Source organism: Oryx dammah, unplaced genomic scaffold (assembly GCF_014754425.2).
Source record: "Oryx dammah isolate SB20612 unplaced genomic scaffold, SCBI_Odam_1.1 HiC_scaffold_5, whole genome shotgun sequence".
NCBI classification, from domain to species: domain Eukaryota; kingdom Metazoa; phylum Chordata; class Mammalia; order Artiodactyla; family Bovidae; genus Oryx; species Oryx dammah.
Window position 1 is genome coordinate 63,617,443 of NW_024070189.1, and position 107,124 is coordinate 63,724,566.

The 107,124-nt window shown below is 38.4% G+C and overlaps 4 protein-coding genes, 1 long non-coding RNA gene and 1 other non-coding gene across 7 annotated transcripts in view; 1 reads left to right on the forward strand and 5 right to left on the reverse strand.

Annotated features, from left to right (window-relative positions):
* TXNDC15 (thioredoxin domain containing 15) overlaps positions 1–1,926 on the reverse strand; it is a 13,803-nt gene extending 11,877 nt beyond the window's left edge. Inside the window, exon 1 of the mRNA XM_040240073.1 lies at positions 1,644–1,926. Within this exon, the coding sequence (XP_040096007.1) occupies positions 1,644–1,875 (232 nt within the window). The 5' untranslated portion in view covers positions 1,876–1,926. The remainder of the gene's footprint in view (positions 1–1,643) is intronic.
* A 5,388-nt stretch (positions 1,927–7,314) lies between these two features.
* On the forward strand, positions 7,315–8,057 carry LOC120863646. The gene is made up of 2 exons (XR_005721050.1): positions 7,315–7,531; positions 7,740–8,057. It is a non-coding gene; the product is annotated as an uncharacterized LOC120863646 (long non-coding RNA).
* Positions 8,058–12,610: 4,553 nt separating this feature from the next.
* On the reverse strand, positions 12,611–12,729 carry LOC120864904. Its single transcript, XR_005721255.1, has one exon. It is a non-coding gene; the product is annotated as a 5S ribosomal RNA (ribosomal RNA).
* Positions 12,730–21,918: 9,189 nt separating this feature from the next.
* On the reverse strand, positions 21,919–32,045 carry CUNH5orf24 (chromosome unknown C5orf24 homolog). Of its 2 annotated transcripts, none has more exons than XM_040240074.1 (2): positions 31,773–32,045; positions 21,919–26,440 (listed from the first exon to the last, which is right to left on the reverse strand). In XM_040240074.1, exon 2 carries the CDS (start codon positions 26,435–26,437, stop codon positions 25,871–25,873), a length of 567 nt encoding a protein of 188 aa, XP_040096008.1. In that variant the 5' UTR covers positions 26,438–26,440; positions 31,773–32,045; the 3' UTR covers positions 21,919–25,870. The 2 variants fall into 2 exon arrangements, with proteins under 2 accessions (XP_040096008.1, XP_040096010.1); XM_040240076.1 differs by lacking the exon at positions 31,773–32,045 and adding an exon at positions 26,824–27,392.
* A 5,315-nt stretch (positions 32,046–37,360) lies between these two features.
* Positions 37,361–85,915, reverse strand: DDX46 (DEAD-box helicase 46). The gene is made up of 23 exons (XM_040240077.1): positions 85,699–85,915; positions 83,191–83,379; positions 81,561–81,704; positions 77,714–77,810; positions 74,834–74,999; positions 72,246–72,397; positions 71,368–71,481; positions 69,935–70,100; positions 69,105–69,225; positions 68,358–68,533; positions 67,307–67,428; positions 65,901–65,979; positions 64,039–64,121; positions 59,967–60,131; positions 59,318–59,480; positions 53,696–53,889; positions 51,805–51,942; positions 51,334–51,483; positions 47,666–47,842; positions 45,250–45,468; positions 44,617–44,761; positions 40,366–40,439; positions 37,361–39,165 (listed from the first exon to the last, which is right to left on the reverse strand). Exons 1-23 carry the CDS (start codon positions 85,713–85,715, stop codon positions 39,118–39,120), a joined length of 3,099 nt encoding a protein of 1,032 aa, XP_040096011.1. The 5' UTR covers positions 85,716–85,915; the 3' UTR covers positions 37,361–39,117.
* An 8,147-nt stretch (positions 85,916–94,062) lies between these two features.
* On the reverse strand, positions 94,063–102,069 carry CAMLG (calcium modulating ligand). The gene is made up of 4 exons (XM_040240078.1): positions 101,778–102,069; positions 99,832–100,289; positions 97,900–97,965; positions 94,063–94,678 (listed from the first exon to the last, which is right to left on the reverse strand). Exons 1-4 carry the CDS (start codon positions 101,947–101,949, stop codon positions 94,487–94,489), a joined length of 888 nt encoding a protein of 295 aa, XP_040096012.1. The 5' UTR covers positions 101,950–102,069; the 3' UTR covers positions 94,063–94,486.
* Positions 102,070–107,124: the final 5,055 nt, after the last annotated feature.

The following is a 107,124-nucleotide window of genomic DNA, read 5'->3' on the forward strand; positions in this document are numbered from 1 at the left end:
CTCTGTAGAGATCTGCTCTCTGAGCCTAACCAATGTTCCAGGTCCCCTACAGCAAACGGAGAATGCCAACATCCTGAAAGAATCTCCAGAGAGAAAAATCAGGGCACAAAATAGAACCTGGTGCTCCTGATCGCCTTCATGGACAACCAGATAGATTTCCCTTACAGAAAATCAAAAGGAAGTCCGAGTGATGCAAAGAGTTAGAATTTTGAGTCAGAATAAGAGAAGACAGAAACTGTCATGCGATGTCTCTCCCCAAAGTCATCATGGGCTTTGGATTTGTTTTGAATACTTTTTCTTTTCCTTTTTTTCTCCTGTATGACCTTCAGGACACTGGAAGTACCCAGTGAACTCTCCACCATCGATGTAACTGTACAGACTCTGCTGTGGCTGCTGGTATGGTTATACAATTTTTGTGATAGGGAAACAAGTTCTTTTGAATAAAAATAACCAATGATGCTCAAAAAGCGCTAAGGATACTGCCTGGCATTTAATGAGTGTTTTCATTACTTTTCATAACTCAGCAAGCCGGCTGCCTTGCCTCTTCCCAGGACGTTGTTGCAAAAGGAAAGACCTGCATACTTCTGATGCATGAGCGCTAAGTGGCTTCAGTTGGGTTCTACTCTTTGCGACCCCATGGACTGTAGCCCGCCAGGCTCCTCTGTCCATGGGATTCTCCAGGCAAGAATACTGAGGTAGATTGCCATGCCCTCCTCCAGGGGATCTTCCCCACCCAGGGATCGAACCTGCATCCCTTCTGTCTCCTGCACTGGCAGGCGGGTTCTTTAGCACTAGCATTACCTGGGAAGCCCACGTATTCCTGGTAAGTTCTGAATAACAAGCAAGGTCAAAGGGTCTGGACTTTAACAGAGCTGTTGAGGAGTGGGGAGAAAGAACAATGAGAGTAAGTCCCAGCCATGCCTCCAGGTGGCTGCCTTCCTCCACAGAGGAGGGCCTAAGAGCAAGATCTGGCAAGCAGCGGGTTACCCGGGGTGTCTGCTGTGTTGTTCTCATCTATCCTTCACACAGGCACCTGAGCAAGAATGACCTTCTTAAGAAAGTGGTCCAGCAGGGTGCAAAGTGAATCGTGGGCTTTGCAGTGAGAGATACAGGCTCTGTCAGTTACCAGAAGCACAAATGTAGGCAGATTACTTAGCCTCTCTGAGCTCAGCATCTTCACCAGTAAAACAGGGATACTCAGAACCTATCTCGGTGGGAAGACCAAAGGAGAAAATGATAGAAGGTACTATGCACAGTTCCTGGCTCCTACTAAGGGCACGGTTGTTGATCAGTCTCTCTAAGTCGTGTCCGACTCTTTGTGACACGGTACAGGTCGGCTACTCGTTATGATTATCATTAATAATAAAGTGCTCAGCACATGCGGGTACGCCTCAGTAAGCGCTAACACACGGTCGGGGCATCCCGCCCCAGCGCCTCCCACCCCGGACCGCGAGCCAGGACCACCTGAGGAAAGACGTCGGGACAACGCGGAAAGGGGGGCTCTAGAGGGCGCCAGGGAGAGACGAGGCGCGCAGATCGGGGCCTTCGCGTAGATAAAAGAGCGTCGCCCAGGTAGACCGCCTTGCCGGTCATTTCACGCACAGCCTCCCGCGCCGCCGCTCACGGCCCCAGCCTGTACTCACTCTCCTCGGCGCGGGCAGGAGACCCCAGCACCCACAGCAGAACCTGCCACCAGCCTAGGAGCCGCATGGTGCGGGGCGGGCCCCGGCCCGTACACCCAGGCCGAAGGGCAACAGGCGCACAGCGACGCGAGTCGCGCTCCCCGGCGGAGGAAGGCTGGGGGAGGAGAGGCCGGGAGCGCGGGCGCGGTCCCGCGCCGCCATCTTGGCAGCTGGCAGCCACCGAGGGCGCCATCTTGGAGTCGGGTGGCCGGCTCTGGCTCCTGGGCTCTTGCTTGCACCGTGGGGCTCCAGGCTGTTTTCCAAATTGCCTGACCCTGGTGCGGACTGGCGGCTGGCGGCACACCCTGCGCCGCTGCCCAGCACTTACTTCTCGGGCCAGAAAGGCCCAGAAGCCTCCTGTTGGAGTGCTCATGGAGGTTCAGATCTCCAGCTATCCTTCCCAGGTTGCCAGATAAAACACAGGATGTCTATTTAAAAATTTCACATAAACAACGAATGATTTTTCTCACTGTAAGAGACCGACCAATGCTAGGCTGCCCTAGTTTTGCTATAGTACATTTTCTAGTGGGACCAGAAGGATCTGGCACAATGGACAACATGGGTGGAAGAGCCCACATTTGTAAACTAGATCACTACAGTCATCATTTGGAATAACAACCTTACACCCAACAGTGTAGTAGCAAAGATTTTCTTTAATTTCTTGTCTCCAGTAACCTTGGGCTTCCCTGGTGGCTCAGGGGTAAAGAATCCACCTGCCAATGCAGGAGACTCCCAGTTCCATCCCTACTTCAGGGAGATCCCCTGGAGAAGGGAATGGCAACCCACTCCAGTATTCTTGTCTGGGAATGCCTATGAAACAGAGGAGCCAGGAGGGCTATAGTCATGGGGTGGCAAAGAATAGGATAGACTCAGCAACTAACAACATACCGTCCTTACTGGATTTGAAGGTGCGTGAAAAGCCACTGGGACAGAGAATTAAAAGAATTTAGGATTAATGAAAAGGAGGCTGATTTGGCTCATCCACACACTCTTTCCTCTTTATTATGCCCTATTCCCCTCTCTGTGTTTGTGTTTTGGCTGTTTGTTGGGACACATGCACTTCCAGAGGTTAGACTTGTTTTACAATAAATGCTATCTCTCATGACAACTCAATACATACAGCCAACAGGACAGAATGTATATTTGACTGTCTCTCCACCAGGTGGCACATGCACTTAGTGAGAGTTTAAAACATTCAAGTTTAAAACAGGTTTTACTTTCATTTCCTACTAGGTAAAAAAGTTGACATCATCTTCTTTGGCTGAACTCTATGCACCAACACCATACATCCTGGGGATTGTTTACACAAGAGGCTGATAATATTTGGAATTGTTGGGACTTCTTTTGTGGTCCAGTGGCTAAAACTCCAGACTCCTGATGCAGGGAGCCCAGGTTCAATCCCTTATCAGGGAACTACATCCTACATGCCACAACTAAGACCCGATGCAGCCAAATAAATATTTTTAAAAGAAAGGAGAAATTGTTACTCACAGCTACACACCTGCACTCACAGTGTTTTGTGTAGGGTAAGGGAGTTAGAGAAGGCGAGGTTCGGAAAAAACGAAACTGGCACTTTACAGGAACAGATCAGATCACCTTTAATAAGGGGAGAAGGGGCAGTAGTCAGATTAGTGAGCTGCTGCACTAACCCAAGAAAAGAGTAAGTATATATAGGCATATATGTGGAAATCTACTGTCTTAAGGGGGCCTGTTTGTCTCCAAGGTTGTTCAGCTGTTCTTAAACAGCTAGGGCAAGGAATTCTGGAGATGGCCAGAGGCTGGACGGGCTGGGAGCTGGGTATAATCTACCTTAATGTCCATTTTTTTTCTTTGGGTGAGAGAGTTCTTTGTTTTGCATAGAATGGTGGGGAGGACCCAGAGGGGAGTTTTAACTCCAGCCTATTTTGAACCATGTAACTTTCCTTCACTTTGTACCCCTTAATATGTGCTTAGTCACTCAGTCATTTCCAACTCATTGCGACCCCATGGATGATAGCCCGCCAGGCTCCTCTGTCCATGGGGATACTCCAGGCAAGAATACAGGAGTGGGTTGCCATGCCCACCTCCAGGGGATCTTCACAACTCAGGGATTGAAGCCAGGTCTCCCACATTGCAGGCTGATTCTTTACCATCTGAGTCACCAGGGAAGCCCATCCTCCTTGATGAGTTTCTCTAAATTATTTTAGTCTGGTGAGTCATGAGGACCTCTTTCTCTCTCCGCCCCCACCCCCTCTTTCATCAGCAGACAAGTATTTGCTTTCATTTAGATTACCAGGAAGAAGACTGAGCCCCAAAGCATTGATGCTTTCGAACTGTGGTGCTGGAAAAGACTCTTGAGAATCCCTTGTACTGCAAGATCAAACCAGTCAATCCTAAAGGAAAGGACTGATGCTTAAGTTGAAGCTCCAGTATTTTGGCCATCTGATGTGAAGAGCCAACTTACTGGAAAAGACCCTGATGCTGGGAATGATTGAGGGCAGAAGGAGAAGGGGCGACAGACAGACAGTTGGAAGGCATCATCAATTCAATGGACGTGAGTTTGAGCAAACTCCAGCAGTTAGTGAAGGACAGGAAGCCTGGTGTGCTGCAGTCCATGGGGTCACAAAGAGTTGGACCCGAGTTAGCAACTGCACAAGATCACTGTGGCAAAATGAATTTTCTAAAGATTGCCACAAAAATATTCCCCATCCCACATGCTGTTGTGCAAAGCAGTTTTGTCACTGCCCATCAATTTTTGCTGTTGTTTAGTTGCTAAGTCATGTCTGACTCTTTTGCAACCTCACAGACTGAAGCCCACCAGGATCCTCTGTCCATGGGATTTCCCAGACAAGACTACTGGAGTGGGTTGCCATTTCCTTCTGCAAGGGGATCTTCCTGATCCAGGGACTGGACCCACATCTCCTACATTGGAAGGTGGGTTCTTTACCACTAAGCCACCAGGGAAACCCATCTCATCAACAGGTAGAACCTAATTCCCCTCCCCTTGAATCTGTGTGGGCTTGTGATTCACATATAACCAAGAGAATGTGGCAGTTTATGAAATGATCCTGTATGACTTCTGAGGCTACACAACTTTATCCTTTTTGCTGGAAGCTTTCACAGGCGAACCTGAGCCACTGAGTAAGTAGACAGTCTGTCCTGAGGCTGCTGTGCTCTGAGGAAGTTCAAGGTAGCTTGCATACAGAAGCCATGACACTTCATGAAGAGAGATGCCCACCACCACCAGCTGATCCCAGCCCTACTCTGTTCCAGCTTTGGCCAAAGTCACTAAGTTTTGGTGATTTTTTTTTTTTTGGCCGCACTGTGCAGCATACAGGATCTTAGTTCCCTAACCGGGCATGGAACCTGCACCCCCTGCAATGGAAGCAGGTAACCCTAATCATGGAACCACTAGGGAATTTCCTGGGTGATTTTTTAAAATAGGATAGATAATTGGATGTTATTTTATAATGTAATACCTTTCATCTGATGAGAATATTTAATTAATAAATCAGTACTTTGGGCATGTATTCACATAGTTATTCTTCCAAGCTCCTTTCCTGCTTTATCATTTTGATGTTGTATTTTGATGGACTTAAGATGACCCAATGTACTCATTATTATTTCATCAATACTGGGTATTCTTTGCAGTTATAACAAAAGGAGATTAAACTGAGCTCCTTCAATAATTAAGTAGCCTCCCAAGATATACAAGAGAGTTATGTCCTGAAGCACAGGTTAGATTAGGCAATGTATATTAGTTAAGGAAACTCTTTTTAAAAAAAGGAGGAAAAAAAGGACTTGCCTGGTGCTCCAGTGGCTAACACTCCCCAGTCCCAAGGCAGAAGACCCAGGTTCCATCCCTGGTCAGGAAAATAGATCCTACATGCTGCAACTAAGGTTCAAAACTAAAGATCCCTCATACAGTGACTGAAAGATCCCTCTTGCAGCAACAAAGACCCAACACAGCCAAATATATATTTATTTATTTAATATATATTTATATATATACATATATATGTATGTGTGTATGTATATATATATATATATATTTGTTTTAATCACAGTTTCTTTTTCCCCATTTATCTACTCAGGGCACATACCCTAAGTTTCATTCCTAATCAAAATCATGCTTTACTTTGTTGTGCATGAAATGCTGCCTGGCAGGATCACAAGTATAAACTCAACTATAAAACCAGAAGACCTCGCATTTCTGACCTGGCTACTAAGCCCTTGGCATTTATGATTTTACTCAGAAGGCTTTCTCCCAGAGATCATCCTTATTTGACTCATTAGGAAACTAAAGCACAGAGAAAGCTGCTCAGTGTCATATAGGGAGTTTCTCACAGAGCTGAGGCCAGAATATTAATCTGAATTCAAAACTTTGTACATTGCTATATAATCAGGAACCCATTTCAAATGTTATTACACTGTTAACCAATACTTCATAAGAGCTCATATACATAAATATTAGATTTAACTAAATTGACTGTTTCAAAGCTAACAAGAAGGATCCTGAGAGAGGTTTAAGGTATAGGAGGGTCATTTTTGAGAAGAAAGTAAGGTGGGATCCAAAGGATAAACTAGAGACAGTAAGAGGAATACCTCCTTTATTGTAATTGGAGGAGAGGATGAATGCAGATAAGCTATTTTCTCAGTAAGAAGAGAGGTGATCTGCTGAGAGAGAGAGAGAGCCTGTGGTAATACCTAAGTATCCAAGGAGAATGGAGAGTGGAAATCTGAAATAACCCAAATAAAATGCCATGAGAGCTGACTAGGGATACTACTAGGACAGTGTTGGGGCTCCAGCTGCGGTTGCAAAGCAGGAATTTATGATGGCAACTGGCACAGCTGAGCATTTTTTTTCCAACAACATTTAGCAGCCCTGAAGTAAAAGGGAGCCAAAGTTAGGTCGGAGTTAGTGTTTTGCCAGGCTTGTGTGATGGAAAGACGGGGGTGGGGGAGAGTTAGTTGAAGATGATGATAGCTGCTAATGTTCTTATCAGTATGCTGCTGCTGCTAAGTCACTTCAGTCGTGCCCGACTCTGTGCGACCCCATAGACGGCAGCCCACCAGGCTCCTCTGTCCCTGGGATTCTCCAGGCAAGAACACTGGAGTGGGTTGCCATTTTCTTCTCCAGTGCGTGAAGGTGAAAAGTGAAAGTGAAGTCACTCAGTCATGTCTGACCCTCAGCGACCCCATGGACTGCAGCCTTCCAGGCTCCTCCATCCATGAGATTTTCCAGGCAAGAGTACTGGAGTGGGGTGCCATTGCCTTCTCCGCCTTATCAGTATAGTTGAGTCCTAATATTAATTTGAAAGGGAAATCTTATGAGTTGGCTCTTCCTTATGTACATGATCACTTAGTATAATCTAACAATCACTTATAATCAGTGTACTGATTATCTAATGTTGCATAACAAATTCCCTAAAACTTTGTCTTAAAATAGTAATAACCATTTATCATATCATACCATTTACGTGGGTCAGGAATTGAGAAGGGGCTTAGCTGGGCCGTTCTGGTTCAGGATCTGTCATACAGTTGCAGTCAGGATGATGACTTGGGCTACGGTTATTTGTGGGCTTGACTGGGGCTGGAAGATCTGCTTCCAAGAAGGCAACTTGGCGATGACTGTTGGCAGGAAGGCTCAGTTCTTAATCATGTGGATCTCTCCATAGGACAGCTTCTATGTTCTACTGACATGACAGATGGCTTCCCCCAGACCGAGTGATCCAAAAGAACAATGATAAAGCTGCAGTCCTTTATGTCCTAGACTCTGAAATCACACATCATTTCTGTAATTCCTGTTGGCTATACATCTTACCATGTACGTGTAGGATGGGACTAGACAAGGACATAAATGCCAGAAGGTAAGGATCACAAGGAGCCATTTTGGAAGCTTGCTTATCACAACTAATAAGGTGTGAATTCCTATAATATTAACACTTGATGATGTTATAAATAATAAGAAAATAACATACAAAATACCTATCTAAGCCATTACCTAATGGTCAATTACCTACTTACCTAATATGTTCTTCATTCCCCTTTCAACTCATTGAATCTGATTTTTTTCAGATGTACTTGAGCTTACAATACATTTGAGAAGTTCTGTTTAGGAAATGCCAAATCTTCATGCAAAAAAGAAATCCATAAATTATGATTCAACTTACTGCGTTTGATAGTATACCCGATGTACCATTTGGAGATACTGATTCACTAATACTATCTTAAAAATATTAAAACTGACATCAAAATGGTGACTATAAAAAAGGACAGGGAGTTTCCTGGCAGTCCAAGGGTTAAGACTCAGGGTTTTTAGTACTGTGGCCTTGGGTTCAATCCCTGGTCAAGGAACAAAGATCCTACAAGCAACATGGCACAACTAAAAAAAAAGAAAAAAGGCAACAGGCTATATATCTTTTGTTTTAAAAATCAAGTGAAGTGAAGTTGCTCAGTCATGTCCAACTCTTTGCGACCCCATGGACTGTAGCCTACCACGCTCCTCCATCCATGGGATTTTCCAGGCAAGAGTACTGGAGTGGATTGCCATTTCCTTCTCCAGAGGACCTTCCTGACCCAGGGATCGAACCCAGGTCTTCTGCATTGTAGGCAGACGCTTTACCATCTGAGCCACAGGCAAGTCCTAAGTTTTAAAAATAGCACATGCTAAAAAACTCTGTGACATAAATCATACCAATTTTTTTTGGATCTGTCTCTTAAAGGAAAAAAAATAAACAAATGGGACCTAATTAGACTTAAAAGCTTTTGCACAGTAAAGGAAACCATCAGAATCTACTGAATGGGAGAAAATATTTGCTTATAATATGCCTGGTAAGAGATTAATATCCCAAATATAAAAACAGTTCATAGAACTCAACATCAAGAAACAAACAACCCAATTAAAAAATGGACAGAAGACATGAACAGACATTTCTCCAAAGACATACTGATGACCAAAAGGCACATGAAAAGATACTGAACATCTTTAATCATCAGAGAAATGCAAACTGAAATCACAATGAGACCTCACCTCACACCTGACAGGATGACTATCCTCAAAGACCACAAATGTTGGCAAGGATGTGGAGAAGAGAATGCTCGTACACTATCGGTGGGAGTGTAAAGCGGAGCAGCCACTGTGAAAACCAGTGTGGGAGTTTCTCAAAAAACAGAGACAGAACTACCATAGGACCCTGCAGTTCCACTCCTGGATATATATGTGAAAAAAACAAAAACACTAATTTGAAAAGATACATGCCCCTCAAAGTTCCTAGCAGTATTATTTATAGTTGCCAAGATAAAGAAGCAACCTGTGTCCATCAGTAGACAAATGGATAAGGAAGATGCAGTGTATATGTATACAATGGAATACTAAAAAAAAAAGCCACAAAAAGAATGAAATTCTGCCATTTGCAACAAGATAGATGGATTTGAAGGGTATTGTGCTAAGTGAAATATGTCAGACAATGAAAAACAAATATATGCTGTCACTTATATGTCGAATCTAAAAAATAAACCCAGTGAATATAACAAAATGGAAAGAGAGTCACAAATAGTACAAACTACTGGTTATCAGTGGGGAGGGGAGAAGAGAAGGGCACAACAGGGGTAGGGGATTAAGAGGTACAAACTAGTATAAAACAAGCTACGGGACCTACTGTACAAAACAGGGAAGATAGCCAATATTTTATAATAACTATAAATGGAGTATAACCTTTAAAAATTGTGAATTACTATGTTGTACACTTGAACCTTATGTAGTATTGTACATCAATTACTATATTTCAATCTTTTTAAAAGAAAACAAACAAAAAAAAACAGTACATGCAATTCTTAAGAAGGAAGGTAAAATCATTCACGTTTTGAAAGTATGCTTACAGCCAAGTCTTCCAAGCAAGAATAACTGTGCAGGGAATTCCCTGGTGGTCCAGTGGTTAGGACTCCGTGCTTTCACGGCTGAGGTTGCAGGTTTGATTCCTGGTAGGGAAAATAAGATCCCTAAAGCTGTGTGGCAAAACAAACAAACAACAACAAAAAAAACCCAACTGTGCATCAGTTGATGTTCTTTTTCTTTCTCTGATCCATTCACCACTCCAAATAACCTTCAGATAATGTGGAAGTTAAAGGACTATCTTAGGATATTGCCTGATGTTCTGCTAATTCAAATAATAAAATACCCAAATCAATGGGCATGTTTTACAAATTAAAATATCCAGCATCTTCTCTCATTTTATTAAGATACTTTCATGTTAAAAGGCCTTTCAGAATGTGTAACAAAAGTTAAAATTCTCATACTAAAATGTGTCAGGTGGTGGGTTAAATATTTCAGTTTGGTTATATATCCCATATTATTCTTGCAATATCCCTGACATAGACATGATATACATTTTTTAAATGAAAATAAAAGAGTAAGTAAGTAGCCTAAGTTCCCAGAGTAAATGACGGAGCTTGAATTTGAACCCCAAATTAAACTGTCAGTATGCCAATTACACAAATGCATTATTCTCATTTAATTCTCACTATAAACCCATTTCTGAGGCTTAGAAAGAATAAGCATTAGTTTATGACCTTGGGAAAGGTCATAAACTAATGAGTGGCTGTTCAGGGACTCAAACCCAGGTCTATCTCTAACTACAAACATAGAAAGGAAGAGAAAAGTAACATATTACAAATCCTAAACTAGGAAGAGGAAATAAATAAGTTGCTGAAATAGGCAGTGAGGGCCTTGGAACAACACTTTAAGTAGTCAATATATCTATTCCAAATCAAGGTTCAAACTTTTCACAAAGGCTAGATCAACAATATCTAGCTTCATATAAGCAAATTGCAACAAAAAATATTACTTTGTCAAATGCCATGAAGAGAACAAATCTGTATCCAAATACTTCTCACTAAGAAGCTGATGTGGGGTGCTGTGGCAGAGGTGAAGCAGAGAGAGAAAAACATTTAGAGGATGCTTTGGGAGAACAGGAAACTGGCAATTGTACAGTAAGACATCTGTGTGCAGAGGACTATAATCTGAAAACAAGAGTAATATGCTTAGCCATATTTCATTCACACTTCTGAAGTCTGCTCAAAGGGATACCCTAGAATCTAAAATTTGCTGGGAACAGATCTCAAGCCAGATGTTGTACTTCAAGCTAATGTCCTGTTTTGTTTTCCTTGCTCATCCCACCTAGCTTTCTTTAAATATCCTTTGTTTATAAAAAAAATTTTTTTAAGTAATAGTATCATTGTAAGGACTCGTCCAGTTTAAATATTTTGTAAAATAGCAATTCTGGAAAAATAAGAGAAAAATTTCAAAACCCATACATCCTAAAATTCAAGGTACAACACACTGCTTCCCTAAATTGCCTTGCTAAGTCAAAAGATCTCTTTTTATGAGTCTGGGACATCTTGTCACATCAAAATGCAAGAAAATGGATGAAGAATACTAGGGTTATGCCAAAATGATCAAGGAGTCAAACTAGCTCCTACCAATCAGTTCAGTTCAGTTCAGTCGCTCAGTCATGTCCGACTCTTTGAGACCCCATGAATCGCAGCACACCAGGCCTCCCTGTCCATCACCAACTCCCAGAGTTCACTCACGTCCATTGAGTCAGTGACGCCATCCAGCTATCTCATCCTCTGTCGTCCCCTTCTCCTCCTGCCCCCAACCCCTCCCAGCATCAGAGTCTTTTCCAATGAGTCAACTCTTCGCATGAGGTGGCCAAAGTATTGGAGTTTCAGCTTTAGCATTATTCCTTCCAAAGAAATCCCAGGGTTGATCTCCTTCAGAATGGACTGGTTGGATCTCCTTGCAGTCCAAGGGACTCTCAAGAGTCTTCTCCAACAGCACAGTTCAAAAGCATCGATTCTTCGGTGCTCAGCCTTCTTCACAGTCCAACTGTCACATCCATACGTGACTACTGGAAAAACCATAGCCTTGACTAGACGGACCTTAGTCGGCAAAGTAATGTCTCTGCTTTTGAATATACTATCTAGGTTGGTCATAACTTTTCTTCCAAGGAGTAAGCCATCTTTTAATTTCATGGCTGCAATCACCATCTGCAGTGATTTTGGAGCCCAAAAAAATAAAGTCTGACACTGTTTCCACTGTTTCCCCATCTATTTCCCATGAAGTGATGGGACCGGATGCCATGATTTTCGTTTTCTGAATGTTGAGCTTTAAGCCAACTTTTTCGCTCTCTTCTTTTACTTTCATCAAGAGGCTTTTTAGTTCCTTTCACTTTCTGCCATAAGGGTGGTGTCATCTGCATATCTGAGGTTATTGATATTTCTCCCGGCAATCTTGATTCCAGCTTGTGTTTCTTCCAGTCCAGCGTTTCTCCTGATGTACTCTGCATGTAAGTTAAATAAGCAGGGTGACAATATACAGCCTTGACATTCTCCTTTTCCTATTTGGAACCAGTCTGTTGTTGCATGTCCAGTTCTAACTGTTGCTTCCTGGCCTGCATACAGATTTCTCAAGAGGCAAAGATGGAACAATTTGAGCATAAAAATGAGTAATTTCAATAGAAGGAGATGCATGATACACGTTAGAATCCATGAATTCATACTGATTTTTTTTAAAAAAAGCTTTTTAAACTTTTAATGGATCAAAATTATGGCAATGATTCTGTTTCTATTTGGAAGTAGAGAAATCATGACTGACTAGTTTCCCTATCATTTCATGAACGAGGTGTTCTTACTATGCTATCAACCAGGTAAGGTCCTGCTGGCTCATTTAGGTCAAAGCAGCCAACCAATACTGAGAATGCAGGGCTCGGAAGTCTCCAGAATCCTCAGCAAGTGACCACGAAAAGCGCATGCTCATCCTCTGTTGCTAAAATGTAATAAAGGGACTTTTAGGAACTTTTAATAGACTCCTTTAAAGAGTTCACAATTCAATACTGATCTGCAAATAAGTATGGTTTCTTTGTTTGCTTTTTTTTTTTCTTTTTATTAGTCTACAGTACCTGGTATTCCCATGCGGTCTCCCATCCAAGTACTAACCAGGCCCGACCCTACTTAGCTTCCAAGATCAGATGAGATCTGGCATGTACAGGGTGGTATGACCACAGACTGCCTTTGTTTTTAATTGAAGTACAGTTGATTTACAACATTATCTTAGTTTCAGGTGCACAACATAGTGATTCAATATTTCACAGATTTTACTCCATTTAAAGTTATTCCAGGATTTGCCTGGAGGTACAGTGGTTAGGACTCTGGGCTTCCACTGCAGGGGGCACATGTTTCATTCCTGGTGAGGGAACTAAGATCCCACATGCTGCATGGCACAGCCAAAAAATTTAAATTACATTAAGTTAAAAACAAAGTTATTACAAACAAAAGAACACTCTTTGATATAAACCACAGCAGTATCTTGCTCCACCTCCTAGAGTAATGAAAATAAAACCAAAAATAAACAAATGAGACCTAATTAAACTGAAAAGGTTTTGCACAGCAAAGGAAATCATAAACAAAACAGAAAGACAACCCACAGAATGGGAGAAAATATCTGCAAAGTGACCAAAAACGGATTAATCTCCAAAATATACAAACAGCTCATGCAGTTCAATATCAAGAAACAAACAACCCAATTAAAAACTGGGCAGAAGATCTAAAGAGAATTTCTCCAAAGAAGATAGATAGCCAAGAAGCACATGAAAAGATGCTCAACATTACTAATTATATTAGAGAAATGCAAATCAAAACTATGAGGTACTGCACCACACAGGTTAGAATAGCCCTCATCAAAAAAATCTACAAATAATAAATGCTGGAGAGGGTGTGGAGAAAAGGGAACCCTCCTACACTATTGATGGGAATGTACATTGGTATAGCCACCATGGAGAACAGTATAGAAGTTCCTATAAAAACTAAAAATAGAGCTACTATATAACCCTGCAAGCCCACTCCTGGGCATATATCCAGAGAAAAACATGGTCTGAAAGGATACATGCATCCCAATGTACACTGAGGCACTGTTTACAACACCCAAGACATGGAAGCAACCTCAATGTCCATGGACAGAGGAATGGATGAAGGTGTGGCACTTATATACAATAGAATATTACTCAGCCATTAAAAAGAACAAAATAATGCCACTTGCAGCAACATGGAGGGACTGAGATTGTCATACTGAGTAAAGTCAGTCAGAGAGAGAAGGAAAAATATCATATGACATCCCTTATATGCAGAATCTAAAAAAAATTGTACAAATCAATTTCTTTACAGAAGAGAAACAGATTCACAGACTTAGATAATGAACTTATGGTTGCCAGTGGGGGTAGGATCAAGGGAAGAGATAGTTAGGGAGTTTGGGATTGACATGTACACATTGCTATATTTAAAATGGATAACCAACAAGGTCTTCTGTATAGCGCAAAGAACTCTGCTCAATGTCATGTGGCAGCCTGGATGGGAGAATGGATACATGTATATGTACAGCTGAGTCTCTTTGCTGTCCACCTGAAAGTATAACAGTATTGTTAATTGGCTATACTCCAATATAACATAAAAAGTTAAAAAAAATCCAGTGCAAGACTTCAAAGATAGCATCAAAATCATTCTTTATTTCTCTGTAAGTGTACTTAAAATGGGTGAACTGTATACTTAAAATGGGTGAAATGTTTTGATATGTAAATTATACTTCAATAAAGAGAGCAATTAAATAATTTTTAAGATAATTATTGGGAAAGTAGGACAAATTTTTTTTTTGGCTGTGCTATGCAGCTTGCTGGATCTTAGTTCCCCAACCAGGAACTGAACCTGGGCCCTAGGGAGTGGAAGCAGAGTCCCACCCACTGAACCAACAGAAAATTCCCAAATTAGTACAATTTTAACAGTCTCGATACTTAGTGATATCTAGGAATTATTAACGGAGAAGGCAATGGCACCCCACTCCAGTACTCTTGCCTGGAAAATCCCATGGACGGAGGAGCCTGGTAGGCTACAGTCCATGTGGTTGCTGAGGGTCGGACACGACTAAGCGACTTCACTTTCACTTTTCACTTTCATGCACTGGAGAAGGAAATGGCAACCCACTCCAGTGTTCTTGCCTGGAGAATCCCAGGGACAGGGGAGCCTGGTGGGCTGCCATCTCTGGGATCGCACAGGGTCAGACACGACTGAAGCGACTTAGCAGTAGCAGGAGTTATTAAAGTATAATAATGCTATCATGTGTATGTGTTTTATATCAGTTTTAGATAAATGTATTGAAATATTTCAGGAAGATATGATTTGGAGAACTTGCTTCAATATAATTGAGGGGGAAAGAGAGTGGTAGGGATACAGATTTTTTAAAAAATAGGTCTCGAATTTTTAATTATTAAAGCTTGTTGACAGCCACATGTACAGTGATTATACTCTTATTTTTACTAAATTTTGTCTAAGTTTGTAATCAAAAAAATTTTAAAATTATGTATTTATGGCTGCGTCAGGTCTTAGGTGTGGCACACAGGATACTTCATTGCAGTGAGGACTCCTCTCTAACTGTGGTGCGTAGGCTTGCCAGGTGTGGTTCTCAGGCTCAGTAGTTACAGCGGGTGCACTTAGCTGCCCTATGGCATATGGGATCTTACTTCTCCAACCAAGAATCAAGCCCGCACCCTCTTCATAGGAAGCTGGATTCTTAACCACTGAACCACCAGGCAAGTCCCAACAAATTTTAAAAAATAAGTAAATAAACAGAATTTTTACAAAGTCTTCTTGTGTGTGTACTGTTTTTGTTATAGGTCTACAGCTACTCCAAAAAAAAGAAAAAACACCCCATCAGTTTCAGCTATCAGCCATTCTGCACCTGGCATACTGAAGATGCGTAACACTTTGTAGTTATCATTTGTTTCTTATTGTGACACAGGGAGGACAACAGCCACGTAAGCAGCCCTGAACATGACTTAAAAGCCAGTTATCACTACTTATGAGTGACCTCTTATCTGATACTTCTTTTTATTAATTTACTTTCTGTTGAAGTATAGTTGATTAACAATGTTGTGCTGATTGCCGGTGTACAACAAAGTGATTTAGTTATACATACATACTTCATATTTTTTCCCCTATGGCTTATTACAGGATTATCTGATACTTCTGAGCTTATAGAGAATAAGCACAATAACCAGTTTTTCTGTCGAAATTCCTCTAAAAACAAGCCTAAAGAGCTCAGGACTAAGCAGATGGGTTGGAGTTTGACTGGCTCTGTGCTAAAATTAAGTAGCTAATTTGAGAGATAAAGCATGTTAAAATATCAATTCAGAACAAAAAAAAATTGCATTACATGGTTTATGTTCTACATATTAAAGCATCTGTTTTCTAGTATGGGTTCCTAGAGGAAAGGGACTTGTGTCTTGTTCAGTATATGAGCTGCTCTTAATACATTGTAGGGAAGATGCTCAAGTTACTAAGGTTGTTGAATTTATTAGGCCAGTTGAAAGCTGGGGAAAGGACTGATTAAAATGGCTTATTTTAACCTAAAATATAATAAATTCTTTATGTTCAAAAGTGGTCCTCACACCTGTTAGAATGGCTATTATGAAAAGGACAAGAAATAACAAGCAATGGAGAGGATGTGGAGAAAAGGGAACCCTTGGGTACTGTCAGCGGGAATGTAAATTGGTGCGGCCACTATGGAAAATAGCGCAGAGGTTCCTCAAAAAAATTAAAAATAGAAGCTACCATGTGATCTCACAAATCCATGCTGGGTATTTATCCAAGAAAATGAAAACACTAGCACTCCCATGTTCTTTGCAGTATTTTTTACAATGGCCAAGATACGGAAACAAGCTAAGAGTTCATCAGCAGAACAGATAAAGAAAACACGATATACTGAAATAGATATGTTTATCTATATACAGAAATATTATTCAATCATAAAAAAGAATATCTTTCCATCTGCAACAACATGGATGGATCCTTGGGGTATTATGCTAAGTGAAATACATCAGACAAATACTGTATGATCTCAGCTTTAAGTGGAATCTATAAAACCAAAACCAAGCTTACAGAGAATAGATTGGTATGCAACAGATTGGTGGGGGGTAGGGTGTCTGCTAAATTGATAAGTGCAGTCAAAAGGTACAAACTTCAGGTTATAAAATAAGTAATTCATGGAGATGCAATGTGCAACACGGCAACTATAGCTATTATTACTGTACTGGCGGCTCAATGGTAAAGAATATGCCTGCCAATGAAGAAGACACAGGTTCAATCCCTGGGTCAGGAAGATCCCCTGCAGAAGGAAATGGCAACCCACTCCAGTATTCTTGTCTGGAAAATCCCACAGACAGAGAAGCCATGTGGGCAGAGTGGGACACAACATAGTGACCAAACAACAATGGCATATTTGAAAGCTGCTAGATCTTAAAAGATCTCATCACAAGAGAATTCTGCATCAAAAAAAGAATTCTGCAGCTATGTATGGTGATAGATGTTAGCTAGACTTAGTATAATGACCATTTCACAATATACACAAATATCAAATCATTATGTTGTATACCTGAAACTAATATATCAACTATCCTTTAATTTAAAAAAAGAGCAGTTCCTTTGGGCCCGACACCTTCCACCAACAATAAAAACAGTATTTTCTATCATCTACAGAGGGATAGATCTTGAGCTATATAACAGCTCGATACAGGCAGAGGCCCTCTTAATTTGTCATATGTACTTGGCTTGGATATAGTCTAACTACTGTACTGGTGGCTCAGTGGTAAAGAACCCACCTGCCAATAAATGAGATGTGGGTTCGATCCCTGGGTCAGGAAGATCTCCCAGAGAAGGAAATGGCAACCCACTCCAGTATTCTTGCCTGGGAAATCCCATGGACAGAGAAGCCTGGCAGGCTATAGTCCATGAGGTCACAAAAGACTAGGATACAACTTAGTGACTAAACAACCATACTCTACCTAACGTCTCCTACGTGTGCATGTGTATGCACACACTCTCAGGCTCCATAGCCTACTTAATCCTATGTCAACACTTAACTTCAACTCCTCTCTTTCCCTCATTACTGATACCAAGTTTTATTAACTGCCTGCTCCAGTTCATCACCTGTCCATTTCTCTTTCCCACTGCCTGATCTTAATCAGAGTATCTCACCCAAATGAAATTTTACCACTGTGGCTGCCTCTGGTTTCTCCTCCATCAAGCCAACCTAAACTACAAGTGTCATTTCCTTATTTAAAACTTTCTAATGGCTCACCATTGTCTTAAAAAAAAAGAAAAGAAGAAACTCTTTAATTGATTGTCTGATCTCCTCTCAGCCCTTGTTCACCACTCCCACTTACCATACACAATAAATTGTTTAAAGAATATCATGCTTTCCAGGCTTACACATGTGTGCATGTTGTTTTTCCTATCTCTAATACTCTCCTCCTCTCACACCAATCTGTACTCATCTTTCAGCTCTCAGCTTAAACATCATTTTGAGTATTCTCATAGCCCCCTTCGTCTTAGAAATACTATTCATCATATTTTATAATTTTCTACTTATCCAAATCTTTCATTAGACATAAAGCATATAGTCTAGTGTACTCAGAAGAGTGTTTGGCTCAATGACGGCATGCTGATCTTCAGTAAATTAAGTTTTTAAAAAATGACAGCTAATGATTTAAACTAGCTTCACAACCCTCAATTCGGTTTCCTGTCATCTGTAGGATTTTTGCTTCTTAATTCTACACCAACCTCAGCCCACAACATTTACTCACCTATAGGGATGTTGTTGAAGGAAGTGGCAACCCACTCCAGTGTTCTTGCCTGGAGAATCCCAGGGACAGGGGAGCCTGGTGGGCTGCCGTCTATGGGGTCGCAGAGTCAGACACGACTGAAGCGACTTAGCAGCAGCAGCAGGGATGTTGCACTAAAATCCGTTCTCTTCTTGAATTACTAGACCTGGCTTCTCAAGTAGAGAGTACATTTCCCCAATGCCTAAGGCTATATGTATTCCTGTGATCAACCTACAGTCAAAAGAACATGAGAAGTTATACAACTTATGGCTTAGATTTCCAAAGGCCATTCCTTCAGGGGCTAAAATGAAAGCAACTGAGTTATCTCAGAAGCCATGTTCTGAAAATGGCAAAATGAGAACCCAGGTCTTTGAAAGACTAGATGGAGCACAGCACAGGACACTTAAGTGGTGAGAAATATGCTTTATCAGAGCCATTGCATTTTGGGGTCTCTTTGTTACTACTTTCACTACCCTAAGGCCTAATACACAGAATACAGAGAGGCAGATGAAATGGGAGACCAGATTTTCAGAAAAATGACATAGACCTAATAAAGATTAAAAATTCCAACATAAAAAATTTACAATGAACCCAGGGTCATATAAATACAGAAAATAGAAATTTCTGAAACTAGTTAAAAATATCTTAATGAGAAAGAACGGACATTTGAGACAAATTAATAAAATCAACAAGTAAAAACAAAACAAAAGGCAAGGAAAAGGAACTTCTGTGTCTGTGGTGCCCGTAGGTAATGTGCAGCTAGGGTAGCAACTAGGGTGACTGCCATTGTACATGCAACTTATCCCAAAAAAATTAGGCCAAGGATAATGGGGCAAATGATAGACAACAGACCACAATCCAGTTTCAGAGGTCACAAACCAACACCAGGCAGGTCAAAGACAAAATGGGCAGATTCTTATAAAAACACACCACGCTCATATGAAAATAAATGCCCAAAAGAATGAAGATCTTAAAAAAGATTTTTGAAGATTTAAAAACTTTATAAAGATTTTAGAAGAGTCATGAGAAAAATGACAGAGAAAACTTAAAAAACAACAAAAAGGCCCTGTCACTCTCTGTGTAAAGAAGCTGCTTTAAGAGCCCTTAGGTTCTCAGAAAAGAATTTTAGCTATTGGCAAGGCAATAAAACGAATGTATTAGAATTCCATAGTCACATTTATCTATTTCAGGGCCAGCACAAAAACACCTACTACTAAAACCAGAACACCAGCTTTAAACTTATCCAGTGGTGAGTAGAATTTTAAGGGCTCCAGTTCTACACAGGTTCAGATGCTGACTCTTACCACTTACTGGGTGTCGTGACTCTGGGTAAATTACTTAACCTCTCTAGGATTCAAGTTTTCTTACCATAAAGGGATATTCCAACTCATTTAGCACCTTCGGTAGAACTGCAATGATTTAATGAAATAAATCATGTAAAGTATTTTTTATGGCAAGCATGTACTAAGAAGCCATTATTACTGTACCCACTATACTTTCACTCTAGTAGGCTTTTGTATTTTGTTTTTCAGCAAAGATTTTTACTTGGCACTGACTTCGAAACAGCTTCAAGTTTAAGTGTGTAACCTCTTCCCGTGGTATCATCAAAAAGGCCACACTACAGTGTACCTACATTTGCTAACAGCTTACCAAAGAATTTAAGTCACTTCACCTCTGCCACTCTGATAATCTTAGAGAAATCAGGTATTGAAAGTACCTTTTACTTCACAACGTATCTGTGATGCATATCTTAAAACACAAATGATATTCTGATGAAATCCTTATTAACCCAGAACAATGAAACCTGGGTGGTTAAAAAAGGAAATTGTATGGTGCCAACAGCTCTCTTTTCATTCTCATATGCCTAGCGACAACTGTAACACTGCAAATATCTGTACCAGTATCTAAGATTCTTTTGTTATAAAGCTATCAAATGTCAATCGCTTTGTATTTTCTAAGGGTTGTTCATGATTCTCACTCTGGCAACTGTTGGAATAAAAACCACAAGTATATTACTAATATTCGTGGCATAAACTCTAGGTCTAGGTATGAAAGCAGACTGTCTTCTCTTCAATTTTTCAATTAGATGACTTTTTCAACTGAATAGGATACTGATTTGCTGACAAACTGCCAGGGAATGAGAATTTTGGCATATACAAACACAATGGACAAATGCATTTTTTATTATAAAACTATACAAAGAGCTATACAAAGAGTGGTAAAACTATAATTGTTGGTGAACAGTAAATAAGTGATCCTTTGGGCCACAGTAAATGGTCCATGCTATGATGGTGTAGGAATCTTTTCCTAGATGACGCACAGTATACCTAGTAAACACCACCTTACAAGTAAAAGGACTTCAATGACTTGAGCGAAGTATACATAAAATCACTTCTAAATGTAATTTGAAGAATTTTTTTTAAAAGGCATCACTGGATTTCCCTGGTGGCCAGGCGTTGATTCTGTGCTTTTACTGCAGGGGGTGCAGGTTTGACTGGTCAGCTAAGTTCCACAGGCCACTCAAGTGTGGCCAGAAAAAAAAAAAAAAAGCCATCACTTGCTTGGGTTTTGAAATTCAGTTTCAAATTGTATCTGTTGTTTCCTACTCCAATTTATCCTTCTTAGATAAGGGGGTGAGCAAACTTTTTCATAACAGAGGGAAATAATCAGTAAATAATTTAGACTTTGCAAGACTTATGCCACAACAATTCAACTCTGCTACTGTAGTCAAAAGTACCCGGAGACAACTTGTAAACAAATGGGCATGGCTAGTCCAAAAACAGGCAGGGGGTCTTAGTTTGCCAATCTCTGTTCGAGATGATCTGTACAATTTGGAGAAAGTGGAAAAGGTAATTATATATTCCAATAATTAGGATTATTTTTCTATCTCCAATATTTGACAGTTATAAAATATGTACATGCTGCTATCCCTAAGGTTAACACTAAAAAATTAGCCATGTTTAATATCTCAACTTTTTAAATTAAAAGTATCAAGCACATTTAAATTTAAGCCTTTAGGGACTTCTTGGCAGCCCAGTGGTTAAGACTCTGAGTTCCCAGAGTAGGGGGCATAGGTTCAATCCCTGGTCAGGGAACTAAGATCCTACATACTATATGGTGCAGACAAAAAAGAAAAAATTAAGCCTTTATTAGACCCATTAGTCTGAAGTATCTTGATAATTAGAAGGAGATTCATTTATAGGTTAGAAGTTTAAATTACAATTATATAAATAATTACTATTTTGAAAAAAACAAAAAATACAGAAAGGCAGATTTTAGGAATCACAACCCAACGAAAATACAAAATTACCAATTATAAAAGAGGTTTTAGCATTTACTTATTTTTTTATTTTTACTTTTTCAGCTGCGCTGCACAGCATGTGAGATCTTAGTTCCCTAACCAGGGATCGAACCCACACCCACTTGAACTAACCCACTCCCGCTCACAGTGGAAGCACAGAGTCTTAACCACTGGACTGCCTGGATTTTACCATTTATAATTACCCTGCTTGGAAGAAATACTCTGCTAAGAAACAGAGTAATAAACACAGTTGGTTTTGAAGTAATGACTTTATTAATAAATATACATCCATATGATGATGTAGATACAAATCATGAACACTACTCCATTCCCATACACATAATTGCACACGAGTAGCTCAAGTTCATGGACATAAAAACATACACAGTATCTATTCAGACTTTTTACAGCAGAGGACAGCGTGCTTATATGTTAATTGGTAATTATTTTCTCCATAATTATCTGTGGAAAAATGAAACTGAAACTAAAAGAATCAAAGTGGTCTGATTACTACAAATCACATACTTGATTTACTGTAGCATTAAATTTTCCAAAATTAAATACATTATATGGGAGAGAACAGATTTATCTACTTGGGGAGAATAAGGGGAGAAAGTAAAGGAAAGATTTAGATACATCCTAGAGTTTAACAGCATATAGTTAAGATATAATAAAGAGAAAAACTTAATAGCATCAAAACATATTATGTCAAAGGGAAAAAACATTTCAAACAACTGTTGTGAATTCTTATGTTTTACTATATATGGATCATAAAATTTTACTGCATATATAGACCCTGACTGACAGAGTAGCAGTTATTGTCAACATCCCCTGAATTGTTCTTTTAAAGCTTCTTAGAATATAAAAGTTTGTTGTTGTTGCTTTTTTTCATTTAGCTCATACATTGGCTTTTCCTACATTGTATGAGTCACCTTTAACCTAGTAAATGGATCCAGATCATTCCTTTTGCTCCTTAATTTAAAAAAAAGTTACTTATTTCATGAAAAAATACATGTAAATTCACACAAACATCAGTTTGGAATTAATATTACCTTTACTACCTTAACAGATGTTTCTTTTAAAAAGTAAATAAAAAATATAAAGAAGTTTTTAGTATAACTGAAAACACTGATTTTTAAAACATCTCCAAATATTTAAAATTAATCAGATACCTATTTTTTTCCAATACAATGTGCTAATTTTTTTTAATATCCAGTGCAAAACTCCAAAGATAGTATCAAAATCATCCCACACTAAAGATTAGTTATGCAAAGTTATATCTGTCAAAAAATGAAAATTTCATCTGTATAAGCTCCTAATATATTGATATAAGAATAAATAAGGCATGTTAAAGTATTTTTTAAAGAAAAAAGTAAAGCAAACTTACTTGAATAGCAGATCATTTTCTGACCAACAGTTTAAATATAGAATAGTGAAACCTATTTTGTGAATAACAGAATTACACAATATAAAATTAGCAATTTACCTTTCAAGGAACAAGTATACAGCGGGGGGGAAAAGCCAGTTTTCCCCAGCTGATCATATTAAAGTATAAGGAATTGTTTAACATGCTATTTCAGTGTTTATCATGACAAGAGACAGTGTTACAAAAGATGCACGACACAGTCTTTGTAGAGAAGTAAAAATATTTTCTATGTTAAGGTTTCATTCATGTTATCACTTAGATGTCTTTCTCTTCAACATGGCACCAATAAACTGTTCACAAGGATAAAAGGAAATAGAAGAAGAAGATGCTCCTCAGCATACAGATCTAATACTCCAGGTAACTTCTCATAAAACAGAAAATTCAGCTTTCTAAATGGGGTTATTCAATCAGTTTTTTTCCTGGAACATAGCTCCTGGTATTAATAAAACACTGTTATGGACATAACTTCCTTTAGTTCATCTCACCATTCATTAACTTGTATATGAGATTCTTCATACAATTCATCTGCTTTATCTTCTGACACACAGCACAGCACCACTGAGTAGATGTGCTGGGGGATGGAGACCCGGGAGGGGAACAAATGGAGGAAAATGCAGGGAGAGAGGGCATGTTCAACAAAATCAGGAAAGAAAATAAAACCGAAAGGGAAACATCAAACATCAAGTGGGCACACTCTGAAACACAACACACAACCACACCCTTGCCTATGATACATGTAATTCTATGGGAGAACATTAAAGTTAACAACTGCTTTCAGGAATTCAAAGGAGGACTTCTAAGCAGCCAACTGCTAAACATCATCTTTGGAAACAACTGAACGACAAATACATGACAAAAGTGGATGGATGAACATATGAATAGAGATGTAAGCATCTGTGTGTGTCAGAAGTTATACTGTTTTAAGTAGATTTATATTAAAAGTTTTGTATTTTAAGCTTCTGCAAGAAGAAACTGTTATAGCAATTTAGCTGCCAAAATGTTACAACTAATTATGTAGTCATCCAACATTGCTCTCTACGGTTTGTGCAAAGCTAAAATTGTTGAGGTCACTGTCTTAGAAGCCAGTGCGCACACGGTCCCCACATAAAATGCAACACCTCTTACTGTAAAGAGCAGCATAAAGTCCAGCTCTTTGTGTCAGGCATCGCTGGAACACCTGAAGGCTTGCTGCTTTTTTCCTGATAAAAGTTATGAAACATGACATCCATTTGCAACCAGAGTTTGCATTAACTGACAGCAAACCCAAGCAACACAACATGCGCCCTTTGAAAATTAAAATTTTCAAAGATTAAAAATCTGGGGATCCTGCAAACCTACATTATAATTTCAAAGGCATTTAAGCTCACAAATACATACACAGTAACTTTAAAATTCAGTGGAATTTTTTTCCCCAAATCCAAAGTTTATAATAATCTATTTTATTTAGATCAAACTCAGAATAAATAAAAATGTGTATTAATGAAGACTGCTTTCAAAAAGAGGAATGAGAGATATCCCTCTGTCCCTTCTATACATGTCTGCCCAATGTTTTTTTTTCTTTCCTATCTTGCTTCTAAAGCAAAATCTGTTGGAAAAAAATTTATTTTGGATGAATTGGTCTCATTAGAGCCACAATGAGATTTTTAATTAAACTAATCAACATATTTCTTACATGTTTCATGCATAGATTGATTCCTATTTCTTAATATTTGGGTTCTGACAGTCAAAAAACTGCATCTTGTTTGTACCAGTTTTACAGTCTACCATTCAATTTTTGTCCTTTGGTAGATATAGACCTGAAACCACAGTAAGTGCTAATGCAATGGGACAATTTATCAGAAAAAATTTAAAAATATTTTTTAATAAATGAACATTATTAAACAGTGTTTTAAGCATAATGCTTTATAACTAAGTATATAAAAGGCAAAATGTATTAACTATAGCAACATGCAGACCTTAAGAATATTTCTTTTTCTATTATATTAAATATGCTATTCTCAGAATGCACTGTATTTCACCAAAAATGTAATGTGCAGTTTTTATTAAAAAGTTTAATTTTTTTGTAAATATGAATTGTTTGTAGTGTTTGGTATACATGCTGTTAGGCAATTAAAAAATACACAACCTAAACATGGCTGAAAGGCAAATGCTAAAGAACTTTTAAAGGAATAATGGTTAAATCAATTAATGCCATGTAGATCAATAAATAAGAAACTGTTTAAACCTAGAACATTAAAAATAAGATTTTTAACATATGAAGTCTATGTAAATGCCAAAGCATATATCTGTGTCCTGTCTCATGAACATAAATGTTACCAAAAAATACCCTCCAGCCACTACCTCAAGTAATCCTGAATCATTAGTTTGCTTTGTTCCATCAGTTAAAAATACCTTAGATATTATCTTTATTATATTGTAAGCTAACTTCACAAACTAATAGGTATAATGGTTTCAAATATGTAGCACATAAAGCATCCAGAATGACAAAAAATAGTAATGAAATGAGATACAACCATAACTCTAAAGGAAAAGCAAAAACGATTTAGATAGGTATTACACTTGAACCTATGTACAAATACAAAGCCACTACTTATGCCTTGAGTGTGTCTGTCAGCATATGACAGTCTCTGAGCAAAAGCAGAAAAAAAAAAAAAATTCAAATGGGAAAACAAATTTGGAAAGCCCAGGCCATATCATGTATGTCGAAATAAAACCAAGAAGCTTTGGGATTATCCACAATCTTTCTTCTAAACCTGGCCCTCCTTTCCTGCCTCATTCATTCATTGGGTGGCTTGATTTCGCTGCTGGTTTCCTCCACCCCATGAACAGCTCTACCATGTATCATAGGGTAAGGAAAAGCAGCAGTCCCACAGCCATAGCCAAGATCGGCAAGACGGGATAGAGCTTTAATGCTACCTGGAGGTCTCCCTGGGCTGACTTTGTATCCTGCAGCTTTAGTTGTACCCAAAGGTCTGCCTGGGCTTGTTTTAAATCCAGCCGCTTTGGTGGTTCCCAGGGGTCTGCCTGTGCTGGTCCGGTATCCTGCTGATTTGGTGGTTCCTGAAGGCCGGCCACGCTTACCAGAGCGGTTGAGATTTTTCTTTTTCTTTAGTTCATCTTTTATCTCTATGCTTCTGCCACCTGCAGTCTGCAAGTGTGTTTCATTTAATGGGTCTTGCCTCTGACAAACCATTGGTTTGTGGCTGACTGTGTGGCTGTATTTGTTTTGCTGGGAGGAATATATATCAAACTGATCAGCAGCTCTCATGGCATCTTCATTGAGGCAGGAAGGTTTGCCAGGCCCACAAAAAGCTGGATTACTGCTGGCAACAGGATGCATCATTTTCTACCAAAAATAAAGGACAAATATGCATAAATACACATATAAAAATATATATCTGAATGACAGCATTTAGTGGGAAAACAGTCAGTCTCCCAACAACTATGCAGGCTCTCTAAAATTAGCTGACAGGCAGAACTCCAGACCACTTATAAACACACACACACACATCAGCACATTCAAAGATACTTCTTTTTTCTCAATTTAATCACCGGTAGGCATAAAAGCCATGCAAGATAACTAACACCAGTACTGATTTAGTAGTCATAATGTTTTCTGCATAGGAATTAGAAAAGTGTGTATGCAAAATCTGTTATATTTTGTAGGTTTTTCTTTTCTAGATTAAGTCTGAAAAAAGAGAATAAAGATAAGAACTGTTATTAACATACTTTTTTTTCTTTAGTTTCCTTAACATTCTTTGAATGTCTCCCTTTGGCCTTTCATTATATTTCCCACATGTATACTTCTGATCCAGCCAGTTTTCAAAGGTGGATGCTTCTTCAGCATTATCATAATTTATTATTTATACAAAATCCTGAGTGTAAGTTACACTGTATAAAGACAGAATGTGCCAAGCAAAGAACACAATCTGTTGGCACTGACTCCCTTCAAACTGTTCTATCCAAACAGGAGGCAGCACCAACATAAAGGGTAAACAAAGGTTTCCATTAGCTAAAATAAGTGAACATTTATAAAACAACTGAAGCTTATACTAAAAAATATGTGTAACAATCATAATAAAATACTTTTTAAAGTGTAGTTATCAAGACAAAATGCTGAATATGCAACACTGCTTTGTCCCTTGGCCATAAATATGACATGAATCTTTTCCCCTTATAAGAGCTCTGTAACTAACAGTCCAAAGACTCTATTTTGTCTGTGAAACATCCCTGTGAAGTGTTTCTTATCTAAAGGCTACGTAATATGACCACCACAATGACAAGTCAGCTCTCAATAGCCACGTCATTTAGAAACACAGAAAAAGAGAATCTATACAGACTACAATATTATATTTCAATGAGGTTAAAAAAAAAGACATGGGTTCTAATTCCTATTTAGAAAGAGTCACAAATGTCTATGAAGGTTCAGCCACAAGTTGTTAGATATTTGCCTGTACCTTTCATAAATGTAAAACTGCACCAAAACCCCAGTTATGAAAATAGTTACTCCAAGAGGCTAAGAACATATAATTAATGTGAGCCAAAACCACTGCAAATTTATTTCAATCATAAACCTAAAAGGAAATGGGAATCAAGTCAAAGAACTGAATTCAGTTACATTACTAAATATTTGCTAAAAATCAACAGATACAGAGCCATTTTCCATCTAGCTTAAAAATCTTAACTATGAAGGAAAAACATTTACAATGAGAAGCTACTTGTTTATGGCAGAAGCCTTATACATCTGAGAACATAAAACAAGACTGGAGCTAAACACAAATATCAAAAGGAGTAATTCCTCACTCATTCCCCAAGCATATAATGAGAATGAGGTTATTAATTATCATTTCACTAGCTCAAATTCTAATTTGAGATGAGAAATAAGAGATCATCAAGCTATGTTCCAAATGTAATACTAGTAACTGAAAGTTACCAGTTTTTGAGATTTTCTATGTGGCAAGTAATAAGCTTGGCACTACATCTCAACTCTATCATCGCTACAACTCAGGTTTATGAGGAACATACTATTAGCTCTATTTTAACTTCAAGCAACTTGCCAGGGTCACACATTAGGAAACAGTAAAGCCAAATACAAATTCAGATAAACTTTCAATCAACAGGGTTTCTTCACAGGCACAACTATTATTTGAGTCAGATAATTCTTTAGCTAGGGTGAAGGGGGGGGCTGTCCTGGGCATTTTAAGATGCTTAGCAGCATCCCTGCCCTCTACCCACTGCACTCCCTAGATGTCAGTTTCTATACCCTCCTCTTTTCCCTTTCAATTTGTAACAACCAAAATATTCTCCAGACGTTGCCAAATATTCTCGGGGTGGGTGGGGGGGTCGTGTGCAGGGGACAAAATCTACCATCCATCATGAGAATCACTCAGCTATACTAAAATGAAAACACAAAAGTCAATTCAAAATACTTCTGCTGAGGACTTTCCTAGTGGTCCAGTGATAAAGAATCTGCCTGCCAATGCAGGGGACAAGGGTTTGATCACTGGTCCAGGAAGATTCCAATGCCATGGGCATCACAGGTACTGAGCCTGCACCCTAGAGCCTGTGCTCAGTGAGAAGTCTGGGCACTGCAACTAGAGAGTAGCCCCCTCTCTTGCCACAGCTAGAAAAAGCAACAAAGATCCAACACAGCCAAAAATAAATAAATAAGGAAATACTCCTGTCAAAATTTTTATTCAACTCTTAAGCTACTACCTCTTCAAATATCCACAAAACCTTTCTACTGATAACATCTACAACATCTAAATCAAATAGATTTGTTTTCCAAACTGAAGAAAAGCCATCGTTGGAATCTGTGAAGAGACCAACCACGTTCCTCTCCCCTACAAGTTATAAGCTAAGAGAGAAATATACACAGGACTTAGATAGGAATCAAAATACTATTTTATTGCCAATAAAACTGGACTAGAGACCACATGCAAATACAAAGAGAAACACACTAGACCTCTGAGCAGACTGTAAGAGAAAAAGTGATCCCTTTCTCTTTTTTTCTGGTCACGCCTTGTGGCTTGGGCCACACAGTGAAAGCACAGAGTCTTAACCACTAGACAGCCAGGGAATTCCCAAAGTGACTTCTTTTTCAATTTTATTATTCAGAAATCACCCTGCTGAAAAGCTCTAGTATAAACAGCCAGAAGGGTACCAGTCCTCTTCCACAGAAAGTACTGCCAGTAAAAGGAGAAAACGGTTTTTTTCCTCCAATCTGTTGCAATGTTTTATAGCTCATGCCTTTTAAGTTCCTATCACTAACCAAAACCTTTCCTCTGGACCTATTTCCCTTAGCTTCATTTTCTCTTAATATATCAGAACATTCATCATCTATTATCACTATCAGGATATATAGTCTCAGTTTCCATTATGTTTAGGTTTTCAGAAGCAAGATTCTGCCGTATATCCTTTACTCAGACACCAACACCGTTCAACTAACACTGAAGAAAAACACAACATTTAAACAGTAGGCAGACAAAAAAAAAATTCACCCATCTTCAACTCCTTTAATCTTCTCAGAAATGTATGCATTTGGTTTGTATTATGCTTTTTTAATATTTTATTTATTTATTTATCTGGCTGCTCCTGGTCTTAGTTGTGGCATGTGAAGTCACAGTTGCTGCGCCATGTGGGATCTAGTCCCCAACCAGAGATGGAAGTTAGGTCCTCTGCTTTGGGAGCACAGAGTTCCAGCCACTGGACCACCAGGGAAGTCCTGGTGTGTATTATGTTAATTTACTTCTGATATAGCTCATTTATAATAGAGGGCCAACTCCATGCAAAACACTATTCTAAGAACCAGGACACAAAACAGACAGGAGTAAAGCTGTTTATCCCAGGAAAGACAAGATACTTACTTAAAAGATTTCTAAAGGCTAGTTTAGAAGGACTCTATATTTTCCTTCCCCGCTAACACCAAAAAATCAGTACAATTCTCTCCTTACTCAATAATTAACAATCTGGAAAAGAAATTTACTATGACTGTAACCCATGTAAACAGTTACCTAAAAAAAAGAAATAAGAGTTAAAACCAATCTTTCTCTACTTTCAGGAGTCAACTTTTTAAGATGCGTGTCAGCATCATTAGATCCTTCTGTGCACAATCGTCATACACATAAGCATACACAGTGGTAGGTGCATGTTGAATTGATATGTTTGTACATAGTATGTACACATTCAAGCTTTAATTGTACACTTAACAATGCCTCCCTGGTCCCAGCTCAGGGCTCACCAGATAAGTGTTCTTTCTTGACTCTTCGGATACCAGAGAGTTCACTGAAAGCAATGCAGGCCTCATTTCTTAAAAGAGTTAGAATAACTACTACTATAACTACTACATTTCTAGAAAGTTTGAACTGAATGAAATCCAAGAATACAGAACCAGACTGTGAAGACTAGCAAAGGTTAATAATTTTTTAAAACAGTTCACTGACTATAAGGGAATCAACTAAGAGCTTCTATATATTTTAACAATGACTAAATCAGAATTCTTTTTTTTCAAATATTTGTTTGGCTGTTCTTAGTTGTGGCATACCCAAACTAATTTCCTGCCCAGGGATCGAACTGGGCTCGGTGAGTTGAGAGCATGGAGTCTTAGCCACGGGACCACCTAAATTTGAATTCCTAAAGCATATGCTAAAACTCGCCATCCCTGAAGTTGTTTTACTGTGCATTTAACCTCGGAAGTCTTTTCGTGAGCTATTCTTTATGAAACAATTCATTTTCCTTCTCCTGAATGTAGCAGTCATTACTGCCAACATAAAGAACTACAACTATTTTTAGTAACTACAGAACGTATTCACTTTTAAACATGGAGAAAATCGTCCTTTCAAGAAATCCAAGTTCCGCTCTCTTCTAAAGAGCAAACGCATAATTCTTAGAGGTTTATTTCATGCCATTTGGCTTGTAACAACCATAATCATACGCGATTTCATAATTCTAAATTAAAGTACATTTGTGAGCGACTTCACTCAGAAAATCTATTCAGCAAAGGCTAAAACAAATGCCAGTAGCCATGCACTCTGCCCCACCACGGAAAGTTTTGATACTAGAACAGAACATAAATAACGGCCTTCTTTGTCTTCTTTCTCCTCCTTAATTGTGCCCCACTGCGCAGTTTCCCCGGTGCCGGAATCCTTATTTGACAAGAGGCGTGTAGAAATATATTACCTGTTGTGCCCGAAAGCGATTTATTAGTGTATCAGCAATAACAACTTTGCAGGAGATATAAGCCCACACTAAAGGGCTGTGTAGCCTCCGATAATCAAAATTGATCGCCCGCCGTCCTGCACCCGGAGTTCGGCAAGCTGCACAAGTCACAGGCTACTCCATCTGGATGTCCATCTCGAAGTGGGCAGGCATTAATTTAAAGTGGCGGGGGGAGAAGTGATTCTGACCTCCCAAAGAAAAGAAAGGGCGACCCCTCCCCCCGCCGCAAGAGGAATTTCCCCCCAATAATGGCTTCAAGCCCAGGGAAGAGCAGGCTACAAACCGGGGCCCCTCCTCTCGCTCCGGACTAGGCCAGCGCCCCTTCTCAGGCGCGGGTCGGAGAGCTCTTCCCATCAGCTGGCTAGGCCCTCATTCTGGCCCTCTCCTTGCCTTCTCCACGAGCACCCGCCGCCCAGACTCTGCCCCTGGCCCGGCTGACAAACCCCCGCGCGCCTACTTACCTCAGCCGCTACTAGCCCGGCCCCTCAGCGTGCCCAGGGGCTGCCCATCGGCTGGAAACCTCACGCTGGCGCCGCTCCTTTCCCAGCCCGACGCCTCTTTACTGCGCTGAGCCCGAGACGGAGGGAAAAGCAGGGAGGGCGTTGGCGGCGAAGCGGACGCTGGTTTCCAGCACCCACCGCAGCCACCGCTCAACAGCTCTGCCCCGGACGCAGGAGGAAGAGGCCGCCACAGCCCCGTAGAGCGAGGTGCGGCGTGCGCGAGCTCGCGAGTACCGCGCACGCACACGCACAACGCGAGACCCAATCTCCCGCCGAGGACCAGCACGCCAGCCTGGGGAAGAGTAGCCCAGGGAGCCAGGCTGCGCTTGCGCGGCAAGACGGCAGGGGGCGGGGCTTAGGCCGGAGCTACTTAGGCTCCGGTGCAGCTCGCGCTCTCCAAAGGCTAAAAACTTGGGGGATTTTCATCGCACTTCAGTGATACGAAGGAGCCTGGTAGGCTGCAGTCCATGGAGTCGCTAAGAGTCAGACACAACTGAGCGACTTCACTTTTTCTCACCTTCATGCATTGGAGAAGGAAATGGCAACCCACTCCAGTGTTCTTGCCTGGAGAATCCCAGGGACGGGGGAGCCTGGTGGGCTGCCGTCTATGGGGTCGCAGAGAGTCGCACGCGACTGAAGCGACTTAGCAGTAGCAGTCAGTGATACTGGATCTATTACTGACCCCATTTTTCAAATTAAGAGGACTAATAAATGGTGGAGCTAGGATTTGCACGCAGCACCCTTTGGCAAAAAGATTGCCTTATTGTTCTAGGCGCTGCCCAAAGTACATTGGCATGACAAGCCTAAAAGTTACTTATGGATGGGCGGGGTGAGGTCTCCACCTGCAAATATTAATAAAATGGGGAATATTCAAATAATGAGGTGTTTCAGCTCTCAGTCCTAGGATCATGTAATAATTCGCATTCTGTGAGGCTAACTTTAAAGGTTAATAATGAAGTTTTTATGTCCATGATCTCCTCAGAATTACCATATTCTTCATTCCACCATCACAGGTAGGTAGTTTGCTTACAAGACAGGACAGGACAAGCAAACAGGACAGGGAGTTTGCTTACAAGATCTCCATCTATGTAGCTACTGCAAGATTTCTGACTTATGGGTCACCCCATACAACCCAATTTAGCAAACGGTATTAGTTTCCCCAGTTCTTCCGTCGGTTAATTCAAAGATGTCAGAAAGGGGAGGATTTAGAATTAGGAACGCTGCTGTGCGGAAGGTATATATTTATAAAAGCATGGTTGTTTTATGTTTTAGAATATTTTTCCCAGCCATGCCAGGCTGCTTCCAGGTTCCTAATTCCCTGACCAGGGATCGAACCCAGACTCAGCAGTGAAAGCATGGAGTCCTAATCACTGGACCACCAGAGGATTCCCAGGAAGGCAATTTTTCTGACAGTGTGGCAAAAGCCAGAGGCAGGTACTTGATCCTTCTGCCCATGCAATGAACACTTTTAAGGATATAATTCTTAAGCAATGACTTGTACCATGAGTCAGCATTTGGCCCAGTGGTGCTGCCAGTAGGAAATAAAGGAAGAGTAACAACTTTTCTGGGTGAACACACAAGGAGAAACATGGTAGGTTACAGTCCATCGAGTCACAAGAGCCGGACGTGACTTAGCGCCTAAACAACAGCAACAACACAAACCAGGAGGCAAACCAAATAAGAGTACACAGAGCAGGCAAGCTCAATCATTTTCTGGCAAGCAGGGTTCTGTAACAAGACTCTAACTCTCAATCTAATTAATCCTATAAAATACTAGAAAACAGGACTGATCATACTAGTATTGTTCACATAGAAAAATACCAACATAGAAAACAACTAAAACATATACACGGATTTTAAGGCACATGAAGTAGGCTTCCAAAGACTTTTTAAAAACAAGTTTTCTCTAAGCAAGATTTCTTTTTTTATTCTTGAAAGGGAAATATAAGAATGCACTGTAGTGCTGCCATACCATGACTCTTCCAGATCCTTAATTTTTGTAATTTTAAGTTTCAATCAAAATAGCATTTGTACATAAAACCACTTAAGAAGAAAATTTGTCAATGGCCTGGTGGTCCAGTGCTAAGGACTCTTGCATTGCTGAGGCCCTCGGTTCAATCCCTAGTAGGGGAACTAAGCTCCCCACAAGTCGTGAGGTATGGCCAAAAGGAAATTTTCATACCAGGAAGGTCAAATGATTTGCAGGCCCGATGGAGAAGCAGACAGAGAAACAGAGGAAGTCAGACATTCCCAGGTTTGGGACCTTGGAGAGTGTGTGCATGTGCATGCCTGTGGGTGTATATGCACACGTGCATACACACGCTCAGTCACAGCCCACCAGGTTCCTCGGTCCATGGGAGTTTTCAGGCAAGAATACTGGAGCAGGATGCCATTTTGTCCTTCAGGGGATCTTTCCCACCTAGACAGATTGTGTCTCCTGCACTGGCAGGCAATTCTTTACCACTGAGCTGCCTGGGAAGCCACGGTACCTTGGACAAGTCACTGCTTTTTCCAAACGCTTCCATATGTGTGAAGTGAAGATAATGTCAAAGTACTAAGAATATAGGACAGACACAGTCCCTAACCTCAAGAAGCTTACCTTCTGGTGTAGCAGACAAAAATGCAAATAATCAAAATACAGTGTTAAAAGCAATGATCTGGTATTTTCAGATAATTATCTCAAGTTGGTCTTAATGAGGTACTGTAGTACACATAACATGGTAGAATGTACAACTAGTACTGAATATAGAGGCTTTTTCAAGGGCATTTATCCTCACTTCATTTGTAAAAAGAGCACATTTGTAATTGTCACACTATTTGACAACATATACCAACACTGAAAGATACAGCAATAAAGAAAAGTTCAGAAAATGCCCTCCCATACACCCATTGTAGTAACAGTACTGATTATTCAGGCACTGTTTTTATATGCTTTAATGATTTACATGTATTATTTCATTTCATCCTCACAAAAGTCCTGAAATAGGTATTACTGTAATCTTTTTATGTGAAAAAAGACATTTTAAAGCATTTAAGCAACTTGCCAAAGGTTGTCCAAGTGGCCCCCATATGTGAATTTACTTATAGTTATGTATATGAACCGTTATACTAAACTGTAATATTGTACTTGATATGTAGTAACATAAAATCTACTCCAAAAATTCAAAGGATGAGATTTTAAAAATGAAATACAAACAGAGGCTCCAGTATTTTCTCCTTGCTTTCCAATAGCTTACTGTGACCCACTCTGGAGACCACTGCTTTAGATAATAGCTAGTCAAAACCCAAGAACAAAGCAAAGTGAAGATTATCAGTGGCTTTCAAATCTGAGTATGTATCACAGAATCATTACCCATCCCAGACACACTTACAATAGCAACCCTAGACTTTTTTACAGTTACAGAGGAACTTGTGTTCTCTTTAAGGGCATCACTCCCGTTTTTCCATGGAGCTTTCCAAATCTGAGATTCAGGCTGAGGGCTGGCTGGGGGATGGCAAGGATTCTTCCAGAAGTGTACAGTACAACTCTGGGAATCTCAGCTCCCAGAAGACTCCCTCAGGCAAAGGCATAGAAAGAAAACCTTCAATATTACCTTGACATGGCTGGACATGGGCACCTGAGAACCTCCTAGAAATTCAGTAATAAAGGCCAAGGACACTTTTAACACTCAAGGGCTGCTGGAACTGCCAGGTGTTGTTGATAGGCTGCAAAAAATCCACCTACTACCAAATGCCAAGTTCAAATGACATGCTTTTGCTGTGGACAAAGAACATTTTTCATACTGAATCCTCACATTTTCTTTATTCCATAATAAGCGGAATTGTGAAAACAGACTAATATCCAAAATGCATTATTTCCATATATTAAAGACAATTAGATTTTCTTAAATTTGGCAACTCTAAGGTTTTACAGTAATCCTGGTGATATCTGAGAGAGTAACTCTGAGTTCTAGTTTTCCAAAGGGGTTAGAACTTTTTAATTTCACATTTTTTTCCCTCTGAAAGAATTTGTTAATGCAAATTTAGAATTTCTTTCTAAAGGTTTGAGCTTCAACATCATGAACTTCTATAAGCTTATGCCATATCTGGAAGAGGACAAGGTCAAGAAAAATCATAACAAAATGTTTCACATATCATGTGACTTGACAGTATGCACTTATATATCAGTTTGGCCATAAAGAACCAGAAAGGTGAGACCACTGATACTGCAGTGGGGACATGAAGAGAATTCGTTTATTTACACTTTTCTTTCCATATTTCTACTTGGACTCCTGCTCAAATTAAATTATAAGTTGATACAGAAAAAAAAGGACCTTCAAATATCTGCAATTGGTAATACTGCAGATACAGTAGGGAATCTTTACCTAGTAACAGAAATGCAGAGCTGGCCTAAGAGTACGGCACATTTCAGTAAGTAATGTGTGAGATGCTGCTATATTCCAAGCCAAACGCCTCACTCCGGAGAGCTTTTATTAAGGTTTTCTGGAAGTTACACCACCTAAACTGAGTACAATGTTAAGACATTGCCTCTGCCTCTCAACACACATTCATTTGTTCTCTTTCTCTTTATATTTACACGTGAATCTTTTTAAAAGATTAACTTCTGTTTTTCATGCCGGAGCAGAAAGCATAAAAAAATGTCAATCGATTATGATTCTTATATAAAACTATGTACCAAAATGTGAAGAACTGGAAGCTCCAGATTCAATTCTAAGAGGAAAAGTATTCTCATGGATCACATTGGGCTAGCCACTCAGAATTTATGCCTGCTGTAAGAACTCAGCATCTGTCATCTATAAATGACCAAAATGGGGCTAAATAAATAAAAGTTGTTTACCCTGAACCTCATTTCAATTACCATTTTCCCCTCAACTTCTGTCTCAAACAAGTGCTAAGTTATCTGCCACTAAAGGATGTTAGCTGGTGGTTTTATAAAGTAAAGCAAGGCATCATAGGAAAAAGAGGTCACACAAACCCAAGTTATAACTTAAGGGCTTTGCTCTCTAGGCTGTGATTTTTAAGGTGCTGGTGAATTACTTGGAAGTGGACTCCACAGCTGGCTTCATGGGATTTATAAACCCAGGCATTCAAAGAGCTGGTTCTGCGCAAACAAACAAAAACGTCTTTGCATGCAGGATCTGCCTCCTTCAAAAGAAGAACTGCAGTCACAGGTGCACCATGACTCCCAGCTGAACACCTTGGCATACCAACAAGGCTGGTAAGATACAAAATATATCAGATAATAAAGTGCCTAAAAGGAGTTGGAGAGAATCTAGACATTATCATTTCATTCTGTATTTCCACTGTTTAAGAATAAGCGTCACTGTGATAAAATACCAACTGGCACATGAACCCATTATTTCACCTACAGCCTATCTCATGCCAAATATAAACACCATCAAAGGTTAAGAGGCTTCCTTAGGAAGATATTTATGGATAGAACTATGTATTTTGGGTTGTGAGAATTTTTCAATAGAGTATTACTTCTCTCACATGCCTAGCAATGTAAACAAAATTAGATATGCAGCAGAAAACATCAGCAAAGATAATTTTAGGAAAATGCAGGCTAACTTTATTTTACAAGGAATTTAAAAAACATGAGCAAATATTGATATTGCATTTTTTAAAAAACAAATTAATCTGTATGTCATTCAAATTTTAGAAATCAAAGAGTCAATGTGACACTACACAATGTAGTAACAAAGAAACGTGCTTCATTTTAACAAAATACTGTCAGTGGCTGACGACAACTAGAGGCACACACATAAAGGTGGTAATACTGAAATGATGCAAAACTCGGGAATCGCAAAGTGATGGAGCAGGCTGAAGGGAGCACCAGCTGCCATCAGTGCGGGCCTGTGACACAGTCTATCAAAGGAAACAAACTATCACTAAGTAATAAAAATAAGGATATAAATAAATGGTGGGGGTACAGGAGCCCAAGATGCCTAAAATTTTAGTGAAAATGGTTTATTTGATTCTATTCTTACATGTGTTTTATCTGTTTTCTTCCTCTAGTGAAAAAGTGGATATGTGAGAGATTCAAGAATATACCTGAGATTTTCAGTAAGGATAACTTCAGATTGAGGAAATCATGACTGATACCTCCTGTCACTTTAACCATCTAATATACTACTGAAATGAGTTAACAGCTATAATACGCTTTGGGGTTTTTCATTTTTAAAAGCTCTAAGTCAAGACTACTTAAAGGAACTTCTGTATCTTTTAAGAAATACAAATATTTCATTCCTGAAAATTTTATTTTTTCAGACTGACAACCATATCAAGTTCTAACACAACAGGAGTCTTGAACATTAGGTGATCCAATTATCACAATTTAAATTAGGATACTCAGGAAATATATATCAAGGTTCAAAAATATAATTTATGATTCTTTGTAAACTAAATTTCACTGAGAAATGTTTAAATTCTAAAATGTGGGTGCCACGCCTTTTTTTTTTTTTTAAAAAGAAAATTCACAACCTACTCAATAATCCTGAAGAAAAATCAGATTGGTAGGGTGTTTATATGTACAGATGTATAAACGAACACTTTAAAGGGGAAAAAAACAATCATGTTCATATTTACAGGTGACAAATCACTTTCACTTCAGGAAGATTAGAAAAGAGCTAGTAGCTAACTAAGCACAGAGCCAGAGGTTGTGAAGGGAACCTAAAAGCAGTCGATACTAAAATTCTTAGCAGTGTAAAGGAATGCAAACACTTCTTATACTACAAAACTTTAATTTTACAAAATCAAAGAGCTGTCCAACTATGAACCTCATAAGATGATAAAAATTGAAACAAAAACTCTGAACCCATTTTGTAAAACTTCTATTGTAACATTCTTATATCCAGTTCATATTGTTCTACTAGAGTCAAGTAAGATTTAAGCTCAAGGTAGAGACACAAAATTAGAGAATTTTACCTTTTCTGAGGAGATGATCACAGTTTCATTGCAAGAAGATAAGGTGAACAACCCCTTAGCAACCTTTGTACTTTATTATCTTCAATGGAAAGTTCAAATATTTTAATTGCCTTAAACTTCTGGAATATTACCCAGATAGTTAAAATATTGATATTTAAGTTTTACATTAAAGGACACTTTAATGAAAACAGGCCTGCTTTAAATAGAGTTTGATAATTACAGAAAGAAGATCTGTAACAAATACTGGTTTCTAAAACTTAAAAAAAAAATCAGCAAGACTGAATTTTAAAAATCTTAATTTAAAATACATTGTAAACTGAAGACAATAACTGCCACATTTATCACAGACCAGCACAGGTCAAAGTTTTTCTTGGATGTTTTATAAGACTTTGTATCTTCCTTTATTTGTTGGTTGGTATGAATTTTGCTACAGGAAAAAATAAAAGGTATATGATTAGTAAAAGGAAAAAGAAATAAAAGGAAAAAAAAACATGTTATTTCCTTTACAAACTTGTACAACTATCAAATATTTAAAATAAAAATATTATTTAGTGAGAAAGAAAGAACTATTTAACAATCATTTCTCTGTATTCACTCGACTACTCCTTAACAATGGTTCTGAACCAACTTAATGGTGGTAGCATTCTTTATCACTCCTCGGTAAAAGTCACTTGATTTAAAGTTTGTTTTTATTCTTTCCTCTTGCTTTGTTTACATTCCATTCTTTAAATTATTTTTATCCATCCAAAGAAATGTTCTGTAAGGGAAATTTTAGAAAAGCCCTAAAAAACACATTCTTTGTAAAGTTTCCTTTCAAAGGATCCTCATCCCAACATACACAATGTAGGGAGAATTTACAAGAAGGTGTCTGCTTCCTTTGGAAAGGTGGTCTATAAAAGGTCCATACCTACGTTTAAAACACTGACAAACATCTAAGTTTAAAAACAGTGGCAAAAATGTAGAGAAACTGAAATTTTCATACACTGTCAAAAGCAATGTAAACTGATATAACTACTCTGAAAAATTATTTAGCAATACCAACTTAAAGCTAAAGTATACATACCCTGTAACTAGCAATTCTACTTTAGGGCATTTACTCAAAAGAAAAATATACTGAAGTGTACTACAGAGATGTGGAAGAATGTTCAGAGAAGCGTTATTCATAAAAACTCAAAACTAAAATGACCTCAAAATCTAAAACATAAATTAACTGTGGTAAATCCACGGGCTTAACTACTATATAGCCACAAAAATAATAACTGCTATATGTAAAAACATGGATTGATTTCCTCAAAGTCATGTTGAGAGAAAGAACTTAAGATACAAAAGAGTCCACAGCACTTGATTCCACTCATACAGAGTTCAAAACTAGGCAAAACTAATCTGTGATGTTGAAAGTCAGAAAGTCACATCTGTGGGCGATGAATAACAACAAGGAGGAACATGAGCAGAGTTTCTGGGATCCTGGTAAGGTGCTCTATTTCCTCATCTGGGCAGTGATCACACCAGTGTGCTCAGTTTGTGAAAATTCATCAAACTATATCATCTGTCTACTTTGCTGTATTTATACTAAATGGTTAAATAAAACACTGATTAGAACAAACAAGTCCTTGAGGTTTTCACTCACCAATCGGATCAGTTCTTCTTTTATAAGCCTGGTGATTTCTGCCTTCGCTTTCTGCACAGCCAGCTCATTGGCACCTGGTGAGTGAGTGGAGAACACTTTTCATATTACTGGAATTACACTGGATGTTTATCCACCTCATTGAGATCCAGTAGAAACACTGTAGGTGACTTTCAGGAACACTGTACTACTTGCCAAGAAAAGTCTTTCAATACCTGGTGGAACATCTTCTACATCGTATCATGGCTGCTGATTATTATCATTACTTTTAGAGTTTCAAATGTAACCACTGAGTTTAGTGCTTAGAGGGTTAAGGTTAGTGAGGTACTACTGTTATAAGTTCTTGGTATATTGGTATGCAAAGAAAAAATGATTTGCAATTTGTCGAAACAGAAGAAAAAGGAAAAGGAAAAGACACCTTCCTAGGTTCAGTTATTTAACAAACACTTATTGGATATTTATTATATTATTTAAAGTCAGCAAATGTTTCAGAAATGTGTCATCTGAACAAAGTCTTAAAGCTGAAGGAGGAGAGATGACAGGGAAAGCATTTTACAAAGGGAATCAATCATGCGTGCAATGGTACAGATTAAGAAAGGCATGTTTAAAGACCGAAGAGTAAAAGAAGTATAGTATGGTTGAAAGAAAAAAGTGTGTGAAAGAACACAGCAAAACAGCCAAACAGATGAGGTAGGCTGGAGACACTAGTACAGTTATAAATTCAAGAAGCATCCACCATGTGTGGTATACTGTATGAGATTCATTATACAAAGTACTCATCTATGCTCCATGTGATCCTGTAGGCTACTAGAAAAACAAACTTGGAACATATTACAGCAAGATGAGTAGATTAGGAAGTAGTCTTATCAGAGGAACTTTTAAATATCATTTCTTCCAAGAATCTTTCCCTAACTTCTCCAGGTGGTGTTAAGTGTTTCTTCCCTCAGTGCTCTCAGAAGATTGTGTTCATACCATCATGAAAGCACAGTTTTGAGGTAGAATGTACAAAATATTTTTATTAGATGTGAACAGTGAAGAAGAACAAAGTAAGATGCTAAGGGCTGAGTCACAAGTAAAGAAACTAAAATGTAATAAAGGAGATACTGAACCCAAGAGGAAGAGCAGGTGTTATTATTAGCAGTGATGGCAGTTAATTGACATCATTGTAGCAGAGGTGCTCATGGGACACACCAAGTTAGAAACGTCAGTAAGACCAATGGAAACAAGGTGCAGAAGTAGAGGAAATGGAGATTAGAGCTCCATCAAGAATAGGTGTGGAAGGATTTGAAGGCAGGGGATAATGCCAGGAGGTAGGCAAGTCTAGAGCGGGAACTCGGCGCACACCTATAAAAGGAAACGCGCTGGACCAAAGAAGTAGACCAGAGATCAAGTAGGAGTGAGAGAATGTCAAAGAAAAAAGAACTGGGGTTGTAATGTAGAGAACTATGGTTTTATTATTTTTATAAGAAAAATCAAATATGGAAAACGATTCACAAGAAATGGGAAAATTCTCCCCCTTATTAGATATGATTAACTTTTTCAAACCCAAGGAGGACAGAGAAGGAGAAAGGGAGGAGCTGGGGGGAGAGGAGGAGGAAAACAGAGGATGAGGAGAAGGAGGAGGGAGAAGAAACAGTTTAACAACAGGAAGAAAAGAGACATGCTTATGGCTATGAAGTTACAGCAACATATCTAATCTAATCTAAGCCCCATACCTCCACCAGCCATTGACCACAACATTTTAAAGCTGTGGGTGCTGGAAGGGAAGACAGGTGGATGCATGTGAAGCCAAGGGTAGAATCAAGAGCTGAGTCAGAATGAAAAGTATAAAAAAAACCAAAACTGAGAAGGAAAATAGTCTACTTGGCATGAGTTGGTGTGTAGCTTGACGCTCTGTGCTGTTTTAAAAAGAAGGAAAACGATACTCTCACCCAGCTCAAAGCAGAAGAGCGATTTTCCTGTGTTAGTTAGAACCTGACCATTTGGACTGGTTTAAATTTTCGACTTATACAGCTTCTTTAGGTAATGGGTTACATATGTTTATAAGCTGTCAAAAAAAGAGGCATTTCCTTTCATTGGTCCCAAAACAACTCTGGCTGCTTTTAAGGGATTCTCCACCAGTAAAAAGAGAGGGTCACAAAACAGGCTATAAATTATACAGGCAGGCTAGGCATGTAGGTCCTTCCTGTTCTCCTTCCCACTGCCTGGTGGGAGGCCTGGAGCTGCTGAGCCACACTGAGCCTCTAAGGAGCCAGGCAGTGGGGTCCCTCCAATTACAGAACTAGAAACAGATGACACTAGGCTCCTTGCAACACCTGTTTTCATCCCATTAGCGTTCAGTCGATTTGGTTGGAGTTTCAAAAACTAAAAGATCATTTAAACCTAATCATCTATGAAAATTCTCAAAACTTTAGATCATTTTAATTACCAATCTCCAGCCCTTATTTAGCATCTTTATGTCTCTAGAATTCTCAAGATTCACTCTTAATAACGTTATCCTGTTATTGAGAGGGAAATACCTGCTTAGATTTTAAAAATTAGATGTTACTTTCTAAGTACAAGTTCACAGTGGAAAGCACCCAGAACCATTGTACGTAGACAGAAAAGCTGGCAGAGGCCAAGGGCTTCTCATTTCACTTCATTTGGTAGTACAGTAGATGTGTTCTGGTAAAGTTATATACAAATTAAACCTGGCATACATTAATTATACTACATTAAATAAGCACAATTACCTTTAAATTAATAAATTACAGAGGAATCTTTTTCAAAGCAAAAAACAATCTCTCTGATTTACCTCTTTAAAACAATGTAACTTAAAATACTGATTTTGAAATCTTAGAGATACTTAAAATATTGTATGTTATTACAAAAAAATAAAATACTGGTTTTGCTTAAATGACACCTATCATATTCAAGCTGAATAAAAAAGGATGACTCCATGTTTACCAAGGTTTTATCATCAGATTTCACTGAATGACATCTTGTATGGCCTAATAATACAATAGTGAGAGAGAGCTGTCTAGTTCCAAGCACAGAAAAGATGTCAATGTAATTTCTTCTCCTTGAACATCAAGACGCCAGCAATCCCCATTTTACCTTGCAATAAGGGACAGTGTCACATGATTCAAAACCACACTGAGTCACTGGCAGGGCAAAAGTCCTTCAGGATATATAAAAGGGTACTGTTTAAAAACCTGACCTGAAATATCAATACACATGATCCAGTTTCTCAAAGTCACAATCACAAACCAAAAAATGCAATTTGTCTAGTTCTGGACCCACTTTCTTTGTACATCAGTTGAAATATGTATGGCTCTTCTGTATAGTAACGGTAGATTATCAATAACATGGAAAACATACAGGCTGTATCTGAGTTTTATACCTTTACTGCAATTCATCATTATTAATTTTAAAAGGTATTGTGTGTATGTATGATTCAGTGGACTAGGCCGGTGTTTGAGATCGTAGAGGGCGTGGGGGTAGCGTCATTGTAGCCATCTAAGCAGGAGGTAGGCAGACTCTAGATTTATATGACACGTGGTATTAAGCTACTTCACAGCTCCCACACCAGTATTCAATAAACATTTAGTTCATGAAATAAGTGAAATGAAGCTGTGGCTGGTCTATTCTTAAAAATCTTATAAAGATGTTAAAATTAAATATAAAAGAAAGGAGATAAGTTGTCCTACTATGTTATAGATAATACATTAGGAAAAAAATCAAAATAGAAACTGTCTTTTGAATTCATTTATGAATGTATGAAATAAGGTTAAAAAGCACACCTGATCACTCTTAGATAACACATTAGTTATAGCCTTTGAGCTGTGGTATTAATTGTCTTGTTTTTCTAAAAATGGCATGTATGAATTTATAGGCATAAAATTAGAGGCAATATCTGCTTGGGTAAACAAGCATTAAGGGGATTAATATAGTTGATTTACTTTCTAACCTTAACTTTGGCCAGAATGTTCTACTTACTGGACTTAATGGACTAGTCTCCAAAATATATGTGTTCTTTTAGTCATTTTCCAAATTTGACCAAATTGTCAAAAATGAGAGTCCCCAACAAAGATCACTCACCTCTATATATACTAAACTTCTAAATAAAGACCACAAATGATAGGTGAAGCTTTTTAACAGGTGTTCCTTATTTTCAGTCCTCTCTAGAACTGATCTCATATTCTCTCTGGGTCTATTACATCTATTATCAACTTTGATCAAACTCAAGATGGAAACTGAACCAACAGTACATACTTTCAATTGCCAAGTAAATTTTCCGCTCTCCTTCCTTGGGCTCTTTGCCAGGTGGGAAGTATGTTCCTCTGATTGTAATTGCAGCCTCAGAATATTCACTGATTCTCTGCAGAGCTTCCTTAGAGGTAACTTTCCACCTAGCAGTCTAGGAAAGAAAAGAGTTGGGGGAGAAGAAATCTCTTTACAACAGGATAAAAAAACCTGAGGTCCTAAAAGAATAGGTTAGCTAAATCATGTTATTATCAATATTAAAATTTTAATCAACACCTTCATCATAAATTCATTTAGATTCTAATGTACCTAGAATGTAATCATAAAAATGAAATTTCCAGTGTTGTCTCCCCATCCAGATAAAAAGTAAAGCAGCCATTAAAATGTTCATGGTTTTTTCTTTTTATTTATCTATTTACTTGACTGTGTCAGGTCTTAGCTGCAGCCTGAGGGCTTACGTACCCCAGAGAATGTGGAATCTTAGTTCCCTGACCAGGGATCAAACCCCTATTTCCTGCATTGGAAGGCAGACTGCTAACCACTAGACCATCAGGGAAGCCCCTTTATAGGTTTTAAATAAGGTATTTTCACTCCTAAAAATAGGGTTTCTACTCAATTAAAAAGTTTAAATCTGCTACTTGCCTGTGGGAAGTCATTGATCTCTAATTCTTCCTCATATCTCTTAAAAGATTCATTCTGTCCACCATCCTGTCTCTCCTCTTCTTGTTTCTCCAAAGGCACATAGTTGAGCTTGGCATTTATCTTTTCAGCAAGCTGCTCTGCAATGGTTTTTGCAGATACAGTGGGAGCCAGGATGGTGCCACCTCTGAGAATGGCATTGGTGGCCTGTTGCATTACATCCTGCAGTTAAAGAAGACCTACAGTCAAATCTCAAATGAGGGCAGAGACAAGACCAAAGATCCCACCACAAACTCTTCTCTGGAAAGCACTAACTAAAAGCATCTTTCTTATGTAGAGTCTGACCCACAGGGCAATTTAACAGCATATATTTATAACAGAGAGTTTAATATATCTGCCTTACTTGATACCCAACTCTATATTAAAAAATTCTACTGAGCCATAGATCATTAGGTAACTCTTGATATAAATTATAGTATAATACTTCTAAAATCATTTACATACCTTGTGGCTATTATGGGTTTCCTCTGAATCAGTATGTTTCCCTACTACTACCACTGAACTCCTCTTCCCCTCATGGACAAACCCAACATTCTATAAATTATAGTAAATGTCTTTACACAACATACTCTTTTTTTACATTTGAAATTAATTTTACTATGTACCTAATACAGAGATAATTCTGTGGGAAACACATGACTCACATCTCAAGCTCTTCCAACAACAGTGAAAAGTTACAGCCATATGATTTCACAGGAGTTACTAGTAACAATAATACAAGAGAATATTAGGTGAGGTGCTGCATCTGCTTTCACAAGAGGCACAGGCTTGAGTAAATACTTCATAGTAGTTCACTGGTTAAAAAGGATTCAAAGACCCAAGGCTCCGAGCCTTGACTGTGGCTGCCTCATCACGTCAGTCCACTGGCCTCTAGCTTGGTCATTCCACTCAGCACTGCAGACCTGAACCTGTATACAACTACTGGACACAGGGCCACGCAGGTCCTCAACCACTCAAAATCTTAAAAACACTGTCAACATTAACAAACTGTTCTTTGGGAATGCTATGAAAATTTAACCTTGATTAAAAATTCAGTTAAAATGCTGGAGAGAGTTAAACAAAATGTGGGAGAAGGGAACCCTCCTACATTGTTGGTGTGCATGTAAACTGGTACAGCCACTATGAAGAATAGTAGGAGGTTCCTTAAAAAACTAAAAACATAGCTACCATAACCCTACAATCCAACTCCTAGGCGTATTTCCAGAGAAAAACATGATCAGAAAAGATATATGCAGCCCAATATTCACTGCAGCACATTTTACAATAGCCAAGACATGGAAGTAACCTAACCATCAAGAGAGGAATGGATAAAGAAGCTGTGGTACATATGTACAATGGAATATTACTCAGCCATTAAAAAGAATGAAATAATGCAATCTGCAGGAACATGGATGGACCTAGAGTATCATGTTGAGTGAAGTCAGTCAAACAGAGGAGAAATACCCTATGATATCCCTTAATGTAGAATCTAGAAAGAAAAGATACAAATGAATGAACTTATACAACAGAAACAGACTCACAGACTTCTGAGGATGAACTTATAGCTGCAGGGGGGAAGAGGAGGAGGGATAGTTAGGGAGTTTGGGATGGACATGTACACACTGCTGTATTTAAAATGGATAGCCAACAAGGACATACTGTAAAGCACATGGAATTCAGCTCAATGTTATGTGGCAGCCTGGATGGAAGGGAAATTTGGGGGAGAATGGATACATGTATATATATGGCTGAATCTCTTTGCTGTTCACCTGAAAGTATCATAACATTGTTTGTTAACTGGCTATATCCCAATAGAAAATAAAAAGTTTAAAAAAAAGAAAAGAATACATATAAATGTGTGTGTCTGTGTGCGCGTGTGTGCATGTGTGTGTAACTGAATCACTTGGTTGTACAAAAGAAACTAACATAACATTGTAAATCAACTACAAAAAAAAATGAAGTTAATCAAAAAACTCCCAAGAGAAAGATGGCAAGTAAAATATTTAACAGTTTCCCATTGTCTAAACTCATGTTAGTTTGAGTTATATAACTGGGTGTTTGTACTTCCACAACATTGTTTGTTTGCTCAATAACCCACCAGTAAACACAGAGTAAGAGAGAAAATGAGTTCTTTCTTTAGGATTTTGGTAAGGTCACTCAGAATACTATTTTATAAAATTATCTATGGTTAACAGGCCTTCCAGAATAGGCATTAAGACCTCAGTTAACCATGCTAGAGAAATCAACCGAGGTCAATAATTAAATGCTTATTACCTCAAAATCTAAAACAACTTCTTGTTCACTTGTGCTGATATAATCTAAAAAGCATTTAAATCAAATAACTTACAAAAAGTACTAAGACTCGGAACGAATTACTTAATACCTGAGACTCAATGCCCAAATTCTTCTGAGCATTGATTCTAAGAGCCAATCTCTTTGCAATTTCCAGTTTCTCAGCATTTCCTGCAGTGGGAGCAGGAACACTAGATGTTCCAGGAGCTGCCATATCCTTCACTCTCTTCTTTGAATTAAACATGCTTTCAATTTGCTCATCAATCTAAACAATAAAAAAAAAGATTAGTAAAAATCTAATTAAAAATACCAATTTAGAGAGGGTGAGAGGGAGGGGAGGGGTAAGAAGAAGGGGACAGGTGGGGGAAGGGGAAGGAGGAAGGAAGGAAAGTAACAGAGATACAGTGCTGCAAGAACCACTTCAGCAGACTCCTGAGTAGTACAAAAAATACATCCCAATTCAGTAAATGAAGAACACGGGCTGTCAAGACAGAGCAGCCAATTGGATGCAGCCAAGTTGCTCTGGGGCCCAGGCCTTGAGGCCAAATTATGTACACTGCAATCAAAGAGGCTGGAAGAAGGGCAATAACTCAAGATCAGTGGACAACTAAAAATACAGCCAATGGTTACCAAGGGAAATGATACAACAAATTCTCAAGGCAGGGCTCCTAAAATTCTTTCCAACTCCAAAAAGCAACTGGGTTTACCATAAAAAACTGGCTAAGACAATCAGGGAGAAAAAACTTTATTGTTTTATTTCTTTGAACCCAGGAAGGAAAGACATGAAGGTGGGTTTCCCCATGAAATCAAGAGCAATGCTGACAATCCTGGCTCTCCAGGAGTCACATGAGTCCTACTGCCACCATGTAATCCTCAGGTTAGCCACTTGTATCTCATAAGCTATTAGCATTTCCTTTTAAAAATGTCTTTTGCCCCAAAATGAGTACTAACTCTACCAAGTAAAGAATGCAAATCCCTTCATATGCAGGAATTAGGCTAATATTTCAAATCCCAAATGAGAAGAAAAACTTTTTCAGGGTTTAAAATTAACTTGGTTAATTTAGAAAGAACTTTTACTGAAATGGAAACAGACAACTCACCTTCTTTTTAAAGCATTTGTTATCTAATAAGGTCTTTGAGCTATCAACTACTTTCAAACTAATGTTTAATTTAGTTAACACTTTAAACAGCATACATGACATTAAAATCCAAAACAAATGCACAAAATTAGGAATGGGGAATGCACACAGTGTTAGGTAACAGGGATAACTTTACTTTTGACTTTATTTATTTTAGTATTGCTCTGATCTTTTAATTAATTTTTAATTTAATAAATTATTCTAATCTATTGAGTGCCCAGATAGTTCAGTTGGAAGAACATCAGACTTTTAACCTGACAGTTCAAGGTTCCAGGGTTCAAGTCCCTGTTCAGGTAGAAGCTTATTCAGGCTTCCCCGGTGGCTCAGATGGTAAAGAATCTGCCTGCAATGTGGGAGACCTGGGATCAATCCCTGGGCTGGGAAGATCTGGAGGAGGTCATGGCAACCTGTTTCAGTATTCTTGCCTGGATGGAGAATCCCCATGGACAGAGGAGCCTGGCAGGCTACAGTCCATGGGGTCTCAAAGGGTGGGACATGACTGAGTGATTAAGCACAAAGCATTTTACTATTGCTCTAATTTTTTAATGAAAATTATAATAAGATTTTAACAAAAGGGGGAAAATTAATATGTTTTATTATGAGATTTTTAAAAAATGTTTAAATAACAAAAAAATTGAAGTGGTTTTAAAAACAAAGCCAGAAATTCTTCAATACTCTTCCCTTCATGAGGTGGAGCCTCTCCTTTAATGTAAGCTGAACTTAATGACTTGCTTCTAATAGACAAAATAAAGTGGAAAAGCCAGTATATAACTTCAGAGATTAGTCATAACAGGTACTAAGGATTCTTCTTTGCTCTCTCTTGGATCACTCAATCTGGGGAGCCAGCTGCCATGTTGTAAGAACACAAATGCAGAGTAAAGAACAGAGGCATCCCACCAACTGAATTCAGTGAGCCATTCTGAAAGAAGATGGGCCTGCATCAGTGAAGCCTTCTGATAACTGCAGCCTGGGACAACAGCTTGACTGCAACCTCATGAGACCCAAAGTAAGACCTTAAGTAAGTCACCTAGCTACACTGTTCCTGATTTCCTAACCCTCAGGAAGAGTAGGTAATAAATGTTTATTGTAACCCACTAAGCTTTGGACTGATCTATTATATCATAACAGAGACCTAAATACATTGACTTAACTGAATTTTAAGCCAATATGGTATACTAGTTAAAAAAAGGCCTAGAATTAATAGGAGACATTGGTTCCTGACTGTGCTTAACAGCCAGTATGGTCATTTCCTGAAAGATTAAATTCCTGAATTCTTAAATTGTGCTCTGAGCCAAGGTTTAATGCAGTATATTAAAAAAAAAATTATATGATCAAATATCAAATATGTTGGAAGAATTCAGAATTAAAATAAATTATTTTATTAATGTCTTTTCATACCCATTGACAGGATACCATTAATAGTGGAATATACCAGCAGATTTTCCAAAAGTATTTTATAATGAAAACATCTCAAGCTCAAGCTCCTGGGATTAGGGTTCCACAGCATACTCCAAGAAACCCTTAACTTGCTGAGTCCTTAGGGTCTCTTTTCACTAGGTTACAAACAATGCTGTAAGCTAAGAAAATGGGCTTTAAACAGCTATGCAACTCTAAAAAGGTTATTATTTGTTTCTAAGCTTCAGTCTCCTCAGTTATAAAAAGGGAATGCTTTGAGTATCCACTTCTCTGGCTATTGTGAGGAAGTCTATGAAATAATCCCTGTAAAGCACCTGGCACGGGACATGGAACTTAGTACCATGCCATAAATGTTCTCTATCAAACCCTGCGACGGGAAGATCCCCTGGTGAAGGAAATGGCAACCCACTTCAGTATTCTTGTCTGGGAAATCCCATGGAGAGAGGAGCCTGGTGTGCTACAGTCCATGGGGTCACAAAAGAGTAGGACACAACTTAGCAACTAAATAACAACAACAATTATTAATAAGGATGTTCTATAATAATCAAACTGTGAAGTATTTACAAACAATGATGTAAAAGATACCAATGATGTTAAAGATACAGGGAGCCAGGCACTCTTAAACACCGTTAGTGTGAGTGCAAGCTGGTACTGACCTTGCAGGAGAACAATCTAACAATGTTTTAAGACCAAATTTGGATATATCCTTGGACTGAGCAATTCCATTTATACATTTAAACAGTCTTCCCTAAGACTTAATCTGATGAATGTGCAAGGTTAAGTGTTCAAGGATGTGCAATTAAGTACAGTATACTCCAAATAATAACAATATATATTCCAAGTATTTGTTTCCAAATATTCAAAAATAGGGATTTAATTGCTTATACTGTAGAACATTCATATAATGAAACATGTAGCCAAAAAAACAGCATGAGAGTGAATTTCCTAAAAGGGAAGATTTCAATATAGGACTATTGTTGTAAAGAAAATTATAAAGCAGTATGACCTCATTTTTATGAAAATACAAAAATACTGGCATATGTGAATACATTTGTACACACACAAAAAAATACTGAGAAGCACACCCATCAAAAAGTTTCCAGTAATTTGCTACCTAAACAAACCTAAGGTAAGACTTCCAGTACAAGACAAACAATTGCTTCAACTCGTAAGAATAAGGCTTTAGGACAACAATACTTACATCAACCGCAGCATCCTCATCATCTGAATCTTGCAGACCAAGAGCAGCTTTTTGTAACTTCTTTCTCTCATTAGCCAAAGCTTGTTCTGTTTCATCAAACTTGAATCCCTTACCAGAGAACCCACTACTCTTTTTAATTATTTTCCCTTCCTTTCAAGGAAAAACAAGAAAGTTAATTTCATAATAAAAACTTTAATGTTCAGAAATTTATGACAATTAAACAGTTTTCAAGGTGGGGTATGACAATGTAACAAAAACATTTTATTTACATGTGAGAAAAAAACAAGAGCTCTGTATGTACACTACAAAAATACTAAGCTGAAGAGAGGATTTTTGTTCTCACTCCTTTCCTTTTCTATCCAAAGAGAGAAATGAAAATAATTCTATCAAGATTTACTGGTATTAATACTCAAGGTTTAGAATACAGTGAATTGTATAAAAATAAGAAAAGTTATGTAAAAAAAAACTCACAGCTTTCTGTTGATCTTTGAAATCACTCCAGAGTTTCTCTAGATCAGGTGGCACTGCAGTCCCTGACAGTTCAAGGGCTTTAATTATGTCTCCAGCATACCGAGCCTGATCTTCTGTGATAAAAGTGTATGCGTAGCCCTGGTAAACAATGAAAAGGTGGTGCTATAAAACACTAACAAGATGACTCCTCCTTAGAAAACAAATAGATGAAATCTGAGGCACCCAATATACCCTCTAAGACAACTCCACTACTCCACTAAAAAGAATTTTAAAGATCACAATAGAGACTTACTAAATTCCTTAATGTCTAAGTTTAATATTTATTGTAAAAATAAGTTAGAAAATTTCTAACTCCTTTATGCATAAAGAGAAATTACATAAGTTGATGACTTTTACATAAATGTACAATGCACTGTAAGTATTAATTTTAACACATCTTATTTTTCCCTTTTTGCTTGCATTCCTTTCTTCTACTACCTACTGTACCCCTCTACCCCAGCTAACCTGTTATTAACTTCCTAGAATATAGCATCCCATATTCTTTAAAGACCAACTAAAAAATATAAAAATATACACACATGTATATCTGATACGTTTTCAAATAAAAAATGAAGTCAACTACATCACTTCCCTGCAATTCTCTAATGCCTAAGGATTCACATGTCCCCAACAGTTTTTTGGTTCAGCTAAGAGAAAAGACTAGAGTTGTAAGCAGAGGAAAAGCAAACTACAATAGACTGCCATCTTCATTAAATGTTCTATCCTACCAGTGAACTGTTATAAATTTTAAAACTAGCCTTAATATTTTATTTCAGGAGTACCTAGTTACCCTTCTCCAGAGGATCTTCTCAACCCAGGGATCAACCCCAAGGGAAAGGCTACCCACTCCAGTATTCCGGCCTGGAGAATTCCATAGACTGTATAGTCCATGGGGTCGCAAAGAGTCAGACACGACTGAGCAACTTTCGCTTCACTTCACTTCACCTAGTCACCAGATTTGATCCCTGGCCTACTTTTATACAGCCCATGAGTTAAAGTGGTATCACATTTTTTAGGATTGTATACACAAATACACATAGGATGTGACAGAGACTGTATGTGACCCAAAAAGGTTACAATTTTAACTACACAAAAAATCTCCCAAATCCACAGAATAACTCAGGTTAAAAGAATAAATGCCATTACTACTTATGACCTGTGTAAATCTGGCAAATAACGTCTGTGTGCCTCAACTTTTTTCATCTGTTTAAAGCAGTAATATTTTTGACCTTAAAGGGAATTTGTGAGAATAAAACAAGATATACTTAGAGCAGTTAAAACAGTGGTGGGCATTTAATAAATACTCCATAAATATAACCTAACCTATTAATAATATTATTGCTTTCGTATGTGGAAATGCCCATGGTTATAATACCAAATATATCACCATCAGTGCTTCCAACAAAGGAATATTCTGCTGCTTTCAAAAACAATGAGTTAAAACTATATACTCAACAGAATACAGGTGTCAAAAAAAGAAATAATATACCTTTGTATGGGGCTAAGGACAGGGGTGATAGGTGTGGGCTGAGTATATTTTATGATCCCATATTCTTAAAAAAGTAATGAACGCTCTTGAACTATATATGTGTAATGTACATACAGAAATTTTTAGGTGGGGAAAATACCTTTCTGGGGACACAAATGGTTAACACTATCTGCCTATACAGAACAGGCAGGTATCTGATAATGTTAACAGCACTTAAGACGTGTGTATGTATATAAATGACATCAACTAATCCCCCATACTCTGAAGATTCCCTGTAACTCCTATTATCTACACTTTAAAGTCCTAAAGAAACACGTATATTTTAACATAATGGAAATCAACTTTAAAAGCAATTCTTTTTACTTTGTTGCCTGCTCTTCCAGTCCGTCCTGCTCTGTGCACATAATCCTCATAATGGTTGGGGCAGCTATAGTTTACAACAAGAATCAGATGCTTCACATCGAGGCCTCGGGCAGCAACAGATGTGGCCACAAGAAGTTTGCAGGTCCCATTCTTAAAATCATTTATGATGCTATCTCTGTCATATTGATCAATGCCTGCAAATGAATTAAACAGCTGTAAAACCACATATTCAAATTAAATTTTCCATTTTCTCTGACATTCAGAGAAAGAAGCTAAACACAGGGTAAAGAACATATCCAACTTATACCGACCATATGTCAACCACTGCCACATAGAAAATAAAAATTTGCAGGGTGCTGAGAGAGTTGGGGGAGTATGGATAGTTTGGGATTAAAATATACACATTACTATATGTAAAATAGATAACCAACAAGGATCTACAGTACAGCACAGAGAACTATACTCAATATTCCGTAATAACATATAATGGAAAAGAATCTAAAAAGGAATAGGTATAATATATAACTGAATCATTTTGCTGTACACGTGAAACACAACATTGTAAAACAACTGTATTTCAATAAAAATTTTAAAAGACTAAGAAAATTCAACAGCAAGACCAAATCTTCCCTTCTTTTCTTCCCTTTCTTGTACATAAAGCTAACAACTGCAGAACCCAATCTTAGAATCCCTAACCTACAACTGTTATGAGGGCAAAGGGACAAAAAAAGGCAGGTACATCCAGCCTATAATGACAGGATTCAGATCTTTTGACTTCTCCTACAGGTTATTTAGTTTTGCTACTAACAGTTTTGTTCAAAGACAAGGAGCAGCATCACATGAGAACTTGTTAGAAATGCAGAGTCTCAGATTCTACTGCAGATTCCACTGCCCAACTATCTGACAGCTAAACTATACACTTAATCAAGTTCTGCATCTTAACCAGATAGTTAGGTGATTATCATTTACAGTGCACTGCTTAAAAAGAACCCGACTGGAATGCTCTTAAAATTTGTTACTCAAAGAGCCTCAGGATGAGTGACAAAGCAGAACATAAAATATCAAAATGTTCTATAATAAAATGTCCAGGCCACGAATATATCTTATGATGGGATACCTGGGAATCTCTAGTAATCAGAGAAGGGAATGCAATAAATTCTCAAAACTTGAAATTCATTTTTGCAACAAGAAATATTGGAACATTTCATATAAAACCTATGTTTAACATATATCAAACATTTAGCATCTAAATATTATCAGTATTAATTTATATTACCTAAAATTTTGAATGTACTCTTCAAAGACTGAATGATACAAAGTATTTGGATCTTATGTCAAAAAAACTAGCAGCTCAATACTACCTCTAAAATCTCACAAGAAAAATTAATGGAATGAATAATAACATAAAGTTTATAATTTAAAAATACCAAAACTTCTCCTTTAGATTAAGGTATCTCCTATGTGGAACAGAGTTAGTAGTTACTAGCAGCAACCATTAACCATCTTCCTTTTTAACATATCCCCAATTTTGTTATTCACCCAACTAACAATCACGTATGTGAAAGTGAAAGTGAGAAGTCGCTCAGTCATGTCCAACTTTTTGCGACCCCATAGACTATACAATTCATGAAATTCTTGAGGCCAGAACACTTGAATGGGTAGACTTTCGCTTCTCCAGGGGATCTTCCCAACCCAGGGACTGAATGCAGGTCTCCCACATTGCAGGCGGATTCTTTACCAGCTGAGCCACAAGGGAAGCCCAAGAATAATGGAGTGGGTAACTTATCCCTTCTCCAGTATATCTTCTCAACCCAGGAATCGAACCAGGGTCTCCTGCATTGCAGGCGGATTCTTTACCAATAGAGCTAATATCAAACCAAAGATGAGCCTAATTCAGTCTCAGGAAGTGATAATGTTTAGTGTAAACGAGCCCTTCTCAAACTTCCTGTGCTCGGGTTGCCTGTGCACTCTTAAGGGAAGTAACTTGGTGGGCTATTATGGAAATACTTCTGACTTCATGAAGACCCTGAAAATCTCAGAGACCTCAGGGATGGGAGGACAATATTTTCAGAGCCATTTGTCATTCCCATGCCTATGAATGACTTTCCTGGTGGCTCAGATGGTAAAACGTTTGCCGACAATGCAGGAGACCCAGCTTCAATCCCTGGGCCGGGAAATCTCCTGGAGAAGAAAATGGCAACCCACTCCAGTATTCTTGCCTGGAAAATCCCATGGACAGAGGAGCCTGGTAAGTTACAGTCCATGGGGTAGCAGAGTCAGACATAAGCAACTTGACTTCACTTCTTCACATGCCTATGAATGAATTAGGCATAAGCCAGGGAAGTAATTCTGGCTGAAGAGACAGAACTACAGGAAGGGGATTATAGGCAAAAAGTTTTCTTACTTCTATAAAAAATACACATTTCCACCAAGACAGGGGGAAATCTTACTAGATTAACCATCCTGCGGCAACAACTATGAGTTCTAAATATAAACTATCTGAAGGGACCAGAGAGTGACTAAAAGCAAGCAGAAGCTGGAAGGGAGTTTACATCTGAAAGAATGCAATGGCATTGGTTAAGTTTATAGGATTTTACTTATTTTAAACTTTCTGTTTGGGAGCATGCCCTGACTAGCCCAGGTAGTGAAGTCATGGTCTTACTGACAACAAGCAACAGAAGAAAGAAGTTAGGATAAACTCAGGACCACAAAAGAGGGGATAAATCCCAGGAAGAACAACAGAGCAGGCACATCCAACTGTGCATAAAAACACTGCCCAACTATCTGACACCTAAACTATACACACATGAAGCAGAAGTCAACCAGCCCAGCTCTGGCTAAAAGAAGTTAATCACCGCTGAAACCTCTTTTAGATTTCAGAGGTTACCCATTACAAGAAAGTTTTAAGTATGGGTCTAGATAAAAATTAAAAAAAAAAAGATCACGGCATCTGGTCCCATCACTTCATGGGAAATAGATGGGGAAACAGTGGAAACAGTGTAGACTTTACTTTGGGGGGCTCCAAAATCACTGCAGATGGTGACTGCAGCCATGAAATTAAAAGATGCTTACTCCTTGGAAGGAAAGTTATGACCAACCTAGATAGCATATTCAAAAGCAGAGACATTACTTCGCCAGCAAAGGTCCGTCTAGTCAAGGCTATGGTTTTTCCAGTGGTCATGTATGAGGTGGACTGTGAAGAAAGCTGAGTGCCAAAGAATTGATGCTTTTGAACTGTGGTGTTGGAGAAGACTCTTGAGAGTCCCTTGGACTGCAAGGAGATCCCACCAGTCCATCCTAAAGGAGATCAGTCCTAGGTGTTCTTTGGAAGGACTGATGCTAAAGCTGAAACTCCAATACTTTGGCCACCTCATGCGAAGAGATGACTCATTGGAAAAGACCCTGATGCTGGGAGGGATTGGGGGCAGGAGAAGGGAACAACAGAGGATGGGATGGCTGGATGGCATCACCAACTCGATGGACATGAGTCTGAGTGAACTCTGGGAACTGACTGATGGACAGGCAGGCCTGGCGTGCTGTGATTCATGGGGTCGCAGAGTCAGACACAACTGAGTGACTGAACTGAAGAAGCAGATAAAAAGATGCTTAAACTCACTGGTCATTAGAGGAATGCAAATCAAATGACATACCAGTTCACATCTACTAGCATAGCTACTATCAAAAAAACTGAAACTAACAAGTGCTAGTCAGTGGATAAACTGAGTCCCTAATGTACTGTTAATGAGAATGCAAAATGGTGCAGCTCCTGTAAAACAGTTTAGTGGTTCCTCACAAAGTTAAACGTACACTTATGTGACCTGTCATTTCACTCCCAGATACACACCCAAAATAAATGAAAACAGGAATTCAAGCAGATACTTGTATTTCACTGTTCAAAGTAGTATTATTCACAAAGCCAAAGGTACAAACAACCTAAATGTCCATCAATAGATGAAGCAAATATCATATATATATACTGGAATATTTAATATTATATTTCTTCCCTTAAAAGAGAAAGAAAATTCTGATCCATGCTATAACGTGGGTATAGCTTAAAGACTCATATTATGCTAAGTGAAATACACCAAGCACAGAAAGATAAATATCACTTAAGTGAAGTACACAGAATAGGCAAATTTATAAATATAAAAAGTAGAATACAGGTAACTAGGAGTTGGGAGGGTGGGAGGCATGGGGAATTGAGTGTTGCTTAATAGATACAGAGTGTCTGCTTGAAATGATGAAAAATTTCTGGAAATAGATAATGGAAATGGTTTCACCACACTGTAAATCTACTTAATGCCAATGAGTTATACACTTGAAAGTGGATAAAATGGCAAATTTTATGTAATGTATATTTAGGCCAATTAAAAAGAAAAGGAAAACAAAATGAGTCATTTTCAAACATTAAAAGTTAACCAAATACATATCCTCAGTCCTTTTAACTGCATTCCACAGGAGGCCTAGTATGGGAGCCTGTAGGCATGTCCCATCCCACATGCTCCTCTGCATACTGAATGACATTTTCCCATGAAGACATGGAGTCTATGCCTCCGTCTCCTTGAATGTGGGCCAGTCTAGTGACTATTTTGACCTATAGAACATGGTGGAAATAAAAGTTCTACCACTTCCCGGTATCCTCCTGAACTATCTTGGCAGCTTCTGATTCTTACCCTCTGGCCAAGCAGCCTCACACAGAGACTCACAAGTGGAAGTCAGGACTCCTTGCCAATAGGAGTGAGATGTTTGTCAAAAGACAGTACAACCTGTCAGCTGCCTAAACACAGCAAATTGGAAATGGAACCCCAACTGAGCCATCCCAGTAGACAGAGCATGGAAGACAGACTAGATATGTGTGCTAAGCCCTACACAAATTGCAGATTCATAAGCAAAGTAAATGACTGTTGCCACTCAATTCGGGGATGGTGTGTCACAAAGTCATACTACAGAACACCTGGTAAGTGGGTTTAACTCAACTATCTCTGCTCCATGCGTTTAGTGTTCTAAGTCCCACATATATGTATCAATGGCGATATTACACAGAAATTAAGTAAAGCGCCAATGGTAATCATAAAAGCCTCTAGGCAGCATGGTACAATGGAAAGAATATAACATGAATCAAAACTTTTAAGTTCAATTTATCCTTAGCTGATTACTGGTCATGGAATTTGGTCAAACCAATGTATTGTTGGCTTAGTTTCTTCATCACCGAGATGGAATAATAATGCTTACCTGCAGAGAACTGTCAGAAATGAAAACTGACACTGATATAAAATTTAGTGCTAGCCAGTTATCCACGTTAAATACAGCCCTGTGTATATGTCAATCGCAAACTCCCTAACTATCCCCAAGGGCATGGAACTCTGCTCAATGTTATGTGGCAGCCTGGATGGGAGGGGAGTTTGGGGGAGAAAAGATACATGTATATGTATAGCTGATTCCCTTCACTGTTCACATGAAACTATCACAACATTGTTTGTTAATCAGCTATACTCCAATACAAAATAAAAAGTTTAAAAAAAGAAAAAGAAAAAAAATTATTGCTAAGTTAGAGACAAAGGAAATACACAGTCCAGTGCTTGGCCAACCTAAGTCCATTACAGATATTTCAGTAAATGTTACCTCCATGAAGAGACATGCAAGGGTAAGAAGCTCTCATTAAATCTTTCAGAAGACCATCAGCATGTTCCTGCTTATCCACAAATATAATGACAGATCCTGATTCCTGATAATGACCTAGAAGTTCAAGTAGCTTCAAGAATTTCTTTTCTTCTTCAATCACAATCTGAAAACAACACATTGTATAACGTTAATAGACTGAAAATCCAACTACATTTCATGAATAAAAATACTCATTTTATTTGTGGCAAATAGATGACATCTTGCTGTATCTTTAGGAAACAGTAGGAAAATGTTGACTTTAATTGGTAAATCACTAAGACCAAAAAAATAAAAATTAACTTTCAAAGACTAAGAGGCTTACAAATGTGGACAGATGATTATCTGTTCTGACTCTTAACTTCACATCCTATTACCCAAATTAACACAGGTATGTGACATTTTATCTACCAGCCCACAACTTCTGGTGGAAAACTTTATGAACAGTTCCATGGAATAGAAAATTCAAATATATCTGGTAAAATGTTAAAAGCTGCAGTTGATGTATACTATTTGATTTTAGGAAGTATCTGCCTACAGATCAGTGATCCCTAAAGGATGACACACTGCCTAAACATTTGGGAATTGGGGGTTTCCTAAGGATTGTACCCACCACTTGTTGCTCCACATCCGAGCAAACTACACTTCTGCCTCCAACCTGCACTTCAATGGGTTTACTCAGGATTCTCCGAGCCAAGGCTTCCATAGCTCTGGGGAAAGTAGCTGAAAACATAACTGTCTGTCTGTCAGGGCGAACATTATCCACTATGCGCATGACCTGAGAAAACATCACAAATAAATATGGTGAGAGTAGTCTCCCAAACTCACAGGATGGTGGAAACAAGTACCAAGAACTTTTGAGAACATCTATTCAGTGACTTTTAAACTTGTCATCTTAGAACATTACCTTGATTTCACCTTAAAATTTGCTCCTCTCAGTGTTCCCTTCTGAAGAAATGGCAACTCTAGTCACTTAACAGCTTTATGCCATAAATCTAGGAGCCATCTGTAACTACTCTCTCTCTTGCTCATTCCAGACCCAATCCATCAACAAATTCAGTAGTCTTGACCTTCAAACTAAACAATGCACGTATTCCTCACTGCTATTACTGTTTCCCTTCCTCGACTCAACCCATTTTTATTGAGCAACCATTATGTGCCAGGCATTGTTCTAAGTGCTTGGAATAAGCAATAAAACCTTGTCTTTATGGAGCTTACAGTCTAATGATGGTGGATAAATATTATGTAACAAATGGTTGTAAGAGCTACAGGATAAAAAAAGAATAAGGAAGGTGCAAATATTGTTAAGAGGTCCAAATAATTATGTCAGTGTGTAAGAGTCCCAGAGAAAACAGGGAGTTATAGGATTCTTATGGCCTAAACAAGAAAAAAAAAAAACAGAATGAATAAAATTATTAATGATGGTTTCAAGGTAAACAGTAGTGAGTGGCTGGAAATTGGGGAGGGTAAAGGTCTTGTCAAAAAAAAAGATCTTCACGACCCAGATAATCATGATGCTATGAGCACTAACCTAGAGCCAGACATCCTGGAATGTGAAGTCAAGTGGGCCTTAGAAAGCATTGCTACGAACAAAGCTGGTGTAGGTGATGAATTCCAGTTGAGCTATTTCAAATCCTGAAAGATGATGCTGTGAAAGTGCTGCACTCAATATGCCAACAAATTTGGAAAACTCAGCAGTGGCCACAGGACTGGAAAAGGTCAGTTTTCATTCCAATCCAAAGAAAGGCAATGCCAAAGAATGCTCAAACTACCGCACAATTGCACTCATCTCACACACTAGTAAAGTAATGCTCAAAATTCTCCAAGCCAGGCTTCAGCAATATGTGAACCGTGAACTTCCTGATGTTCAAGCTGGTTTTAGAAAAGGCAGAGGAACCAGAGATCAAATTGCCAACATCCGCTGGATCATCGACAAAGCAATAGAGTTCCAGAAAACCATCTATTTCTGCTTTATTGACTATGCCAAAGCCTTTGACTATGTGGATCACAATAAACTGGAAAATTCTTCAAGAGATGGGAATACCAGACCACCTGACCTGTCTCTTGAGAAATCTGTATGCAGGTCAGAAAGCAGCAGTTAGAAATGGACATGGAACAACAGACTGGTTCCAAATAGGAAAAGGAGTACGTCAAGGCTATATACTGTCACCCTGCTTGTTTAACTTATATGCAGAGTACATCATGAGAAACGCTGGGCTGGAAGAATCACAAGCTGGAATCAAGACTGCTGGGAGAAATATTAATAACTTCAGATATGCAGATGACGCCACCCTTATGGCAGAAAAGTGAAGAGAAACTAAAAAGCCTCTTGATGAAAGTGAAAGTGAAGAGTGAAAAAGTTGGCCTAAATCTCAACATTCAGAAAACGAAGATCATGGCATCTGGTCCCATCACTTCATGGGAAATAGATGGGGAAACAGTGGAAACAGTGTCAGACTTTCTTTTTTGGGGACTCCAAAATCACTGCAGATGGTGACTGCAGCCATGAAATTAAAAGACGCTTACTCCTTGGAAGAAAAGTTATGACCAACCTAGACAGCATATTCAAAAGCAGAGACATTACTTTGCCAACAAAGGTCCGTCTAGTCAAGGCTATGGTTTTTCCTGTGGTCATGTATGTGAGAGTTGGACTGTGAAGAAGGCTGAGCGCCGAAGAATTGATGCTTTTGAACTGTGGTGTTGGAGAAGACTCTTGAGAGTCCCTTGGACTGCAAGGGGATCCAACCAGTCCATTCTGAAGGAGATCAGCCCTGGGATTTCTTTGGAAGGAATGATGCTAAAGCTGAAACTCCAGTACTTTGGCCACCTCATGTGAAGAGTTGACTCATTGGAAAAGACTTTGATGCTGGGAGAGATTGGGGGCAGGAGGAGAAGGGGACGACAGAGGATGAGATGGCTGGATGGCATCACTGACTCGATGGATTTGAATCTGAGTGAACTCTGGGAGTTGGTGATGGACAGGGAGGCCTGGCGTGCTGCGATTCATGGGGTCGCAAAGAGTCGGACATGACTGAGCGACTGAACTGAACTGAACTGAAAGGTCTTGCCAGGAATACGCAGGACCACATTTTCATTCTAATCATAGATGATGTGATATCTATGAAAGGGGCTGCTATACCCAAGGCGTGTGGAAATCTTGGGCTCCTGGTCCAAATTCTCTCTCAACTCTCATCTGGATTATTTCAATTGTCTCCTAACAGGTTTCCCTGCCTTTGCTCCTGTCCAATCTGAAGTCTATTCTCCACCCAACAGCCAAAATTACGGCTTTAAAACATATGCCAGTATTTTCAGTTAAAGACTGTGGTTGCCCACAGACATTTACTTTCTTCACCTGAAAAACCCATTAAAATGTAACAAGGTTTTTAAAAAATTGCTCAAACCAACAAAGAAAATAAGACAGGGGACTTCCCTGGTAGTCCACTGGCTAAGACTCTGTGCTCCCAATGCTGAGGGCCTGAGTGTAAACCCTGGTCAGGGAACTAGACCCCACATGCCACAACTAAAAGATTCCATGTGCTGTAACTAAGACCCACTGCAGCCAAGTAAATCAATAAATAATATTTTTAAAAAAAGAAGAAGAAAGAAGATAGGATGTGACAGCAACAACATTTTATTTAAGTGGTACCTGACTTAGTAGACTCAAGAAAACTATATCCTAAACTGGGAAGGAACCAGACTTTCAAGAAGCGGCGTCTCTTATGCCCTAGCCTGTTCGTCTTTTTCAGGAGGATTACTCTTTAGTATTTGATCTTTACACAAATTTCACAGTCAATCCATCTTTAATGTTTTCCAGTAAGTTTCACAATTTTCTTCAGATATGTCTTATAATGTCAAATTTATTTTTTCAAGCTTTGTAAACATATTTTTAAAGTCCTAGGAAAGTGAAAGTCACTTAGTTGTATCCGACTCTTTGCAACCCCACGGGCTATACAGTCTATGAATTCTCTAGGCCAGAATACTGAAGTGCGTAGCCTTTCCGTTCTCCAGGGGATCTTCCCAACCCAGGGATCAAGCTCAGGTCTCCTACACTGCAGGTGGATTCTTTACCAGCTGAGCTATCAGAGAAGCCTACACACTGTAACTAGAGTTGCCTCCACTCGCCCCAACTAGAGAAGCCAAAAATAAAATTTAAAAATATTTTTAAAAAATTATTTTGTTATCCGTAGCACACTGACAACTCATTCTGCTCTTCTTAAGAAAAAATTCTACCACCTTTTACAATGAGTTTTAAGTTTTTATCACTGAAATTTTACATTTAAGGAAACTGCATGTGTTAAGAACATAAAATCTAAGCTAGACAAATGCTTTGGGCCTTAGGTTTTACATTTGGAGGATATAACCAACCTGTGCTATCCAGATCATGAGGTAGTGAAAAGCCTAAGTTAAAGCCATTTGGAAGTACAGTGAAAATCATAATATATGAAAGCTTAAGCTTCTATTAAGACTAATCTTATCAATGATGCTTAGGAAAGACTGCAGAAATACATCCTGAAAAGTTTAAGAATCCAAAACATAAATATTTATTTCAATTCCCCACGTCCTCAATTCCCTGTATTACCAAACAAAAGAAATGTGAGAATTTCAGAAATCATACAAATATTTCAGGCCATGGCAATTACAAGGTTTATTTTATAGACAGAAACACAAAGAAATTTAATGAATACCTGTGGTTCAAAACCCATGTCAAACATTCTGTCTGCTTCATCTAAAACAACGTACGTCACTCTTCGAAGATTTGTAACCCGACCTAACATGAGGAAAAAAAATAAAGACAAGAAGAAAACTAAAAATCAGTCACAACTCATTTTATGACTACCAAAAACTTTAAAAAACTGTAAAGGGAACTAAAATGCCTGACCTAACCAGAGGGGCAAGTTAAGTATCTTTAAACAGTGAAAAGAAATTTTCGTTTACAATGTCTTAATCTAATGGTATATACTTTCTGACAATGGGTATATGAGGCCCTTTATTTTGTCAAACTCGTCTCTTGCATACCATCATAGGGCCTGAAGAACCTGTAAAATTCAGAAAACAGCCCTCTCCAAAACACATCATAAAACTAAGACTGAGATGGAGCATCGAGCCACATCAGCCATTATCTGACAGCATCACCTAGGAAAAAACATATTAGAGATTACAGCGTATGTGTGGAAAGCAAGTTCCAGTGCTAACTACTTCAGACGCAGAAAATCTCTCTTTACTTTATGTAGTACATAACCTACTTACATGTAGTTAGGAGCTTCTAATGAGCATGTCAAAACATAATAAGAAGCTATTCAATACCATTAGGTAATTAACATATTACACAAAAATTTAAGAAATCAAATATATTATATTACAAAGATACACTTTACAAATTCAATTTCACTAAGTGCTCCCACTGGTTTAAATAAATGCAACTGGCTTCTTAGCCAGAGAAAACTAAACACATACACAGGAAACCCTTTATAAAGGATTAACACAAGCATTTCTATCAATTGTTGATTCAATCACCTGGCAAAAACATGTATGAAATATTTATTAAATATAAACCAAAAGGACAGATAAAGGGAAAAGGTAAAATTAATCAAGATGAATTTCAGGATACTTAATGCAGCATTGAGAAAAAACAAGGAATTATTTTATCAGCATTCAGCCCAAAACATTTCATATGCTGTACAAGCACAATGACTTATCAATATCAGTATCACTTTACCAACTTTATGTAGAATTAGAATTAAATGAACACAGAAATCCAAGCAAAATGCTATTAGAAACATGCACTACTCAAAGTTTTAAATACTCTACTATATATATATACTGAATATACAATGGAAACCTTTGAAAGCATTTTCTTCAAAAAAAACAGAAATGTGCCAAAATAAATGCTTTCTAATATTTAAGTACTCCATACTAACATGTGCAGCCCCAATTAGTTTCGCACGATTGGGAACAGCTTTAAATTACCTACCTTTGATGGTTTAAGTCTCGGAAGCCCAGTTCTATAAATCTTGAAGGGCCTTTCTCCACAGAAGTTAAATAATGTCAACAGTTTAGTAACAGTTTTGATAGGGAATAATTTAACAAAGCACAATATTTGAGCTAAAAACATGCAATATTTACAAAAGATAAATGTCCTTGAAGCTGCAATATCTTAATTTATCTAGTATTGTAAGAAAATACTAGCTTCTAAGGAGAAAAAATTTAAATTGTACAATTAAAAAAACATAGTCCCCTACCCTTTCAAAAGCAAAGGTAGGCCAAAATCAGATTAAGCGCTTTAAAAAAAAAAAACATCAGATGGAGTGGTTGTCAAAAAAAATTTTTAATTACACTGCGAAAATATTATTATCAACACTTGCAGCAATAAGCTTGTTACAATATAAATTTTAAGATATTACAGCTTTAAGAAGAAATGTAGAAAGAAACCCTTTGGTGGTTTCTTGTATCTGCTTTAACAGAAATGTACATAATTCAAAAAGGAGAAAAGACAACCAAAAAATAAATAAACAAATAAAAACAAAGCAAAAACCTATCCCCAACTTACCACTATTAGCTGCTAACATGTCAATCATTCGACCAGGTGTACAAACAATAATTTCAGCACCTCTTTTCAGCTCAGCAATCTAATAAAAAAAGATGAAATTTTATACTCTATTTATCACTAATGCCTCTTCACAGACTTGAAAATACTGCCTGAGGTCCTTGCAGAGCTCCATAAGATAAGATAGCCAGGTCTGATCAGAAGATATCAAAGCCTCTTACTTAATTCTTTGGAATGTGGGAGAACTACTAAAGGAATAGGTAGCAGCAACAAGACCACACGGTGCTGTAACTCTGAAATCAATGAAAATCAGAGAATTTTACCAATTTTAATTTGACACGATTCCTCAAAACCAAGAAAGGAACATGAGAGCAATAAGTAAAGAAATGTAAAAGGTCAATGGTTTTCAAATTCAGAGGTGTTTCCATTAATGAATTACGAAATCAGTTTAAGTCACAAACTGTTTTTGAAACAAAGTAAAATGGAAAACACCAAACTATGTAAGATATCATAAAACTTTAACTTCTATATAAATATGCAGGCATGTACCAGCTTACTTAGTAAATGTATTTCTTAACCATAGTTTATGGCAAAAAAAATTGACAAAGATAAACTCAGAAAACTAAGTGCAAAGTTTAAAAATAGCACTGGGATAACAAAAGCAAATATTCCCAAAATGTATCTAAAAATTTGAGAAAATTAAGTCCTTAAGAAGGGTTTTCGGGTTAAATATGCTCAGAAAATGTCATTTATCCCTTTTGCCAGCATCACAATATGCACTAGCTTTTTAACAACTATGCAGTCTTGCAGGAAAGATTTAATTTTGCAGTTTAACATTTCCAAAACTTAATCTCACCAGCTTTTTTTCCTTCTTCTAGTTAAAGCAAAATATCTGATGGCTATCATTCTTTAGAAGACACACAGAAAAATGCCAAGCTAAAGATTGGAGTGAATGAAGGTATGTTTAAATAATTCTCCCTAAAATCATTTAGGAATGCAAATGAAACTCTGATATTAGTATATCACACTCAACACCACCTTTTAAAGATGTCACTTAGATGTCATTAAAGAATAAATGCTGGTCCAGGAATCATAACAACTCGGTTCTAAGACAAAGTCTTTTTAAGTTAAAGACTTCGGTCAACTTAACCTTTCTGAACATCTGTAAAATGAAAAAACTATCTGCTTCCTTGAGGAGGGAAAGGCAAAGAAGCATGGTAAAGCTAAGATATGAAAATGACTCAAAAATTCTAAAATATAACTTTAACATAATTCATTCTTATTATCACACTTCTTTTTAAGATTTTAGAAGCAATCATTATAGAAAACACTAGAACAAATAATTTCTACATTATTAAATCATTCAATTCCAAAAAACCGAAAAAACTGAATGTTTCTTTTATACCAACCTGCTCACTAATTCCTGTTCCTCCATAAACACAGACCACTCTAAGGCCCAAGGTCTTCGAAAACTTCTTACATTCTTTAGTAATTTGTAAAGCCAGTTCTCGAGTTGGAGTCATGATGACAGCTGAAAAGATAAATATGTCAAAAGCCTAACCACCAAAATTCTTGAGGCTAATCTTTAAAGTGTTAAATTTAACCTCTGCAGTCAAGTTCAGAGCTTAGTCTAATTTTTGTTTTAATTTGTTTTATGTACCTCTGAAAATCCTATTTCAAAAGTCTTATAATAGCAGAGACTGTGGTGAAGGATAATTTTAAACAGATTTTAAGAACATGCTATAGGAAGATAAATGAGAGTTAAATGCCTTACTCAACCATCAGGAAAATACTTGGTCGAAAAGAACGCAAATCAGTCTCAACTGCAAATCACAGAGCAAAGATAATCAAGTGACTCACTGTGCTGCAGAGCCATGTCGTGGCTTCCGGAAACAACCTGGGTCTGAGGGGCACAGACAGAGGAGAAACATACTGTGCCCTCTGTTGCCAAAAGAGGAGCTGAACAACTTTCCAAAACCCTATTCAAATTTGGAGAAGAGATCTCTGCCAAATGAATCAAGAAAACTGAATCTGAAGACCTAATCCTGAATGAAACGCTGGCACTATAGCCTTTTAAGGCCAAAAAAAAAAACAAAAACAAAAATACACTTCCCTACGATCTTCTATGTTGAGTTTATAGATCCACGAATATGGGCTAAGAACAAACCTCAACATAAATAAACAGATAGATGCACGAGGATTCTACCTGCCGAGTCAGAGTTTAAAAATTGAGCTGTGCCAGGAGAGGCTGTTTTTGTACTTCTGAGATGTCACTCCAGAGCTCTGAAGAGTCTCACTCCATCTGCTGGTAAGGGGAAATCAGCCCCAAAGTGCCAAATTTATAGAGGAACTGTACATAAAGACATCTTTATTGTTACACTTATTACAAAGCATCAGGTCTTTCTGATTAACTGACAAAAGTTGTTATCTGAAAACATAGTTTAATGAAAGGAACTGTACCTATTGGCCCCTCTCCTTCTTCTAAAGACCTCTGATCCATGATGTGTCTAAACATGGGCAACAGAAAGGCAATCGTCTTTCCACTTCCTGTCTTGGCAATACCAATCAAATCTCGTCCAGACATTATCGCAGGAATCGCCTGGGTTTGGATTGGAGTGGGCTTTTCATAACCATGCCTTAAAAAGCAAACCATAGGAAGACAACAATAAGGACTGTGGTGATCTTCGGGCTCTCAAACTGTAAGTTTTCCAAAATGTATATCCATATAATGAAATTTTTATTTGGCAAAAAGGAATGAAGTCCTCATTCTACATCATGGATGATGTAGAAATATTTGAAAATACTATGTTAATTGGAAGAAGCCAGTCACAAAGGACTATATATAAGTATGATCTAATTTATATGAATTGTCTAGAATACACAAATCTATAAAAAGTAGTAGGTAAGAGACTACCTTGTGTGGAGAAGAGAGAAAAATGAATATTAATAGATCTAGGCCTCTTTTGGGTTTGATGAAAATGTTCTAAAATTAGATTATGGTAATGTCTACACAACTTCATAAATATACTGAAAATCGTAAACTAAAGGGTAAACTTTATGGGATGTAAATCATATCTAGAGAAAGCTGTTTAACAAAAAATCAATATTTTCCATTAGAGTAAAAATGTAAGCAAAGGAATTATTTGTGTAACAGGTTATTTTCAGTAGCAAGATATTGAAAAATGTGGACAACCGCTCAACACTTACTTTTTTAGAGAATTTAAGATCTTCATAGAAATTCCACACTGAACCCAAGATTTAATTGGTTTGGGGCAACCTTTACCCTTGACAGTAATGCCCTCCATTTCCAACCGAAATACATTCACCTCTACAAAACAAAATCCAGATTAAAAACTCTTAAATATTGTTCTGTTAGTGCCCTCTACTTTTCAATGAGGCATGGCTGGATTAAGAATCAATTATTTTTTAGTGTTCCCAAAGATAATTCCATATAGAAGCTCCATGACAATGCACTGAACAGCTCTGACAAAGTGATTACTGTTGCAACCAACTAGGAACAAAAGAAACACCCCAATTTCTACAATTTGGCTTTTATTTTGACTTAAATTCTAACAGCAATAAAAGAACAGTGATTCACAAGTAATACAACCACTTGTTCTTTAAGCAAGGGTTGCCCAGATCATGCTTTTTCCGTCAATATCACACAGATTCATATTGGTTTCTAATTCTCAAATAAGAGAAAAACATAACAATACTCTACTTGCTAACTTCACATGAAGAGTATTTTCAACCCTAAAAAGCTCAACTATGTAAGCCAAACTAATTTTTGCTCATTTTTTTAAAATGTTTCCCCAAACATACTAATTTCTAACTATTCCTAATCTTTGTGGATGTAGTAGTCTCACTCTCTAGAATGATTTCTCATGTTCTAGTTCACTCTCATTTCTCCAAGTAAGTCAGGCACATTTCTCCTACTCACCCATCAACTTACAGGCCTATCAACATGCCTCCCAGGCAAGGTGAAGTGTATTTCCCCTATCCCCAAAATAACCAATAAATGAATAAACAAATTTTACCCTCTTGAGACATTTTTGCCAATTCTGGAACTTCAACATAGAAGTTTTTTCTGAATGGTTCATATTCAATTTTTCCATGATCCACTGGTTCGAGAAGCTTTCTCTGCTTTGTCTGGTAACCTGTAAGAGCTGTCTGAAGATCAACTTCTTCCTCCTCTGAAGAATACTGTAACAAAAAGAGAAAAATTAAGAGCTAAATCTATTACTATCTTCCTATGGGAAGAAATATTCCTAACTTTAAAAATGTTCCACTCCTAGAAAATATTCTTTTCCTCTTCTTTTATTTCCTGAACTTTCCAACTTAGCTTATTTTTTCTTTGCCATCATAGAAAGCTTTAGTAACAATATAAAACTAAAACAAAAAACTAATTCTAACATAGCTTTAATGAAGTTCTGCTATAGTTTTCTCTATATAAATCATTACAATGAAAATAGTAAAAAATTTCATTCTGTCACTTCATTTCTTCTCTCCCTATTCTACATCTGGGATGTACTGATGAGGGACAGGGATGAATCAAAATTTGGCCTACATATGTGCAGCAATACAGATGAACCCAGACAACATCATACCATGTGGAGTCAGTCAGAGAAAGACAAATACTATATGATATCACTTGAATGTGCAATCAAAAAAATACTACAAATGCATTTATTTTCAAAACAGAAACAGACTCACAGACATAGAAAACAAACTTCTGGCCACCAAAGGGGACTAGGAAGGGGGAGGGATAAATTAGGAATGTGGGATTAATAGATACAAACTACTATACATAAAATAAGCAGCAAGGATTTACTGTAAAATGCTGGAGACCTGGGTTCAATCCCTAGGTCAGAAAGATCCCGTGGAGAAGGGAATGGCTATCCACTCTAGTATTCGTGCCTGGAGAAATCCATGGACAGAGGAGCCTGGTGGGCTACAGTCCATGGGATAGCAAAGAGTCCGACATACTGAATGACTAACATTTTCACTTTTCACACTTTCAAAGGGAATTACATGCAATATCTTGTAATAACTTATAATGAAAAAGAATCTAAAAATATGTATGTGTGTGTATAACTGAATCACTTTGCTGTACACTTGAAACTAACACTGTATTGCAAATCAACTCTACTTCAATTTAAAAAAAAGTAGGTATACAAGAAGTCAAAGAGGTTAAAATGTTCTACCAGTTTGGATAACTGGCTACAATACTGTTGAGAAAAGCAAGAATTTCTCCCAAGAGTACACTGTGTAACTGAAAAACACACCTCCATCAATGCTTCCTTAGAAATACTCATAGGATGGTATCACGTGCTATGTGCTCAGTCGTGTCCAACTCTCTGTGATCCCACGGACCATAGCCCACTAGGCTCCCTTGTCCACAGAATTCTCCAGGCAAGAATACTGGAGTGGGCTGCTGTTTTGTGAACAAAGTTAAAAATTAAAGAATTACCTCCATGGCATCCTGGTCATTCTCCATTAGCTCACCTTTCTTCTTATCAGAATCTACGACTGCTTTTTTGGTTGTGACAACTGTGACAACTTTTGTGACCGTTGGCCCAGACTTCTAAAAAAAGAACATGAAATATTTTGCTAAAGTTGAAACACAAAGTGTAAACCAAATGAAACGATAACTGTAACAATTTATAATTTGAATTAACTTAGTTGTCAGTGACTACTAATGCAAAAGCAAACAGTAGCCCACTTTCTCCTTAAATTTAAAAATGTAATACAACAGCATTATATTTCCTAACACATTAACACGCAGGTAATTAGGTATGTAGTATGTAATTTTATATAATATTATGTAACATAATATATTTTAAAAATACTATTAAATAGTACTTTTCACTCATTCCACAAACCAAATACTATCCCAGGATCTTAAGATGAATCAATAAACAAAACAGGTAAAGATCACTGCTCTTGGGAAGATTTTAGAACAAAGAAGGAACAAACAAACACAACACTGAATTATACCATTTGTCAATAAATTCTATTAAGAAAAAGAAAACCTAGACTAAAGAGGATCAGGAGTATAAAATATGGGAGTGTTGGAAAAGGACCTACTGAGAAAGTAACAAGCAAGCAAAAACACTAAACAAAGATGATAATAGTAATGATGACTCTAAAAGGACATTTGCAGTTAAAATTTGCTAGTATCTCTGCTCTTCAGAAAAAGCACAGACACTTCTGAGATGCAGAAGGAAACAAAATCATTAACTTTATAAAGCCATGCAAGCCAATAGTAGGTCAATGCAACAATGAATTCAAGTTATTCAACTAGGAATATAAATCTTTAAAAATAAAATAGGGAAAAAAATCCCATACCTTTTCATTTCCCCCACCACCTTTCACACTTCTCATATTAAACTTTTTTACTTCCTCTTTCACTTCTTCCATGTAAGCATCTAATGGATCTAACTCCTCACCCTCCATTTCATTTCCTTCCTTTTCAGCCTCTGCAGGATCATCTTCATCATCTAAAATATCAGAACACACTTTGAATATGTGTTTCAAAAGGGATTATTTCACAATCAGACCACGCCCCTATTAAAAAGCCTTTTCTCTTAACTACCCAAATACCTTCCTTATCAATTAACCCAGGCACAATAGTTCAAATACTCATACTGGCAAGGTTTTAAATCAAACAAGCATTAGTTTTGAATAAGAGTAATAATAAAAGAAATAAATGATAAACTATTAAACTGAAAAGAAGAAACACTAATACGTCTAAAAAATGGATCTCTGATATTATTTTACAACTACACTAATAGAAGCAAAACTAAAAACTTTGCTAAAAGGATATGTTTATTTCTCTTCTTTCAATCACTTTTCTTTAATCACAGGAAGAAAAAATTAATAGCATATTGGAGCCCACCAGGCTCCTCCATCCACGGGATTTTCCAGGCAAGAGTACTGGAGTGGGTTGCCATTGCCTTCTCCGAAAGACAATCTCATGTTTTTTACATAACTATCATCAGGGAAGCCTGGTATGTTGCAGTCCATGGGCTCACAGAGTCAGACACAACTTAGTGACTGAACAACAATATCACCACCATTTAAAGACATAATCCATTAATCTATTTAGAACAAAACACCCTGTTGAACTTTCATAGAAAATGAAAAATTCACAGGGATTTTAACAAAAAAAAATGGAGCAAAATTCCCTTTTCCTATAAAATCTCATTATTCCACTTAACTAACATCTTACACATCAAAATCAGTTGTGAAGTTGCATTTAGTTGCACTGAGCAGCTTCAGTTGCATTCAACAAATTCTGATATATTCTCTTTCATTTTTATTCTGCTACAAATATTTTCTAATTTTCCTTATTATGATTCCTTAGATACAACCATCACTTAAAAGTGGACATTTTCTATCCAAATACATGGAGTTTTTAAAGTATCCTTGATATTAATTTCTCATTTTGAAACTAATTTCTCATTTACTTGCTTTCTTCGTTGCAATCACTCTCTGTTTCTTCAGTCTCTTAACTTTATTGAGACTTTCAATGATCATGTCAAAATTCTCTCTTGGTAAATGTCACACTGCACTTGAAATATGTTTGTTATTTTCAAAAATCTTTGAATATTGATTTCTAATATAATTTCACCATAAGAGAACAGACTGTATGATTTTAATACCTGTAGACTATGAAATTTTTGCACTTTGCTTTATGTCCCTGGATATGTTCCAGTGTCCCCTGGTTCACAGTCTATGGAAACTTGAATAGAATTTGTATCCAGCTTTGGTGTGAAAACTGTATAAATCTTAATTATGTTGAATTGGTTCATAGTGCTTTTGAGGTCTACTATATCCTTCTACTTTTCTGTCTATTCATTCCATTAACTTTTGAGAGTTTGATATTGAAACTCCAACTAAAAACCTTAATTTATCTACTTAAAAATAATTGTAATATATAGTGGAAATATATGTAACTTTTTCCTGTATTTTCCAAGTCTCCTATAAATGTACTATCATAGTTTCATAATTAAAAAAAAAATAATCAAGATGTACAGGGGAAATGTTGCTCTTCTAAGTTAGGAAAAAAATCAGAGGAACTTGGAAACATGCCCTTAACTTACCCTCACTACTAACATCTGAAGTGAAATAATTAAAGAGCTATTTACTGACTGCCCATAAGCATCCAACTCTCCACTCTAAAGTAAAATCAGTGATCCTTACTGCACGCTACTCTACAATTAAAACTTTAAATATGAAAAGGGGCATTGAAAAACCTCAAAATAAATCTAGTGACTCCATTTCTAGGTATAAACCCAAAAGAACTGAAAGTTGGGATTCAATCAAATATGCACACACCAACACTCACAGAAGCATTATTCGCAATAGTCAAAAGACGGAAACAACTTATATAGGCAACAACAGGTGAATAGGTAAACAAAATGTGGTATATACATACAACGTAATACTATCAGACTTAAAAGGGAAGGAAATTATGATATAGACTACAACATGGATGAACCTTGAAAACACTTTGCTAAATAAAATAAGCCTAGTCATAAGACAAATATTACACGATTCCATTTATTAAGGTACCTAGAATAAGTAAATTCACAGAATCAGAAAGTAGATTAGATGTTATGAGAAATGAAAAGGTAGGGGGAGGCAGGATAGAGAATTACTGTTGAATAAGGCAGAGTTTTTGTTTGGAATGATGAATACTGTTGAATAAGGCAGTTTTGTTTGGAATTTTGTTTGGAAAGTTCTGGAAATGGGCAGTTGTGATGGCTGCACAACACTGTGAATTTGCTTAATATCACTGAACTGTACACTTAAAAATGGTTAAAATAGTAAATATGTGTATTTTTTCACAATAAAAAATAGTCTATCACTTATAATCCTAGAATATTCTACATGAATTGTTATTTAGGCTATTAGTAAACAAATGAATATACCATCATCATCTTCTAAACTCCACTTTTTCCCTTGTTTCATCTCTTCGATTTCCTTTTTCAGTTCCCCTATGTTTTCCATGGCCTTTTTACGTTGTTCTTCTCGCCATTTTTCTACTCTTTCTTTTCGCTTTCTCATTTCTTCTTCTAGCTTATTCTGGTCAAAGTTCTTGGGGTGAAAATAAAAAATAGAAGAAAATAAGGATCAACAGTTTTACTCCTACTGACACTCCAAATAACTTTTTCAAAGTATAAAAAAAGAGAAGGAAAAACAGGTGTCTACACAAAACTCCTAAATTCTGACCAGATTTAGATTACACATCTTTTTAATATATTAAGGAATAAACTAACAAAATGAAATCACAATCAAAAGTATCTTCAACTAATAAACCAGAAAAGTGAAGTCACTCAGTCGTGTCCGACTCTTTGTGACCCCATGGACTGTAGCCTACCAGGCTCCCCCTTCCACGGGATTTTCCAGGCAAGAATACTGGAGGGGGTTGCCATTTCCTCCTCCAGGCGATCATCCCAACCCAGGGATTGAACCCAGGTTTCCCGCATTGTAGGCAAACGCTTTACCACCCATGCCATCAGGGAAGCCAAACACAAACTTCAAATACTATAACTTACTCTCCTTTTAGTTACTACCAATATGCACACATGAACTCAACTTCTCCGTCAAAGTGGAAACTAAAAGAACTGGCAAGCAAAGTCCCCTAATTATTACTCTCAACTGTAAATCCTTTAAACTTCTCCAAGACTGCCTCCATGAGAAGGATTTTTTATCACAATTTTCTATTTCAAACGAGTGAGTAAATGAAAATTATTTATCAAAATCTTTAAGAAGTTCTGATCTTTTAGCCTTTAGGTCTAAGTTTTCTAGGAACAGCCATTCTAAAGCTTGTATCATGATTATCAACAATACTCTTCAAAGGAAAGACAAATCATTTTCACAGTCAAGGACTTAAAGATTAAGCATCATAAATATCAAAATTTTATACATGCTGCTGCTGCTGCTGCTAAGTCGCTACAGTCATGTCCAACTCTGTGTGACCCATAGACGGCAGCCCACCAGGCTCCCCCGTCCCTGGGATTCTCCAGGCAAGAACACTGGAGTGGGTTGCCATTTCCTTCTCCAATGCATCAAAGTGAAAAGTGAAGTTGCTCAGTCGTGTCCGACTCCTAGCGACCCCATGGACTGCAGCCTACCAGGCTTCTCTGTCCATGCTACAATTATATAAACAGGTATAGAAACACACATGTAAAAAAAGTCAAACAAAATACTAATAAACTGCAATGATGATGGCGTTTGGGTATCTAGAATTACAGAGAATTATTTCTGACTTTCCAAGTATTTTATAATATGGTTATATTTATATTTTTAAAATAAATTTATTTCTTAAACAAACAAAACCTGTGTCCCTGAATTTACATCCTTCATAATTCCATACTCTCTGAAGATGACCCCCAGAAAGCTTATGTTTTTTTGTCAAGGTCACCCAGTCATTCCACAGTAGAAACTAAATCAGAAACCAGACCTCCAGACTTCTTGTGATAATTTCTTAGATAACCTGCTCAGCAAACAGTTCCCTTAAAAAAAGAACCACTAAAAACAAAAAAATAGATCTCAAAAAAAAGGAAATGAAGCTATAATATATTGTAAAATGGGCAAAAGATATGAATAGGCAATTCAAAGAAAAGTGCAGATAGTAGATAAACTTAAAATGCCTTATTTAATTATTGGTTTACATTATGTTCATAGCACTTAAAAATATTTACTCATGTTTAAAGACATACAACTCAAAATAACAAGAAATCAATTACCTCCTATAACATCTGCAAAAATTAAATTTCAAAATACCCATGTTGGCAAGAATGTGAGGAAACAGACATTTTCACATCTAAAACCTTAATTTTTACAATATTTGTGGAGGGCAATTTGATACTATCGATCAAAATGTTAAATCTTTAGAGCCAGCCCTCTGGATCTGAGTCCTCATCCTCCAAATTCAACTAACTGGATCAAAAATATGCAGGAAAAGAAAATTCCAGAAAGTTCTCAAAATCAGAATTTGAATTTGCCCTAGGCTGGCAACCGCTCACACAGGATTTACATTGTATTTACAGCGATTCACACAGCATCTACATCATATTAGGTATCATAAGTGATCTAGAGATGACAACCTATGCAGGGAGAATACCCATGGTTATCCTAAGTGATTTTATATAAAGGAATTGAACATCTGAAGGTTTTGCTATCCAAAGGGGTCCTGTAACCAATCCCCCTCCGATACTGAGGGAAAGCTGTATATCCACTGACAAAGTAATTTATTTTACTGGTATTAATTTACCCTATACTATATTCATAGAACACATGGTGTACTAGGATTAATCTACCATTGTTTATAATTGTGGACTACAGACAGCCTAAATACCCATTTACCTTTTCTTCAACAAAACACTACGCAGGCATTCAAAACAACAAGCACTACCTATGTGAACAGGTACATAAAGATATCCAAAATTTAACAAAAGGAAAAAAAAGTATTCTACTTAAGTTAGAATCTTTGTATACTGCGACTTATTATTAAGACCTTATATATTGATATATATTGATAAAGTAATTCATAATTTTAAAGCAACAAAAAAGCAAGGCACAGAATAGGGCATATAGTATGATCACATTTTATATATAAAAGTAGATAATGTGTATAGATATGTAACTTTCAGAAAAATGTTCTCATGGGGAAAACTATCATTTATATTTATTTTACAAATTTGCTATCATTTACTTAAAAATAAAACATACAGCAGTAAAACCAAAAACTAGTCACTACAGAAACAAACTCAATACTATAGTATTATTTATGTTAGTAAACATACACCAGCATCCTTTTCTTTTTCATCCTCTTTGTCATCTTTGTCTTTTTTCTTCTCTTTAGAACTTTCCCCACTATCTGTTTTCTCTTTGGATCTAGACCTGCCAAAAAAAAAGAGAGAGGGGGGGACATCATCTATCTGTTTTTCGAAACATTCATTTTAAAACACTTAGACTTGTGTTTTACTTTATAAGTAAGGAATAAACTTCCAGACTCAGCTGAATTTTTATATACCGTTGCAATAAGCAACTTGGAAATACAATGAAGAATTAATCCCAGAACACTAACTGCAAATATTACTCCATATCTGAAAACTGACCAAAGGTAAATTGGACACAGCATGTAAAAATAATTACAAAAATTTAAACAAGAAATTTAAAACATAACAAATGGAGAATTACACCAAAACATTAACAGTCTATAAGATAATTGATATATGTAGTAATATTTCAAATCCCAACAAGCTTGCATTTTGACCTTACTTATGGCATCTAAAAATGAGTTAAATTCCTTAACTGTACTATAATCAAATTAGTTGACCTTTCCCCTCCTTTATGATTGGTGCTTTTAAGAGGACTTCCCTGGTGGCTCAGTGGTAAAGAATCCATCTGCGAACGAAGAGGACATGGGTTGGGGAAGATTCCACATGCCACAGGACAACTACACCTGTGAGCTCTAACTGCTGAAGCCACAGCATCCAGAGCCTGCGCTCCCCAACAAGAGAAACCACTGCAATGAGAAGCCCGCACGCCACAACAAGCAGTAGCCTCCACTCACTGCAACTGGGGAAAGCCCACGTGCAGCAAAGACTCAGCATAGCCATAAATAATAAATAAATCCATCTTAAAAGACAAGGCATCCAGAAATTGTTCCAATTTTGATGAAGATGCTCAGAGGTAAGGAAGATATTCTCTAGCATAAACTTCTAAAAAGTTTATAGCTTTACCATCTTACTTGGTTTTTAATCTGTTTGGAAAAGCTTTTTGCGCACAGAATGAGGTAGCCCATCCTATTTTATCAGAGGATAGCAAATGTCCCTGACACCATTTATTGGAAACACTTTTCCCCACTATTTATGATGCCACCATAGTCATTTATTAAATGATCTTATATGTGTAGATTTGATTCTAGGTTCTTTATAAGGCTTCAGTAATCTGTTTACCCCTACAATAAAGCCACACTCTTGATTTCTACTTTATAGACAAGCCTTGATACCTGGTAGTGAAAGTCCTTATATCTTGTTCTTTCAAAGTGCTTCCTAATTTTATAACCAGTTTGTTAAATACTTTTCTATTCATGTTTGCCAAGCACTTTAAAACATTAATGTGTGTTGAAGTTAATAAGATGCTTTTCCTGAATCTACTTAAGTAACCATGGCTTTTCTCCTTGAATCTTGGATCACACTGATAAAGAGTTTCTAATGTTAAATCAGCTTTCCATTCCTGGTATAAACCCAACTAGTTTATGATCTGTCTTATCCTTCTGATGTACTGGTAAAGCAGCATGCTAATCTTTTATGTTCAGACTGAGTACAGCCTATAATTTTCACACCCCTTGTCAGGTTTTCCTCATCCTTTTATTAATTGCCTTCATTTTATGAATGTTTCTTCCTTCCAAGTCTTTGTTCCTCAAAAGTATCATTACAGAGAAAAAGATAAATCAGAGTAAAATATCTGCCACTCATATAACAAATGACAATTATATGGAACATTTAAAAACAAAAACTTCTATAAATCAATTTTTTAAAAAGAAAAACAAACCAATAGGAAAATAAGAAAAAGATTTAAACGTGTATTTTTTTAAACATGTACTTTAGAAGAAGAAATCTGAATGACCAAAAAACATATGGAAAGGTGTTCAACTTCACCAGTAATCAAAGAAATGCAAATTAATACCATAATGATATTTTTATTACATGTTATCAAATAAAAATTTAAAGGAATGACAATATCTAATACTGGGTATGAAGGGACACAATTCTCATATACTGCTGGAAGTGTAATTAGTATATACTCCTTGGAAAGCATTTGGGATTACTTAGTTAAAGTGAAGCTACGTTTATTCCATGACAATGTAACTTCATTCCTAGCTATACACCTAAGGGAAACGCATACACATGTATATGCTAATATGCTTAATCGCTCAGTGGTGTCCAACTCTAGAACTCAGGTCTCCTGCAACGCAGGTGGATTGTTTACTGTCTGAGCCACCATGGAGGCCCATACACATGTATACTAGGATATATACACAAGAATGTTCATAATAGCCTCAAAGTTAACACAACTCAAACATCCGTCTCAGCAGAATGGATAAATAAAATGGTATATTTATATTACGGGGCTTCCAAGGTGGCTCAGTGGGAAAGAATCCACCTGCCCACACAGGAGACCCAAGAGATACGGCTTCCATCCCTGGTTCAGGAAGATCCCCTGGAGAAGGAAATGGCAACCTGTTTCAGTATTCTTTCCTGGAAACGTCCATGGATAGAGGAGCCTGGCAGGCTACAATCCATGGGGTCCAAAGAGTCAGACACGACTGAGCACACATATTTACACCACAGAATAGTGGTTCAGCAATAAAATAAACTAATGTTATGAGCGGAGAAGGCAACAGCAACCCACTCCAGTACTCTTGCCTGGAAAATCCCACGGACAGGGGAGCTTGGTAGGCTGCAGTCCATGGGGTCTCGAACAGTGGGACACGACTGAGCGACTTCAGTTTCACTTTTCACTTTCATGCATTGGAGAAGGAAATGGCAACCCACTCCAGAGTTCTTGCCTGGAGGATCCCAGGGACAGTAGAGCCTGGTGGGCTGACGTCTATGGGGTCACACAGAGTCGGACACGACTGGAGCGACTTAGCAGTAGCAGCAGCAGCAGCAATGTTATGAGCAATAGAGCAAACTCCCAAGGTTTAGCAAAAACACAGAAGACATGACTCATTCACGTAAAATTAAAAAACACATAAACCTAAATTATTCTTTTTCCATTTATAAAGAAACAATTAGGACATTACTAACACCAAAGTCAGCAATGATTTTATCTAGACAAATAGAAAGCTGGGTTGGCAAAGGAACATGCAGGGCTTCCGGTGGGATACAGATAATGTTCTATTTCTTAACTTTGGTGGTGGTTACATGAATCTTGCTTTATACTTATTTAATAAACTGCATGTTTATATTTCATTCATTTCTCTGAATTTATATTTTAAGTTTAAAATTATCCCAATGGGCATTATAACACTGACCTGATAAAACAAAAGTAAAATTTATAAAATAAATGAGGAAAAATCTTCATAACCAATATGAAAAAAACAGAAACAAAGCTATATATGCCAGGACATCACTTTAGAAACAGTAATAGGCAAAGAACAAAGCATTAACAAGAGAAATATAGAGTAAACATATTATGTCTAATAGATATAATTAATATCTCAAAATTGAATGGTACTAACATCTTAAGGAAACATGCAGATTTAACTTACACAAGCAAAGTTCACCCATTATGAATAGCAGTTCAGCAATGTAAAAATGTTATTTGTCAATCAACAGTAGAAACACTAAGAAAATAACTTCAAAGAAAAAAACACAGTTCCCACAAAGATGTATATAAAATGTACTTCTGATCATTAACAGTAGGTAGTAAATGAAGGAATAACGTATTGTGAGTGTTAAAACTAACAGAATTTAGGTATCTTCTAAAAGCATTACAAGCTTTATAACTTATTGAAATGAAAATAAGCTAACAGCTCATGGTAGCAGCCAAATTCAGCATTTACAAGGATTTTTTTTTTTTAATGTAGGGAAGAGAGTTCCCAACCTGCATGATAGATACAGCCAATGGTAACATTACCTATTCTCAGCTTTCTTGCTTTTATTGCCAGGACTGGAAGACCGGGATCTTCGGCCTCGGCTTCTACTCCTTGAACGTCTCCTGTCCCGACTTCGAGATCTTCTTCGTTCTCGACTTCTCTCTCTCTCTCTACTTCTGGAACGCCTGCAATGGGGACACGTTTCATTTATTCTATGACCAAGTCGAACTTCTATTTCAGATCATGGTTTGTGCCTCATGTTGAAAGAAGCTTCTAAATTATTACCACTGTTAAAGACAGATTTCAATTTACTATCAAATCAGTTTAACAGGGAACAAGTTAAGCCAGTTCTTACAAGCGGTCAATGGGGAAAATAAGGATACTAATTTTCGAAATGATGTTTGTTGAAAAACAGAGGAAATATGTACTAATAGCTACTCGAAATCTATGACCTAGAGCAGAGAATCTAAACTTCAAAGACAGCTGAAATCTCAGTATAAGAATGGGCAGAATGGGGCTGTGGAAAGATTACAGATATAAAAATTAGGAGATAAGCATTTCTATCCTGGTGCTGCTACTAGCTAGTGACATACACAGGGCAGATCAACTCTCTGGGTCTGTTTCCTTAATCTACATAATGCAGAGACATCACCAAATAATCTCAAAATCCTTTTTGCTCTAAAATCTTGTAATTTTATTTTCACATCAAAAAGAGACCAAAAAAAAAAAAAAAAAAAAGTAAGAGACCAAATCTTATATGATGCTTAATAAGTACTTGACTGTATTGTATGAAACTGTTCCTGGGGCCACATAATATAAAACTGAGTTAAGTTAATACTATCCACATTGTTATGGGTGAATATTTTCCCTAAGAACCAGTATCTCAAAAAGATAAACTCAAAGTTATTTCTGAGATCAGTTCACAGCACCTGTATAACAGTGTCTTCTTTCCTATTTTAAAGAGAAACTTTATTAGAAAACTTTCTTTGGCATGTGAGATTATTTTTATTTTAAAGACTGTTCTTCCCCAACAGGGAAGTTACAGATGCTTGGGTGGTACCAAGGAATATTTAATCAAGCACAAGATTTTAAAAACTAAGATGTTCTTTGGTTAAATCTAAAAAAATTCTTTAAAATCATTTCAAACAAGAAGTGGACATGGCTCTGTTCTGTTCTTCCTTCTCCAGTCAGCACTAGCGGTGGCTCTGAACACATGGATCGGCTTTCTTGGGATAGGATTAGATTAGAACCCCTCAGTGGCATACTACCTCAACTTTTACTTCTTTTTTTTTAAACCTTTCCTGGGGGCTTTAAGAGTTCTTTGTGGTGTTGCACAGCAGAAACCAACACAACACTGTAAAGCAATTTTTCTCTAATTAAAAAAAAATATTTTTTAAGTTCTCTTTGGATTACAAGAAATACCATCTCAAGTTTACAAACTTAAAATACTGTTTGACAGTAGGAAGGGGGGGAAAAATACTGTTTGAAAGGTTTTGTTCTAGGCAAATCACTTATGTACCTAATCAAATCAGCTGGGATTAAAACAGACAGGCAGCAAACAGATCACTAAACTCTACCACCAATTAAAGGAACCACCAAAACTTTTAAAGAAGCCCAATTTAGCTGAGAAGGCCCAATTTATCAAGAGTTCTTTGGAGATTAATGTCTTACCTCAGACGCTTCCTGTCTCTTGACCGAGATCTTCTTTTATCCCTGCTACGAGACCTCTCTCTCCTCCTGTCTCTATCCCTGCTTCTAGACCGTCTATCATCTCCACGTTTACTTCTTTTGTCTGAGGGTGAACGACTTCTAGATCGACTTCCAGAGCGTCCCCGTGATGCTGATCGCTTCCGATAGTGGCTAGAATGTTAAGTTAAAGATTAAGCTTAGCAAACACACTTAGCTTCTATTACATTTTTTTAAATTTTATTATTTTCCCTAAAAGTCTCAGCAGATAAACCCTGAAAGGACTTTTTACACATCAACTTTTTTAAAATTAGAGGGAAAGAGTGAACTCTTCTGCTACACCAGATGTAGAGAGAGGAAAAACTGTTAGAGAAGCAAGAACAGTAAGCAAAAGAGACCAAGTTCCTGCTTTTGAGGCTCAAACAGCTTTGTGCTGCTAAGGGAAGAGAAGACAAGTTTAAAAAAAAGTCAATACAATGTCATTTGAAGCTATGGAGAAAAACAGCTGAGAGGAGCATGGTAGCCAAATGTGGAGAGTTTTATGGGCGGTTATCAGGATAGTCTTTTTTTTTTTTCTTTGAGAAGGCTATTGGAAGATTTTAAGCATTACTGTTTTTAAAACATTACTCTAGCTGCTAAGGAGAAAACAAACCAAAGAAAGGCAAGGGCAGAAGCAGGGAAAATAGGTAAATAGCAATCAAGTAAGTAAGAGACACTGGAGGCTTGGATCAGAATGTCAGGTGTAGAGTTGTTGACAAGTATCAAAAGTTGGGAATTGGGTATTTCAATGACTAATTAAATGTTAAGTACAACAGCAAACCTCCTGCACAAGTCATGCAAGGCAGAGCGGTGGGGAAGAAGGCCTCAGGGATGGAAGGGACCTTCTTGGGAAGGGCCCTGAAGGATTCATCTTGAAAGCAGGAAGAAACAATGGACATGAGAGCATGGAAATGACATAACCTTATGTTTATTTCAGAAGTATCATTCTGGCTGCGGGGTGGAATCAATCAGAAGAGCAAGGTCAGAGGAAGCTAATCAACTGGACGGAGATGCAGCAGCCTGAGCAATGTATGATTAAGGCCTGAATTAAGTCAGGGAAACCAGGACGGCCACAGAGTGCAGAATCTAACGGGATGTAAACACTGAGAGAAGGAGGAGTCAAATAAACATCACTTCCCGGTGTCCCGCCTGGGTGGCCAGACAAATGCCAATGCTTCCACGGAGATCTCAAAGACTTTCAAATAAATTTTCCGTAGTTACGGAAATACTCTTTATCCAGTTAAACGAATACACACTTTATAGATTTGTTAAATTTTATCAAGCTCTACCCTTAAGCGTTGCCCATTTCCCTGAAAGTTAATTATACCTCAGTAAACTACTACTTGGAGAAGGCAATGGCACCCCACTCCAGTACTCTTGCCTGGAAAATCCCATGGACGGGGGAGCTTGGTAGGCTGCAGTCCATGGGGTCTCGAACAGTGGGACACGACTGAGCGACTTCACTTTCACTTTTCACTTTGATGCATTGGAGAAGGAAATGGCAACCCACTCCAGTGTTCTTGCCTGGAGAATCCCCGGTACGGGGGAGCCTGGTGGGCTGCCGTCTATGGGGTCACACAGAGTCGGACACGACCGAAGTGACTTAGCAGCAGCAAACTACTACTACCTTACTTATTATTTACATCCTGCATATAAATTATCTTTCAGTAACCGCTAAATATTAACCAAATTTGTACATTAAAGATAAAAATTTCAAGACCCCAAACCCGGGAACAATATAAACTATTTTTGAAAAGATTTCTAATAAGAGGTCCCAATTCTCAGTATTAAAAGGATAAAAAACACGTAACCAAGAAGTCTGAGATCTATTTACAAAGTAAATGTCCATGTTACAAGCATTTATTGTAGCCCAATAAAAGCCTGCTGCTGCTGCTGCTGCTACTGCTGCGGCTACTGCCAAGTCGCTTCATTCGTGTCCGACTCTGTGCGACCCCGTAGACGGCAGCCCACCAGGCTCCCCCGTCCCTGGGATTCTCCCTAGTCATGTACAAAGTCATGGGTGTTGTAAAAACGTTTGACCACACGCTCCTTTCAATTAACTTAAGAAAATATCCCGCGCTCACAAAGAACTAAAGAATCGATAGGGACCAAAGATATGGTCCAAACACGAAGTGGTGAGAAATTCACTTGGGATCGCCACTGAATGAGAAGATCCTGGTAAGCTCCGCGGAAATGGCGGGATCTCTTAGAAGTCCTGGAGAGGTGTTCCCGCCCCAGGGGCTCGAACCGGCCGATGGCAGAGCTGCTGAACCCTGTGCCTACCACTCACCCAAGTGCAGCCGATCCCTCAACAGAGGTCCCTCAGCCCCTCCAGCAGCCGCAGGCAGCGGGGCCACACGTGGGGCCGCGCTAGCCAGGCCAGGCCCCGAGGCCACCTCGACTCCCGCCTGTTGCCCCCAAAGAAGCCGCTCGGCGGTCGGCGCTCCGCCTTACCGTGACTCCCTGCCCATACCGCCTGCTGTTGGAAACCGGCGCCCTTCAGAACCACGCGCAGGAGAACCGGACAGATTAGGAGAACGCACCGCCCTCGGCACGCCGGGAAAGAAGCACTACTAAGAGGCGGCCGCAGCCACAGTGGCAGCTGCCATCCGAACGCGGCCAACGAAAACAAGACGTGCTGGCGCCAGCGGCAGGAAGGAAAAAGCGGGCCGGAAGTGGTTGTCGCTCCACGGCGCCCCCTATAGGCTGGAGGCCGCACAGCACCGGGTGCGCGAAAACCGATTGTCTCCGCCGAGTTTTCTTGCACAGTCGCCGGAGCCCGCCGGTCTCGATGCGGTAGTGGGCAGTGCTTCAACCTTGCAGACCCTGGGAGGGTCTTTCTCACTAGCAACACTGAAGCGCCATAAATATCCCCGAGCTGTCCCAGGACGTACATTGACATCTGCCTTAACCTGAGCTAAGAGATGCTACAAACATTTCAATTCACTCTCATTCATTTATATATTCATTTATACATATTGTTACTTTGCAGCCAAAGATGGAGAAGCTCTATACAGTCAACAAAAACAAGACCAGGAGCTGACTGTGGCTCAGATCATGAACTCCTTATTACCAAATTCAGACTTAAATTGAAGAAAGTAGGGAAAACCGCTAGACCCATTCAGGTATGACCTAAATCAAATCCCTTATGATTATACAATGGAAGTGAGAAATAGATTTAAGAGCCTAGATCTGATAGACAGAGTGCCTGATGAACTATGGAATGAGGTTCGTGACATTGTACAGGAGACAGGGATCAAGACCATCCCCATGGAAAAGAAATGCAAAAAAGCAAAATGGCTGTCTGGGGAGGCCTTACAAATAGCTGTGAAAAGAAGTGAAAACCAAAGGAGAAAAGGAAAGATATAAGCATCTGAATGCAGAGTTCCAAAGAATAGCAAGAAGAGATAAGAAAGCCTTCCTCAGCTATCAATGGAAAGAAATAGAGGAAAACAACAGAATGGAAAAGACTAGAGATCTCTTCAAGAAAATTAGAGATACCAAGGGAACATTTCATGCAATGATGGGCTTGATAAAGGACAGAAATGGTTTGGACCTAACAGAAGCAGAAGATATTAGGAAGAGGTGGCAAGAATACACAGAAGAACTGTACAAAAAAGATCTTCACGACCAAGATAATCACAATGGTGTGATCACTCATCTAGAGCAAGACATCCTGGAATGTGAAGTCAAGTGGGCCTTAGAAAGCATCACTACAAAAAAAGCTAGTGGAGATGATGGAATTCCAGTGGAGCTGTTTCAAATCCTGAAAGATGATGCTGTGAAAGTGCTGCACTCAATATGCCAGCAAGTTTGGAAAACTCAGCAGTGGCCACAGGACTGGAAAAGGTCAGTTTTCATTGCAATCCCAAAGAAAGGCAATGCCAAAGAATGCTCAAACTACCACACAATTGCACTCATCTCACACACTAGTAAAGTAATGCTCAAAATTCTCCAAGCCAGGCTTCAGCAATATGTGAACCATGAACTTCCTGATGTTCAAGCTGGTTTTAGAAAAGGCAGAGGAATCAGAGATCAAATTGCCAACATCTGCTGGATCATCAACAAAGCAAGAAAGTTCCAGAAAACCATCTATTTCTGCTTTATTGACTATGCCAAAGCCTTTGACTGTGTGGATCACAATAAACTATGGAAAATTCTTCAAGAGATGGGAATACCAGACCACCTGACCTGCCTCTTGAGAAACCTATATGCAGGTCAGGAAGCAACAGTTAGAGCTGGACATGGAACAACAGACTGGTTCCAAATAGGAAAAGGAGTACGTCAAGGCTGTATACTGTCACCCTGCTTATTTAACTTATATGCAGAGTACATCAGGAGAAACGCTGGGCTGGAAGAAGCACAAGCTGGAATCAAGATTGCCGGGAGAAATATTAATAACTTCAGATATGCAGATGACGCCACCCTTATGGCAGAAAGTGAAGAGGAACTAAAAAGCCTCTTGATGAAAAAGAGGGAGAGTGAAAAAGTTGGCCTAAATCTCAACATTCAGAAAACTAAGATCATGGCATCAGGTCCCATCACTTCATGGGAAATAGATGGGGAAACAGTGGAAACAGTATCAGACTTTATTTTTTGGGGCTCCAGAATCACTGCAGATGGTGACTGCAGCCATGAAATTAAAAGACGCTTACTCCTTGGAAGAAAAGTTATGATCAACCTAGATAGCATATTCAAAAAGCAGAGACATTACTTTGCCGACTAAGGTCCATCTAGTCAAGGTATGGTTTTTCCAGTAGTCATGTATGGATGTGAGAGTTGGACTGTGAAGAAAGCTGAGCACCAAAGAATTGATGCTTTTGAACTGTGGTGTTGGAGAAGACTCTTGAGAGTCCCTTGGACTGCAAGGAGATCCAACCAGTCCATTCTGAAGGAGATCAGCCCTGGGATTTCTTTGGAAGGAATGATGCTAAAGCTGAAACTCCAATACTTTGGCCACCTCATGTGAAGAGTTGACTCATTGGAAAAGACTTTGATGCTGGGAGGGATTGGGGGCAGGAGGAGAAGGGGACGACAAAGGATGAGATGGCTGGATGGCATCACTGACTCGATGGACGTGAATCTGAGTGAACTCCAGGAGTTGGTGATGGACAGGGAGGCCTGGCGTGATGCAGTTCATGGGGTCACAAAGAGTCGGACACGACTGAGCGACTGAACTGAACTGAACGTGTCAGGCATGTTCTAGATTCCAATGGGCTTTCAATGTAGTGGCAGACATGAAGTGAAAGTTGCTCAGTCATGTCTGACTCTTTGCGACCCAAGGGACTGTAGCCCACCAGGCTCCTCTGTCTGTGGGATTTCTCAGGCAAGAATACTAGAGTGGGTTGCCATTTCCTTCTCCTGGGGATCTTCCCATCCCAGGGATGGAACCCGGGTCTCCTGCATTGCAGGCAGATTCTTTACTGTCTGAGCCACCGGGGAAGCCCAGTGGCATACATAGACATTAATACGAACACTTGCAGAAGTTTTGCAACAGGAAAGAGATTCTACCATAGGAGCAGAATTCAGAAAAAGAGTTCCCTGAGGAAGTGACCTTTAAAGTAAGATTTGAAGACTGAAAAGGAGTTAACTCCGTGAAGAGGAGGAAGAGCTAAACATCTGTACACAAGATTATAATGGCTCTCTTGGGAGCATTCCAGTGCTTCCAATTCAGGGGTCCAGGTTGGGATCCCTGGTCAGGGAACTAAGGTCCCACATGCCACGAGGAGCCACAAAAAAAACAAAGATTATCATGGTTCTTAACATTGTCTGCACTTGGGAGCTTAAATATGTGCATACGGATGCATGTGTTCCATTCTGATATTCTGATTTGATTGGTCTGGAGTCCCTCCTATGCATTGGGAATTTTCAAGCTTCTCAGGTACTTCTGAAGTACAATCCAATCAAGGTGGAAAATGGCTCACCTATTGGAACACAGGCTGAAATGTTGAGTTGTTTTAGCATAAATCTATACAGGAGTTGGGGACAGGCTCTCATTTACTTTACATGTCTCCGTACTATTTTATGTTCTTACACATAAGGATGATAGTCAAGTTCCATATCTTTACTGTGGCAATCGTTGTATGGATGTATGTCAAAATTCATTGAACTGTACACTTTATGCTTTTTTTTTTTTTGGCCATGCCACAGCCCATGGGACATCTTAGTTCCCAACCAGGGATCGATCTGGATCCCCTGCAGTGGAAGCACAAAGTTCTAACCACTGGACGGCCAAGAAATTCCCTGAACTATATGCTTTGAATTGGTGTGTTTTACTGTATGTAAATCGTATCTCAATAAATTTGAATTTTTAGAAAATGAAATCAAGAAGTTAAGACTCCAAGACAGGCTTCCGCCCTTCATCTGTGATTTACTGACCGCTTGTGGCAGCAGTGCAGTCCACTGCCAAGGGTAAGGAGAGCCTGAGCCAGCATGTGACAGAATGGACATCAAGGAGTCAGGTATCAGAGCCATTGTAAATTGCTTGTATGTGGCCTGAAGGTTAAGGAGTGTAGGTTTCAGTCTAAAAGAAATAAGAAACTACCAAAGATGTAAACTGTGGAACAATGGAAAGTGGTCAGATACTGGATGTATTCCCCAGGCAGCTTTCCAAACAATTGATTAAAAGGATGAGAGATACACTGGTAAGGGGAGGAATAAAGATGACTCCTAGGTTTTAATCAGAGCTACTGTGGATTGCGATGAATTTGTGGAGATGAAAAAGGCCTGGACACAGCAGATTTGGTGGGAAAAGGAGAGAAAAATCAGTGTTTCTGCCTACTAGGTATCCAGATGATAATGACTGAAAGCGAATGTGTGAGTTTGGAGTTCAAAGGAGAATGAGATTGGAGAGATAGGGGTCATAGTTTATAGACTGTATAATACAGATCTTCCTTGACTGAAGGTGGAGTTGCATCCTGATAAACCCATAGTTAAGTTTAAAATACTGTAAGTGTTAAATACATTTAATATACCTAATCTACCCATCATCTTAGCCTACCTAGCCAACCTTAAATGTGCTCAGGACTCACACATTAGCCTACAGTTGGGCAAAATCATCTAACATAAACCCTATTTTATAATGAAGTGTAGACTATCATGTAACTTATTGAGCACTGTACTGAAAGTTCTAGAAGGTATTATAGGTCATCATAGAACCGTTCAACTTCAGCTTCTTTGGCATTAGAGGTTGGGGCATAGACTAGGATTACTGTGATATTGAATGATTTGCCTTGAAAACAAAGAGATCATTCTGTCATTTTTGAGATTGTACCCAAGTACTGCATTTTGGACTCTTGTTGACTAGGAGGGCTACTCCACTTATTCTAAGGGATTCTTGCTCACAGTAGTAGATATAATGGTCATCTGAATTAAATTCACATTCCAGTCCATTTTAGTTCATTGATTCCTAAAATGTCAATGTTCACTCTTGCTATCTCCTGTTTGACCACTTCCAATTTACCTTGATTCATGGAACTAACATTCCAGGTTCCTATGCAGTATTGTATTTTACAGCATCAGACTTTACTTCCATCACCAATCACAACTGGGCGCTGTTTTCACTTTGGTTGTGTCCCTTCATTCTTTCTGGAGTTATTTCTCCACTCTCCTCCCGTAGCATATTGGGCACATACTGACCTGGGGAGTTCATCTTTCAGTGTCCTATCTTTTTGCCTTTTCATACTGTTCATGGGGGTATCAAGGCAAGAATACTGAAGTGGTTTGCCATTCCCTTCTTCAGAGGACATTTTGTCAGAACCTACCATGACGTGTCCATCTTGGGTGGCCCTACACAGCATGGCTCATAGTTTCATTGAGTTAGATAAGGCTGTGGTCCATGTGATCAACCTGGTTAGTTTTCTGTGATAGTGGTTTTCATTCTGTCTGCCCTCTGATGAATAAGGATAAGGGGCTTATGGAAGCTTCCTGATGGGAAAACTGGGTCTTGTTCTGATGGGCAGGGCCATGCTCAGTAAACCTTTAATCCTGCTTATTTAACCTATATGCAGAGTACATCATGCAAAGTGCCGGGCTGGATGAAGCACAAGCTGGAATCAAAATTGCCATGAGAAATATCAATAACCTCAGATATGCAGATGATACCACCCTTAAGGCAGAAAGCGAAGAGGAACTGAAGAGCCTCTTGATGAAAAAGGAGAGTGAAAAAGTTGGCTTAACACTCAACATTCAAAAAACTGTAAGATAATAGCATCTGGTCCCATCACTTCATGGCAAATAGATGGGGAAACAATGGAAACAGTGTCAGACTTTATTTTCTTGGGCTCCAAAATCACTGCAGGTGGTGACTGCAGCCATGAAATTAAGACACTTGCTTCCTGGAAGAAAAGCTATGACCAACACAGTCAGCATATTAAAAAGCAGAGACATTACTTTGCCAACAGAAGTCCATCTAGTCGAAGTTATGGTTTTTCCAGTAGTCATGTATGGATGTGAGAGCTGGACCATGAAGAAAGCTGAGTGCTGAAGAATTGATGCTTTTGAACTGTGGTGCTGGAGAAGACTCTTGAGAGTCCCTTGGACTACAAGATCAAACCAGTCAATCCTAAAGGAAATCATTCCTGAATATTCATTAGAAAGACTGATGTTGAAGCTGAAGCTCCAATATTCTGGCTACCTGGTGCGAAGAACTGACTCATTTGAAAAGACCCTGATGCTGGGACAGATTGAAGGCGGGAGAAGGGGATGACAGAGGATGAGATCATTGGATGGCATTACCGACTCAAATGGACATGAGTTTGAGCAAACTCTGGGAGCTGGTAATGGACAAGGAAGCCTAGCGTGCTGCAGTCCATGGGGTTGCAAAGAGTCGGACACGACTGAGTGACTGAACTGAACTGCACTGCACTGAAAGTTAAAAGCAGAATGGCTTATGGGAATAAAACTTTTAAGTGGATCATCACGGAGTGTCAGACTGGGAGCTGCAGCTCTCTGCCACTGCCCAGTATCACCAGAGTAGTGATGCTGCAGATGGCTAGCCCAGGAAGAGATCAAGATTCAAAATTTGAACTACAGTTTCTAACAAATGTATCACTTTCACACCATCATAAAGTCAAAAAATTCTAAGTCAAACCACCCTAATTCAAGATCCTTCTGTACCTGGCATCTGAAGCCAGGGAACTGGATGAGGCCATGAAGAACTTAATGATAAAGCTGGAACAGATTCTTTAAATCACTTTCTCAAATTTCTCAAGTGAGGCCACTGAGACATGGGAAACAAGTTCAATCCCAGATCACTAATCTTTTTGGAATCTAAACTGGAACCAGAACTCAGGTATCTGATACCCAGGCCAGAGCCCTTTCCCAGATAGTTCATTTCTAACTCCCTTTTAAGAGATTAGGACAATTCTAACTGGCTTTTTATGCATGCATGGCAAGTTTACAGAATTTCTATGTCCTTGAAGAAGTTACCTTTACCTATTAGCAGAGATGAAAGAAGTAATTATAGTCCACTGTGTCTCCAATACATCACTTATTTAACAAACTGACCTGGCTTCCAAAGCAGATTTTGATTCTAATTACCCTAGGCCTGAATCTCGTAACTCTCATTTTAGTACCAACTTTGTGTCTACATGTCCATTTATAAAACTAAGAAGACTAAAAAGCTACTGGTCAAAGATGTCACCTCTCAACAACCATTCTTGTCAATCTAGTTTTAACTTATAAACATTTCAGATCCCTGAAATTTCTAAGTAAAAAGATTCTTAATTATCCCAAATAGTACTAAACTTCCAACTCCATTTGACACAATTCAACACACTTAAGCAAACGCATGTCTTCTCTTTGAAATACATTTGATAATGATCTACAAATACAAAAACTGTGCATATGTAAAATGACAAAATGGAAGAAATAAAACATGTAATCAAAAACCCCAAATGTCTTCCCAAGGACTGGGGAGAGAGTGACAAATTCAAGACTGCTATCTAATCCTCTAGATATTAGATTTCTATGGACTTAGGGGAAAATGTGTGCTTGTAATCTTACTCTGAGTCAGAGGAATAGACTTAAAGTGCTATACTTATTGTCCATTATTGTGGTTCAAAATAAAAAGGCTTTGAGTAATTAAAAAAAAAAAAAGGCATGTGTGTTTTTAATATCCTAAGAATTAAACAGACCATACAAAAAACTAAAGAAATGTAAGACCAAATGACATTACAGTTGTGCTTTATACTCTTTTAAGACAAACCTTCCAAATATGACAGTGTTGCTGCTGCTGCTGCTAAGTCGCTTCATCTGTATCCGACTCTGTGCGACCCCACAGACGGCAGCCCACCAGGCTCCCCCGTCCCTGGGATTCTCCAAGCAAGAACACTGGAGTGGGATGCCATTTCCTTCTCCAATGCATGAAAGTGAAAAGTGAAAGTGAAGTCGCTCAGTCGTGTCCGACTCTTAGTGACCCCATGGACTGCAGCCTACCAGGCTCCTTTGTCCATACGATTTCCAGGCAAGAGTACTGGAGTGGGGTGCCATTGCCTTCTCCAATGACAGTGTTAAGTTAGTTAAAAAAGGATGTATTCCTATTGGGTTGCATTCCTAAGTCAATTTTTCAAAGCCCATTTTTATATCTAATCATTCTATTTTACTGCTTAAAAAAAATACTTCTGAAAATCGAAAACTCAGTTTTGAAGTTTGCTAATAAAAATTTTTGGAAAGATTTCATAAATACCTATTAATTTCACATGTATGACTCTTAATCATTTCCTCCATTAAATATCTGTGCTGGAATAAAAATGAAAATGCTGACTCAACATGGTTACCTTATGCAGCCCTTATAAGTTAAAATGTGCAAACTTAACAGACACTTTGAGTTCTTCCATTTTATTTTTTAAGATGGCTCCATTTCTTAGGACAAAACAATACAAATACAAGAAGCAGTTCTTAGGACCGGCTGAGACCACATTCATCTGCCCTCTTAAGCACAAGCTCAGCTCCCAAAAGATAAATCACAAATCCAAGAAGTTAGGGAAAAGTGTAGACTAGGAATTCTAATCAAACAAGAAAAATCAATTACTGACACTGGTACTCTAATCATCGCATCAGTATTAATACAAACTCAATCCTTTCTAGTCAGGTAACCAGTCACTCCATTCCTAATCAAGTGGTCTTACAAATCCAAAAAGTAAAAGAATCACATGAAGGTATAAACCAATATTCTTCCTTTAAAGACACTGCAATATAGAAATTATTTTTTGTAAGCTTTTCTTGCTGAGTTCTGCAGGCGTCATGGTACCTCAGAGCCCCAATAATCAAGCAGTTCATGACAAAAGATAAAAGTAAAAAAGTAGACACAGAGATCTGTGAAAACTTCGCCCATTTTGCTGTAAGTATCCATTGATCGATTTATCACTTCAGCAGGAATTCCAGATAATAGAAGTGCAGCTGTTAGTACTGTTGTCTTTATCTTCTTTTCACTCTGCATAGAGAAAGACTTAAATAAATATTACAGCTTTCAGAAGACTACTTAAGCTCTATAAAAAAACGTCAGTGCTGTTATTTTTGCCTGATTTCAAAACTGTTAATGAAGTTTTAAGACATCAATCAACAACATATTAACAAACATTTACTGAGCATATAATATGTAAAGGAACAAACTGCTTGGCAATAAGGAAAAGACACTATTCTTGCTATCAAAAGTTTAAAAAAATGTCCTATCTTAGCGGTTAGGATATAAATATAATTTAAGATATATATAAAAGTTTAAGACAAAAACAGGAAAGCATCCCCAGACAGGACATGAATACCTGCTGAATAAATGACATGGATGACGTGTGCTACAGTGGCTCAAAGCAAATAGAGATTACTCCAGTATTTTATGTGCAAATAAAGCATAGAGAAGGGTTTCAGGAGGAAGCAGAATTAAAAAGCAGGCCTTCAAGTTAAAGAAAACAAACAAACAAAAAAAACAGGCATTTGAGAATGAGCAAGATTTAGAGGAGCAGAAGTGAGTGGATAAATCCAATTGTAGGGTTAAGTCTCATGACAACAAAAGTCAGAAAAGTGATAGATGTTCTGGAGGACAGTCAATCATTTGTAACAGAATCAAAGGAACATTCTGTAGAGTCAAGCTTAACTGCCATGCAAAGAATTCACGTTTGATTTCATATGTAATAGGATGTGTGTGTGCACACAAGCTCAGTCCTATCCAACTCTGTGACCCTATGGACTGTAGCCCATCAGGGTCCTCTGTCTAGGGGACTTTCCAGGCAAGAATACTGGAGTGGGCTGCCATTTCCTTCTCCAAGGATCTTTCCAAACCAGGGATCGAACCCACATTTCCTGTGTCTCCTGCATTGCAGGCAGATTCCTTACCACTTGAGTCATCAGGAAAGCCCTATGCAATAAGATACAAACATTTATTCATTAAACATTTATTTCCTAGTATAATTTTCTAGGAGATTCAAGGCTGAATTTTCATTTAACTTAATGATGCGGTATCACCAAATCCAATCACACAGTGCAAAAAATTTTAAAATATAAAAAGCTGTAGTTATCCATGGGGGAAATCAAAACTTATGTCCACAAAAAACTCATTCAAGAAAGTTCTTAGCTGCTTTAGTCATGCCCATCAATGGAAAATAGATAAATAAGTGGATATACTCAGTCAATGGAGTATTACTCAGAAAAAAAAGACTATGATTCTACTGATGCACTCAACAATATGGATGAATCTCAAAAATACAATGTAGAATGAAAGAAGCCTTGCATGAAGTATGTACTGGAACAATCCCATTTATATTAAGTGTTAAAACAGCTAAAATTAATCTATAGTAGGAAAAAGAAAATCAGACCTTCATGATACGGGGGCTGGGACTGTCTAGAAGAGAGCATGGTAGAACTTCCTGACAGTAATGTTCTAAATCTTGAAAGGATTTGGGTTTCACAAGTTGTCAAAACTCATTAAAGGTATAATAATAAAGACTTGAGCATTTCAATGTCTGGAAAATGTACCTCAAAATAAAGAAAAACAACCATAAAGAAACACTGAATTTTTGTTGATATGTAAGCTGAAATGTGTAGCGGAAAAACATGTTGATGTCTTCATCTACAACAAACTTTACAAGGCACCAAAAACAGAAAGATGTATTTTAAAAAAATGATGCATTGAAGATGTATAGAAAACTGAATACATATATGATACATATAATGAAATTTTCATTACAGAATCTAGGTGGTAACTAAACAGGTGTTAACTGCATAATTCATTCGATTTTTCTTTTGAGACCTATTACAGCAAAATGTTTTGTTAAAAGAAAATTGTACAGTAATTTCCCTTTTCACTAGCCCATTTCGCTAGTAACCAATACACACTCTATCATAAATAACCACTGTTAATAATTTCATGTAATATCCTTCCACAGTTTCTTTACACATACACAAGCAAAATAAAATACATATAGTTTTCCTCCTTTTTACAAAAAAGGAGTATGCTACAGATGCTAGTCTATATTTTTATCTTAGTATTTCTTGACAAGCTACCATTATCAGCAGATGGAGACCTTTATCATTCTGAATGGATACACCATAATTTATTTAAACTAGTCACTTGTTAGTAGATGTTTAGGTTGCTTCCAAACTTGTGCTACTGGAAAACTAAAATCAATGTTTCAAGGGCAAACATTTAAACAAATGTTTTAATTAAAATTAAATTCTTGGAGAGGATCAATAAATATATATATATTTATATCACAAAAACATTTCAATTAAAAAATGAAATTACTTATCCTTCTTTACTCTTACTTTGAGTATTTGACGATATGACCCCTCAAAAATATGTTTCAGATCTATTAAACACACACATGAGGTCTATCAGTGCATTGAGGCTCAGATGGTAAAGCATCTGCCTGCAATGCGGGAGACCTGGGTTTGATCCCTGGGTTGGGAAGATCTCCTGGAGAAGGAAATGGCAACCCACTCCAGTATTCTTGCCTGGAAAATCCCAGGGACAGAGGTGTCTGGTAGGCTACAGTCCATGGGGTCGCAAAGAGCGACTTCACTTCACTTCACTTCAAGCAAACAGTCAAGTAGCCATTTTTTAGCAAAAATCTCTACTTAAATAAGCTTATCTTCTATACTAGCAAGCCAAGTCCCATAGTATAACTATAGTCAAGTGGACCAGGTCAACACTGATACTCCTCATAATTCTGCTAAGTATGGCCAAGTGCGTTTTGCAAGTTATCAGACCCTTGGCATTAGAGATAAAGTGCCCTGTTATTAAGTGCTCAGAAAAGACCACACTAACTGAAGATAACTGAAGCCATTTTTAAATTAACTTGCACTGTTAGAAACAAAATGTATTACTAAATTTACTAAGTAATTAAACTTTCTTAGACAAGTACTATTCCAACTCTGTAATGAGGCTTTCCCCCCAGTCCATCCTGGACTAACATTTTTTGTAAAATACAATAAAAATGTTACGGTAATGTCAAACTGCTATAAAAGTTACTAATTACTTTTCCAACTGAACTTAGTACAAACAGAAACAAATAGTTTAAAGACCCACAGTGGTGAGCCAAACAAATCTGAATAGCACTGATTTAAACCATAAGTATAAATACTTTTTTAAAAGTTCTTAAAATCATCTAGTCATTAATCAATCTAAATATATCATCCAATTTAGAAAAAAAATTAATTTACCTTGGGAAAATATTTGTATAGTCCCATGTATGCAAGTTGTAAAGTAAGAAATGGAGCAAATATGGACTGTGAAGATAGAAGATAAAGTTACATATTTCCAACATAATCATTCAAATCACAATAACTCAGACTAACAGCAGTGATAAAATTCCAAGCAAAAACACTGTAATAAAAATTTAATTTTAGTGGCTGAAAGCAGTCTTGTTTCTGCAAAAGGGTGACAAATACAGAGCTGTGATTTCCTTAACATAAAGCATGTTTCTCGCGTTTTATGAGGGAGGATACTCCTTTGATATTCCCCAAAATGCCTCTCTCAAAAACTGACCTTTTAAGTAATTTAAAGTGTTTGGTGGCCACTGATGTATAATACATTATGCAGAAACATCCCTTTCATCTAGAGGTATTTAACTGACAATTTGAAAGCACATCTATTGAGGGTGGGGGGGGGGGTCTCAGCTCTGCTGTTCCCCACCCCAGCGCTAGCCCAGCTTCCCAGGCTGTTCTCAGAGGACAGCAGGCTTCCTGCATCCTTGCTCTAAGAAGGCAAGTCTGGGACAGCCTAGGGGGAGTGGGATCACTCCCACTTCCAGTCCCTGGCAGACTTGAGAAAGCATCACTTAATAAAGACTCCCTGAAGCCAAAAAAAAAAGAAAGCACATCTAAAAGGCTCAGGACTCAAAACAGATGACATATATACCTCACCTCAGTCACACTTTGGGGCAAGAAATGAACTCATCTCTGGCCCTCAAATAATGAGGTGTTTTTATTATAGATAAAATAGCTTGGTTATCTCGCTTCTCACACAATAAAACAGAAAATATCAAAATAATACTTCAGTTACATTTATTTCTAAAACTAAAATATCACGAAGGCAGTAAAGGAGTAAGCATTACTAAACGGAAGAATGGTAGGAGCAGCGATTAACAGCTGAAAATCTGACAGCAAGAAAAAAGTCCAGAAACCCAAAAAACCTCAAACAAAATGAGGCGCAAAAATAGGATATAATTTTAAAAACATCGAAGTGCAGAGGCCTTTCAATAAAAAGGATAAAAAGCTGCTATCCATCTCACTAAATACTGAAAGCTACAATGAAAATTTGTCATCAGAAAAAAAATAAAATCTGTTCAACAGAACTCTCTTCAAGAAAAAACTGGCATAGAGAGAGACTTTTAAAACTTTTTTGCTTAATAACATTAACCTTAATTATCTGAAAATTTACTTATGTGCCTGGTACTTGGTAGGTATTCTTGAAATGTCTACTGAATAGAAACACCTCAAAGAGCAAGACACTGAACTACGAGTTGTGCTTTTCTTTTCTTTTCTTCACATACTGTAAACAGTAAAACACACCCTCCCTTTCACTCCACAGCCACTGGCATCTACGGGTACATGATGGACTTCTATTATGGAAACAGTACAACATTATGAAATGCTGAATGCCTCTGAACCCTAAAAACATTACAGCACGTTCAGGACCAAAACTGCATTTTAGTATTTCAAGTTATCTGAAAAGCGGTAATTAATATATAGGATATGTAGGAAATTTACCCTTTGGTTTTGGAATGAAACTGCCTGGGTTTAATCCCAGCTTTCACTTAGTAATGTGACCCTGTACAAATGATTTCACCTGGGTCTTCATTCCCTTCAATCTACAGAACAGATTCAAATGCTACTTGGCTCATAAGGATGAGGTTAAATGAATTAATATATGTAAAGCACTTAAAATGGTACTTAGCGTATAAAAAGATTTTAGCATTATCATCAGGCTCTGTATTTAACTGGAACACTTCATTCTGTACCTAAGGCAAACGGAAGTTTATAACACATCTCCAGTCACATGGGTCACAAATATTACATTAATATTAGAAATGAATCTTATGGATTAAAAGCACTCATTACTATAACCAATTTTCATTTTCCACTGTTTCTTACCAAATATTTGCAAACAAAAGCTCTAACTCCAAAGGCAAGAAGAGCACAGCCCACCAATCTAAATATCCGAAAAGAGTCAAATTCTTCTGTTGTATTTCCATCTTCTTGACTGGGCTTTTCACTAATCAGCTGTTTCCTTAGCTTCATTGCTTCTTCAAATCTGGAGAGGTACTGTTCCAGGCCGTGGTGAGAACCCCTCTGGACAGAGTCGGCTGTCAGGTCCCCTCTGTTCCGCTGCCGGAGCTCAAGGCTTATATCATTCCTGCACTCAGAAGGGTTAATGAAAGAGTCCAGTTTGTCTCCCAGCTGAGTTCCCTTTACCTCGGCCACTCCACTGTAGTCAGTCGGTCCTGTACTGACTGAATCACCCAGCACTACTCGCTTTGAAACCGAAGGAATGGTGAGGGAGTTCAGTTTATCACTGTCCTGCTGTTTTGATTTTGTTTGACTTTCTTCTTCTGAGAAAAGAAATTTAGAAGCCTTAAGTATTACATACTGGCCAACATCTTTCTTATTAATATTTAAAAATATGCCACTAGAGCTAAAATTTGGCAGCCTCTGAATTAATACTGATCCTTCATAAAGAAACAAATTCCTTCCTCTACACACACAAAATGTCAAAGACAGTATTCTTTCAGAGGATATAACCCAAATTTTGGGAACAGAAGATAAAGCTAATAGACAAGTTGGGAAAGAGTTAGGAATGGAGATTTTCTAAAACGACTATTTTTAATATTACATTTCTGAATCCAGAGTCCGATCAGCATAGGGTGTGGCATATCCTCCTGCTACGGGTTTGCGTAACCCTTCTACTGTAATCTAGGAGACATTAGAAGGTACTTCAGCACTTTTAAGATGCTGTTCTAGTTTAAAACAAAACAAAGGGCGGGGAACCTTTAATGACAGATAAAATAAAAATCTCAAAGCAAAAGAACAAAGAAAATGCTTTAGGAAAGAATATTCTGCTATTAACCATTAAAGGAGAAAATGTGTCTCCTAACAATTGTTCTAGAATACGGCTCTTACCTCTTGGCAGTTTTCAGTGGCAAATCTGTGAACTGTCTAAAAATTCAGAGTTATATATCTAAAGCCCCACAGAGCAAAAGTCACAAGGATCTAAGGAACTTGCAGCCAGTGACTGAAGGCCAAATATTAGAGGCAACACTAAATAGAAATGTAAGAGGGTACAGTACTCACAGAGAAAAACAATTTTTTTAAAGAAACCCATTGTACATGTCATTGGAGGAGAAATGAGGAACTCCTTTCAGTGTTGAAGGCAGTTCCTGACATCACTCATATCAATCGCTTCACATTACGAGATAAGGCCTCACATGGGCACGTTTCCCTTGTTGGGTCTCTAAAGAATGGTCGCTCCAATTTTTTTCGCCTGTTTAAGAAGGTCTGCAGATGAGTGTCGAGGGCACCGCACAGACACCCGGATATGGGGCCGTGATTCACGTCGGACGGACTAGAGGGGCAGTTCAGTAAAGACAAGCTCATGGGGGCCGACAGAGCAAAAAGAAGGCAGACGGTATGGAAGGCACTGGAAGGGAAAGCATTGACAAGGGAAAGAAAGGCAGGCAATCTTCCTGACGGGCACGGTAGGTAGAGCAGTCTGGGAATAAAATGTGCGCCCTTCAAGAGAGGCGAGGGGGTGACGAGGGCAGGGTTGGGGCCGTCTCAAGGTCAGTGCGCAGAGGGTATACCACGGCAGAGGGTCTCAGGATCGAGAGCATTGCAGTTTGCGGCGGAAAACTAAGGAGAGATACAAGAAACGTCCTGCGGTGAAGTGAGAACCTGGGACCTCATCAAAGGGGCGGGGCCCGAGGAGAGGTCAGAGAGCAGGGCTTGGTCAGAAAAGTCAACGGGTGGAGGAGGGCAAGGAAGAATGATCCCCAAGACTCAAAAGGGATGGGCTGGAAACTATGGGGAACGGAGGTTCTCACCCGCGCCGCTCCCAGGCCTGTGAAAGCCCATGATTCGGTTGATGCGCTGTTCCGAGTTCATGAGCAGCTTTCTCCGCCGCAGCTCCGCCCGACGCTGGGAAGCCGACAGGCCTGAGCCAGCCGGGGGCCCCGGCCGGTCCCCGCTGTCGGTAGCGACGGTGGCCGGCTCCATCTTCCCCTCCACTGTCCAGGAGTGGTGACGATGACGTGAGCGGCAGCCGCGGCGCCCCAGACTTCAGACTGGGCCGCAGGCCGCGCGTGCCCCTACTGCTGTGGACCCGCCCCCCAGAGCGCAGGGCCGCAGATGTAGCGTAAACAGGCGCGCCGCCCGTCGGGACCAAGCGCGAGCTTTGCGCCGCCATCTTGAGTGAGGGCAGCCTTGGCCGCTCTAAATCCTCCCACCTGGGCTGGTCCTTAATGCTCCTCCCCTGCCATCGGGCCCCGCTGCCTTTCACTCGGAGGTGAAGAAACCCGGCATCCGGTTTGACCCATTGGAAACGTGTGAGCAAGGAATAGACTCCGCCTACCTGATGCCAGGAAGCAAAATGGAGCCTGGAGTGGCAGGCACTGGTTTCCAGTGACCTTCTTCGGGCTCGCTTAGAGGCGTCGGGAATACGTAACTTCGAGAGCGACGCTTTATGGAGCGTTGCGGCTGGGATTTGTTCTTGGTGCTGATTCCTCATCTTCAGCAGTGCTTCTACCAAATGCATGCCTGTTTTGATGAAGACTTTCCCAGTGAAGCCTTCCCTGTCCACTCTGTGTATTGTCGCCCCGACTCAACACTCTCTGTTCTCCTTATCTGCCCTTTGTCCTTAACAGTTATAACTGACTCTCAAGCTGAATGTACTTTTATTATCTTCTTCCCACTTCGTAAAACATAAGCTCCATGAAGACAGTCACTGTGTTCTTGTCTAGGGCTGCAGCTCTTAGAACAGTGTTGGCTCTCAACAGGGGTGCCTTATCCACTACACCATATTGACAGCATACAATAGGGCCCCAAGAAAATGTTTTAATTTGAATTTTTTATTGAAGCAAAGTTGATTTATAAGATTGTGTTAGTTTCCAGTGTACAGCAAAGTAATTGGTGTATATATGTGAAAGTGTTAGTCCTTCAGTCCTTTCCAACTCTGTGTGGCCTGCCAGGCGTCTCTGTCCATGCTATTCTCCAGGCAAGAATGCTAGAGTGGGTAGCCATGCCCTTCTCCAGGGATCCTCCCTACCCAGGGACTGAGCCTGGGTCTCCCGCGTTGCGGCAGATTCGTTATCATCTGAGCCACCATATGTATGTATATATATGATTGGCTTCCCAGGTGGTGCGGTGGAAAAGAATCTGCATGCCCATACAGGAGACAAGTAGGTTTGCTCCCTGGGTGGGGAAGATCCTCTGGAGTAGGAAATGGCAACCCTCTCCAGTTGCCTGGAAAATTTTATGGACAGAGGAGCTTGGCAGGCTACAATCCATGGGGTCACAAAGAGTCGGACACAACTGAAGCAACTGAGCATGGCAAGGCAAAAAGGCTCTGGCACATCTCAAGAAAAATGTCCCCTGGTATCAGAACTTTACAAGGGCAAGTCCACCTCCATTTTTTAAATTTTTTGTGTACGTTATTTTTTGCTTTTCCTTTAAAAATCTTTAATTTTTCCTCCGTTAAAAAAAAATTGACCACTCTACCCCATGCCTAGCATTGAGAGCACTAGATTAAGTTTACCTGAATAGTTGCACAAATTTTTCCTTTAGAGGAAGTGTCAAAACTTGGCATTTTCAATGAGTTTTATAAAGAAATAAAACTATTTAGGCTTATTTGGTATGTACACACATATACATATATACTCCCCTATATTCTTTTTAAAATTATTCTTTTCCATTATAGTTTGTTATAAGATACCAAATACAGTTCCCTGTGCTATACAGTAAATCTTGGCTGTTTATCAATTTTATATATGAAAGTGTGCATCTATTAACTCCATTACTTCCAATTTATCCCTCCCCTGCCTCTTCCTCCTTGGTAACCATAAGTTTGTTTTCTTTGTTTCTAAATAAGTTCGTTTAGTTTGAATTTGTTTTAAATGAGAAGGAAAATACAGTGATAATTTATATATAATGATGAATCTAGCCTGGATGGCAGGCATTATCATACTGACACAGTCATGAAGTATAATTTTAAGTGTACTTTTATAGAGGAAGGAGCCCACAAAAGCAAAGTACTGCTACAGCCCACAAAAGTTGTAATGCAGCCCTGGTGTGCAGTAATGACTAAGTGAAAGAGTAAATGAGTGAACTGAACCCTTGTCAGCTCTTGAGAGATGCCATGGTCAGATCACATCTGAGGCTGCAGAGGGTGAAGCAGCCCAGTGTGTCCCCTGCAATGAAGCCTGCTACATGAGCTTGCTTCAAGTCAGGAAGCCTGTGAAACCCTGACTAGATAAAAGGTAATAAAATACTCTTTTAAACTGCTTAGTCACTTGACCCTTTCCCAGTCAGAAAAGGATTTTGAAAAAAGTGTAAAAACAAACAGCAATCGTTTTTTGGATTCAACAAAAAAGGAGCTCAAGTATAAACATTGAAATTGAACATTTCCTCTTTGTTTGGATGATAGCTGAATCTCCAGGGACATGCCCTAGTTAGTAATTTTAAAGCATTAGAAAAGGTTTCCTTGCATATCTGTACAGATATACATCTCTGAGGGCCAGACTGTGCCTTTAAAAATTCTACCATTGAAATAATTAATTCCTAGTAATAAATGTGCAGAACTTGATAAAGTCCTGATGAGTCATGATCAATTACAATTTGGGGACTTCCCTGGCAGTCTAGTGGTTAACACTCCACTTCCACTTCAGGGAATGTGGGTTCAATTACTAGTTGGGGAACTAAGGTCTTGTGGCAAAATAAACAAACACAATTACAGGGTAAACAGGTTTTTTTTTCCACTTGTGATAGCATATAGAAACCAAGTTAATATTTTGATTTAGATAGATGTGTTGATGTATGATGCTGATGAAATCAGGTAAGAATTTAAAGGGTCAAGATTTCATATTACATGCTTATTTCTGGGGAACTATTTCTCTATGAGGTTTCCATAGTTATTAGATTTCCTAGTGCTTCTCAGTGGTATGATTCCTTGCTAAATGATGTGCATACTTAACAATTCTTGTCTCCCTTACTACAGAACTTTACAAGGGCAAGTCCACCTCATCTTTAATTATTATGTGTTATATCTTGGTTTCTTTTCCCTTAAAAATATTTAAAATCTATGTTTTTTTCCCCATTTAAAAAAATTTGACCCATTTTACCCCATGCCTAGCACTGACAGCACTAGATTAAATTTACCTGCATAGGTGCACAAATTTTTCTTTTAGAGAAAGTGTCAAAACTTGGCATTTCAATGAGTTTTATGTGATTTTTATTTGACCCTAGCATTGTTAAGGTAGGCTAATATTAATACTTTATTGACTAACTGTAGCTACAAAGCTGAATAGATTGAGTCATAAGTAATGAAATAATTCAGATTCTGGGGTTAAAAGTTGGCAGTAAGTTCATGCTTGGACACTTCTCTACTACACACAGCAGTCAGTAACATTTAAAAACATAAAGGGAAAAAAATAGGACCTCAAAAACAAGAGAAACATCTCAGCAGATATGAGTATCTGAAACAGCACAGGTAGCTAGACAGGTGCCTGTTGGGCTACAGATCCAGAAACAGGCAGTGATGGCAGAATCTATGTGTAAGAGGAACTCAAAGTGTTCCACATGAGACGAAGGGATGGACAGGACAAACTCATGCTTGAGGTCTGTCTGTGCATGCTACATTAGTCCTGTCCCACTCTTTGCAACCCTATGAACTGTATAGGCTATACCTGCAAGGCTCCTCTGTCCATGGGATTCTCCAGACAAGGTATGAGGTCTGCCCTCCCTGAAAAATATTCAAAATATCATTTGCTATTGGATTTCAGCTTAATAAATAGAAAAGCAGAAGACAGGGCTGTTGACTTCCCACTGTTGGTGACGAGAATGGTGATATCCTCAAATCACTGCATAACAGGAGCCCTAAAACATCACCAATAGCCCTGGTTTTTTGAAAATGCAACTAGAAAACCCATAGACAGGGAGAGGGAAAGCTTGGACAGAGAGAGATGTGCTAAACCCTCTCAATCAAATGAGCCTAGAAATCTAAATTCTAAGAAACATGGAAAACAAACATTCTAACAAACATTTAAATTCTGCCACCCAAATTAAAAATCGGAATTGGAATTCACTCCAGAATTTTATGTGTATTAGTTGCTCAGTCGTGTCCGACTCTTTGTGACCCCATGGACTGTAGCCTGCCAGGATCCTCTGACCATGGGATTCTCCAGGCAAGAATACTCGAGTGGGTTGCCATTTCCTTCTCCAGGGGATCTTCCCAACCCAGGGATTGAAGCCGGGTCTCCTGCATCACAGGCAGATTCTTTACCGTCTGAGTCACTAGGAAAGCCACCCCCAGAATTTTATAGAACAGTTTTAATACATTACTGAACAAAATAGGCAGAAATTAATCAAAAATAGTTACACAAATATAAAATTCAATAGATGAGATTAAACTTCAACTGGACATAGTCACAAGCAGAATTAGTAAAAACATACATCAAAAAGGAATTCTGAAGGGAAAGAATAGAGGGAATGACTGAAGCAAAAACTTAAAAAAAATAACTTTATATGTCAATTATACCTAGTTTTTAAAAATAAAATTTTAAAAAGTGAGAATTTTCTAGAATTAAAAGTAGACAAGGATCTCCAGATTAAAGCATGCACTGAAAAACAAGCAGGATAAAAATAAACTCAGAGTAGTGAAACTACTGGGCTTTCCAGGCAGCTCAGTGGTAAAGAATCCTCCTGCCACGCAGGAGACACAAGTTTGATTTCTGGGTGGAAAAAATCCTGTGGAGCAGGAAATGGCAACCCACTCTAGCACTCTTGCCTGGGATATCGCATGGACAGAGGGCTACAAGAGCCAGACACTACTTACTTAGCAACTAAACACAACAACAAGTAAAACTATTACAATTACAGCATATTAAGGATAAAAGAAAAATTGTTAAGAGCTAACTGATTATCTTTCAAATAACAATTAGACTTACTGCTGCTGCTGCTAAGTCGCTTCAGTCGTGTCCGACTCTGTGCGACCCCATAAGACGGCAGCCTACCAGGCTCCCCCATCCCTGGGATTCTCCAGGCAAGAACACTGGAGTGGGTTGCCATTTCCTTCTCCAATGCATGAAAGTGAAAAGTGAAAGTGAAGTCACTTAGTCATGTCCGACTCTTCGTGACCCCATGGACTGCACCCTTCCAGGCTCCTCCACCCATGGGATT

Coding starts and splice junctions, on each gene's coding strand:
- CAMLG (XM_040240078.1), bottom strand. CDS start 101,949: ATGGAGCCGGCCACCGTCGCTACCGACAGCGGGGACCGGCCGGGGCCC. Junction 97,966..99,831: donor CTTTTGTTTGCAAATATTTG/GTAAGAAACAGT, acceptor CTATCTTCACAG/TCCATATTTGCTCCATTTCT. Junction 94,679..97,899: donor TATACAAATATTTTCCCAAG/GTAAATTAATTT, acceptor TTCTCTATGCAG/AGTGAAAAGAAGATAAAGAC.
- DDX46 (XM_040240077.1), bottom strand. Junction 72,398..74,833: donor GAGTTTAGAAGATGATGATG/GTATATTCATTT, acceptor CTGATATTTTAG/ATGATGAAGATGATCCTGCA. Junction 44,762..45,249: donor AGATCAATGACTTCCCACAG/GCAAGTAGCAGA, acceptor TTTCTTTCCTAG/ACTGCTAGGTGGAAAGTTAC.
- CUNH5orf24 (XM_040240074.1), bottom strand. CDS start 26,437: ATGATGCATCCTGTTGCCAGCAGTAATCCAGCTTTTTGTGGGCCTGGC.